This window comes from Mus caroli, unplaced genomic scaffold (assembly GCF_978045245.1).
Source record: "Mus caroli unplaced genomic scaffold, Mus_caroli_1 scaffold_1, whole genome shotgun sequence".
Classification (NCBI taxonomy): Eukaryota; Metazoa; Chordata; class Mammalia; order Rodentia; family Muridae; genus Mus; species Mus caroli.
In genome coordinates, this window is record NW_028227256.1 from 72,504,416 (window position 1) to 72,641,148 (window position 136,733).

Sequence of the window (136,733 nt, forward strand, 5' to 3'; positions counted from 1 at the left end):
GGGGTGTCTACACCAGTGGACTGAGCATCAATGGCCTATTCCTTTGACGCGCCTGTGTTCCACTGACCGCCGCAAGGAGGCGCTGTGTGCCCTCGGTATCTCCAGATCCGTTCTGAGCGGCTCCTGGGGGCCAGCCTCTGCCAACCCTATTATTCGGCAGTCCTCTACCCTCCCCAGTTCATCGCTTGGCTTAGTTTTGCCACCCCAGGCATGTGTGGGGTGTAGGACTGTTCATGACAGGAAAGTCCTCCTTCCCAGAACGAATGATCAAGAGTTTTCTTCTTTCTCCTCTCCTAGTTAAAAGCCCCTGATTAAACCTGCCTCCTCAAAGCTCTCCTTTCTCTGCTCGTCTCTGTGGCCGGGTGTCTTGCCCTCAACCCTCTCCTCCCTGCCCCCTCCCATCATCCCACTCGGCAACCCCCCCCCACGCCCCTCGGAGCTTTAATCCCTCCTGCTGCCGTGCTGCCTTATCTGCTCCCAGCAGCTTTCGCTGCTGCAAAGCCCTCTCCCCCTCCTTCTCGGGATCTTCTCTCCCTCCTTCCTGCTCTCTCTGCTCTCTGACCAGCGCCACCTCCTGCCTAGCCTCTCTGTCACTCAGACCCCCATCTCAGGGCTCCCTTTCTGACACCAGGGATGAGTGCCTAAAGGCCCTTTGCCCTCTCTCTGGCATCTGCTTAGGGTCTGTGGGGTGCCTACCTACTCCCACCCTCCCTCTTCTACCTCAGCCCTCTACACTGACCCCTCAAACTTGTCTGTTTCTAGCCAGTCAGGATGTATCTTTCTTCCTGTCCTCCCTTTCCACATCCCCTCCCTAGTTCCTCCAGGATTTCCCTAAGCTTGAATCCCACCCTCTTCATTCCTGGTGACCAATGACCTCCGCTTGAGAATACCCAAATGCCTGACAGAGGAGCGGATGCTTCCCTGGGATAGCCCCGGGAGGGCCCTGTCGGGGTGCAGAGAGTATCGGTGACAGTGGGGGCAGGGCCTGGCGGTGGGACGCTAACCCTCTTCAGTTGCCTCAGATCACGTCCGGTCCTTCCCATCCCCCCCTTGGCCGGGACTCTCATTAACCGCTTCTCCTGCCTCGTCCGTGGCATAAATAACCCAGATAAATCAGCCGCCGTCCGCCCCCCGCCCCTCGGCCCCCGCACAGCCCGTTTGTCACTGCTGCTCGCTCACCAGCCAGGCCTGGCCAGGCCAGGCACACCCTTCCATCCTTGTCCCTTCCCGCTCATCTGCTCTACACTGGCTTCCCACCCCCTGGTCAGCACCAGGTCCAGAATTCTGAGCTGGGGTGGGTGTCAAGGAGGTGGCCCTTGGGATCTGGAGGCTGGGGACTGGATCTATAGAATGCTCCTTAGGAGTTCAAAGGTTGTATAGTTTATGAAGATAGCCAGCCAGCCAGGGGAGTCAGGAGCCCTCATAGGACAGGAAAGAACAGAAAAGGCTTCCTGGGTGGGTGGGTGGGGGGGTCCCTGGGCTGTGAAGAGGTTCCCTGGGAAACCTCTCAGGTTCTGCCCAGGGAGTCTCGGGTCTCCCTTTGGAGACATTTTGCTCAAGTAAAACTTCCAAGCATCCTCCCAATACCTCTGACTAATCCAGCCTGCCCACCCTGTTGACTCCGCCCTTTTCCCAGTTTGCCTAGCCCAATGTACTCTGACCTTTACCTCCCTCTCTTGCTAACCTTCTCTTTCCCAGTTTCCGGAAGCCTAACTCAAATCCCAGGGCCGGGAGAACTGGGCTATGAACAAATCTGAGAAATGGGGATAACTGGAGGGCAGAGCAGTCTGAGTGGGGGCTCACATTCTGCCTGAACGGTAGCCCCTCCCCACACTCCAAACTCCGGAGTCCCTAGCAGCCCCTCCCACTAGCTTACAGCTAGCTCAGGTCCTAACCAGCTCCCCTTAGCCCTGCTTCCCACCCCCACCTCTGCTCCACCCCTAAGGGGGCAGCTGGTCCCTAGGGAATGGGTGAGAGAAACGGAAAGGCTGAGGGAGCTTGGGCGCAGGGCTGGGGGTGGGGGTGGGGAAGAAACTGGGCCGGGCCCCAGGGACCAGCTGGGCAATGAGCCGGGGAAGCAGCCGGGAGGCTAAATGAGGGAGATTATCACCCAACTGCAGCCGGGCAGAGAAGGAGGCAGGCAGGGAAGCAGGGAGAAGGGGGGGAGAGGGGACAGGGCCAGAGGCAAAGGGGGTATGGAGGGATAGAAAGGGGGCCAGAAGGGGCTGGGGGTGGGGAGAGAGTGAGTGGAAACCGCCAAGAGATGGGCTGAAAGGATGGGGGTCCCCACTGAGAATAGCCTGATTCCAGGAGGTCTGGGAGACTGGATGGTAGGGACTTGCGGACAATTAGAGACAGCTGGCCACCGGGCAATGGTGGGAGTCTGCATGTAACAATCTGCTGCTTCATTCCAGTGCCCTGGAGTTCCCCCACAGACCCCACCCCCACCCCCCACCCCGGTATGGAATAACCACCCAACGTCTTTCCTTTTAGAGGTAGAAGACTCCCTGCTGACCTGAAGTTGGGGAGTAGGGGGGGGTATCACGATGGAGGTCAGCATGCTGTGGAGACAGCTTGACCCTGAGCACTCAGCCGATAGAGCAGAATTCAGACAGGATATCAGGGCAGTGGTGGGTGCTGGGGGAGACTAGGGGGCAGCTCTCACTTTCTTGGCAGAGTCCCAGACCGAAGTAACCTTAAAAAAGCAATTAAATCACCCTTTTTAAAAACCCAGTAAAGAAAAATCAATATTGGGAGAAAAGGGAAGAAAGAAAAGGAGGGATGGTGGGTATGTGGTGCAGGGGGTGGGGGTGGGGGTACTTTGGAAAGGTCTGGAAGTCGAAGGGGATGTGGGGGGGGGCAGAGTATGGAAGACTACTGACAGGGTACCAGGTAGAGAGGGGGCTAGCTGTCTGTGGTCACTTGGACCCTTCCATAGGAACTCAGCGCCTGCTTCCAGTGCCAAGTCAACTTCTACTGTGTCCCAGCCAAAAGCAGCCCTTGAACCTGCCCCCCCGGGGGGTCTTCTCCTCCCAGTGTTGGAGCCTGCTGACCTAGACCCCTGGGAAGCTTGTAGGGACACCCAGCTGTGGGGCCCTGGGAAGCCACTTTGCTGAAAGGCTGGGAACATCTAGTTAGAGCACCATGCATGGCTAGGACCAGGTGTGCGGGTGGATGGCACACTGGGGTGCCCCTCACTAGGGGCCTGACCTAGCCTTGCAGCCAGGGTGGGCCGAGCAGCGGCCTGAATCCCCCAAGGGGAGCTATGCTGGTGACCCTCCCTCGGGGCCAGCCTGAGATTGCAGGGCCAGGCTGACGCAGGGGAGGGGTGGCCGTTGGACAGCGCGTGGACCTCGGGCTCTAATCCCCAGCAGCTGCCGTTTCCCTCAGATCGATTCCCTTCTCACTTTTTTTTTTTCAGCTGCTGGTTCCGCGGCTTGGATCGATGGAGCCGCCTCCCCCTCCCCTCTGAGCTTCCTCTCCCTGCTGCTCATTAGCACCCCGATTAATCAGCCCCCCTTTCCTCCCAGGACAAGTGCTTCCTCTCCCCCATGAGGACTCACACTTTTACACACCCCAGGGGGGCACAAGTGGACCATTCTTGCTACCCCCAAGCGGGAGGTGCCAACGTCCCCCCCTCCCGGTGAGCCAAGAGGGGCTTCCACTTCCTCTCGTGATGGTAACCCATGTGTCTGATTTCCCCTCCAAGATAGCAGCCTGCAGGGCAACCCTGTCTAGCTCTGCCAGAGGACAGGACATTCTGGGCACTGATTTCCTTAGCATAGTATTTCCATTGAAGCCCCCACTCACCTTCCCACCGGCTCTAATAGCTCCCCTGGGCGCTTCATTTCCTTCTACCCTGCCTCTGAGCTCTTAGCTCCCCGGCCTGGTTCATCCAGATTCCCTTCCTTTTCCCCAAGCCTTGTCATAGCAAGGGATTTGGAGACTAAAGGACTAGTAAAGTGGCTACAGACAAGCAAGCCAGGCAGGGTGGCCTCTGCTTCAGTCACAAGAATGACTGAACCTGGGATTGGGGGCAAAGTCAGAAAAAGGGAACCAGGGTCCCTCCTGGAAGGGGTAGGGATGCGGTGGATGTTGAAATCAGCAGCAAGACTCCAGGAGAGGGGAGTCTGAGTGAAGCCACAGTTGTCTCTTTATCTCTCTTGCCTGCCCTCTCCTTCCTTCCCTCCCTCATTCAAACAAGTGGCTCTCACAAGGAGTTGCTGGAAGCTGCTTTGAGTGGGGCAGTGAGATCCCTGAAAGGCTGGAGTCAGGAGTCAAGGAAGCCGGGAAGTGGGGTTGATTGACCCTTCGCGGGGTGTGGTCCAGAAGAAGTGGCAAGGAATGGGCTGAGAACTCAGCATAGCACCATTCCCTGTTTGGCCCGAGACTAGGCTATCCGTGGCCCCCACGCTTGACTAAGGTACAGCGAGAGAGTTTCAGAAGCAACCCTGATCCTGGAATCTCCATCCTGGGCTGGGGTAGGGTGGGGCTTTTCCCTCCCTGGCCTGGCTCCTGCCTCCTGTGCCAGTGCCCGACGGTGAAACGCTGTTGACATGTCCTGAATTATTAAGCACGGGGTGGGCTCCAGAGCACATGCTGAGCGGAGCGGCTGGGGCTGCGCGGCGTGGCGGAGCAGCGCTTGCTCCCTCGCTCACTCGCTTGCTCGCAGGGACACACGCAGGGGCTGACAGCTGTGCGGGTGCTGATAAGGGAAGCCACAAGGAGACGATCGAGGAGAGAGACAAGCGGCAGCAGAGGCAGCAGCGGCAGAGGCAGCGCCGGGGCTGCGGAGCTGCTGGGAGTGGGAGTGACGCCCCCACCTCGGGCCCCCACCCTGTCCCCGTCCTCCTCCTGGTTGCCCTGAGTTTAGAAGAGCAGCCGCTGCCGCCACCACCACTCCGGAGGGCACCAGGGCTGCTGTCCAGGGAGGGACAGTAGCAGTGAGGCTCTGGCCAGTCCCAGTAGCCGGGGACAGATGCCGATCGAGATTGTGTGCAAAATCAAATTTGCTGAGGAGGATGCAAAACCCAAGGAGAAGGAGGCAGGGGATGAGCAGAGCCTCCTGGGGGCTGCTCAGGGGCCAGCAGCCCCTCGGGACCTGGCCACCTTTGCCAGCACCAGCACTCTGCATGGACTGGGCCGGGCCTGTGGCCCTGGCCCCCATGGACTGCGCAGAACCCTGTGGGCACTGGCCTTACTCACCTCACTGGCTGCCTTCCTGTACCAGGCAGCCAGCCTGGCCAGGGGCTACCTGACCCGGCCTCACCTGGTAGCCATGGACCCTGCTGCCCCAGCCCCAGTGGCGGGTTTTCCGGCTGTCACCCTCTGCAACATCAACCGCTTCCGGCACTCGGCACTCAGCGATGCTGATATCTTCCACCTGGCCAATCTGACAGGGCTGCCCCCCAAAGACCGGGACGGGCACCGTGCAGCTGGCCTTCGCTATCCAGAGCCTGACATGGTAGACATCCTCAATCGCACTGGCCACCAGCTTGCTGACATGCTCAAGAGCTGCAACTTCAGTGGGCACCACTGCTCCGCCAGCAACTTCTCTGTGGTGAGTTCTACCAGCTGGGCCACCTGAACCTGGGGTGGCCAGAAGCTAATGTGGAGGGTGGAGGGTGGTACGTGAGGGTATCCTCAACAGGGCTTCCCTTCCTTCTGCCACCAGAGGCGGGCCTCGTGTCTCCCTCAGCTGGTGTTTCCCTCTGGCTCCTCAGTCCAGGAGCAGTGGATGCTCAGAAGGGCTTACCCCGGTGGCACAGCTCCTTCTCCTCCTCTTCTTCTGCTGCTGCAGTGTTCAAGGTTCAGAGGCCAGGGCTATTCCTCGGGATGGACCCAGGGCCCTGAAGCTGGTCTTCCTCCCAGGACCAGACAGACTGAGCCCCACTTTGTTCTTGTTCTCCTTTTCTTCGGGGGCTACTGGATTCTTCTTCCCACCAAATCAAAGTGACAGGGAGAGGGTTGCTAGAGGGGAGAGGTGTCCCTATCTAAGGAAGGACTGGGGGTGGGGGAAGGAAGGGCTGCCTTCTGGGGAGCTGGCCCGGCCAGCCAGCTGGATGGAGATGGTCTTCGTGTATCTTGGATGCCAGTCTCTTTCGTCTCTGTGTCTTTCACACACACACACACACACACACACACTCAGCCCTTCACAGCTGTTCTCACACACCCCTCTTTCATGCTCCCCCTGGTCGGTCCTGCTTGCCAGTGCCCCCACCCCCTCTGGTCCCTGTTCCTGCTGCTCCCTTGCCTGGATCTGGCTCTGGCTCTGGCTCTCACACTGGGAATCACTCATTCCCTCTCTGTACATAACTCATCCTCGGAGCTGGCACACGGATACACACACTCAGGGACATGGTTTCCTCGCACACTCCCTGCCATGCACACCTAGTGTCCCTGTCACTACATTCATGCACACCTGCACACCCACACACCCAGAGAGCTATTCATTCCATGCCTGTACCCAGGTTCATAGCTGCCAAGGATGGGGGTCACGCTGGAGATGTCATCCTAGCTCCTGACACCAACCTACCCCAACTTCTGCCCACCGTTCTCCAGGCAGAGACCACTGGCACCATCATCCCCGTGTATGTGAACACAAACACATGTGCCCTCAGCAGGAGTGAAGTGCCAGCCCTGCCTGCTCTCCTTGCACACTTCCCGCCATCAGGTGTATGAGTGTGGGGGATGTGTCTTGGATGCTGTCAGGTTTATCACACACACTCACAAGCTATGATTCACAGTGTGCTTGAGTTTGTCCCCAGTCCCCAGTTGATGCCTATGTGTGTGTGTTCTCATCCTTGTGGCTATTGGCTGGTACATGAGCAGATGTATAGTGGCATGGAGGTGCCCGCTCACACTCAGCCACCAGCAGCAATGGGTACGTTCCTTCCTGAGAGCTAAGCTCCTCACCCATAAGCTCTTCCTCTCCCTGCCTCAGTGTTACCAGGGAACATGTATCAGCCAGGTTCCCGGCCCCACCACATCCACAGTGTCTAGGGCCTCTTGCTTTGGCTTGTGTGGGTGGATTCGGTGGGAGGAATTAACATAAAGAGAGGGGCAGGAGGGAAGGAAGATTGTACCAGGAGTGGAATTGGGGAATAGCAGTCTGTTGTCTAGCTAGCTACACGCTCTGACTTCTAGGAAAATAGAACACTGCTCTCCAAGACCAGAGCTAAGAGGGGTGTGTTGTGTGAAGTGAGTGTGGCCCTTGGGAATCCATGGGACTCTTGCCTCGTGGCCTCACCCCTCTGTGATGGGGGTGGGGAGGAATTCAGTCTCAGCAGGTGCTGCTGGGGCAGAAATCAATGGGGTCTTTGTGTCCCTGAGTTTGTGTCTTAGCTCCAGTTGGGGTGGGCAGGAAAGGGGAAGGGCACCGATGACACAAATCAATGGAGGAGAGATGGAGGGCACTTAGAAAGTGAAGGGAAGGTGACAAAGGGTTTCTCTTAGGATAAGGGGTGTCCAGAGAATACAGGGGCAGGGATTCCCTTGATCAAAGCTTGACCAAAGTTCTTGGAATCCTGGGGATGAATGGGGAAGAGGAAGGGCAAGGATAGCTTTCCCTAGGTCCTTTGGTATCCTGGGAGAGAGGGAGAGAGAGAGAGAGAGACAGAGACAGAGACAGAGACAGAGACACAGAGATAGAGGGAAAGCTGGTGGGGCTGTGCTGTGGGGCTGTTCCAGGGACATCACTGCAAGAGGGACAAAGCAAGCCCTGGGGGACAGAATTCCCCTTTGAGGTTCCTACACCTCCATGCCTACCCTAACCTGGACCCATAACCTCCTGCTCACACCCTGCCCCCCACCTGCTGCATATAAATTCTTCCTGGACCTAGAGTACTCAGTTGAGTCTGGGACAGTTAGGAACTGGACTGAGAGCCATGGTATTGGAGAAGATTGAATGTGTTGCCCGGGTGAGACTGGAGGCCTCTGGTGAGGACATGAAGTCCCCGTAACTCAGCTCTGAGGTGAGGATGTTGGGGTGCACGATGGGGATTTGAAGGGGTTTGGTGAGGTGATGAAGATGTGAGCTGGTTGAGGTAGCACCTGCCAGGGAGTGGGCGACAGGGAAATGGCCAGTGATGGTGACAGACAAGCTTCAGTAAGGGACTGTTCTGTGTTTTCTGTTGCCTTCCCTGTTTCCTCCTTCCCACTCCCCACTCTGCTGTGACCTTTCCTCTGGAATCCAAGTTAATAAATGTCACATTTTCCAGCCTATTTTTACTCTGGGTAATGTGCCCTCCCCCAGTCCCCTAAGCAGCCACTCTTGCTTCTGGTGCCACTGAGATCTCTCTCTCTCTCTCTCTCTCTCTCTCTCTCTCTCACACACACACACACACACACACACACACCACACCACACTCCCCAATATCCTTTCATTTATTCCTAGCCAGGAACTCAAAAGGCTGGTCTGTGGACCGATACACGCTAGGCTCTTTGCTAGGACCTGTGGGGGACAGCAGAGAAGGGAAGCCCTAGTCCTCAAGCCCTGTCCTCAAGATGCCTTCAGTCTCGTGGTAGAAGAGGGACAGGGATCCTCAAAAGCTTAAGCAACCATGCAAGAGTTAATCAGCCATGCAAGCGATGTCATAAGGTGCCAGGATTAATTGCCAGATGAGGTTCGTAGATGGTTAGAGCCTGAGTTCAGAGAGAGAGGCCACTCTGGGCTAAAAGAGGGCTAGGGAGGGTTAAAGGATGAAGCAGACAGAGTGAGGTTTGGAGAGGAGAGAAAGAGAGTCAGGGGTTCTGAAGGAGCCTACTATGGCCTTTCCCACCCCCACTGTCCTCCCTCAGACCCCCAGCTCTTCTCTTCCCTTCTCTCCTCCAGTCAGTTCACAGGAGCCCTCTCCCACTCGCACCTCATACTTTCCCCATCACTCCCTTCACCCTGACACTGTAGGGGGCTCTTCCTTCCTCTTTGTTCCCACTATCTCCCAACTATGTTTCAAGCGCTGGCTCTCTTCCTCCCTCCATCATGGCTCACTCTCAGTCAGCTTGGTAGGAGGCAGTAGCTCTCTCCTAGCTCTCTCCCTAGCCTCCAGCCTTGCTCGCTTGCTCGGTACAAATGCAAAGGTGGTAGGCAGCTCTAAAAGCCAAGCATCTCCTCTCCTCGGGGGACAGGACAGTAGGCATGAGTTCTGGAGCTGTCTGACCGAGCTGTCTGACTGTGTGGACTTGTACCTCAGTTCTATTCTGTCGTGTGGCCTCGAGGAAACCAAAATGCTTTTATGAACATCCATTTGTGTATTACATTGTCTCTGGGGTGGCTTTGAGGATAAGATGCCTGAGAAGAGTTTAGTACACTGCCTGGCAGGCACACAATGTGCACTCTGCAAGTGCCAGTTGTCAGAAATGCCACCGCAGCAGCTCTGGGCCATCTTTTATCTCACTGTCCTCAGTATCATCTGATGGCTTCTGATCCCTGCTCTGGAGCAATGCTGCTCTCTATCCTCCGGTCGTCCCTTAGACCTTTGCTGTCCATTGTGTGGTTACTGCCTTCCCAAGCAAGCACACACACACACAACACAATACACACACACACACACAATATATATATATATATATATATATATCAGTGCTAGATGACAAACCTTTTGCCAAGATGGAGACATCCTTCATCTGTATTTTCCAACATGGTAGTCACTAGCCACACATGGCTGTTGAGCATTTAAAATGTGATTTGGCATGTGCAACCAGTGCATGTTATCTTGGACACCATACTAGTGACTAAGGTTCAGATTGCCTGGCTGAGTCAGGGCTAGAATTACAGAGAGGACTAAACGATGGTGTTTTGTAGGGTCTGACAAAGTCAAGCCGAGGTCCCAGGTTAAGCTGGGAATGGTTGGAGGCTTTGGGGTGTCCAAAAGCATCGTGTGAATCACACAGATACTACTTTTCCCAGAGGCAGGCATGACCTTGCTCTCTTCTCTTCCATGCCCCTGCCTGGAAAATTGAAGCAGAAAGGAGGAGGGATTCCCTTAGGAGGTGGGGGAAGGTCCCAGCTCCTCGTTGCAGCCCCCCCCAAGATTGAGGGTACAGACAGCCCCTAGAAGGGCAGGAGGCCAAGGCTCCATGGGCACCTTACTCTCTCCATTCCCCCTTGGCTCCCAGGCTTCCCTCCCCCTCCCAATCCTCCTTCCCCGCACGCTGGTGACTGCCGTGACTATTAATCACTAGCCCTGTTCTCTTCCTCTCTACTAATCAGGCACAATTAGACAAGGCCTCTTCCAGCTGGGCAGTCCCCCCCTGCCCTCCCCCTCCCTTCACAGCCCTCCCTATCCGATACCCAGGACAGCTCTGAGGCAATGAGGACTTGATATAAGCCCTGAGCTACTCTGGTTGCCCTGGTGCCCAGTTTGGGGCTTTTCAGCAATCTCCTCTTTCCATTTGTCTCCTCCTTGGTCCCTGGTCTTGCCTAGCGCTGTAGTTCAGCCAATATTAGCAGGCTCAATCTCTAACCCACTGCCACTGTCAATCAAAGGGGCTACTCCATCCATGCATACCTCCCAACTCCAGACCTTTCCTATAACCCTTGACTCTAGAAGCAGGGGGTGAGGGGGGTGGGGGGCATTTCTTCTAATGTTTGTTCAGGCCTCTTACCTTCCAGATCAACTTTATTAACTCTGCCTGAATCCCCCAGGCAGTCCTCTGACCCTACAGTCCCATTGTGTCTGGAGGTGTGACCCTTGAGCACATTTAGTGAACATCTGGATGAAGGCTGCTCCTGCCTAGGAGGGAAAAGTTAATGAGATCATCTATAGCAAAGGGTCAGGTCTCCACCTCAGCTCTAACCAATTGTTGCCCACGTGAGGATGTCGGTAGTCTTCCAAGGTGTCAAAAGAAGCTCCAAATCTAGTTTGTTTCAATAAAAAAGGTTCCCAGAGCTTAACCATCCTGTAGACTGCCTGCAGCTTACACTGCAGAACCCAGGTGGGTAAAGCACACCTTACTTTGTACTGGCTGCTGTTCCTCGAGTCCTCCTAGAGGGGGCGCTCTCGGTCGGCTGCATTAGCAGTGAAGATGGTGGATTGGATTAAGGTAGTTTGCCTGAAAGGAAGAACAGGGAAAATTGCCACAGAGGGCTGGTCTTCAAGGGCAGTGGGGAGGGTCGTGAGAGACATGCCCCACCCGGCCCCACTCAAGAAGCCCTGTAGCCTCTTCATTAATCAGGAATCAGCCCCGAGCTGGGCTCATTATCAGCCCAGCTTCTCGCACTGCTGGAAGATGCTGATTAGCATCTGAAGAAATGGCCCCCATACGGTACCTCTCCCGGCCTCCTTCACGAATCCCCATCCCTGCCCTTGGGCTTCCAGGAGGAACCTGCCCCCTCTTGTGGTGGAGAGTAGGGTTACGAGATCCAGGTCAGGATTGAGGGGTAGAAAGGATCAAACCTGGAGGCAAAAGGATCCTAGAGATCTCAAAGAAAGTCCAGCCTCTAGGCTACTGGATCCAACCCTGGACAGGGAGAGAAGTGGGGACGGAGGCTAAGGAGGAGAAAGGACAGCAACTTCCCCCATACACACACACACACACACACACTCTCTCTCACACACACACACACACACACACACACACACACACACACACACACACACTTCCTGGATCTCCTGTATCCACAGGAGCAGCTAGGTCAAGGAGGTGGGATAGCCAGCTTCATGGGCAGTGGGGAAAAGCCCTCATCTAGCAGACTTGTTATGCATTTTGTTGTCATTATTTTTATGTTTGGTGGGCCGTGACAGAGCACCCTATCCCACCCCCCTGTGCAGTGGGAGGAGGCAGGAAAACTGAGAGCCTCAGACTGAGAACAGCAAAGTTCTAATGCTGTGTGTCTTCCAGAAATGGCAGGGATGCCTTGAGTGTCTTCCCTTGGCTCCCGAGGGGGGGGGGGGACTGAAGGGGGGGCGGTAGCAGGACAGAATATCCAGTCCATCCCCTAAATGTTCACGGTGCCCTTGGGACACCGCTTGGGGCTGGGGGTGGGGGGAGCAGTTCCAGAGAGCTAGGCATAGGCTGCGGCAGGCAGGCGAGGCAGCAGCGAGAGTTCAGAGAGGAGCCACGGGATGATTAAGGGGAAATGGAGGATTGATTTAGGAGGAAAGATTAAAGGAGCTAAATCCGTGGCGCTTGGCTCAGCGGTGACTAAGCGTGGACAGGATAATAGCTTACAAATGTGTGAAAGGTGTAAATACCAAGCGGGGGGCGGGGGAGGCAGCTTGGCTGGCCAGGGGAGTGGGGACAAGGGACTGGACAGACCCTGGGGAGGGCTGGAGACTCCTGGGCACAGTGGAGTAGGCTTCTCCTTAGCGGGGATGCGAGTGGAGGTTGGGATGTTAAGGGGCCGCTGGTTTCAAAAGGAGGTTTCATTTCTAGGGCAGAGCTCCCTAGACCTCGGGGTGAGTGACTTCCACATTTCACTTCAGCAGGGCTAGAGACTAAGGTCACGGGTTCAAATCTGACTCAAGTCCTTCAGTGCTGCCTCAGCACCAGGCCTTTTGGTAGTTCCTAGGCTCACTGGCCACACCCAACTCTGGTCCAGACAGAGCTCAGTGTACACCGGTCAGCGCTGTCCCTGCTCCCGCCCCTCTAATCTCCTCCCCGGCCTCAGCGGGCGGCGGGCGACGGTGTCTCCCTCCGCGGTGGAAGCCTCTGGCGCTGCTGTGTGCACGGAGGTCACTTTGCCGAGGAGCCGGGAGCCGAGGGAATGCAAATGAGGCGAACCCAGGGAGGAGAGCCGAGGAGCCGGGAGGAGACAGAGGGAGGGCGCTGCTCGGTGATGGATGCCTGCCCCGCAGGCGAGGGAGCCAGCGGGAAGCATTGCTGGTGGGTGCGGCCTCGCAGTACGGGGCGGGCAGTTAGGCCTGTGCTGCCAAAGTGAGCCTAGTGCAGTGGGCTCCTGATAGGAGCCCCACCCACCCGTCCACTAGACGGACGGATGGACACCCTACTCTCTCTCTCTCTCTCTCTCTCTCTCTCTCTCTCTCTCTCTCTCCTACTCCATGTCTCCCCAAGTCTTGTTGGAATTGAAAACTCCCGCCCACCAACTGTGAGTGCTAAACTCTTCAACAGCTTTGTTTGCATCAGGCGATGGGGATGCCAGGGAAAGACTTAGTTACTGATTAAAAACATTTATCGCCTGCAAAATTCTTTCTGGGGTCTAACGCTTAAGCTTAGGCAATGGCTGCCCGGGAACAGGTGTAACTGTTTACCTGGGTCCCGGAGTCCCTCCCTCTTCTACTTGGAAAACAACTCCGAGCTCCCAATTCCATACTTCTACTTCCACAATTTCTCACATGCTTTGGCTACTGGACCTTAGCCAGCTCCTCCTTCGCATCCACCAGGGCTCTCGTGCTTACGTTTGAACCAACACTACCGCCATTTCCAGACCCACCTTGAGGAAGAAGGCTCCTTGAAAAGTACGTGGGTGGCACTGGGCGCTAAGAACATGTGGTCCATCTGATGTTCTTCCTGGGGAGTGGGCCAGCCAGCTTACTCAAAAGAGGCAATCCCTCTCCCTCCAACCGGAAGCAAACTCCTGTTGCAGCCGCAGCAGCTGCCTTGGCTGGGCTCTCCAGCACAGCATGGAGCACAGCCAGTAGTATCTATTTGTGTGATTGTTACGTTTGTGTTCTGTTCCCTCTTGTAGACCTGGCACTTTGAGTATGCCTGGCACATGGTGTAGGTGCTCAGGGTTTTAAATGAACTCATGCCTCCACATCCCACAGCAAACTCCTTGAGGAAGACTGTTTTGTTCTGGGATGTATCCCCTGTGTCAGACACAGTGCCTGAAACATTGTAAAGGCGTAAGGAATACTGCTTGGCACATGGGCTATCCCAACACCCACCATTCTCTGCTCTGCTACAGCCTGTGACCTTGGCAGTGTCTTACCCTCTCTGCGCCTCCACTATCTCATCTGTGAAATGGGGACAATAAGAATAGCTTCTATCTGGGGCTGGCGAGATGGCTCAGCAGGTAAGAGCACTAGCTGCTCTTCTGAAGGTCCTGAGTTCAAATCCCAGCAACCACATGGTGGCTCACAACTACCCATAATGAGATACAACGCCCTCCTCTGATGTATCTGAAGACAGCTACAGTGTACTTACATATAATAATAAATAAATCTTTGGGCGGGAGGGAGCAGGGACAGAGCGAGCAAGGCCGACCAGAGTGAGCAGAGGTCCTAAAATTCAATTCCCAACAACCACATGAAGGCTCACAACCATCTGTACAGCTACACTGTGCTCATATACATAAAATAAATAAATAGATAAATAAATCTTAAAAAAAAAGAATAGCTTCTATCATTTCTTCCTCCAGCATTAAAGAGTTCATCTATGTAAAGTACTCACATTCCTGCTTGATTCAGAGCAAACATTCAGAAAATTGCTATTGCTGTTGCTAAAGTGTTATGTAATTATCTCCTTTCTCATGACAACTTCTAAGGGTACCTGATTCTATTCCCATTTCACAGATGAAAAATGGAGGATCAAAGAGGTCTGAATCCCACAGACCTCGATAAAAACAAGTCCTGGAGGTAAGCCAGGCTGAGCTTTCCATCTGCTGGGAGAGCCACATCTCAGAGCCTGTGAGCTGTGCTCTGAAAGAGCTCCGTGCTGATCACCCGCCAAGGGCAGATATCTTTACTAAGAGGCAGGATACCATGTGAAAATGGACGTGCTGTGCTGTGCTGTGTGTGCTGTGCTGTGCTGTGCTGTGTATACTGTGCTGTGCTATACTGTGCTGTGCTGTGCTGTGCTGTGCTGTGTGTGCTGTGCTGTGCTGTGCTGTGCTGTGCTGTGCTGTGCTGTGCTGTGCTGTGTGTGCTGTGCTGTGCTGTGCTGTACTGTGTGTGCTGTGCTGTGTGTGCTGTGCTGTGCTGTGCTGTACTGTGTGTGCTGTGCTGTGTGTGCTGTGCTGTGTTGTGCTGTGCTGTACTGTGTGTGCTGTGCTGTGCTGTGCTGTGTGTGCTGTGCTGTGCTGTGCTGTGCTGTGCTGTGCTGTGCTGTGTGTGCTGTGCTGTGTGTGCTGTGCTGTGCTGTGCTGTACTGTGCTGTGCTGTGTGTGCTGTGCTGTGCTGTACTGTGCTGTGCTGTGCTGTGCTGTCCTGTGCTGTGCTGTGCTGTGCTGTGCTGTGCTGTGTGTGCTGTGCTGTGCTGTGCTGTACTGTGTGTGCTGTGCTGTGTGTGCTGTGCTGTGTTGTGCTGTACTGTGTGTGCTGTGCTGTACTGTGCTGTGCTGTGCTGTGCTGTGCTGTGTTGTGCTGTGCTGTGCTGTGTGTGCTGTGCTGTGCTGTGTGTGCTGTGTGTGCTGTGCTGTGTGTGCTGTGCTGTCCTGTGCTGTGCTGTGCTGTGCTGTACTGTGTGTGCTGTGCTGTGTGTGCTGTGCTGTGTTGTGCTGTGCTGTGCTGTGCTGTGTGTGCTGTGCTGTGCTGTGCTGTGCTGTGCTGTGCTGTGCTGTACTGTGTGTGCTGTGCTGTGCTGTGCTGTGCTGTGCTGTGTGTGCTGTGCTGTGCTGTGCTGTGCTGTGCTGTGCTGTACTGTGTGTGCTGTGCTGTGCTGTGCTGTGTGTGCTGTGCTGTGCTGTGCTGTGCTGTGTGTGCTGTGCTGTACTGTGCTATACTGTGCTGTGCTGTGTGTGCTGTGCTGTGCTGTGCTGTGTGTGCTGTGTGTGCTGTGCTGTGCTGTGCTGTACTGTGTGTACTGTGCTGTGTGTGCTGTGCTGTGTGTGCTGTGCTGTACTGTGCTGTACTGTGCTGTGCTGTGCTGTGCTGTGTTGTGCTATACTGTGCTGTGCTGTGCTGTGCTGTGCTGTGTTTGCTGTGCTGTGCTGTGCTGTGCTGTACTGTGTGTGCTGTGCTGTGTGTGCTGTGCTGTGTTGTGCTGTACTGTGTGTGCTGTGCTGTACTGTGCTGTGCTGTGCTGTGCTGTGTTGTGCTGTGCTGTGCTGTGTGTGCTGTGCTGTGCTGTGTGTGCTGTGTGTGCTGTGCTGTGTGTGCTGTGCTGTCCTGTGCTGTGCTGTGCTGTGCTGTACTGTGTGTGCTGTGCTGTGTGTGCTGTGCTGTGTTGTGCTGTGCTGTGCTGTACTGTGTGTGCTGTGCTGTGCTGTGCTGTGCTGTGCTGTGCTGTACTGTGTGTGCTGTGCTGTGCTGTGCTGTGCTGTGCTGTGTGTGCTGTGCTGTGCTGTGCTGTGCTGTGCTGTGCTGTGCTGTGCTGTACTGTGTGTGCTGTGCTGTGCTGTGTGTGCTGTGCTGTGCTGTGCTGTGCTGTGCTGTGCTGTGCTGTGTGTGCTGTGCTGTACTGTGCTATACTGTGCTGTGCTGTGTGTGCTGTGCTGTGCTGTGCTGTGTGTGCTGTGTGTGCTGTGCTGTGCTGTGCTGTACTGTGTGTACTGTGCTGTGTGTGCTGTGCTGTGCTGTGCTGTGCTGTACTGTGCTGTGCTGTGCTGTGCTGTGTTGTGCTATACTGTGCTGTGCTGTGCTGTGCTGTGCTGTGTTTGCTGTGCTGTGCTGTGCTGTGCTGTGCTGTGCTGTGCTGTGTGTGCTGTGCTGTGCTGTGCTGTGCTGTGCTGTGCTGTGCTGTACTGTGTGTGCTGTGCTGTGCTGTGCTGTGTGTGCTGTGCTGTGTGTGCTGTGCTGTGCTGTGCTGTGTGTGCTGTGCTGTGCTGTGCTGTGCTGTGCTGTGTTGTGCTATACTGTGCTGTGCTGTGCTGTGCTGTGCTGTGTTTGCTGTGCTGTGCTGTGCTGTGTGTGCTGTGTGTGCTGTGCTGTGCTGTGTGTGCTGTGCTGTACTGTGCTGTACTGTGCTGTGCTGTGCTGTGCTGTGCTGTGTGTGCTGTGCTGTGCTGTGTGTGCTGTGCTGTGCTGTGCTGTGCTGTGTTGTGCTATACTGTGCTGTGCTGTGCTGTGCTGTGCTGTGTTTGCTGTGCTGTGCTGTGCTGTGCTGTGCTGTGCTGTGCTGTGCTGTGCTGTGCGTGCTGTGCTGTGTGTGCTGTGCTGTGCTGTGCTGTGCTGTGCTGTGCTGTGCTGTGTGTGCTGTGCTGTGCTGTGTGTGCTGTGCTGTGCTGTGCTGGATGCTCCCTTCCCTAGGTCACCCCCTGCTCCCCTGCTGAGTGCCCGCCTGCTGTGGCAAGGAGGCCTTACATCACTCTGGAGTTTATCTCTCATCTGCAGTCCTAACCCGAGGGGGAGGAATTGCTGTTGCCTTTTGTGGAGAAACAAACCAAGGCCTAAAGAGACTGTCAGGCACCCAGCTCTTGATGTAGTGTCTCAGACTGTTTATTAAGATTGGTGGAAGAAGCAGGATTTGAACACTGCTTTGTCAGGCTCCAAACTCTGTCCCTTCTCCTATGTTCTGTGGCTTTTACTCCAGCATCTCAGACTGATGCTGGGGAGTCATGAATATGATTTCACTTTACAAATGTTTGTTGACTTAAGGGGAGCTCACTCTGTTGCTCTAAGTTCCAGGGCTGAAGCAATCCTCCTGCTTTAGACTCCTAAGTATCTGGGACTACAGGTGCTTGCTTTGGGGCTTGTTACTCTTTTTTTTCCCCCTTCAACACTTACAACTACCCCCAGAAGCAAGCCAGGTGGAAATTTTCTGGAAGATTCCATTTGACAGAAGAAGAAAAAACTGAGGCCCAGAAACATCAAAAACATCACTAATGCAGGTTACAGGCAGCTAGACTTAGTGTCTACTGACTCCCAGGGAGGGGACAAAATTAGTATAGAATTCTGACACTGGCTGGGGAGGCAGGATGGGTTGTGATGCGGAATCTTATTATTTGTGTGCTCTTGGATGGGGAGCTGAGATCTCACAGGTTTTTGATTTAGCCATTGTATAATGGGGCATGGGGTTGGGGGTTGGTCTGCGTGACCCCAAGCTTCTGACCAACACAGATATCCAAGCAATTAGTGCTGAGTTTCTTCCTCTGCATCCTGGGTCACCCTTGAGTAAACTCATGGCTTAGGAGCGCTCCCACCTGAGATGCTAGTCATGGCTAGATGAAGATGAATCCAACGCCTTCTATTGGTCCACAGTGGATTCCAGGGTACTGCGGGGTGAAGGGGAGTCCATTCTGGGGCACCTAAGACAGAGGTATAGGGGTGGACCTCACAGAGTAGGGCAGAGGGATAAAGGAGAGGGACTCCCATCCACAGAGAAATAGCTAGGCGGGAGGTACTGGGGTCTTGGCAGAAGCTGGGTACCCAGAAGGCAATGGAGATAAAGCCCAAGCTGCAGATTAGCTGTGGGATTAGCTGCCTGGTCCTTGCTGCTTCTGGCTGCTTCTTATCTCCCAGAGGCCCAGGGCCTTCTCCCACATAGCTGAGCCCTGGCCCTACTAATTGGCTATTAACCCTGTGGGCTCTGTGGCTATAGGGAGGAAGAAGAGCTAGGGAGGGCTGGGGGTGGGGTGGGGTGGGGGTGGGGAGCCAGCAGCCAGGCAGGGAGAGCTATCTTGGGAAATGGGAGCTGTGGATGGATGGAGCTCAGAGGGCTGAGAGAGAAGCCATCGCTCAGGAGAGCAAGCTCTGGACAGATCTCTCCCAGCTCCTGATCATTGTCTCGGGCAGATGGGGAGGGAGAGGGAACAGGGAGGACATCGGGGCAACCTTGGGCCTATAGTAAAATCTAGGAGAAAGACAAGATGTAGAAACTGAATACTTGCATGGAAGATGGACAGAGAGGAAAGCAAATAGGATAGAGGTATAGGGGACAAGGGACAAAGAAAGCAGACAGCATCTAGGCTTTGGGAGAGAAAGGGATGCGGATTGATAAACAGGCTAGCCAAGGGCTAGGAGCAGAGAAACTGAGTCTGGAGGCGTAACTGGTTGGGCACCCAGAAAATGTAGACCCAGGGATCTACAGAAGCAGTCAGGAGACAGACCTAGAGCAGGAAACAGGCAGTGTTTCAGGCCAGCGCTGCAGGGAGAGATAGAGTTGGAGAAGGACCAGTCAAGAGCTGGCTAAAGGAAGCTGGCAGAGGGTCCTAGGGTGACCGTTCACCTTCAACTCAAGGAAGTTCTAAAGTCATATGCTCCAGTGAGGGCAGGTAGCATGGGATCAGAAGCTAAGATAGAGAGAAAGTGTTAGGGCTATGATAGGATCAAGGCCCCATGGGCAGAGCTTAGAAGCTGAGGTTATCTGGAGATGACCCTGCCACCATCAGAACACATCTTGGTTCTCTATGATTGGGCCTCTAGGCTCCCAACTCTTGTATACACATCCTTCCAGGGGAGGGAGTAGTGGACAGCCAGTGGGACCTTGTGGCTGAACAGTCGTGCCGTCTCCATGGAAGAAGCTCTGGGCTGTGCTGCCACCAGAATTGTACCACTTAGGAGCCGGTGGCTGGCTCCACCATCACTGCCTGGGCCAAGGACTGTCTCCAGGGCAACGACCTGCTCTTCTCAGCAGTGGGGCCTGACCCAAGCTGTGCGGGTGGCCCAGTCCTGCCAGTCTGGCCTGTCCAGTCTCCATAGAGTGTCCTTTGGACCTGGGCTACTTTCACTCACTGTCTATGTCATGCATTGCCCCTTCTCCACCTGCACATTTGCCAGGTAATCAACCCCCAAGTCAGGGCTAAGTTCCACCCTGTAGGGGGCTCGCACTGCCCAATAGCATGTGTCTGTGTGCACACACTGAAACATAACATACATCTACAGTGCAGCTCCACCAAGGGCTAGGAGCCTCCAACCATCTTTCATCCACTGAGCCCGCAGCAGGTATCTCGTAAGTCCTGATTATGCTGTATACAGCGATCCACCCTGTCCAAATCTCTGCAGCTCTTCGCCCGCTGTGCACGCTTAGCCGCTTTCCCTTTCTGAGCATCAGTCACTTCATCCGTACCAGGGGGCAACAGTGATCACCTCATGGAGCTGTGTGAAAGGGTTCAAGGAGAAGATCTATCAAAAGCACTTCTCAAAGGGCCCGAGACACGTACTCATGTGTGAGATTCTAAAAGGAAAGAAGAAAGAAAGGAGAGAGAGAGAGAGAGAGAGAGAGAGAGAGAGAGAGAGAGGAAAGAAAGAAAGAAAGAAAGAAAGAAAGAAAGAAAGAAAGAAAGGAAGGAAGGAAGGAAGGAAGGAAGGAAGGAAGGAAGGAAGGAAGGAAGGAAGGAAGAAAGGAAGAAAGGAAGAAAGGAAGAAAGAAAGATTTGACCTGGGACAAAAATGAGGATGTCTGATCACGCCTTTCTCCTGTTCTCTGCCCCTTGTTCTGCAAAGCGGGAAGTAGGACTCAAGGCTTCAGGGAGTTGAAAACCTGTGAGTGAGGCTAAGCTTTGGAGGCCGTGGCAGACACGGTCATGTGAGCAACACAAACCCGGGGTTCCCTCACGTCGCTTGGGCCTCATTTAGCCTCTCAACTCAAGCATGCACTCCAAACAGGCTGAGTTGGCAGGAATGGATTCCAGCATCTTCTCGGCCTGAAACAGGAGGATGTTGGGCACTCACTTACATGTTTCCTGGCCTTTCCCACACCACTAGAGATCCAGGAGGCTTGCATTCCGCGTACTTCAGGTTCCTCTCTCTCTAGTCATGTCTTGAGAGCCCGTGGCTAGGCCCAAGCTGTCTTGTTTGACTCTGGTTTGGCCTCTAGTTATTCTCAGTTTCAGCACCAGAGATGGAACCTAGGACCTCCCCAACATAGGCAATCCCTCCCCCTCTGAGCTAGACCCATGACCCTCTGCTTTCTGAGACAAGTTCACTAAGTGGCTAGAGCTAACCTTGAACTCAGTTTGCAGCCCAGACAGGCCATGAATTCTAGTCCTCTTGCATAGGTCCAGAGCTTCTGGGATTATAGGCTTGTGCCACCATGCCTTGTTCATCTAGAGCTTTCTACTTACTGTACAGTCCACAGATCAGCAGATTTGTAAAAAAGCAGAATTTCATTCCCAGGAGTCCATCTACTTCCATGTAGTAGACCAGAGCCAGCACTTTACAAAGGGGATCTGGGTACAAATTGGCATTTGAGGAGTGCCGATCTTGGAGACCTCTGCAAACTGGTCCAGTTCTCTGAGCTTCTGTCTCCTCGTCTATGGAATAAGGATAGTAATACTGCCCTTGGGGGCAGTTGTGATGATTCCATCAGACTGAGCACCCGGCCCAACATGCTCTAAGATGTCTGTGATGCCCACTCCGGCTCTCAGGGACATGCAGTGATGGAGGGTACAGGCGGAGATGGGGTTGGGATGAGACTAGAACCCAGAAGCTGTGAAGGGATCGGAGAGGAAGGGAAAAGCAAATGACCTTGGGAGGATGGGGCTGAGGAACGGAGCGGAAGGGAAAGAGGAACCAAGGAAAGAAGTTCCAGTGTGAGGCACATTCCGTCTTTTTCCATCCTGAGGCAGAAGCTGGGTAGGTTTGGGTTGGAAGGATGCTAGCAATGAATGATGGGAGTATCGGGGAGCTTAGCCTTCCTCTCTGAAGCTGTGCAGCTTCATTAGAGTCACCTCACCTCTCTGAGCTTAGTTTCCTTCTCTGGAACCAAGGTCACAAACACACCTGAAGTCAGAGGCACCGAGTGGATGACACGGCGTAGCAGTGGATGTTTTCATGTTTTGTAAATGTCAAGGTGCCTGCTATGCGTATTTTGTTGTTGTTTCAGAAATCAGTTTGAGTAAAAGCTGTACTGGGGAGGAGGGTGTTGGTGTGTGTGTGTGTGTGTGTAGAAGAAAGGTTGATGAAGCTGCAGGTAACCAACTCACCAGAGGAGGGAGGACAGAACCTTACCCTCAAGGTGTCCCTGGTGGTCCCCTTAGGTTGCTTCAGAACTCCATGTCCCAGTCCCACCCTCTGCTCAGCCTCGTCTTTCAGCGCTCTCGCTTTCCCGCTGCAGCCAAGTCTAAGGAGATCTTTTCCCTCCAAGTCACTTCAGGTTCCTTTCCCAGCTTTTACAGTGTGAACACGTTTCCAAGAAAAGGGGTGGGGATAATGTTGGAGCCCATGGACCCCTCGCTGGCGCTGCCTGTGATGGGTTTGACCCAGGGCCACATCCCTGTGGGGTGAGTTGGGAGGGGTGGAGGAGCGACGTCTAGAATCTGCCTCTTTCTTTCTCAGTAGCTCTCCCACTCCAGCTGCTCAGTGTCTCCAGGCAGTCACGAAAATCCCCAGTCCGGGCCCGTGGCTTCATCTTTGGGACACCAGCGCCATCTGGTGTCTTTTGGGGAAAATGCTGGTCGAGGAGACATGAGCCGGGCTTTGGATAGTAAAGGTTTATGAGAGTTCCTTAGGTGTCCCCACGATGGGACAAATGCATGGGACAACCGTCAGGCCCCCTGCTCCCGTACAGCTTGCTCTCCAGTGGGGGACGTGGGCAATGGACAGTGAAATGGGTAGATGAGCGGAGGAGCAAGGTCTGAGGTTTACAGGGGAAGCAGGACAGCTGGCTCTGCTGCTCCAGAGACGGAGCAACAGCTAAGGCCAGAGGTGAACAGAAGGATTGGATGTTTGAGTCACAGAGTCAGGAGTGGAAAGGGAGGGAGGAAGAGGGCCAGGGCCACACTGAAGGGCGACTTTAAAGCTAAGGAAAGTGTCTGACTTTATTCTCTGGGAAACGAGAAGCTGTCACTGTTTAGTTTCGCTTAAAAATAACTTTTGAGCCGGGCGTGGTGGCGCACGCCTTTAATCCCAGCACTCGGGAGGCAGAGGCAGGAGGATTTCTGAGTTCGAGGCCAGCCTGGTCTACAAAGTGAGTTCCAGGACAGCCAGGGCTATACAGAGAAACCCTGTCTCAAAAAACCAAAAAAAAAATAAATAAATAAAAAAAAATAACTTTTGCTGGAAGGATGGCTCTGTTGATGAAGGACTTGCTGTATAAGAAATAGGATTCTGCTTTCCAACATCCATGTAAAAATCTGTGCACTGTGGAGAGAGAGAGAGAGAGAGAGAGAGAGAGAGAGAGAGAGAGAGAGAGAGAGAGAGAGAGATCCCAGTGCTAGGGAGGCAGAGAAGAGCGCATCCTTAGAGCTCACTGGCCAGCCAGCCTAGCCAAATGGATGATCTCCATGTTCAGTGAAAGGTTCTGTCTCCAAAAGTAACGGAGAGAATGATTGAGGGAGATACTGGACATTAATCTCTGGCCTCCCCCGCATGTAAGCACACACGCATGCACAAAGAATAAAATAAGCTTTATTGTGTATACTTGAGTTTTACAGCATGATGTGTGCACTACAGAGACTAGAATCTGGCAGGGGACTTGGTTGGTTTGAGTGTTTTGACTGCTGTGTGGAAAACAGGAAAGAAATGGATGAAGGGAGCCCGAGGAGGTAGAGACCATTTTAGAATTGTTATGGGAGTGGGGGAGATGCAAATTTTAGGGATCCTTACTCAAAAGACCCTAAGTAGCAATAGGAGGACCCTTTACTCAGGGGAGGGAGGGCAGGAATTGGTAGGATAGCAAGAGTTCTGAGCCTGGTGTGGTGGTGAGTCTTGGTACTCCCAGCCCTTGGGTGGTTAAAGCAGAAGGATTGGGAATTCAAGGCCAGCTACCCAGGGAGTTCTTGTAGCTACACAGTGTAGAAAAATCTTGGGCAGGGGAATTTCTGAGTTACTGCAAGGCCCTGGGGACGAGCAGATCCAATCTCAACTACACAGTAAAAAACTGCCAAAAAAAAATATTAAAAGAGTTCTGTGTCTGCTGTGTTCTTTCTCCCTCCAGGTCTATACTCGCTATGGGAAGTGTTACACCTTTAATGCAGATCCTCAGAGTTCACTGCCCAGTAGGGCAGGCGGCATGGGTAGTGGCCTGGAGATCATGCTAGACATCCAGCAGGAGGAATACCTACCCATATGGAGGGAGACAAGTATGCAGGCGGGAAGGGGATAAGGGCCAGCTCAGGGATGGAGCCTGGGCTCGGCTCTGCCCCTGAAGGGGGTTCTGAAGCCTCTCATCTCTGCTGTGCAGATGAGACGTCATTCGAGGCAGGGATCCGGGTGCAGATCCACAGCCAGGAGGAGCCGCCCTACATCCACCAGCTGGGGTTCGGCGTGTCTCCAGGCTTCCAGACTTTTGTGTCCTGCCAGGAACAGCGGGTGAGCATCCCCAGCTAGGCCTAGGCTGGGCACAGGGCAACTCATTACTTAAAGGGATGCTGGCCACATCTGCCTGGCAGATACTCAGTCTGCCAGCCCCATGGCCCTGGCTGGGGCTATTGACACTGGAGGACTGGCCCTGATGGACACGCTTGGCCTTGACCTTGTCATGCCCCATCTCTGCAGCTAACTTATCTGCCCCAGCCTTGGGGCAACTGCCGGGCGGAAAGCGAGCTCAGGGAGCCTGAGCTTCAGGGCTACTCAGCCTATAGTGTGTCTGCCTGCCGACTGCGCTGTGAGAAGGAGGCCGTGCTTCAGCGCTGCCACTGCCGGATGGTGCACATGCCAGGTGGGCACCTCCAGCCAGTCTTTGGTGCCACTCTTCTGAGCTCCTGAACTTCCAGGGGGCAGAGATGCATGCGTACCACATGTACACGCATCTACACGCATGAGCGTGTGCTCATGTGTATGTCTGGATACTTACACATGGGTTTGTATACTTGGGAACACATAGATGTGCATGCTTGCGTGCATGCTAATATATATTCGTGTGTATGTGTTTTGGGGTTGTGTGCATGAACTGAAGACTGTGCACATAATTGTGTAAGCAGATGTAAAATTACCTACATATGTGTATTATGCATTTTTACTGTTTTTATGCGTGTGTGTGTGTGTGTGTGTACATTGATCTGCTATGCATATGTGTAAACATGCATACATGTAGATGTCTACACAGGTGTGTGGTGAGGGAGAAGGGAAAGGACCGTAGATCTCAGAACTGTTCTTCTCTCCTTTCAGGCAACGAGACCATCTGCCCACCAAATATCTACATTGAATGTGCCGACCACACACTGGGTGTGTGCTGCCTTCCCCTTCCCTGCCTCTCATCATTCCTTCACCCCTCTGTGTGCTCATCTCCTGCGTCCTGTCACTTCTCCTTCCAGTCTGTCCTGGAGAGGTCTTGCTGAAGTTGAGCTCTGTTCATATCTCAGAGGGAGGTGGAGGTGGGGGTGGGTCCTAATGGCTTCTATAGGTTCAGACACTCGGTAAGTGAAGGCAGACCATGGAGATGGTACAGAAAACCAGGACTGGGAGTGGAGCCCATCTCTGTTCTCCCAGTCAACATTCTCTCTTCCCTCCTCCGCAACTTCCCTACCCCTGCCTCTTTCTCAGAGAAAGTAAAATGACTTCTCTCTGAGCCCTAGGAAAAATACATGGCTAGATGTCAGTATGGGTAAAATGAACTCCATCTTTCCATGGGTCTCCCTGAGCTGCAGCTCATCCACCACCTGCCCTCCCATCCATCCATCCATCCATCCACCCATCCCTCCACATGCTTAACTATTGACTGATTGATTGATTGATTGATTCTCTAGATTTACTCAACTTGTTCTGGGTATTGAGATTAAGGGTCCAAGAGCCCTGACCATGAACACTTACTAAGGACAGATGCTATCACAGCTCAATAGTTCTTGAATAGGGGTATCTCATGGGTGTTATAAGGCCCTGGGGAGTGGCATGTAGCCCTAGTCTGGAAGGGTAGGGAAGATTCTACATGAAAAGCTACATACACATTAGTCAAGGTGTGATTGGTTCTACATAGTAGAAATAGCATGTCCCATGTCCCAGAAACCTTGTGGCTAGAGAAAGCTTGCTTTGTCTAGGGTACCCAAAGGTCAGTAGAGCTGGAGGCAGAGGTCAAGGGAGGAAGCAGAGCATGGAAGAGGGAGGTACTTGGAAGCCAACACAGACTTAAGGCAAGGTAAAAAAGGCGAGTGAGATAGTGAGCAGAGTGGATAGTTTGAAGCAGGGCACCAGAACTCACTGCAGAAATCTAGATTTGATGGGCCACTGGGGATGCATTTGAGATGCTGAGGTAGCCAACTGGCACACCAGGCTCTCCTCTATACCCCAATAACATCTGCACCTGTGAAGTGTGTGACAGAAGAGCATTAAACAAAGGAACAGATGTATCAGCTAGATAAAAGAGCCACAGGTGTGGTGAGAGTCCACAGAACAGGTGACACTCTCAGGCCTGAAGGTATGAAGGGGCATCATGAAACGAAAGAGAGAGAGAGAGAGAGAGAGAGAGAGAGGAAGAAGAGGAGGAGGAGGAGGAAGAGGAGGAGGGGAGGGAGGGAGGGAGGGAGGAGAGAGAAAGGAGGGGAATGGAGAGCAAACATGAGCCCTTACCTGAGGCTGTTTGAGAGCCGTGTGTCACAGAAGAATGCAACCCCTACCTATCTGCAGCCTGATAACTGGAGAAACTGGGAAAGAAGTGCACACGTACATACGTATCCCTGTCCTCCAACTCCCTCTGATTTGCCTGACCACAGGGATCTGCCCCTGGGGTATAAGACAAGGGGAGAGTGAAATGGGGGACCAAAGGGGCAAGCAGAGACATCCTAGCCTATCAAGTGTGTGGATTCTGCCCACCCACTATCCATCCATTCACCCATCCTCCCTCCCAGTCATCCCAGCATCCTTTCCCTAATTCATTGCTTGTGTGTCTGAGATCCCATGTTGACTAATTCTTCCTTCTGAGCCATGGGACCTCTTTGTCCCAGGGATCTGGGGACAGAGGGAGAGATGTGCAGGTGTAGATGCAGTTGTCATGGGTCATTTAAAGTTGGTCTGAGCGGGACCCCAGTCAGCATGCTCTAGAAGGTGACAGATCTGGCCTTCTGAATGGACATGTCAACTCAGGATAGCCTCTGTGCCTGTCCCCTTAGTCACTGTGCCTGTGGGCCATTCTCCCTGCTGCAACTGGTGCCTTTGTGTTGCAGACTCCCTTGGTGGGGGCTCCGAGGGCCCATGCTTCTGCCCTACACCCTGCAACCTGACTCGTTACGGCAAAGAGATCTCCATGGTCAAGATCCCCAACAGGGGCTCAGCCAGGTACCTGGCGAGGAAGTACAACCGCAATGAGACCTATATAAGGTAAGCCATGCCCGCAGACGAGCTTTGTGGAGAGAGCCCTTCGGCAGGCCTGGGGCACAGACCTCTTTGTGTATATTGGGTCTCCTGCCCGGAGTGCCATTCATAATCCAAGTTTCATCCAGAAAAGCCCTTCCCAGTCCAAGTCTGAGCGGCCACAGCTCCATGTATCCCTGCCATTGCACAGAACCCACTTATATGACACCATTTAACCTAACCATGAACCTAACACAGCTGGACCTAGCTCCCTCTGGGAGCCTGAGGTTGCCAGCTTCACAGCACAGTCTTCGATGAGGATAGCTTGACTGGGGATGGCCTTGCCAGCTGCCTGGAGAAGACCAGCAGCCCCACACAGGTGTCGTTTCATGTCTCCCAGGGAGAACTTCTTGGTCCTGGATGTCTTTTTCGAAGCCCTAACTTCTGAAGCCATGGAACAGCGAGCTGCCTATGGCCTGTCAGCCCTGCTGGGTAAGCCCTGACCCTGGCTCCACGCGTGTGTGGATCAGCCCAGCTTGTTCCTACTGACCCTTCCCTCTTTCTCCTCAGGGGACCTTGGGGGACAGATGGGCCTGTTCATTGGGGCTAGCATCCTCACCTTGCTGGAGATCCTTGACTACATCTATGAGGTAAGAAAAGGCAGAGAGAGTGGTGCAGGCCCTTGGGTGGGCAGTGGACTCAGGGTTCTAGAAGTGCCTGAGGGCCTGGATCTGAAGAGGCTGGATTGAGGAATGGGGAGCCCTACTGGTGCCTTGGTAGGCAACAAGTCCTGTGACTGAGGCCTCTTCAACCCCCCAACCTTGACCTGCAAGGTCTCCTGGGATCGGCTCAAGAGGGTGTGGCGACGGCCCAAGACCCCACTGCGGACATCCACCGGGGGCATCTCCACTCTGGGGCTGCAGGAGCTGAAGGAACAGGTGGGTGGCCTCTCCCCCCACCCCCGCAACCTGAAAGATCACCCTCTCCCCATAGCCACTTCCTGAAAGTTCCTAAGACACCCCAGGGGAGAAGGCAAAGGTACTTTTGAGGCTTGAGTACACAACTTGACCATTGTCCCATCTGTCACCTTTTCATTTTACAGAGTCCCTGTCCAAGCCGGGGCCGTGCTGAGGGTGGGGGGGCTGGCAGCCTGCTTCCCAACCATCACCACCCTCATGGCCCCCCAGGAAGCCTCTTTGAAGACTTTGCTTGCTAGGACGGTGCTGTGTGGGGAAAGTACCCATGAAACTGGGCCTCTACGCAGACCCCACACATCTCCTATTCCTGGGACAGAAGGTCTGGGGCAGCCCAGGGCTAAGGGAAGGGGCGGTGCTCACTGAGAGGCTAGGACTAGGGTCCTGCTCTCCCTGACCCAGGCTCAGCTGCCTTGCACAAGGGTTCTTCTTGTCTATACTCCCTGCTCCCAGGCAGGTGTCCAGGAAGGGCTGGAGACCAGACTAGAGGTCCCTGAGGAGGGGAGGGAGGAAGGGGGGGAGGTGGAACCCTGGCAGAGCCCCTCTGTACATTTGTATATAGTTAGGGACTGGGTGGGGGTGGGACACAGACATAGAAGGGTGGGGCTGCAGGGGAGGGTGACACAGGACAGTCAGGGTCCCAGCCCTAATGGCAGAAGGCAAGTCCTTGGGACCCAGGCATGTTGGGCTGGTTCTCTTTCCCTCTTTCCAGGCCCAGCTCCCTCTTGGCAGGGGGAGTGGGTGGCCCAGCAGGCCTGGCCCAGCTCCCAGTTCCCCCTGTACCAGCCCCACCACAAGTTCCCTTCATGGGGAGTGGGTGGAAAGACCTTTCAGACCTTGGCTGAGCATAGGGGGAGGGGAGGGGGAGGGGCCGTCTCAGGCCTTGCTCCCTAGAGATTGGTTTTATAAAGTGCTGGTGAAATTGGGAATAAAGAGGCACAAAGAATTCTGTGTCTGTTTCTGTGTGTGTGAGAGAGAGGGGGGAGGAGGGAGAGGGACAGAGAGAGGGAGAGGGAGAGCATCCACATGAACTTGCTGGAGGCTGGGCATCTATATGACTTGATCCCTGTAACAGGAAAAGAGGGCTCCCATAGACCCAGGGTTCCTCCATCCTTAGGGGTCGGTCCTCCCATGCCTACCTTGCCAACACTGAATTACCAGTCTCCACTCATTAGTCCACACTTTACCAGTTTATTAAAGCCAGAGCTTTATCATGGATCCAGAAGGGAGAAGGCAGTAGATACCGTACCCCTCCTTTCTCAGCTTCATCTCCTCCTCCAACAATCCATCTACAGCCCAGCTCCCAGGACAGGAGCCCAGGAGGCAAGGCTGGCGTCAGGCATAAACAGAGGCCACAGCCTGAATCAGCAGTGTCAAGGGGGCAGGGGGACTGGACAAGAAAGGATGGCTCTAGGGCACCTGTCTCAGGGCTTGTCCTGAGCCCATGGGTCCAACAAAGCAAGAGACAAGGGACCAGTGGGCTGCCCTAGGGACTGAGGCTACAGCCAGCCCTGTCCAGCGAGGCTGGCACGTGGCTCCAGGTTCCTGGGGAAGAGCAGGGACAGGTGCAGGGGCTTAGGTGCTGTTCCCCTGTTCCTGCTCAAAGAGCAGCATGGCAAGCTGGGTGCGGGAGCCAAGGCCCTCAAGTACGCTCTGGCGACAGCGGTGGTAAAGGTCCTCACTGAGCCGTGCGCTGCACGGCTGGGCTCGGTAGCGCTGCAGCAAGGCTGGCTCCACCGCTCTCAGCACATGCAAGTTGGAGAAGCGCAGAAACAACTCGTATACATCCAGGCTCTCCAGCAGCTCCTCCTCCTGCTCCGAGGCTGCCACCAGCCGGCCACGGGCTGCCACATAGTCGGAGTTGTAGAAGCAAGCCTCACTGGCAGCCTGGCGGTCAAAGTGGCCGGTGTCACGGCCCAGCTCTGGTGGCCCAGGGCCCTGAGGTGGAGCTACAGCAGGGTGGAAGGCCTGGAAGTGCATGGGGAAGAAGGCCTGCCAGCCAGAGATGGCGTGCATGCGGCAGCGGTTCAGGAAGTCAGGTGTGAGTACCGTGTCTGGCCCGGCCAGCAGGAACAGAGTGTCTAGTGGGTGCTTCTTGGACAGCAGATCCATGAGACGCAGTGGAGAGGGCGCGGCTGTCTGCACACTGAGCCAGGGCACCCGGGCACCAGGGAAACGCCGCTCTAGCTCTGCCACGTGGGCCTTGACAGGTGCGAAGACATCCGCATGGGCTGCCCGCTGGGCCTGGCGTGGCTCATACAGCAGCAGCAGGGTCAAGGCTGCTGCATCACCAGGTTCCAGGGCTGCAGTGGCAAAGGCTTCTAAGAAGCCAGAAGCCAGGTCGCGTTCCACTGCAGCCAGTGGCAGTAGCACAGTGAGCCGAGAAGCCTCGGTGACATAGGGCACAGGCAAGATCTCCACTCGGCTCAAGGGCCGAAGGAGCTGCACCCTGCGGGTGAGGGGCCAGCGGCCACCCTGGGGCGTCAGTGCTTCCAGCTGCAGGTCTAGTGTGTATTCCATGCCTCGGGCTGGATCAAAACGCCGATAGCCGTTCACCAGCTGTTGCTTCTGGAGCCGCAGCGCTGGCTGGTAACGGCGGTTGAGCTCCTCTAAGGCTGTCCCCAGGACGTCAGCCACATCAGCCTGGTCGGCGCCACGCAACGGGCAGCGGGGTGAGCCATCGGCGCAGGAGAACGTGTACTGTTCCGTGAAGTAGTCCCAGCGCAGAACCTCAAAGCGTGAGGCAGGGCGAGACGGTGCTGGGATGCCCACTGGCCAGGCAGAGGCCCTCTCCCCATCAGCAGCCAGTCGGCTGGTATTCTGGATCTCCCACTGGGCCGGAAAAAGGGGGCTATGAGCAAAGTACGGGGTCACAGAGCCAATATACATCTAGAGACTCTGTGGGCAGGCAGTGATACTCAGAGAGGACCTGCAGCTTACCGAAACCCAAGCGCCCCCTACAGTTTCTTCACAGATTAAGACAGTTTAAAAGTTGAAGGGGCGGGGGGGGTTCCTGGAGGTTTCACAAAGGTCAAAGCCCTGGCAGTGGGTTTGCTCTATGACTCTATCACTGACTTTTTATTCCCCGGGTCTCTCAGGACCTGCTCCCCTTAGTCCCTTGACTCCCTAAGCCCGCGCTGTACCTGCAATTCTTGAATTTCCTGGTACGTGCGGTCCAGCTCAGCTCGGGCAAAAGCTTTGTGCAGCTGGTACATGTGCACAGGGTCACGCACGGGATGGGCTGTCAAGGCGCTGCGGAAACGAGGGTCCCCCTCCTGCACAGGCTCCCCGGGGCTCAGTTCCAGGTAGTTGTAGTGCATTCCCTGTGAGAGAGGAAGGGAAGCATTCAGAATGGGAACAACCACAGAGCTGACTGACCTTCCTCCATCTCTTAGCTGGTGTCTCAGCTTCAAATCTTATAACCAGTTATGGACTTGCAAAGCAGAGTTCTGTGGATTTGAAGTCTATTTGACCAGCTGATGTTGTACAAGCCTGGTCAGGTCTCTGTGAGCTCATCTGTGAAAGCTGCCTCAGAGGTGTCCAGAGAGCTAAATAAAATAGCTGACACTGAATATATATTATGTGCAAGGATCTCTTACTTTTCCCTAATCCTTATATGGCCCTGCCTAATAATTGTTTCCATTAGCATGCACGAGGCTGCTGAAGCTCAGATCTAGTAGTAATTTACTTAGAGCCATTGGGATTTAAAAAAAAAAAAGATAGATTAACAGAGAAAACCCCAACCTCTATCTCCATTACCCCATACCTCTCCTGGGGAAATAAGCAAGCTCTGAGAGGAGACACTAATTGGGAGGCTTATCTTCCTACCTCATGGTCACCAGTACAGCCCATGCCTGTGGCATCAAGGATGCACCGGCCCAACCACTCATCCGGGCGAGCACTGACGATGTCGTTGCGGCAGCTTTCCAGGTGGGGGCGCAGTTGCTGTAGCAGTGTGCGAGAGAGCAACACTCCAAAGCCCCCGTGGCAGTAGCGGCCTGGGGTAGTCTCTCCACCGATGAAGTCCTGCGGCCGGCCAAGATAGAGATGGGTTGCTGAAGCAAGGCTGAGGTGGCCAGCTAGGCGGTCCAGTCCATGCGCCTCAGTATAGGTGGCATCAGGCACTAGGAAAAACCAGTCAAAGTCATCGCCGTGTTGCTCCAGCAGGTGGCGCAGCGCCAGGTGCAGGTGTCCGATGGGCCTCTCTTCGCCCAGTGCCACCACCGCCATGCCTGAAGGTGTCCGGCGGCCCCTCGCACCGGTCAGGAACACTACATGCTCCAGTCGGTGTCCCAAAGTTCGGTTTACAGCCACACCCAGTGTAGGCAACGTGGCTTGTGAGGTCAGCACTGCCACCAGAAGCTTCTGCCTGATGCCCAGCTCCGTGCTGATATACCGAGTTCTGGGAAAAGACAGTTAGGAACAAGATAGCACACAGCTTCACTTGTCAGTTCTCCTCTGGACCTGTTTGGCACCCAGGAACGGGAGGATAAGACTGTCTCTCCCACGAGACATGATTTAAGTGATATAGTGGCCTCACAGAAAGTGCTGCATCTAGGAGATAGCACTTCCAAGGCAGACGCAGGTAAGAGATACATTAGATCTGCTTCCAGATTTCACAACCCAGTGGCTGTGTCCCTGAGCATGTTACTTAATCGGAACCATCTGTAAAATGGGACATGCTTGGCACACTGTTGCAGATGCTCCCTGCTACAGGAATATGCTGTCAGCCCCCTCCCCCCATATGTCCTATAAATGATGTGTAGAAGCATACGGCATAGTGGTGTAGAGAATGTCGTTTGGAGAGGGGCAAACTAAGACAGTGACTCACCTTCCTAAGGTAGAAGGTAAGTTGTACAACTGGAATTCACTGTTACTTAGAAGAAATTACTTCAATGCGTGGGCACAGACATCAATGTGGTGAGTACATTCCTCCCTCTCCCATCTCATCCCAAGGTGGCCCTTGAAACCCATCTAGGAATGAAATACAGGTAAATTCCAGTTCCTTCCTTTTTCTTTCCCCCTCTTTATACACTTATCCTCCTTAACACTCATTTTTCTAATCCTAAACAGACCAGTGAGGGGCTAAGAGGGTCTTTGGAGTATTATTGGGTGGAGTCGGTTTAGCTCAGCTCAGATCCGGACGGGATCCAGAAAAAGCTTCAAACTGGTCCTCTGTCTCCCTGCAAGCAGGGTCATAGGAAGTAATCGAGGCCCAAGGACTTCCTGGCCGGCTGGCCCCTTCCTTCCGGAGCCTGACCCGGCCTCTGGCGGCCTCCCTAGCGCGCGCATCCTGGCTGGTGCCTGGGGGGTGGGGGGTGGGTGTTAGGGCGGACGGAGCGGATCAGTACCTGACGGCCTTCTTGGTGGCCTGGCCTGGCTGCGCGGGATGGTAGGGCAAGACACGAGGCTCCCAGCTCTCACCGATGCCTGCGCCGGCCCCGGGCCTCTCGCGCTCGGATCCGGGCTGCACGGAGTTGGGCCGGCGCGCCGCGTTGGTGTTGCCGCGCGGCGGCAGCTCAGAGTCTCCGGGTTGGGGCGGCCCGGGTCCGCAAGGCTCCTCCACCCAGGTGACGCTGAGCAGGCTCAGGGTGAAGCCCAGAGAGATGCCCACGGCCACGGGCCCCGCGGGCCGCAGCACGGACAGCAGCAGCGATGCCCGCATGGCGTCCCGACAGCGGGTCCCCGGCCCCCGCGCAGCCCGAGGCGGCTCCGAGGGGGCGGGACCGGAGAGGGGGCGGATCCGGAGGGCCCAGGCCCAGCAGGCGGGCCCGCTCCCTCCCGCCGAGCAGAGCTAGGAGCTCAAGCCCGGAATCCCCGGGCGGGTCGGCCGCCCTTAGAGCAGCACTGCGCGCCCGGGCCTCCTAGGCGGCCGCTGTCCGACGTGTCACCGACAGAGCCCCGCCCCCGAGGTGGGGTCTAGCCGTCAGCTTGCGGAGAGGGACGAGGGGGAGGAGGTTAAAGGGGAAGGACCCCCGGAAGTGCCCCCTCCTCAGCGCCGGAGAGGCAGACGCCGGGGGCGGAGTCCCCTGTCTCCCCCCTGCGTGGTTGGTGCGTCCCGGATGACGTCAGAAGCAGCCCGCCCCTGCCAGGATGGTGCACCCTGAGTGACGTCAGGAGCAGAGGCCGGAGCTGTCCATCAGCACCAAAGGCCGCCGGCGGGCTCAGGGCATGGGGCCGCGGCTCCGGGACAGCCCGAGCTCCTGCTCCTTTCCCTTCCCCGAGCCGGGCGCGAGGCTGTGGGGCTGCAGTGTCAGCCGGTGTCGGAGGTGGGGCGACGACGCCGTCGCACAGAGACCCGTCTCTCCGGCCCAGCAGCCCCCTTCGCACGGCAGACTTTGCCCCGGACCCCAGTCAGTCAGAGCCTCTGGTGTCCTACAACCCCGGCTCCTCCGGCCCCTGCACACCCTCCTTTGCTCGGAAGCTCCGGTCACCTCCGGCCCAGGTAGATCTTGGACAATTCCAAATTGAGCCTCCCACAGATGGTGCTCAGGCTGCCTCTTTTTGCCAGCGGCACCCTCCCTCTCCTCGTCTAGCCCCATCTAGTCCCTCTTTTAAGTCCATCCCAGCCGCCTCTAGCCAGGCACTTGTTTCCCTTTGTCTCTGCTCCCCGTTCCAGAGATGCTTCTCGAGCTGCCTGATGTGGGCAACCATTCCTTTGTCCACTGTGCCCTTGCTGAATTCCCCCACTCTCACTGTTATTGTAGTGGAGACCCACAACTGACTCTTGACCCCAATTTCCTCCCTGTCAGGTTGTCCTGGGAGGGTGACCCCCTTCCATTCCCGGCGCTATGCCGGGTACTATGGAAACTCTGCGGTTTCAGCTGCTGCCCCCGGAGCCGGATGACACCTTCTGGGGTGCACCTTGTGAACAGCCTCTGGAGCGCAGGTATCAGGCACTGCCGGCCCTCGTCTGCATCATGTGCTGTTTGTTTGGAGTCGTCTACTGCTTCTTTGGTGAGATTCCCCCTTGTTCCTCACCTGTGGCCTTCTACTGTTTCCCTAAGGTTCCTTTTTCTGGTGTCTCAAAAATCATTTCCACCCCATCCCACCCCCACCCCACCCTCATGGCGGTATCATTCTCTTGCTGATCACAAATATATTTGTAGATCATTGACTCTAGATTCTACAGAGAGCAGGTTTTGGATTAGGCTCTTTGAGTTTGAACCGGGCTCTGTATGTTAGTCACTGTGATGTAATGGGCATGTTAACCTGGGTCTCAGCTTTTTCACCTGGACAAAGACAACAGTGTTTGTCTCATATAGACAAGAATTAGTAGGTGGTCAAAGAATCATGGCTATCGTAGCGAAGATATGTTTGGATCACTAGGATAAGCAGACTAAAAGAAAATAATAAAAACTCTTAGCATGGTGATTAAACACGGTTCCTTACCACAGGGCATATTGCATGGTGGGGGCGAGACCCGGAATATTCACACTTGTGATACATATCAGAGTGGGCTGGATGGTAGTCATACAAATGGAGATCGCCTACAAGGCAGATTCCCATAAGAATGGTTACTGTGAAGAGTTGTATGGGGGAGGGCGTGGTATGCCTGTAATCCCAGCATCCAGGAAGCCAAAGCAAGGGAACGGAAGCTCAAGGCCAGCATGGATTACATACTTCAGTGAGGTTGGGTGGGTGAGCACTAACTGCCGTTCAGTTGAACAGGTGTGTGGGGGTCCATTTGACAACTCTCAAGGTCTTGGACCAAGGCTGGCTTCTCTACAAAACAGTATGCCTTTTTTCTCATTTTCACAAAGGTGACCTATGGGCTACTGTCAGCTTTGAGTAAATAAACGCCCAGTGGATTCTTCAGGAAGTTACAGAACTTCACAGTGGAGAGAGCCTTCTATGAGTAGAGACCCAAAGGCAGCCTTCAAGATTACATGTATCAGAACCAGTTTGGGCAGAGAGGCTGGGGTGGTTTGCCAGAAGTGTGTTAGAATAGTTGGGAATATAGGGTGTGGAATATGGGATCAGATAGTATTTCTCTTACATTTTGCAGAGTGGGCAGGGAAAATGTCCCCCACAAGGATTTAGGATATGTATGGGTCTCCAAAGATCCCACCCCCTCTGCTCTGGGTACCTCCTCCCTCTGCATGGTGCTCTGGATAGCCTCATCCCTTGCCCTCAGCTCCAGTATCATCCTACCCATCTTGGATGCCCCTACCAGGGATTCAGAGCCTCTTTCTAAACTCTGCTCCTCTCTGACTTCAGAACCTTCTGGGGTCTGATACCCCCATTCTTGGAACCAAATCTCTTTTTCTCTTTATCATCTTTCTCTTTGGCTCTCCCTGCCCCTCCTTGACTCCTAACTCTTTCTTCCACCTTCCTAATTGTTCATGATCCACCTCACCCCCGTTCCTCTTTCAAACACCACTAATGTCTCTCAAGTCCCTTCACACACACACACACACACACACACACACACACACACACACACCCGTTCTCCATGTAGTCCTCTTGGGTTTCCTGCAACCCCGCATAGCTCCTGGTACCCTCCCACTGGTTCTCTCTGATCCCCGTAACTCCAGTCAGTAGATTGATCCTCTGCATGGTGGTCTCTAGTGTTCCCATTTCTCTGCCCTCAGTGTTCCCCTTTGTCTTTAATAATCTTAATGACACTACTCTTGCCCAATCCCCTGACCTGCAAAGACCTCATCTCCCCAAACCAAGTTCTGTCCTCTCTGTAACTTTCCAGCACTGCTTTATCTCGGAAGCCCCTGATATTCTTTCTAAACCTATGTAATCTCACCCCTATTCATTTTCTTCTGATTTCCAGACTCTTCGTCTCAGAATAGTCCTCCTCAGAGGCCCCAGAGACTCCATTGCTGATCCCATTGGGACTCCAGTGATCTCTCTGGATCCTGTGGTCCTGAAGACCCTATTGCCCCATGGCCAATTTACTCAACTTCGACTTCAAAGGCTCATAACATAATTTTAATAATCACGTGCCTTCCCAACGATTCTCAGCAAACATCTGCATGATCTCCCCTGACCTCCATGGCCCACCTTGAGCCCTTGTGACCTCTAATTCTTCCTTTAGCACCCATGTCTCCGATGCCCTTGTGCCTCCATGCCCCCGACCCCTCTGACTTCTAACCTGGTAACCTCATTTTGGCCCCTCCCTGGTCCTGTTCCCCTCCAGGTTACCGCTGCTTCAAGGCAGTACTCTTCCTCACTGGGTTGCTGTTTGGCTCAGTGGTCATCTTCCTGCTGTGCTACCGAGAGCGGGTTCTGGAGACGCAGCTGAGTGCTGGGGCAAGCGCGGGCATCGCACTGGGCATCGGGCTGCTCTGCGGGCTGGTAGCCATGCTGGTCCGCAGTGTGGGCCTCTTCCTGGTGGGGCTGCTGCTCGGTTTGCTGCTCGCTGCTGCTGCCCTACTAGGCTCTGCACCCTATTACCAGCCGGGCTCCGTATGGGGCCCGCTGGGACTGCTGCTGGGAGGAGGCCTGCTCTGTGCCCTGCTCACGCTGCGCTGGCCCCGACCACTCACCACCCTGGCCACTGCCGTGACGGGCGCTGCCCTCATCGCCACTGCTGCAGACTATTTTGCTGAACTGCTACTGCTGGGGCGCTACGTGGTGGAGCGACTGCGGGCTGCACCTGTGCCTCCCCTCTGCTGGCGGAGCTGGGCCCTGCTGGCACTCTGGCCTCTACTTAGCCTGATGGGCGTCCTGGTGCAGTGGAGGGTGACAACCGAGAGGGACTCCCACACAGAAGGTGAGAGGACACAGGCTAGGGTGGACATGGGAAGGAAGGGTGGAAGGAGATGGGTGGTGAAATCGAGGGGTTAGTGAGAAGGGACAGAAACTACACACGAGAAGTCGGGGCCTCGATGGGTTAGAGAGTTGACTTGATCAGGGTCTAGGAGAACAGGGCCAAGAAACAATCCCAAAAGAATGTGTGGGGCACCGGCTCTAGGTCAAGTCCATTCCAGGCGCTGGGGTAATAGTGATGAAATAAAAGCAGAGCAGAGGATGTATGTAGCTCAGAAGTCGCATGCTTACCCAACATGAGCTGGGCTCTGAGCTTGACTGCAGACAGGACCACAAATAAACAAACGCTACCAGAGAAGGTTCATGCTCTCATGAAGGGTGTGCATTCAAGGTAGCTGAGAAACAGATAACAGATGTGTGAACAAGCAACTAAGTTAACATCTCTTGTGCAGAGTGGTATGGAGAGATACAAGGTGATCTGAAACAGTAACTTTATGGAGCCCACTGTGCTTAGGGTGGTCAAGGAAGGCTGCTTGGTGCAGGTGCAGTTCATGAGATTTGCTGATGGGATGGACCCTCTAGGCTGAAATCTGTTACAAGGACAGTGCGATGCCCATGGAGGGCTTGGAGTAGGAGAGGGAAGAACATGGGTTAATGTCTGGGGATGCAGAATGCAGTAGAGCAGCGCTTCTCAACCTTCCTGACGCTGTGACCCTTTGATACTGTTCCTCATGGTGTGGTGAGCTCCACCCATAGATTATTTTCATTGCTACATCACAATTCTAATTTGCTGCTGCTATGAATCGTCATGTAAATATTGGTGTTTTCTGGCAGTCTTAGGCGACCTCTGTGAAGAGTTGTTCACCACCCCAAAGGGGTTGGGACTGCCAGGTTAAGAACTGCTGTAGTGGAGGGAGACAAGTGGATGGAGAAAGGACATAGTGAAGAAGGAGCTGTCCGGTTAAAAGATGATGGGATGGTGTCTGGCCGGGGCGGGGTGTGTGTGTGTGTGTGTGTGTGTGTGTGTGTGTGTGTGTGTATGTGTGTGCGGGAATCGGAACAGCAACAACAGTTGGGGAGGCGATTTGTGCATAAAGGCCTCTGCAAGAATAGAAAAACTGTGGGAAGTCCCATCTTGGAGGTGGGAAATCAGGAAAGGAAGTAACAGGGTGGAAGGGGGTGATGGTCATGGGCAAGGGACTATGGAAGCCTAAAGCCTCTGAGGGGAAGGGAGGAAGAGGGCTCCGTGAAGAACTATGTGGACCTGAGTCTCTTCTGTGCCCATCCATCCCTCTACAGTGGTCATCAGCCGGCAGAGAAGGCGAGTGCAGCTGATGCGGATCCGGCAGCAGGAAGAACGCAAGGAGAAGCGGCGGAAGAAGAGACCCCCTCGGGCCCCTCCCAGAGGTCCTCGGGCACCTCCAAGGCCTGGTCCCCCTGACCCTGCTTATAGACGCAGGCCAGTGCCCATCAAACGCTTCAATGGAGATGTCCTCTCCCCGGTGAGGCTCCAGGACCCCTCCAGCCCCGAGGTGGGAGGAATGTGTAGATTGAGCATGCAGGACTGAGTCTCCTTACGGGACTGGATGTATTTGTCCACCCATCAGAACCTCTGTACCTGGGCTCTTCTTTGATCCATCTTTGGAGGTAGGGACAGGTGTCCCAAGTACTGACATCAAATGGATATGGTATATGGTGGGTTTTAGGGCCTGGGTGGTATAGGGAGAGGTGGGTTTGTGGCAGGACTCAGACCTGTTCTAATTTCCCCACAGAGTTACATCCAGAGCTTCCGGGACCGGCAGACTGGGAGCTCTCTGAGTTCCTTCATGGCCTCCCCTACAGACACGGACTATGAGTATGGGTCCCGGGGACCACTGACAGCCTGCTCGGGACCCCCTGTACGGGTGTAGTCATGTCCCCATTGTCTGGACTCTGCAGTCACCAGCTCTGCCACCTTCGAGACTCCTGCCAGGCCACTACTGAAGCTGCAAGGCCCCGTGGCCTCTGGCTGTCTCGCCTCCTTGGAGAGGGTTGGCCAGCCACCGGAAGGGAGGCTGTGTCTCAGGCTAGGTAGGCCTGGCCTGAGGGAGAAGTTCCCGTCCAAGCTCCCGAGGGACTCGGGATGTGAGCCCCACTGGGGAGTGCTCAGGGTTGTCTGTTACCCATACATGTGTGTGAAGGGGTAGGCCTGGAGGGGACACTGGGACCCTTGCTTTAGATTTGATTGGCAGGGCTTCTTCAGGGCTAGCCCCGCCTCCTGTCCTGCTGCTGGGGTCCCATGGGCCACTCTCCTGCATGTCTGTGTGGGGGAGGCCTGCCTGCCTCCCCTATTGCTCTATCTTCCAATCATTCATCTAAGGGTTCTTGTCACTGTCCATGGAACTAATGACGGCACCCCTCACCCTGGTCCCCTGACCTCTGCAAAACCACCAGCCAGAGGGCAGCGGCAGAGGATGGGGGTGGGAGGGTGCGGTCCTGGGTTGGGTTTGGGAGGAGGGTGGAGGGAAAAGGGCTTAAATGCACGGTGCATGTCTGGTGTCTGCTATGTCACCTTAAGACACCTCATGCTTCTGTCTCCTCCCGCCCTGTTTTACATCTTTTATAAATGTGCCAAATGACGCGGCCTCTGCCAGAAGTCTTCAGTAACCGGTACTTCCATCAACCAAGTTGGAAATACTGCAGCCTCTGAGCTGTGACACTACAAGGGGCTCCAAGCATGGCCTGCCCTTCCATGGCACACAGACGGGTGTGGGCATGAACAGTAGCATCTTTATTGTTACCTGATACCTCTGGCTCCTCCCTCCCCACCCTGCCCAGTATAAGGGTACGCTCCTTCCAAATTGTCCAAGGGCACCTGCTTGGTGTGTTTCAGTCCTCTAGTCACCTGTTGAGGAATGACTTCATGTGGGACTGGGGGCGGGGAGAGTAGGGCCAAGCCAATCGCCTCCCCTAGCAGAGTCTGGATACCCATGGGAAGAGCTGGGTCCTACCCTTTTGGAACCTCTGGCAAGGATGTCTGTAAGGTCATGAAAGTGGGAGCAGGTAGGGTGGGACACACAGCAAAATGTGTGAAAGATATGCAGAGATTTGGGGTAGAGTGGGCACCTCCTTCATCCAAGAGGGAAAGAATGGAAGGAACTTCCCAGGCTGCCCACTGAGGCGTCCAGCAGCCAGCTGGAGAGAGGACAGAAGGAGGTGAAGGACAGGTGCCAGCAGATACTGGTGGGTAGTGGGGAAAGGAGCAACTGGTAGCAATGGGGTGTTCTGGGGAGTCAAGCATGTGGCAGAAGCAGAGGAAAGGGAGAAGCTCTAGCAAGAAGGGCCCTAGGAAGGTCAGGGAAGCTTCTTTTGAGACTCAGGGTTCCCTCTCTTCTTCAACCTTGAGTGTGATCTCTCCCGCCCCTTTCCCCACCCCCCACATGCATCAGAACCCACTGCCAAGAGTCCTTCCCCGAGACCTGGAAAACCTCCCATAGGTATAGCTCGGCACTGCAGCTTCCACGTAGCCCCTCCTGCCCGGTCAACTTGTTCCTTGTGGATTCTGCCCAGTGGGCACTACTCACCATCTACCAGCAGCTGTGTGTCAGCACTGTCCTGGCCTGCTTGGCAGCTGTAGGTGCCCTGGTCCTCAGGTCGGACGCCATGGATGACTAGGCTGTGGGTGGTGCCGTGGCTACGCATCTCATACTTGTTTCCCGGGCAGAGTTCGACCCCCTCCCGCATCCAACACACGTGGCCCCCAGGGCGGGACACAGTCACCTCCAACACCGCCCTGCGGTTGACCAGAACCGTCTTCTCACGAGGTGGGCGGCGGCACATCTGGAGAGGCAACGCTGCGGTTGGGGGACAGGGGCTTAATAAGGACACGCACGGCCCCTAGAGGAGAGATGTATCTTCCCTGCCTACGACACCTCCACTCCTGGCACAAGCCCTCCGTGCCACCAGTCCGTTTTCCTGCATGCCCAGTTTAAAGTCTCTTCCTCTTCATCTCCTGAGGAAATGAGCTGCTCTCTGTGACCTGCCCCAAGAGAGCCTCAAAGAGGAGAGATGAAGACAGCAGCATCTCTAGGACCGGCGGCTAGTCAGTCAGTCCCAGGATGGGCGATGATGCCCTTCCCTGTCGCCTTCGCCTCAGAAGCTTACCCTCCACCTCCAGCCGAGCCAAGGACTGGGCGGGTCCCGCCTGGAAGCAGATTTCTCCGGTGTCCTCGGTTCTCAGCTCGCTCAGCACCAGAATGTGTTTCTTCCCTGGGGGTGGGGGTGGGGAGGTATTGAGGTCTCAGCCGCTTCCCGGGAGAATTCGAGAATGAGGGTGGAACCCGAGCAAGTCCCAGGGAGGTTCCGAAGTGTCGGCGCATGGAATTGGAGAGAGAACGCGAAGAGGAGCTAAGCAGAACTCAGAGCTGGCGGCGGAGAAAGTCCGGTAGACACTAGCAGTAGGGTGGTGGGGCGGGGAGCTGGAGGCGGAGCTTATCTGAATAGGGCGGAGTCTGCCTAAATCCTGGGCAAGGTAAAAAGGGGTCACAGAGGGTAGAAAAGTGGCCACACCTTCCTGTCGGATGCGGACACGGCCTCCGGGTCTCAGCGCGCGGCCTCCGAGCTCCCAGCGCCCGGTGGTCTCGGTCTCCGACACAGTGCACTCAAACGTGGCGCCGTCTCCTTCGCGGGCGCTAACGGACCGGAGTTCACGGAGTACCGACACCTCTCGTTCTGGGGCGGAGCCAGGAACGTGAGGAGGGGGCGTGGCGGAGACGGGACACACATCCGCCACGCCCCCTCCCAAGAAGTGGGTTAAAGTAGTACCCTGGCATCTCTGGGTACCCACCGCGTACGGTCAAGCGCGCGGGCCCGGAGCGAGCTGTCCCCACAACGCAGCTGTAGGTCCCGGCGTCTGAGGAGCAGCAACGCCGCAGAAGCAGAAGGCGGCGCGTGCCGAGAGCCTGGAGCCGGAGGCGTGGGCTGAGAGACAGCGCCTGCCCATCCTAAAGGCGGGATTCGTAATAGGTCAGATGGAGCCCAGTAGGATTCTGGAGGCTGTGACCCTGGAAGGTGGCGCTGTCCTCTGTGGATGCCTAGCTGGCTAGAAGCGCACTAGTGGATTCTGTGTGTTCCCCAGCTAGGGTTGGACTGTCCCACGTCTTTCCTTTCTGGTCACTTTTCTGAGAAGGTGCCATCCCTTGGGGACTTTAGAGCAGAGAATTGGCACCAAATGGTGCAGAAAGCCCAAAGCTCTCCATGGACCCACCAAGTGTGGATTTTAAAGTTGGTTTTCAACATAGACTCTACTATTGTCTGCCCTTGAGCAACTAACTGTTCACCCCACAGAATGTACGCCTTAGATAGCCCAGTGATGACAAGGTGTACCTTCACAGGGTGTTGTAAGGATTAAAAGGGATTAAATGTGACATCTGTCTCAGCCCAGTACCAGTCTCACACGTCCAGTGCGTGTTAGTTTCTTGCCCGAAATATTGTTATGTCGATAGACCTGCACTAGGGCCATGCTCTGACCTTCTCCCATATTACGTCAGCCAAAGTCTGGGAAAGCTCGCACTCGAACGTGGCTGTGTCACCTTCAGTCACTTCTAGGTCCTGTGGCCCCTGCACAATAGTCACTGGGACCTCTGAGAGTGGGTAAGGGAGAACAATGCCAAGGGGTCAGGGGTTGATGAGGAATAAGAGTCCAGCTTGTACAACACACAGACACAGCAGGTCAGTGGCAGACACACGCAGGTGGGCAGTGGAGGCTACTAGTGAGTGAGCAATGCTTGGGGACAGGAGATTTAAGGGAGGTGCTGTAGAGGAGGAGGCACGGCAGGGCCAGAGAGCCAGTGAGGTAGTGAAGTCATCAGCAGGGGACATGTTGGGGCTGGAGGGCAATGGCAGAAGTGGAAGAAGAGATACCAAAAAGGAGCACTCCCAAACACATGGATAGCAGTGACCACATGGCTGGAGTGGACAGCTGAAGACACTGAGCTTGGTGGGGATGGGCACAGAAGTGCACTACAGAGCACTGAGGGTCCCTAGAGGTGTGGCCAATGGGGAACTCAGGGCTGAAAGTGGGGGGGCCTCAGGCAGAATCAGTACTAGAGCTTACTCTGGAGGTTCATCAGTGGAAGAATTACAGGGGGCCCACTTAGGGAGCCAAGAGAGCCACTGAGTCATAATAAGAATAGTCAGTGGGGACATACCCAGGTAGGCAAACGAAAGAGACCATGCAGACATGGGACTGTTGAAGGTAGCACCAGATGCAGGGCTAAGGCTAAGGCTGTACTCAAGCAAAGCGGTCACTGGGGCCCACACAGATCCAAAGGATCCAGCAATTCCCCACTCTAGCAGGGTGGTCAGTAGGGGCCACATGGTTAGGTCAGGAGTCACACACAGGGATTTAGCAGGCAGGGGCCCAGAGGCCACACCTCTCACTGTGAGCCGAGCAGCACACCGAAGGGTATCCGCAGTGAAGGAGACACAGCCCGAGTCAGCCAGACCCAGGCCGCTTAGCACCAAGCGGTGAGTGCGGCCTTCTGATTGAATGTGGCACTTGGGCCCTGGGTGCAGCCGGACTCCACCCTGGGCCCACTCTCCGGTCACACCCTCCTGGGACAGCTCCAGCTGGAAGGTGGCACTGCCCCCCTCATGGACGGTCACATCCTCCAGAGGCCGAAGTTCCCTCAGCTGCCGAGCTAGTGTGGGGAGATGAGAGAGGGAGGACACCAGCTCTGGGCAAGGTGCAGGAACTCACTCACCCTGGCATGCTCCCTGTGCCACCCCAGCACTCCATGAAAGGCCTTGGCTGTACAAGTTCGGACTGGGTGGGAAGGAGGGAGGGAGGGAGGGAGGGAGGAAGGGAGGAAGGGAGAAGGACGGGTTAAGGAGTCTCAGTGTGGGGTGGGGTGACACTGGAAGGAACAATACACCCACTGGGATCGGAGCCATTACTTAACATATAACTCATCTATGTACCAAGGGATCTTTGGCAAACTCCTCTGACTTTTTTTTTCTAAGCCCTAGTTTTCCCTATTGCACCAAACCAGTGGTTCTCAACCTTCCTCATTGGTGGTGACCCCCAACCATAAAATTATTCTCATTGCTACTTCATAACTGCGATCCTGCTACGGTCATAAATTGTAATGTAAATACCCGATAGGCGGGGTATCTGATAGGGGACCCCTGTTGTTTGATTAGCAAAGGGGTTCTTGACCCACAGGTTGAGAACCACCATGCTAAAGCCCAGTGCCACTCTGGGTTATACTGTGATGAACACATACCACTCGTGACAGCCAATCACCAAGGTCTGATACCTTGGCTAATTTCCTCAAAGACTCTGGACGTAGGGATCAACCCTATTTTTACGGAGATTTGTTTCGGAGAGATTGCATGAGGTCACACAGGTAGTGTGTTCCAGCATGGGGCAGTGGGTGAGAAATGTTATTTGCCAGTCATTCTTTCAAAAAATAAATACAGAGAGTCTTTCTGGAGTATAAAATTTATGCTGCTAGCAAAGCCATCTTTGAAGTAAAAAGCAGAGTCCATTTGGACTTCTGAGAGACTAGAAAAGATTAGAAAAAGAGGTTTTGGGTTTGAGCAGGAACCTTCTGGCTCTAACCCCAGATTGGGACAGCCAGGGCAGACCTTCCTCAGCAGAAAGGAGCACTTTGGTGGTGGTGGCAGCGTCAGGGACTCTGGGCCAGCCAGATGAGTGATGAAGTAGGAGAAGATTGGGCACTCACGCCTCACACTGAGCCTGGCCAGGGTGCGATCGTGACGGCTCTCGCAGCCATAGGTGCCCTGGTCGGTAAGTAGAACGCCATGGATAGAGAGGCGGTGGACATGGCCATCCTGGGCCGTGGTCAGGCGAGAGTCCAGGGGAAGAGGTTCCCCACCTCGTATCCAGCGAACAGTTCCAGCCACATCAACTCGGCCTGTCTCTACCTCAAGGTGCACATCCTGGCCTTCCTCGGCCCGCACATCCTGCAGCCGCCGCAAGAACAGCAGCTCTGTCTCTGGAAGGGAAGATGAGAGATCATGGAGTCCAGAGGTTGAAGGCTAGCTCACTTCTAGGCCATGGTTGTGAGGGGTTAGCTATAGGGAACAGAGCATTTTATGCTCAGTCGCACTGAACCTCGAACATGGAGCCTGGCACTTGTGTCAGCAGCTCCGGCTCGCGCGGTCACGGTCCCTGCGTCTTTGAGTTGGCAGCTTCGGATGATCAAGGTGCGGCTTGAACCATTCTGGACCATTTCCAGCTGCGGCCCTGCAGTGATAACAGCTCCGTTGCGTAGCCAGGTGACTTCTGCTTCTGGTGGTGAAACCTCACACTGGAATGTGGCATCGTCCCCCTCATGGACTGTCAGAGGCGTCAGTTCGGAGACCAGCTTCACTGGCGGGAGCTCTGGAAGGAGGGGTGAGGCAGTGACCTGGATACCTCTTTCTCCCTCCGTCTCTCTCCACTTCCACCCCCCAAGCCCCCCACCCAGTCCTCCCGGCAGAACACAAGCTCTCATTCTCCCACCAATTACAACAGCTTGAGTGAGGCCCTATTGTGTGTTGGTTGTGGGGGTTCTCCCAAAGACCAGGATGCCAAATCCTGGCCACACTTAGTAAGCTCCTTGAAATCCCAGCCTGGCACCTCTTCCTAAGTCTCTAGTACCAATACATTATTTACTATGGGCCCAGTTACAACATTAAATGGTCACAGCAACCTATCTGCTATCCCATTTCAGTGCTGGGGCTCAGGGGAATAAAATGGCCTCGCAAATGTCACCCAAGTCCCAGAGAGCCAAGTTTGAGTTTCACCCTGGACAAGTTGACTCTAGAGTCCTCCTTTTAATCCACTGGGCTATCTACATCCTGCTATGCTAGGGTGCTGCTGGAAAAAAGGAAGATGTCCTCTTACAGTGACAGTCATGAACGCATTGGTGGGAACCATAGAGAGCAGTTGGGTGAGGTATAGGAGATGAAAAGGGCCCAGAGGATGGGAGGTTGTCTTTGTGGGTGTGAGGGGTGCATGGTTACCTTCCACACTGACGATGAAGATGCGACTGTCCTGGGGTGCGTCGCACAGGTATTCCCCAGCATCCCCTCTCCGTGCCCCCCGCACCCGCAGCACCTGCCTCGCCCCGGCTTGTTCCAGCTGTACCCGCCCCTGGCTTGCCAGGCGCTCCCCGTCCTTGTACCAGCGCACAGGGGTCCCTGGCCTGGAGAGGTGCACCACCAGCTCTAGGTCCCCACCTGGGGCGCTTCGAACACTCGTCTGGGCTGCCTCGGGGGCCACTACCCGCACTGGGGGCTCTGTGGGGTCAGAGCCAGGGGTCACTGGGAGGGCAATGAGAAGGGTGGGGAGACAAGCTGGGGGAACAGGGCAAGGGAAAGATGTGATGTCTTAGGAAAGTGGGGGAGCCCTGGATATGGGGGACTAGTAAGGCTTTCTGCCCAAGTTGTACTCACCAGCCACCTGGACATTGAAGCTGAGGCTTGGGGCCCCTGGGGATGCCCCAGATTGGCAAGTGTAGACACCTGTGTGAGCGAGGTCTGCTGCCTGGATGCAGAGGATTCTGCGAGGACCCTCAGCTCGCAGCTCTAGTCCTTCACCCTGCTGCACAGGGCTCCCATTGTGGCTCCAGAACACTTGTGCGCTTGCTCGGGACAGCTCACAGCTCAGCACCACGGGCTCCCCTGGAACCACGCAGAGCGGATTTGGGGCTGCCTCTGGAGCCAGAAACTGCACCGGAAGCTCTGCACAAAGAAAAGGGGGTTGTAAGCCCAAGCCAGCCTCTGCCTCCCCACCCAAGGCTGGCCCAGCACACCCACCAGCCAGGCTGACGTTGAAGGTAACAGCCTCATCTCGGGTCTCACATACATACTCCCCGGCATCCTCAGGCTGGGCGTGGGGCAGGGTGAGGGTGCGGGCAGGCCCCTCAGCACCCAGCTGCAGCGCATCTGACACCTCTACCTCTAGGCCATCCTTGTACCAGCGCACCTGAGACCCAGCCGGGGCCACTTCGCAGCGTAGCTCCACGTGTCCTGGAGCCCCAAACTGCAAATCCAGGGACCGGGCCACCGGGTGCACAATCCTCTCTGGTGGAGCTGGTGGGTGGGCAAAGAAAGAGGGAACATGGTTTTGACAGATGGTCTCTCCCTGCCTCTCCAATACACTTTATAGTAAGAACCTGGGGGCTCCTATGAAGAAAAGGACTTGCCCAAGATCATACAGATAAAAGAGCCAAGTCAGACTCATACTCAAACCTATCCATTCACCTCTCCTTAGATCCATCCCCATTCCTTCCATTCTATGCTTTGCCTCTGAGATGCTTAACCTTGATAAACCAGTTATTTTGCCTTTTTTTTTCTTTTTGGCCTGACTACCACCTCCCAATGTGAGCGTCATGAATAGTGAAACTTGCAGCTCACTGGTTCACTCTGTACCCCTAGCATATGGTGCAACGCATATTCTAGTTGTCTGATAAGCATTTGTTGAATGAATGAATGAATGAATGAATGAATGATCGATCCTAACTGCTAGGCTTCCTCTCCCCGAGCCCGAGGACACTGTCCCAGCTTGAATTGAATCCTCTGATGGCTAAGACTGAGGAGTCTGGGAAACAGAGGCTTGGGGGAAGGGAAACAGTGGGAGTAGGGATAGTGGATGTCTGTCCCATAGAACCCTGTCTCTTCACTTCCCTGGAAAAGTGTCCACAGAAACTACCCACCTGTGACAGTGACAGTGAAGAAGGCTGAATCATCCCCAGCATCACACACAAACTCGCCCCCGTCCTCTGGCTGGGCAGCAGGCAACACCAGACGGCGACGAGGCCCATCGCTCTGGAGCACCAGGGCTTCACTCTCCTCCACCTCTAACCCGTCCTTGTACCAGCGTACAGGAGCATCCTCTCTAGACAGCTCACAGGTGAGCACCACACATTCCAAACTCACAGCATGTAAGGTCACCTCGTCCTGGGGGTATATGATCCGCACAGGGGGCTCTGCAGAGCAGGGTAAGCACAGCTGTCACTAATTAGCAATGCCTGGCAGCATGTGAGCCCCGCTGCCCATGTGTTAATAACAGTCCTGAGTTCTGAGTAGCACAGTAATAAGTAACAATAGGTCCCTGACCTGTCCTTCAAATCCCCAAGACCAGACACTTACAGAATCCAGTATCTTCTGGACTTCAAAAGAATGCATTTCTCATTTGGTAGTGAGCTACCTTCAGGTCCTGCCTCTGCCCCTTATAATGATTCCCATTAACATTTTGCTGTTTAATATATATTTACCCATGGCAAGATATACTAGAAGACACAGTCAAATCTCACAAAGATGCAGATATAGACTAGCCCTACCAGATAATTAAAGAATAATTAAGAATATATCAATTAGGGGCTGGAGAGATGGCTCAGCAGTTAAGAGCACTGACTGCTCTTCTGAAGGTCCTGAGTTCAAATCCCAGCAAACACACGGTGGCTCACAACCATCTGTAATGAGATCTGATGCCCTCTTCTGGTGTGTCTGAAGACAGCTACAGTGTACTTAGATATAATAATAAATAAATCTTTTTAAAAAAGAGAATGCATCAGTTAAATTCAGTTTTAATGTAATAAATTTGACTATCAAACCTCTGATCTCACTACATAGCCCTGGTTGGTCTCAAACTTACTATGCAGACCAGGAGAGCCTAGAAACCTCAGAGAATCACCTGCCTCTGCCTCCTGAGTGCTGGGATTAAAGGTATACACCATCATACCAGACTACTGCTGAACTTTTAACAAGCCTTTTGGTTTTAAGGGTTTGGGGGCTTTACAAATTGTGCAGGAGTGGGATCAGGATCTGTAAAAAATGAACACCTCCTAACGCTCCAGTCACTGCGCCGAGCACTTTGAGCCTTTAGGCTCACGCTGATGTCTGGAGGAGAGCACTGTGATGTCTCCGCTTTTCCAGATGAAAGAACTGGGGCATGCAATAATTAAGCAATCAATTGCCCTTAAGGTCCCAAACAGTTATAGCTCCTGGGGCAGAAGGAAGAAGCATTCTGTTCTAAACAGGCTCTCCTGCTGCAGGCACTGGGGCGAATCCAGGCCTCCCAAGTGCAGCAACTAGGGAATACTTGTATACCAGAGTATACAATACTCTGTCTAAAAGAATCCCAGGAATGCTACACTGTTTCAGTGAGCTCAACCTCAAGCACAGGCCATTCTTCCACAGAAAAGGAGCTAAGTCAATATTAGTAGACCGTCAGCAAGCCCAAGCTTGCCCATAATACCATGTGCTGTCTTGTTCTCCAACCAAGACTAGAAACTTCTTGTTTCCAGAAGACTAGAGTACACCTGGCCCCCTTGTGGCCTGGCTAGGGAACTGCGGGCTTCCCTGCCTAGGATTTCTCAGTTCTCCACCAGACCCAGCCACAGGACACAGGGCATTCTTTTCTCAAAATGTCTGATCTAGTCATGAAATGGCCAGGAGATTACAGAAGGCAGCTTCTTCTATAAGGGATGGTGGTGGAAGAGGTTGGGGCAGTGAGCTGGGCCGTTTGGTGTGGGACTTGATCCACTTTGGCCTGGAGGTGAGGTGGCATTTGTGTGAACTTTACTGTGAGGCGTAGAGTGCTTTGTGGTTGTGGCTGTTGTGTCTGGCCAGGGCTGGAGATGAGAGAATGAAGGTCTCTAGCTGTAAAATAGATTGTGTCCACAGCCTTGTTGCAGTTGTGGGCTCCGTCTGGGGTATAATGAGTGGAATTCCCTAAGAAGCTCTGCCTGGGGCAAGCCAGGGAAGAAGGCAACAGGACCGTGAAGAATAGGGTAGTTGGCCTTGTGCTGCCACTGGGGTTCTTCTGTGATGTCCAGAACTGCCTAAATGCCCCCACGACCATGCACACTGGGAATGGTGCTGTGGGCTGTAGTCCTGAGGTGGCCGGCACAAATCACCACCATATTTCTAGCTTTCCTTTACTCCCCGACACCCGGACTATTCTCTGCCCACTCCTTAACTCAGCCTAACTCCATTACAAGTAGGTAAACATCCTCATTACCTGACCAGGTTAGCAGCCACGAGCCCAGGGTTCCCTACGCTGTCCTTGACAGTCTATGCCCTGACACGTGTCTGGCTTTCTTACTAGGCTGTGTTCTTTGAGGAGGAAATACATGTGTGTTCACATGCTGTCGAATGCATGGAGCCCAGCCCATACTACAGTGACCCTGTGAGATCTCCACCCAGGCCCTCCCTGCCTGGCTGTTCTGTGGAGCCCTGGACCCTAATTGAACTTATTTACCATGAGGTTTCTTGGAATGTTTATTGGTGCGTTTATTGGTTTAACACAGGGGTTGCAAGCTGTGAGGGCCAGATAGGTTAAGTTAATGGCTCAGGGAGTCTGGGGAGAGGCAGGAGAAATGGCAGGGAGGGTGGGACAGAGAAATGGGGGCCCCATAGTATGGGGCAGCTGCTACTCAGTGCCAGCCGTTCGTCGCCATGGGGGGAAACGAGACCAGAACCGCCGGGTCTTCGGCTTTTTCAAGAGGACGTATAACTCCGGGTTGTTATTTGGACTGTCCTGACTTTGGTATGACTCTGCAGGCCAAACAAAACACATCTGTGGGCTGCATAGAGTCAGAGTCCAAGGGGGTCTCCCCATTTGTGACCCCTGGATAGCAATTGCCTTCCCAGCTAGTCTGGCAGCTAACTGACCACCAGCCAGGCACCCAGCCTGGATGGCATTCAGTCAGTGAGCTGGTGGACCACAGCTAGACCTGGCCTTGTTGACACCAGAGAAGGGCTTGCTGGTTCTGATTGGGATTCCAGGCTCTTTCCAGCAGGGACCCTGGTGCATGCACCCTCAACCCATACTCTCCCTCCCTGACACCAACAAGCTTGCATGTGGAGAAACATTCACTCAACATCCCTGAGGCTCAGGGTTGTCCTCTGGTGACTCTGGGGGCTGGGATAGGCCCACACCTGTGACGGTGATGGTGAAGGAAGCCGACTCATCATGGATTTCACACAGGTACTCGCCAGAATCCTCAAGCTGGACAGAGGGCAGCACCAGGCGGCGGATGGTGTCTTCCTTCTCCAGGAGCAGTGCTGGGCTCTCCACTACCTCCTCCCCATCTTTGGTCCAGCGCACCTCAGCCCAGGGTCGGCACAGCTCACAGGTCAGCACCACACGCTCTAGGCGTACGGCTGCCACATGCACTTCACTACTGGGGTAGACGATCCACGAGGAGACATCTGAAGGACAGAGACATCAGATCCTAGGCAAGAGGGGATGGGACTGGAGTGTCCCACCATCCTTCCTAATCCAGGCCTATGTCCTATGCTTTCTAAGTCAGCCACGGGTTGAAGAGGTCATTCTCTAGGCAGTCCCTCACAGCTAGCACCACAGAAGCCCCTGGGAGCAGCCATCACGGCCACAGAGATCCGACCATAATCTCCAAAGTACACCAAGCTTTGTGTGGAAGCTGTGTAATGGGGAGTGAGGAATCAATGTTAACTGTAGAAACAGTTTATGGTCTCTAGGGTGGGACAAGGACAAAATGAGAAATGAAACAAGGTGGGCTGGAGAGATGGCTCAGTGGTTAAGAGCACTGACTGATCTTCCAGAGGTCCCAAGTTCAATTCCCACCAACCACATGGTGGCTCACAAACATCTGTAATGGGATCCAATGCCCTCGTCTGACGTGTCTGAAGACAAGCTACAGTGTACTCACATACATAAAATAAATAAATTAAAAAAATATATATCATGGGAGAAGAGGGCTGGGTCTCAGATGAACTGGGGTCCTGTATAGGACTCTGAGACTTTTTGACCTCTTCCACACCTGGTACCACCTGCTCTGTAACAGAACTACTGTCCCCAAGGAACCCTCTTAGCAGGGGACTCCTGGGAGTTGGGAAAGGCGGGGGGCTGTGGGGGCTCCCTGGTGATGAGTAGCCGGGACTAGTGTGCTCAGGACTCAGCAGTACAGGAGGCTAGAGGGGGCAAGAAGAGTGACATGCAGGAGCACGTGTGCTAGCTGCTCTCACCTGTGATGGTAACTGTGAAGTAGGCACGTTCATCTCCTGCGACACACTGGAACTCGCCCCCGTCGGAGGGCCGGGCTGCAGGTAGCACCAGGTGGTGATGGGGCCCTTCATTTTCTAATACGATGATGTCACTCTCCTCCACCTCCTGCCCATCCTTGTACCAGTGTACAGTTGTGTCCTCTTGGTCTACCTCACAGGTCAGCCTGACACACTCGGAGGTGATGGCATGGACAAACACGTGCTCTTGGGGGTCCACGATGTGCACTGGGGGATCTTGATGGGAAACAGAGATGGATCATAAACACCTCTTACACAGGAGGCTCCAGGGCTGCAGAAGATCAGTGGCAGTAGGGGGGGTGGGTAATTAAAGCCATGCCATGCAGGAGTTTGGGGCCATGAGATCCTGTTGGTATAGAAGCTTAGGTATCTCCAAAGGTGAGTAGGGGGCACAGAGGGTAGGAGGCACCCAGCGGCCATACAGTGGTAGCCAACATTGACATAGGCTAAAAGGAGATCGCAACCATGAGGCACCTGGCTGAGTTTACTGTTCAAGGACAGGGAAGAAAGGATAGGCCTATAGGAGGATGACTCAGGCAGCATCAAGCATCCACTCCACTGGGCAGTGGTGTGCTTTGTACACAGGCAGTATCTCGGAGGCCCAGATATTAAGGGCTTGCAGACCAGGCTGGTGCTATCAGTGTTATGGAATTGCTTAGTAAGAAAGCCTTAGATCACTGGGGCCCATCTTCAAAGGGGCTGGTGGCATCCCAGCCTCTTCTTCTTTATTTCCTGGACATGAAGATGAGCAATGTGTTCTGCCACATGCAACCCTGCCTTTGACAGCCAGCACCTCCACGGTATTTTCAAATCAGTGGTTTTGGGTTTGAATGCCCAGAACAATCCTTTCTCAGTATCAATGAATATCTTAGGCATTTCCCTACAGTGGCAGAAAACTAACTAGTTCCCTGTCACGGAACATGCTCAGGTTGGGGTCACAGGGATTTCTGAGTTGAAGTAAGATTCTGACTCAAAAGGGTCAGTAGCGTCTATGCTAACTTCCTTGAGTCAGTGTCTCACACAGCTGGGGCTGGCCTCAAATTTGCATCTCACCCAGCTGAGTTACTGTCATCGTCAGCTTTCTAACAAGAAGATCCCTCAGGCTCAGTCCTGAAGGTTTAGACTTTGGATAGGCCAGGACACCTGGGAACTTGCCTTCTGACAGGCTTCTAGCATACTCCTGCCTTATGAGAACTCCTGGACCAATATACTTAACACCTTTGCCTACTTCAGCCACCATGAGTGGCAGGAAAAAGTCAGGGCTGTGTGTGACTCCAGCCCACCATCTGTGCTGGCTGCCTGATAACAAGGAAGTCACAATACTTCTTTGGGTCTCAGTGTCTTTACCTGTGGACTGGAGATTATGCATTATTAAGTTGTGAAATAGCATATGAGCAAATGACCTAGCATAGCTCTAGCTCCAGAGTAGGATCTCATTAAATGTCAGCCCTTTCTTCCAGCAATTGCGTTTGGCCCCTCACCCGATCCAGCAGAGGGCATATATGCACAGGTGGGCAAGTGTGTTAGATGATGTGGGTACATGAGAGATTTAAGATGCAAATGTAAGACCAGGGATGTATCTCAGTAGTAGAATGCTTATCTAGCCCCACAAGGCTGTAGGCCCCAGCCAAAAATCATAAAACAAACAAAAAGCCCTCCATAAAAAGGGACTCCCACCAAACCAACAGACCACAAGGGCAGGGTATACAAAGTCCCCCAAATCAGCCTCAGTCAGAAGCAGCCAGCAAGGTTCCTGACCTTGAACAGTGACTCCAAAGAAGGCCGAGACCCCTTCCGTTCTGCATTCAAATTCACCGCTGTCTCGGACTTGAGCCTCAGGCAGAATCAGTCGGTGTTTACGGCCCTCTGTCTTCACTATGAGCGACTCGCTCTCCTCCACCTTCTGCCCATCCTTGTACCAGGTTGCAGGAAAATCCACCCTTGAGAGCTCACAGGTCAGCACTACCCGTTCAGAGGTCGTGAAGGTCAGTGACACCTTGTCCTGGGGACTCAGGATGTGCACTGAGCTTTCTGCATGGAGAGAAAGCTGGTCACTTGCAATGTCTATTCTGCTCCTCGGATATGCAGCCTTTTCTCCAGTCTATGTGCTGGTGTAGGGCTGAATACACGAAGGAGACAACTGTTGTCAGTGACTAAAGCCCGGATGTCGGTTAGGGCTTAAAACAGGTTTGAGGGTCAAGGGGGACGAGAACAGTGGGGCAGCGCATCTATTGATAAGGTGCTAGGTTCAGTTTTCTGACTTAAAAAAAAAAAAGATTTGTGCACTGCTATGGTTTGGTTTGGATCTGATCTGAGCTATTCCTGGAAAGATATTCATGTGATGGAACTATAGTCCTCAGGGTGGCAGTTTCTAGAACCTCTAAGAGCCTAGGGGAGGAGGAATAGGAAGAAGTATTTGTAATGGCGAGGTTTAGCGGGAGGTACTTCTCAAAGGAACCCAGTCAGCTCTGAGTATGTTGCTACAAAGCGAGTTCACCCACCCTGTGTACTTGGTTCCTTCTGATCATGCCTGCTTGTCTATCTCTTTGTCATGGTCTGACTTAGTGAAAAGCTGGGGTAGGGTCACTAAAGACTGGACAGAGTCATTAAAGACTGGGAAGACCAACTTTGGAGTTTCCAGAACTGTGAGCTAAACTAAGTTTTTTTTTTTCTTTATAAAATACCCAGCATCCGCTTCTCTGGTATAGCAACAGAAAAGAGGTTAGGTCAGATTTTTAGGCCACTTAAGCAGAGTAGCAGAGTAGTGGTTTTACTGTATTTAAGAATTCTTAAAGAGCCCGTCTCTAGGCTGGGCAGTGGTGGCGCATGCCTTTAATCCCAGCACTTGGGAGGCAGAGGCAGGTGGATTTCTGAGTTCGAGGCCAGCCTGGTCTACAGAGTGAGTTCCAGGACAGCCAGGGCTACACAGAGAAGCCCTGTCTGGAAAAACCAAAAAAAAAGGGGCCGTCTCTCCTGGTGCCTGTGGTGATAGTGGTCTTTAGTTAAACTTGGAAATGCTGCACTTGATAATTTCTGCCTTCGCTCTCTACCGCTGCTGCTGGAAGCTACCACTGTAAGACCCCAGGTTCTCTAGCGATAGCGAGAGAACTGAGCGCTACGATGGCCTTTGAATTTTCAGCCCCCGCTTCCCCAGGCCTGAGTGACGGATGCTACATCCCCTCCCCTTCCTTGCTAAGAAGGAAGTGTGGGGGTAAACAACTCGGATTCGCAATCCAGCACCAACTCTGTAACTTTGAGCAGGCCGTTCAACTTCTCTGTGCCTGTCTTCCTCCACGTACAGTGGGAAGTGACTAAGAACCTGTTCTATGAGGCTATCGGCAGGACTGTGCTACCTACCTAAATCAAGTGATTAGGGCTGTGCCTGGTTCAAGGTGAACTGTTAGGAGATAAGGTTTCATTAGGCAACTGGACAAGAGGACAGAAAGCAGACAGGGACTAGGGCCAGGATCCGTGTCTTTTAAATGAGAGGACAAGCATAATTATTTTTTCTTGGTAGTATTGAGTTGAATTCACTCACCACTGAGCTATACCCCCAGCCCAACTGCAAAGAAAAACATGCCAAAGAACGGAGATGAGGCTGATGAGCCCAAGAGAAGCTCTATATGCTAGGAGTTGGAAAGCACCCTTCTGAGTGTCTGAGCCCAGCTGTGGGAAACAGGTACAGCATCCACCTCGCTCGGCAAACACGACTTCTGTGCTTTGAACCTATCTGTCCACCAGTTACCAACCTTGGATAGTGAGGGCAGCAGAGTCTTGCACACCAGGGCAGCTGAAGCCGACCAGGGCCCCACTGTCCCGGTGCTTGACAGCTTGCAGGATGAGCCTGTGCTGGAGGCCCTTCTGCTCTATGCGGTACCGCAGGGCTCCAGGCTCCACCTGGCCCTCTGGCTCATTACTCTGGAGCTGCTCTCCATTAAGGAACCAAGAGCCCTGGATGATGGCGGACAGATCAAGGGAGAAGACGGCATCTTCCCCATCATACACCTGCACGTCTTCCAGGCCTGACACCAGGCGAGCTGTGGGCACTGGAACAGAGACAGGGCACGGCTGTTAGAACCAGAAAGGGCTGAGCACGGGGTCCGCAATGGAGGACTTAGAGAAAGGACTGAAGGAGCTGAAGGGGTTTGCAACCCCATAGGAAGAACAATAATATCAACCACCCAGACTCCCCAGAGCTCCCAGGGACTAAACCACCAACCAACGAGGACACATGGAGGGGACCCATGGCTCCAGCCACATATGTAGCAGAGGATAGCCTTGTTGGGCATCAATGGGAAGAGAGGCCCTTGGTCCTGTGAAGGCTCTATAAATATCCCAATGTAGGGGAATTCAGGGGTGGGGAGGGGGGAGTGGGTGGGTTGGTGGGTGGGGGAACATCCTTATAGAAGCAGGGGAGGGGGTATGGGATAGGGAGTTTTGGGGGTGGGGACTGGGAAAGGGGATAACATTTGATATGTAAATAAAGAAAATATCCACGCAAAGCAAAGCAAAGCAAAGCAAAGCAAAGCAAAGCAAAGCAAAGCAAAGCAAAGCAAAGCAAAGCAAAGCAAAGCAAAGCAAAGCAAAGCAAAGCAAAGCAAAGCAAAAGAACCAGAAAGGGCAAAAGCTAGAGGATGGGTGAACATAAGGACTGGGGGTCAGAGAAGGAAAGAATGGTCACGGAGAGCATGACTGGATAAAGATACTGATGGATAAGTGGCGAAGGATTAACTTACCAAGGTGAGCAGAACCGTTGAACACGACATGGGGACTGCGGCCGTGTTCACTGACTGTGCAGATTCGGAAGTGATAGTCACCCTCGGTGGGTACACAGTCCCCGGGCACCTCTACGGCTCCCGCCTTCTCAATGCTGAAGCACTGGATCCAATCCTCAGACCCCACTTCCTGCCGCTCTAGGCGGTAGATGAAGGAGGTCTCTGGAGGTGGCTCTGGGGGCTTCCAGGTCAGCAGAACCTTGTTCTTTTGGCCTTTGAACATCTCAACCATTACGGGGGGCCCGGGAGGACTGTGCTTGACACCTAAGATAAAGGTGGGATCTTCACCTGAGCCCTGTACAAGCCCCCATCAACACTCCTGCTTTAAATCCACCTTCCCAACCCAGGCACTGGCAACTGGCAACGCCCCTGCCCTGACCCCCCTGTTTATAAGCGTTCACGCTCTCACATTTGACTCTGAGCAGGGTGGTGGTACGGGAGTTGCCCAGGCTGAAGGTGATCTCTCCAGCATCTTCTCGGGTCACCCCTGGAAGGACCAGGGCATGCATATGACCACAACTGCTCTGGCAGGTGTCTGGCAGCTCCTCCCCATCACGGCTCCAGCACCCCTGCACCCCAGCTTCTTGAGTCTCCACCAGCAGTACTGCGTTCTCTCCCTCCAGGACGTCAAGCTTCCGGGGTAAACGCTTCAGGATGGGTCCTGAGACGTGGATGGGAATCCGTCAGCCCAGGCACGAGACACCACCAGTCTCAGCCTCCTCCCACTGGCCAGCTGACCTTTGACCGTCACATTGGCCACAGTGCGCACTCGGCCCCGCATCTCGCACAGATAGACGCCATCATCATCGGCCTTCAGCTTGTGGATGACGAGGCGTCTCACAGCGCCCTCCTCGATCTGCTCGTACTTGCGGCAGGGTAACAGCCGTTGGTCCTCCCGGAACCAGGCGGTGGGAATTCGAGAGTTAGGTACTTTACACTCCAGCACCACAATCCCGTGCTCCCGACCCTCCACATCCTGCAGGGGCCGGGTGAACCGTAGGCGGGGTTCTGTAGAAAGAGAAGGAGGGAAGGCTCAGGAGCTGGAGCTGGAGCAGGAGCGAGAGACTAGCTGAGGAGGATAACACATACTTGCTCTTCCTAGCAGGCTAGGAATGGCGGCCGAATTCCCAGCTAAGTTAGTTGGCCTAATTCCCAGCCTGACCCCGATATCACCTTGGACACGTCTTATAACATTTCTGGGTCTCCATCTGCTCATGTGTTGAATGGGGGAGGGGAGGCGGCAAGCATTGAACCAGATCAGTGGTTTTCAAACCGTCCCTAACACTACACAGCATCTCCCAATTCTTCAAGGGTCTGCATTGAATTTCATTTTAATATAGCATTCTAAGCATTTCAAAACCATATTTCGGAACTAGGAAACCACCAGAGAGTTAACTTGCTGAGGAACACAAGGTTTGGTCCCCCTGGGAGAAGTTTCTCTACTTTCTTGAGGACGTTGCAGTTTCTCACTGGCCTGGCAAGTCTGGGCACATTGAGTTGGGACGCAGTGAGGAGGACACTGCCACAGCTCGGATACCACATACTTGGTTAAGTGTCAGGCAGGACTCAAGGGAACTTCCCAAGCATGTTTTCCTTGAAGGACAAAGATGGGCAATCACCAGTGAAAATGTAACCCCTCAAATCGTGGTGATCAAGTTCTATTAAGGGGAACCTTAGCTTCCAATGTGACTTGAGAGTGCCTTGTTTTCTCTGGATTTTCTGTTCATGGGTACTGAAAACGTGTAAGGTCACCCCCACCCCCTTTTGCTTTCATCTTCTTTGAAACGTGAAGGAATCCAGCCTGGCTGGTGTTTTTCCTCTGACATATCCACCTCTCCTGTGAATGAGCAGTGGCTGCTGGGGGGTTTGCACCAGCCCTCCTAACAGATTCCGGCCCTGAAGCTGTGAACACAGCCTCCACTCCAAATGTGTGTTTTCAATACAGCAGCCCCCTTGTTCTCACCGATTAGCATATTATAAATTTAGCCCTAGTTATTTACACCCACAACATGCTCCTATTGTTTTACAGATATTGCTACCGATGGGAATCCAATTGGGAAAGAAGGCCTAAAATTAAGAATAAAGGATAAGAATGTTCTAGGATTGTTAAGATTTACACACAGTCTATTCCCTGGCTTAGTGGTTTTTACCACCTGGGTAGCTTGCTAAGAAATTCATCAGTGTACTGGAATTCAATATTCCTCCGGACATGGGGGTGGACATGAGCAAGAAGGACCTCTGAGGGCACTGGAAGCACGGTGCTCTACCTTTCACGTGCAGCTGGACCGCACTTAGGGTCTGGCCCGCCGAGTTGCGCGCCGCGCACACGTAGAGCCCACGGTCTTTGGCCTGGCAGTAGAGCACCTTAAGTACAAAGCCGCCGTCGCGGTCGCGGTACATGAGGCGGCGGCGATCGGGGAGCAGAGGGCGGCCCTCCAAGTGCCATTCGATCTCGGGCTCAGGTTTGCCCATCACGTAGCAGCGGAACTTGGCGTGCTTGCCCTCGTTCACCCAGAAGGTCTTGGGCGCGCCTTTGAGCGGCTCCAACACGGGTTTGGGGTTCTCATCGGGATCCTGGGGCGGGCTCTCGCGGGGCTGGTGCACCTGGAGCAGCGCTCCCGCCTGCGCGTGGCCATGCGCGTTGCGGGCGTGACACACGTACACCCCGGAATCGGGCAGCCGCGCCGCCAGGATGCGCAACGTCAGGCTCGCGCCCTCGTCACTCGCGCCGCGGCCGGGCTCCAGCTTGAAGTGGCTGCTGTCCCATACTTCGTCCAAGGCCATCCCATCCTTCTCCCAGTACAGCTTGGGCTCCGGAAGGCCTCCCACCTGGCACGTCAGCACCACCTCTGCCCCTCGCAGCACCCACTGGGACTGGGGCCCCGTCAGGAACTTCGGGGCGCCCTCCCCGGTGCCCGGTGTTGGCAGCGGACACTCGGAGGACTCGGGCTCCGGCTCGGGGGCCGGGGGTTCCAGCACGGTGACAGCGGCCGCCGCGTAGGCCTCTCCGGCCGCGTTGCGGGCGCGGCACACGTAGACCCCGGCGTCGGTGGGCAGCGCGCCGCTCAGCAGCAGGCCGTGCTCGGCGCCGTCCTCCGGAAAGCTCAGGCGCTCGGAGGCCACCAGCTGCTGCCCGCCTTTCTCCCACACGACAGTGGGCGGCGGCTCTCCCAGGACCACGCATTTGAGCTCGGCCTCCGCTCCACTTACCACCCGCACGGGCCGCGGGAAGCGTAGGAAACACGGGGGGCTCCCCTGATCCCCTGATCCGGCCTTCATTGCGGCCGCTGCAGATGGCTCGCCTGGGCGCGCGGGAAGGCCGGGAGCCGAGACCAGGGCGTGGCGGAGCGGGCGCCGGGACCAGTGGGACTCCTGTGACCGCTCGCCTCTTTACTCTGGACCCTGGCCGCAGCCCTGCTACGCGGCAATTCCTGGGCCCCGAGCCCAGAGCTCAGGGGGCTGTCCTTCCTGTTTGCCTGCTCAGCGAGGGGCCCTACAGCCCAGACTGCCCGCGGCCCGGCTTCCTGCTCTTGGGAGTCTCTCTTCCCAGCCCCCTCCCACAGCCTGGGCCTCTTTCTCCTCCCTCCCTCCCACCTCCGGCCTCCAGGTCTCCAACTGCCGGCCAGGCTTGGGCCTGAGTGACTTTGTCGCCTGCAGCTGCCAATCCCAAAAATATTCTCTGATGACACAGCTGGAGGACAAGAGCCCAGACTGGCTCCTCCAGGCTAAGTATAGAGCAGGCGGGACCACCTGCCCTCGGCCCAGAGCCTCAACCCTAGGTCTACCCTCCCACGTTGGCCTAGCAGCTGCTAGGATTGAAAAGAGCGCCAGAAAGTCTGAGGGGGTTGGTGCATTCTGTCCTCCTGACAAATGATTTGATGACTGGTCAACCTTAAGCACCCAGGCACCTGTGGTACCTGATGTAGATTCTGTGTGTGTGTGTGTGTGTGTGTGTGTGTGTATTTGAGGAGTGGGTTGTATGCTTGCCTGAATAGGTCAGGTCACTTGGGGTGAATACCCATCACAGCCCCTTCCCCCACATTCTTGGCAGGAGTGGGAGATAAGGCTCAGGGCCACAGACATCTGCGTCAGAGATAGGAGGTCTCAATGCCATGGGCAGGGGCGACTGGGACTGCGGGGCGTGGGAAGGACTGGGGGAGACTGGGGTGAGAAGGGTAGAAGAAGGCCAGCAGTGGGATGGGGAGGGGACAGTGGGGAGGTCCTAGACAGAAAGGGCACAGGGCAGCGTGTGGGTGCCCTGTCATCAGGGCAAGTGAACTATGGTGAGCCAGCGGTCTCTGCTGCTCCTTTTGCTGTTGACCCTACGGGATGTGGACAGCTGCCAGGGTCCCGAACTTGTCCGGGAGCTCATCCTGGCCAAGGTGAAGGCTCTATTCCTAGATGCCTTGGGGCCCCCAGCAATGGATGGGGAAGGTGGGGGTCCTGGAATAAGGCGTCTGCCTCGAAGACATGCCATTGGGGGCTTCATGCACAGGACCTCTGAACCGGAGGAGGAAGATGTCTCCCAGGCCATCCTTTTCCCAGCTACAGGTAATGAAGTTGGGGATTGGCAGGTCAACTTTGAAGAGTAGCCGGTACCTACTTCATGGGCTTGGGAATCAGGCAGCTCTGGGTGTGAATGGCAGCCCCACAACTCAGCTGGCTCTGCGGCAAGGGGCCAGTTCCTAAGCCCCTCTGATCAACATCAAATAGGTGGTAGCCTCTACCTCAACATCAGATAGGTGGTAGCCTCTACTTCTCAAGCGGGACTGATCCAGTGAGCCTAGCACGCCTGGAATACAAAAGGGGAAGTTAAGGCTCTGTAGAGACAGCTCGAGTTGCTGCCTGTGGTCTGTCCTGCATTTTGTGCCCCCTACTCTCCCCCCTCCCCCCTACCCCATCTGGCCCACTCTGAGGTCTCCTCGCTTCCCTGCCTTCATCTCCAGGCAGCGTAGTAGTACCGAAAGTATGGATTTCAGATCAAGTGGAATCCCAGTCTTGCCACTTACTAGCTGACTGTCAGTCGCTTCAGTGTCTTGTCTTGAGAATGGATCAGTTGTTAGAATGTATGATGCGAGGGACTGTGTTCTAGTACAGCCCCAAGTGCAGTCTTGACTACAGCTGGCCCATAATATTTCCCATAGTCTGTGTCCACTGGACCAGGAATGGCAGCTACACTTCCCTGGGAAGGGCTGACCTCTGCTCTCTTCTCCTTTCCCTTCCATTCTTTCTCTTTTCCTCCTCCTCTGTCTTCATTAGTTTATGCATATGCCTGGAAGTGCGTGGAGGTCAGAGGTCAGAGGTTGACACTGAACATCTTCCTTAGTCACTCTCCACCGTTGTTTTTGAGTCAGTTTCTCACTGAACCAGGACCTCACTAATTAGTTAGCCTGATGGGTGTCTGTCTCCTCAGTCCTGTGAGAGCACATCCAGTTCTTTATGTCGGTCCTGGGATTGAACTCTGGTCCTAATGCAGACACAACAAGCACTTCCCCAACGGAGCTGTCTCCCTACCCTGTAAGCTGTCTTTCAAAAACACAGTGCCTTTAAGAAATTTATCATTTCAGGGCGGGGGGGGGGAGGGTATAGGGGGCTTTGGGGATAGCATTTGAAATGTAAATGAAGAAAATATCTAATAAAAAAAAGAAATTTATCATTTAAAGTTTCTGACATGCTGAGATAGAGCAAAAGCAACAAAACACACCCATGCACCCAAGGCGTGAGAATCACTCCATGGTATCTGATATACACTACCATAAGCTGTGGCTGCCAGCAGCCACAGGTTCCTGGCTTCCTGAAAGGAAAGCTGGGGATGGAAGGGGAGAGAAATAATGAGCCAAGATAAAGTCCTCTGATCAAGGCTCACCTTTAATATTCTAGGGTCTGATTTTTTAAAAAATATTTATTTATTTATTATATGTAAGTACACTGTAGCTGTCTTCAGACACTCCAGAAGATGGCATCAGATTTCGTTATGAATGGTTGTGAGCCACCATGGTGGTTGCTGGGATTTGAACTCAGGACCTTTGGAAGAGCAGTTGGCGCTCTTAACTGCTGAGCCATCTCACCAGCCCCTAGTGTCTGGTTTTTAAAGGGAGGGGGGGAATCCATCCCCCACTGTGCCAGGATCCCACTTTGTCAGGTTCTCCTCAGGAAGACAAGCTCGGCTGCTCAGCAGGTAGCTTCTTGCAGGAAGCTGCAGACAAGACTTTACCTAGGTAGGAAGACTCCACCCTAGGTGAACTAGCAACTGTGGCAAAGAAGGTCTGAGCCAGCCAGCCTGCTGGAGGCTGGGGAGGGCACAATAAGCTTCATGAATAGACCTGAGGATGCAGTAGAGAGTGAAATGGACTCTTACCCATTGCCCTTTATATTAACGGATAAAACCCCTTGGGAGAAAATTTACCAATGTCGTGTTTTGATGATGAATAGAAAATTGGGGAGCCTCTGTTAGTTTTCCCAAGACTCCAGGGGGTGTCCAAGTCTAAGTGACACTCGATGTTTGACATATAGTCAGCACTGGGGGATGACACTCACATTCTTCTCAGGTGGAAGTGGTTCAGGTACCACATATCAAGGCTACCCCCTCTTTCCCTTTTCTGCCTGTCCCCTGCAGGTGCCACCTGTGAGGACCAGCCAGCTGCCAGAGGGCTTGCCCAGGAGGCTGAGGAAGGCCTCTTCACTTATGTATTCCGGCCATCCCAACACATACGCAGCCACCAGGTGACTTCAGCCCAGCTGTGGTTCTACACAGGCCTAGGCAGGAAGAGCACAGCAGCCGCCAATAGCTCTGAGCCCCTGCTAGATCTTCTGGTGCTATCATCTGGGGGGCCCATGGCTGTGCCTGTGTCCTTGGGACATGGCCCGCCACGTTGGGCTGTACTGCACCTGGCTACGTCTGCTTTCCCTCTGCTGACTCACCCCATCCTGGTGTTGCTGCTGCGATGCCCACTTTGTTCCTGCTCCGGCCAGCCTGAGACCACTCCTTTCCTGGTGGCCCACACTAGGGCTCGAGCACCCAGTGCGGGGGAGAGGGCCCGGCGTTCAACTCCCTCTGTGCCTTGGCCTTGGTCTCCTGCGGCTTTGCGGTTGCTGCAGAGGCCTCCCGAGGAACCCGCTGCGCATGCCTTCTGCCATCGAGCTGCTCTCAATATCTCCTTCCAAGAGCTGGGCTGGGACCGCTGGATCGTACACCCTCCCAGTTTCATCTTCCACTACTGCCATGGTAGCTGCGGGATGCCCACATCTGACCTGCCCCTGCCAGTCCCTGGGGTGCCCCCTACCCCGGTTCAGCCCCTGTTTTTGGTGCCAGGGGCCAAGCCCTGCTGTGCTGCTCTTCCAGGGAGCATGAGGTCCCTACGCGTCCGAACCACCTCAGATGGAGGTTACTCTTTCAAGTATGAGATGGTACCCAACCTTATAACGCAACACTGTGCTTGTATCTAAAAGCACCTTCGCCTCCTCCTCCCATGGCCGATGACCACCGTCAATTCACCACCCCAGGGTCCTCAGCTAGGAGGAGGACAGAGTGTGGAAAGTAGACAGTTTCCACTTCCTTTTCCCTACATCTTTCTGTATGAGGGTTCCATATCCTGCTCCACCCAGGTCCTGTGGATAACAATAAAGAAGGAAGTGTGTGTGACTTTGTATGTGTTCCCCTCACGTCTTTGACAATGGGGTTGGGGAGGTCTGGGGTCAGAGAGAATTGCATTGTGGGATTTTGAGTTAACTGCTTTTGGCTTTAGAGATCGACAGTCTAAGAGGTAAAATTAGATGTGAATTAGTTGGGAAGCTGCCAAGTGTCCCAGAGCTTTGGACACCCACTCTAGGGACACATTGTCCCCTTACAAACTAAACCTGATATGTCACACAGTCTGTCTGTCTTGCCACACCTAAAAGAAAGTTACTATCATAGTGGTTTCATCTAAGGCGGCCATACCCTCCCCGCACCCCTCCCCCCCCCCAAGCATGCAGCCATTCTCTCTTCTGGCTGACTGGTGTCTAGGTCAAGGTCAGGGGATTCATAGACATTGCAACCCTACTGGACAATTGTCCAAGCAGAACAGATCTTGATGCCTCTTAAGAACTTGGGTGCAGAGAAAGGGGGGGGGTGGGAAATGTATGAATTGACAGTGTCACAGGGAAACTCTCAAGGAGAGAGGCAGTGTCATACTGAAGTCTGATGACCAGAATGAAGAGCCAAGAAACTGTTTTTGGACCTCTCATTCATCCCCTAATGATTCCCACCCTTTTTTGAGACAAGGTCTCATCTTCTAGCTCAGGCTGGTTTTGAACTGAAGGCATCTTGCCTCAACTTCCCAAGAGCTAGGGATTACAAGTAGAGCCTCGCTAACCTGGGTGGGACTCAGGCTCCCTTGGTGTTTCCTCTTCATCTTTACACAACATTTAACACTTAGTGGATAATGTCAGAAAGATGGAAAGATAAGCCGCAGCTGGGGGGAAAGTGTGCTGGACCATATACTTAGTATGCACACAGAGGAAGGCAGGGCATGGTAATAAACTCTATGTCTTTCTTTCTCTCTTTTTCCCTCTCATTTGTTTCCTATCAATCCATTTTGCCTCCAGAATGGAACATTAACAACTTCCTTTATTGAATTTTTTTTTCACACTTCATTATCCCAGGGTCCTGGCTTCCTGCTGATTAGTCCTATCGCAGTACACACTGTGTGTGTAGAGGTGGGCTGGGGTGTTCAGTCCATCAGCACGGGACACAAGAGCACGTTTGGATCCTGACTGAGGATTCCAGTGTGTTTTTGTGCTAGGCAGAGCCTCGGGCTTGTCAAAGGCTTCCTTCCAGCAGCCCAGCAAAGGCTCCAGACACAGAGGGAAAAAATCCCAGAGGTCAGAGTCCTTTCAACACCCCTCCCCCACCTGAATAAACCTGAAGAAGCTTCTATTCCTGGCAGCACAGGGGCCCCCAGATTTGGTTCACTCACCCTCTGAGGCTCTGAAGGCATAGGGTAGGCAGACAGAGCAGAACTCACAGCTGAGTCTTTCCCAGCATCTTCATCCCCATCAGCTTTAGAACTGTTTTGTGCTCAGAGGTCTGTGCTCCCTACTCAGAGGGTTGGGAAGTGCACTGCACAGGCTTAGCCAGTGGAATCCAGGGGCTTTTTCTCAAGGCTGCCTATGTTCCCTTCTTCCCTGCCTGGCTTCCCACCTAGGCCTCTTGGCCCCCACACCAAGGCCTTTCCCTGGGGACTTCATCTTCTAAGACTTGCCTGCTCCTTATTCTTCCTGCTGAGACCTTGCCATGTCCCTGTGCTGCTAGACAGCTTCTGTCACTTGAAGGGAGAAGAGCTCTGAGGGTTGGGGACACTCTACTCAGGGCCACAGGACCCTGCACTAGGCTAGCTGCCCGATGGCTATTGCAAGTTAAGTTTTTACATGTCCAAGACAAAGCAAGAAACACAAAGACAGCACAAGAAGTAAATGACCTTCCACAGTGGCAAATACATTCATTTTAAAGAGCCATTATGGGCTGGGGAGGTGGGTCAGCCGTTAAGAGCACTGACTGCTCTTCCAGAGGTCCTGAGTTCAATTCCCAGCAACCACATGGTAGCTCATAACCATCTGTAATGAGATCTATGTCCTCTTCTGGTGTGTCTAAAGACAGCTGTAGTGTACTTATAATAATAAGTAAATAAATCTTTCTTTCTTTCTTTCTTTTTTTTTTTTTTTTTTTTTTTTTGGTTTTTCAAGACAGGGTTTCTCTGTATAGCACTGGCTGTCCTGGAGCTCACTTTGTAGACCAGGCTAGCCTCGAACTCAGAAATCTGCCTGCCTCTGCCTCCCAAGTGCTGGGATTAAAGGGGAGCGCCACCATGCCCAGCGTAAATAAATCTTTAAAAATTAAAAAGACAAAGAGACATTATTTATTCTGAAATTGTTTTTCATTTCGATCTCTCTTTTTTTCTGTCACACGCACTTGAACACAGACAGGGTCCACTTATCCCTGCCCCCACCTCCAGTGCTGAGGTTACAGATGTAACCTGCCTCACCAGGTCTTTACATAGACAGATGCTAGGCGCTCAGCCTCAGGCCCTCACGTTCACCCAGTAAACACTACCTACCTCCCAAGCCATCTCCTCTGCCCCTCCCCCAGTCTTCTTTCTAGGTAAGGTCTCATGTAGTACAAGGTAGTGTTAAACTCAAGATTCTCTTGCCTCATGAGTACTGCAATTTTAGGTAAGAGCCACCAAAAACCAAACCCCAAAACCAAAGCAAATAAACAACAAAAAGAGGGGGGAGGTGATCAGGTTATGGAGGCAGAGCCTTCAGGGAAGGGAATTAGGAGCCTTCCCTGTAACAGTATGTGAAGGAACACACGTCCTTCAACCACAGACTGATTCCATAACAAGGCACTGTCTGGGCAGAGGAGTGTGTGTCTTCCTTGGGTCCTGAATCTGTCAGTACCATGACCTTGTACTTCCAGTCTCTGGAACTATGAGAGAGCTGTTTCTATTGTTTATCTGGTGTGGTCTTGGAACTTTTCATATGCTAGAAGTGTTCCACCATTCAGTGACATCTCCAGTCCAACCTCTTGTTATTTCAACATCACCCTATATAAGGTATCTTGTAGCAGCAGGAGAAAACTAAGGCAGCACACAACCACAGCCCTCCATACTTTGCAGACCCAAATCCCGGTCTTTGCTCAATCACACCCATTTCTCGAGCCCTCATGTCTCCTGCACCGTGCTGAAGCACTGCCTCTCTCAAAACAATGGCTCTGATGTCATCTCTTCCGTGCCTCTTTCCTTACTCACAAGTAGCAGAGGTCCCCTGTCTCTTTTTGTTGCTTCCTCTTCTTTAATCTCAACTTTCAAAAATTATTACAGTTTGTTGATATGTTCTCATGGTAATGATTTCACATGAAAAATAAAGATGAAATTTACCCGAATCATTGTCACCAGCTCCTTCCTCTGAGGTAGCTAGGTGGCTGAGCTCTCTGATCACACATATTTCTATGAATGAACACACACATACCGAGAGAGAGAGAGAGAGAGAGAGAGAGAGAGAGAGAGATCTATAAATGGTATTATGTCCATATGTATTGGGTTGTGACTATTTTATATTTGTGAGTTTTCTTTACATTTATACATTTATTTATTTATTTATTTATTTATTTATTTATTTATTTATAGATCAGCTCTTACTCTATAGTTATGGCTGGCCTGGAACTCACTATGGTTTTTGTTTGTTTAGTTGGTTAGTTAAGGGTGTTTTGTTTTGTTTTGTTTTGTTTTGTCTTGTTTTGTTTTGTTTTGTTTTCCGAGACAGGGTTTCTCTGTATAGCCCTGGCTGTCCTGGAACTCACTCTGTAGACCAGGCTGGCCTCAAACTCAGAAATCCATCTGCCTCTGCCTCCTGAGTGCTGGGATTAAAGGTGCTCGAGGCCCATCGCTCTGGAGCACCAGGGCTTCACTCTCCTCCACCTCTAACCCGTCCTTGTACCAGCGTACAGGAGCATCCTCTCTAGACAGCTCACAGGTGAGCACCACACATTCTAAACTCACAGCATGTAAGGTCACCTCGTCCTGGGGGTATATGATCCGCACAGGGGGCTCTGCAGAGCAGGGCAAGCACAGCTGTCACTAATTAGCAATGCCTGGCAGCATGTGAGCCCAGCTGCCCATGTGTTAATAACAGTCCTGAGTTCTGAGTAGCACAGTAATAAGTAACAATAGGTCCCTGACCTGTCCTTCAAATCCCCAAGACCAGACACTTACAGAATCCAGTATCTTCTGGACTTCAAAAGAATGCATTTCTCATTTGGTAGTGAGCTACCTTCAGGTCCTGCCTCTGCCCCTTATAATGATTCCCATTAACATTTTGCTGTTTAATATATATTTACCCTTGGCAAGATATACTAGAAGACACAGTCAAATCTCACAAAGATGCAGATATAGACTAGCCCTACCAGATAATTAAAGAATAATTAAGAATGTATCAATAAGGGGCTGGAGAGATGGCTCAGCAGTTAAGAGCACTGACTGCTCTTCTGAAGGTCCTGAGTTCAAATCCCAGCAAACACACGATGGCTCACAGCCATCCGTAATAAGATCTGATGCCCTCTTCTGGTGTGTCTGAAGACAGCTACAGTGTAGTTAGATATAATAATAAATAAATCTTTTAAAAAAATGTTTCATTTTGGGGTGTGGTGTGTGTGTGTGTACACGCATCCCGCTACACATGTGGTACAGTTGTCAGAGGACAACTTGGAGTTGGTTTTCTCCTCTCACCACGTGGGTCTCAGGAATTGAACTCGGATCATCAGGCTTACCTCCAGGAGCCTTTACCCCGTGAAACTCCCTGGGAGTTTTCTTTAGCTTCGTTTTCCAGCTTTTTTCCCTTTAAACGATCACAGCCCTTCCCCACCAAGAAATAAACTTGTCTTGCTAATTTTATTATTCATTCACCAGCTTAGTGTTAAATACACAATACAGCTAAAGGCTCAGTACAACTGAATACAGCAGGCACTGACGTCATAGACGTTCACAAGTTTGTGCATCCCTCAGTACCACGGTCCTCTCCTACTTCCTGAAGACAAGAGTATCTGTGTCCATTGATGAGGGCATCCTGAACCCAGACAGTCACTTTTAACCTAAAATCAGCTTGTCCATTGTGCGTTCCTTGCCTTCCTTTCCCTCCCCCACCTTCCTGCCCGTTTTGTCCGAGCTCCTCTTATGCTCCGGTCTGAGAGGCGTTATCAGTCCTGACTGTGTTACTGTCTGCTCCACTCTGTCTCTTGGGCTCACTTCTGCATGCCGATGTTTCTCTTTGTTCTCAGTGGGTCTGTGAGTGACAAGACCTCTGGAGAAGGCTTTTAGTTAATATGATGTTCCTCTAAACCTTGGAAGTTTTTGTCCCCTTGGTTTTTTTGGGTGTGTGTGTGTGAGGGGGCCTTATTATAGTGCCTGCAATTGTATCACAAACCAGTATGGTTTTTTTGTTTGTTTGTTTGTTTGTTTGTTTTTTAATTTTTTGAGACAGGGTTTCTCTGTGTATCCCTGGCTGTCCTGGAACTTACTCTGTAGATCAGGCTGGCCTCATCTACAGAGATCCACCTGCCTCTGCCTCCTATGTGCTAGGATTAAAGATGTGTGCCATCCCCATCCAGCTAAAGTCCTGTTCTTTATAAGCAACTTAACAAGGGTTCTTTGGCATGTTGAGTCTGTTATCTGTTTTTTAAAATACTGACTTTCAGGGGGGCTAGAGAGACGGCTCAGCAGTTAAGAGCACTGACTGCTCTTCCAGAGGTCCCGAGTTCAATTCCCAGCAACCACATGATGGCTCACAACCATCTGCAAAGGGGGTCTGGTATCCTCTTCTGGTGTGTCTGAAGAGAGCAATGGTGAATACATTAAACAAACAAACAAACAAACAAATAAATCTTTTGGGAAAAAAAAAAGCACTGGCTGTTCTTCCAAAAGATCCAAGTTCAACTCCCAGGACCCACATGACAGGTCACACTTGTCTGTAACTTCAGTTCCAGGCCTTCCGACACTCCCACACAGATATACATACAGGTAAAACACCAATACACATTAAATAAAAATAAAAATTATATAAAAACAGAAACATAGAACATAGACTTTCAGGAAGTAGAGGCAGGCCAATCTTTGTGAGTTTAAGGCTGGCCTGGATGATGTAATAAATTCCAGTCTAGCCTGACATAGGCCCTGCCTCAAAAGACAAACCAAAAAACAAACCAAAACCAAACCAAACAAAAACAAAAACAAAATGAAAGGTTTTTACTCTCCTGGCCTGCAAGAGTGGTGTGCCGGGCATAAGGTGTACCTGTTGGAGTATCTTGAAAAATCAGGGTCCTGTTGGTATCTGCAACGTAAGGATGTTTTCTGCTCTTAGATTTAGTGTGTGTGTGTGTGTGTGTGTATGTGTGTGTGTGTGTGTATGTGTGTGTGTGTGTATGTGTGTGTGTGTGTGTGTGTATGTGTGTGTGTGTGTGTGTGTGTGTATGTGTGTGTGTGTGTGTGTATGTGTGTGTGTGTGTGTGTGTATGTGTGTGTGTGTGTGTGTGTGTGTGTGTGTATGTGTGTGTGTGTGTGTGTGTGTGTGTGTGTGTGTGTGTGTCTGTATGCGTGCACGTGCACGCTGAGGCTTGCATGTTCCTAGCAAGCACATCACTGCAGTGCTCATCCCCAGGTCATTTTCATTCCTCGGGGTCATCTCTTGCTGTGCGTAATTGAGATGTGGTTTTTCTCCTCTGCCGTCCATCCTGGAGAGGTTTTTGTGGTTTTTAAGTGCATCAAGGGGTCTTTGGTCCCATAATCACATCCAGCATGGTTATGAACTTGTTCATTTTTAGATCTCTTTCTGGAGCTGGTGTGGGGGTGGGTGGGGATTGCTGCAGCGCATACTCAATGCGCAGCCTTGGACCAGAACCAGGTCTCTCAGCCACTAACTCCTCTATAACATGCCTCATGTTTGTGGTAAATGGAGATGTCTGCATCCTGAGCCTTAGTTGCTGTAAACATGTTGTCAGGCGGCAAGGAGAAATTAAGATTGCAGATAGAATTTCGTCAGTTTATCAGCTGACCTTAAAATAGGGAGATTACATCCTGGACCATCCGGGCAGGTCCAGTGTAATCAGCAGGGATGTTAGAGAGGGAGGCAGGGGAGTCAAGGTCAGCCGGGCTGTGTTGTGAGAGAGATTCTAGCAACCACTGCTGGCTGTGAAGAAGGAAGGGAACCAGGCCAGCGAAGCAAGTGGCCACTCAAATCTGGAAAATACAAGGACAGGAATTCTCCTGAGAGGCTCCATAAAGGACCCAGACTTGCTGATTCACTAATTTTAACCCAGTGAGATTTGTTTGGGTCTTTACCTTGAGACTCTACGGTGTTGTTTTAAACTTGGTAACTAAAGGTCGTGCCATGGACACAGCAGCAATGGTAATTATAACAACAACAACAACAACAACAACAACAATGTAAGACAGTATTGTAAAGTGATGGCGGAGTCTCCTCTACTGTAAGGACTGATGTTAGGAAAAGAGCCAAACCTTTGTGTGCTTCATTTACCCAGATACTAGCCCATAGGACCTGGCCCATAGTCAAGGGCTGAGAAAATGTTGAATAGTCAAATGAATAAAAGAATCCTCATGGCTGTTCTTTAGAGACCCCCAGGAAATCCCCACTTGCTTCCTTCCCACAGTCACCTTTCCCCAGAGTTTCCATTTCCCCTGGCCCATGTCTCAGTGTTTCTTCACCCGCTGCCTCCCCCTCTGCTGTGGACCAACCACTTCTTGCTTCTCACTCTGTCTCACTCTTCGAGCCTCCCCTCCCCTCCCCTCCCCTCCCCTCCCCTCCCCTCCCCTCCCCTCCCCTCCCCTCCCCTCCCCTCCCCTCCCCTCCCCTCCCCTCCCCTCCCCTCCCCTCCCCTCCCCTCCCCTCCCCTCCCCTCCCCTCCCCTCCCCTCCCCTCCTCTCCCCTTTCCTTTTTCCTTTTTCCTTTTTCCTTCTTCTGCTGAGGACTGAACACACACATCGCAAACACTTTTTCAATTTTTTAAAAAGCTTACTCATCTTTATTTTATGTGAACTGGGGTTTTGCCGGCATGTATGAACTGCATGAGGATGTTGTATAATCTGAAACTGGAGCTGTAGACAGGTGTAAACTACCATGTCGGTGCTGGGAATTGAACCTGGGTCCTCTGGAAGATCAGCCAGCGCTCTTATCTGCAGAACTATCTCTCCAGCGTCACACTTCTTGGAGTCAGTGCTGCTATGCACCCACAAGCTGTGGTTCTTCTCCAGCCGCTCTGACCTACTCCATAGCTGCTTCTACCCACGTTTCCCCTCCCTTCGAGCTTTGTCTCTTTTCAGACCAGTCTGAGGGGGTGATACCGCTTTCATTTTCCCTTTCCCTTTCTGGGTCTTGAATTAAACCGATCATTGCCCTTTTTAAACTACCTGCAAGTGTTTGTAGGACAGATGAAGTAAGTTGAAAATGTTTTCAAATTATCTTGGGGGCCAGGCATGATGGTGCATGCCTTTAATTCCAGCAGTTGGGAGGCAGAGGCAGACTGATTTCTGAGTTTGAGGCCAGCCTGGTCTACAAAGTGAGTTCCAGGTCAGTCAAGACTGCACAGAGAAACACTGTCTAGAAAAACCAAAAAAAAAAAAAGAACTTCTCACCACCCAATTCTGGAGTTGAGTGTACTACACACCACACCACACCACACACACACACACACACACACACACACACACACACACACACACACACGTGCACACATACATGCCCACTTCTCTTAATACAAACTCACTCACCAAAACTATTTGTGGGAGCCAGTTCACACCTTTCCATTTTCCTTCTTTGGTTCTCTTCCCATCCCAAGCACAGACCATGTGGATAAAAACAAGTAGATTACCCAATTTCACTCTGCCCACCTCTAACCCCTCTGTGAAATTTTCATTTTTGCTAGAATTCCCAAGTTTTGGCGTCTGATCTTCTATAGTATCAGAAGTAGGGAGGTCGGGGCAACAGCACACATTGTAAGGATGAACGTCACTCCTCTGTGGCAGCCATGTTCCCAGGTATCAGAAATAAGCAGGCTTTGGACCAGGCTCTCAGGTCTGAGTTCTCCTGTTCCTGGCTTGTCCTTCTGATATGAAGATACCCTTGGCCTGCAAACGAATCCTTTTTGTTAGAAGTGCTTGCAGAGGCTGTTCCAGGGAACTTACACGGGAGGTAAGGAGCTACCCACAGTGGCTCTCTCCTCCTGTACCCTGGGGGTGGAACATGAGGGACATGTGTCTTTGCAGTTCCACTGCTGTGCTGTGAAGTCTCTGTCGTGTGCTTGGCAGGACCAGCTACACATTTCTGGTTTTAGCAGTGTGTTACTCCCAGGGACTGAAAGGCAGACATGTTTACAAGTTGAGAGCATGATGTCATAGCATTCCTGGAGAAAGCAATTTCATTCATGATAATAAATCATGTATCACTGCTACTATCCTACAGTATCTTTGTCTCTTTAAAAATCAGCTCCGTTTTTCCAAGGAAACTCACATTAGCTTACAAAGTAGTACGGGGCCTCTGGCCTATCTCCCGGGCCAGCTTGCCTGCTGTAGCCTTAGCCTTTTGTAACAATTTCCACTTCTCTCCTGCTTTTTCTCTCTCTCCTCACTTAAGGCCTCCTTTTCTCCCTCAGCCACACAGGCAGGCCCCTTTCTTGTTTCTTGGCCTTTATCCATATTTAGCTCTTCTTGGATACAAACATTTAACTGTTTGAGGCTGAGATCTGCATGTGAGAACATATGGTACTTGTTTTTCTGAGCCTGTGTGTGTATCTTTTTAATAAAGCTCTGAGTTTTTCTTTTTCTTTTTTTTTGATTTTTTGAGACAGGGTTTCTCTGTATAGCCCTGGCTGTCCTGGAGCTCACTTTGTAGACCAGGCTGGCCTCGAACTCAGAAATCCGTCTGCCTCTGCCTCCCGAGTGCTGGGATTAAAGGCATGCACCACCAAGCCAGGCTGAGTTTTTCTTTTTAAAGTAGTAACAATTTAAGTTAGTGCCTCGATCATGCTAGGCATGTACCTTAGCATTGAGCTATATTTCCTGACATTCCCACCTCAACTTTTACTTTTTATTTTACTTAATTTTTTAAAAAAGTTACATATATTTGTGTGTATGGTCTCTGTGTGTGCTATGCTTGTTGTGTTTTATAAAAAGATAGAGAGAGGGAATATGTTTGGTGGATGTGCAGTCAGGTGTGGGGGAAGAAGGCACCTCTGCGGGCTCAGTGCTGACACATCCCCCTCCCCCCTCTCCCCAGGGACCAGTCACAAGAATAGTATAGTTAGTATAGTATAGAATAGTATAGAATAGAATAGTTTATTCAGGGCATGGGGAGGGGAGTTGAGACGGTAGGAGAGAGAGAGAGAGAGAGAGAGAGAGAGAGAGAGAGAGAGAGAGAGAGAGAGAGAGAGAGAGAAGAAGAAGAAGAAGAAGAAGAAGAAGAAGAAGAAGAAGAAGAAGAAGAAGAAGAAGAAGAAGAGAAGAGAGAAGAGGAGTGGAGGATGGCCATGAGCACGTGGAGAGAGGGGGAGGGGAATGGGGAGAGAGGAGGAAGGAGCAAGAGGTCAGAGCTAGAGCAAGAAAACAGGAGAGAGAGGAGGGGCCAAGCAGGCCCTTTTACTGTGAGTCAGGCCCACCTGGCTGTTGCCAGGTAACTGGGACTGAGCCTAGGAGGAATAAGGAATGCTAACAATGTTGGCTGAGTCTTGAAGTCAGAGGTCAGCTTGCTTTTTCCTTCCATCACGTGGGGCCTGGGGCATCAAACTCAGGTTATTAGGTTTTGTGGGCCATGCCTTTTCTGAGACAGCCTTTCTCTGTGTAGCCCTTGCTGTCCTGGAACTACACTCTGTGTAGATCAGGCTGGCCTCGAATCGAGAGATTCTCCTGTCTCTGCCTCCCGAGTGCTGGGATTAGAGGCTTGCACCACCATTGCCCAGCTCGTACTTATAACATTTTATTTTTATTTTATGTATATGGGTATTTTGCTTGCATGTATGCCTGTGTACTACTTCTGTACTTGGATCCCACAGGGACCAGAAGGGGGACCCTGGAGTCTCTGGCACTGGAGTTACAGGCCCTTGTGGCAATTCACCATGGATCCTCTATGAGAGTAACAACTGTTTTTGACCACTGAGCCATCTCTCCAGGTTCCCTACTTTTTATTTTGGAGATAGACCCTCTTGCTAAGTTGGGCTAGGCTGGCCCAAAAGTGATCTTTCTCCGTCATCCTTTCTAGTAGCTGGGATTTCAGCCTTGTACTATCCGGGCCAGTTAAGGTAAATCTTTGGGAAGTACTTTTAAGCATCAAACTTAAAAGTCAGCTTCTGTTTTTCTTTCTTCTCTTCTCTTCTCTTCTCTTCTCTTCTCTTCTCTTCTCTTCTCTTCTCTTCTCTTCTCTTCTCTCTTCCTTTTCTTCTATCGTCTCCTTTTTTTCTCCATCTCTTCTTTCTTTAAGACTAGACTTCACTATTGTAGCCCAGGCTGGCCAGGAACTCTAAATCCTTCTGTGGTAGTCTCCTAAATTCTGGGACTACAAAGATATGCCATCCCACTCAGGTTTGTTTATTTGCTTATCTATTTGTTCTCTATTATTTAAAAAAAACACTTAGCACTTTTATATTTCTGGAACCTCATGTGCAGAATGCAAGGAGAGTAATTTGGCTTTTTCCAGATGGACAGGCTCTTCCCCCAGGACTGTTGAGTTACTAATTATTCTGCTCTGTGTTCTGTCGATCTATTGTTTATCTCTTTGCTATTATCACAGCTTTGGTCACTGTGACTTTGGAGGGACACTCTGCTGCCTGGTAGGGCAAGGCCCCTATTAGTGTCTCTTGAATTTTGTTTTCAATTATTTTCTCTCAAAGTTTCTTGGCCCTGTATGTATTTAGTCTCCTAGATAAGTTTTAGAATCAACTTGTTCGTTTCTAAGATGTGTTGGGATGGTATTCAAACTGTACTGAACTGACACCGTTACAATCCTAATTGGTCTCATCCGAAGCATGATTTGTTGTCACTGGCCAGGTCACCAGAAGGTCGGCCCAGTTCTTGCTTTCTTCTGGATTTTGTGCACTCTCAAAGCGTGTGCACTTGTTTTTGTAGCTTTGGTGACACAGGATTTTCTTTTTCCCTTTGATTAAAAAAATTTTTATAAGTAGCAACTTACAGAAGAATGTAACTTAGGCAAGAGAGGGAGAAAAAGAGAGAGAGAGACTTCTTTGGAAGGCAGCCAAGGCCTTGCCTGCAAGCCAAGGACAGAAAGGGGAGTGGGCCTCTCAGGGAGGATGACGGGCCTCGGCTGTTTACTCTCTTGCTGCTTCTTTAGCTTAGCTTTCCCCTCCCCAATGCAGTTTTGCTTTTTTTAAATTTTTCTCTTGTTCACTTATCTGGAAGCTCGGCAGTGTAGGACAAACCTGAGTAGAGAGAGGGGCTACCCATATGAATGGAGGATTTTCACACAATAACTGTGGACCATGGAAGCCAGGCCAAAAAGCAAAGGTGTCAAGGCAGCACATCAGAATATAAAAAGAATGAGTTTTGGTTTTATGTTTTTTGTTTGTTTGTTTGGTTTTTTGCCTACAAGAATTTGACTTGATAAAGTTGACTTGATTGTTATGGTTCCTCCCCCATGGCCAGCTTCAGGTGATTGATAAACAGGGATTGACAGTTGCCATGTAATGGGATTATCAATTGCACAAAATATCCCAGATCCATGAGATGGTATGTAGGAAGTTTGTTCAGGCTAGAGAAGCCTTCCACCGCCTCTAAAAGTGACTGACTCCAACCCTACTCTTTAGACTTTTCATTAAAAGCGAACACTTGCATGTATGAATGTTTTGCCTGAATGCCTCTACACCATTTATGTGCAGTGCCCATGGAGATGAGAAGAGATTGTACAACCACCTGGAACTGGAGTTACAGATGGCTGTGGGCCGCCATGTGGGTACTGGGACTTGAACCCATGTCCTCTGGAAGCCTAGCCAGTGCTCTAATTCACTGAGCCATCTCTTCAGTCCTACAATGCATGTTTAACTTTCTTGTGTTAGAAAGGGGTGTTTCATAAAATACATTCCCCTCCTAAGCCTAGCTATTCACTCCATACTAAGAAATGTTTTCATAATATAGACCAGAAGTTGATGTCAACTGCCAGACCAGGAGCCAGGGTAAAAACTACAGTGGTGCTGGGCAGTGGTGGCGAACGCCTTTAATCCCAGCACTTGGGAGGCAGAGGCAGGTGGGTTTCTAAGTTCGAGGCCAGTCTGGTTTACAGAATGAGTTTCAGGGCAGCCAGGGCTACACAGAGAAACCCTGGCTCGAAAAACAAAAAACAAACAAACAAAAGCTAGAGTGCCAATTTGGAAGCTAGAAAACTCAACAGTCTTGCTTTTGTTACTTACTGAATGATCTTTGCAGGTAGATAACCTAACTTCTGTGCATATATTTTATTTTCAAACTTAGAAAAACCACTTTTAGTTAGGTGTACTGAGATGTAAATACAGTTAAAAACAAAAAAACAAAAAACAAAACAAAAGCAGGTTCAGGTCATTACCAGTGACTAATTTTTGTTTTTGAGATAGGCTCTCACTATGCAGCCCTGGCTAGCCTGGAACTCACTATTTAGAACAGGCTGGCCTTGAACTCATTGAGATGCTCCTGCCTCTGCTTCCAGAGCTCTGAAATCAGAGACCAGGGACCAATTTGAGAGTGTGCTAAACCTTAAGGAAAAATAAAAGTCTAGAGACTGAGGACTGTGACAGCAAAGGGGGGGGGGTTAAGAGTGGCATCCCTGCCAGCCTTAGCCCTTCTGGCTGATATAAAAGAACTTCTCAAGGAGGACAGAGGACAGCTATGTAACTGGAAAATCAGTATTTGTTTTGGATGAGTTCTTTTCCTTCTAATACAAAATCCCATTTCTCCAAGCTCTGCTTCCCCGCCCAGTCTGCAAACAAGGAGTCAGGTTTCTCTCTCTGCCGAAGGGGCCACCCAAAGCCAAGCTAGACCTGGGGCCCCGCTAGGGGCTTAATCCCGGCTAGTCCCGTCCTACTGACACATCGGCTCGCCCAGGGCGTGGCTTCCGGTAGCGAAGGCACGCTTTCCGGTAGGTCCTTTGCCTTCCGGGGCGGGACTTCCTGTCCTAAAGGAGCCCGGCTGCCAAAGTGATTGGAGTGTGGATTTCGCGGGCCCCTGGGCTCCCGAGGCCCAATGCTTTTTGGAAAAGGGGTCAGAGAGATCGTTCTTTTTAGCTGATGGTTACTTTTTACATTGCGCGACGCCTCCATTTGCACAAAAGCTCTGGGCTTTTGTTGCCCACCTGAGGCTCTTCCGCTTCCCTTTTCCCCAGGCTCCGCCCCCAGCGTCCCGTGGCTATGACGACCGCTCGGCGGGATTCAGTAGTGTGGAAGCTGGCGGGACTTTTGCGGGAGTCGGGTGAGTGGACTTCTGGCTTATTTGGTTGGGAGTCCTGGGTGTGTTCGATACTGTCCAGAAACGCCGGGAATCACCGAGTCATTGCCGGCGGGGTCACGAGGTGCCGGCGTCTTCTCTTCTGGGTGTGTTCCTTGTGACGCGTTGTTTACAGTCATGCCTTTGACAGTCTAAACTCTATCCATCTCTCATAGCACTTAACTCTCCAGAGAGAAGGGATCATTAATAGATTAAACACTTGCAGACAAGAACATAATCACTTGTACCGAAAGCCAAGTATAAGCACCTTAGACACCAGAGATTTGGAGTGAGACCCACATAGGTTAGTCCCAACCCTCAATCAGACTTGGATAAGTTTTTAGACCCTCAGTATTCTTCGAAGTTAGGTTAGCATAGGGATTGTATTGAACGCAAAAGATAGCGGGATTTTAGTTAGCTTATTTAGTGCAGTGCATGCATGCATAATAAGTGTTCAAAAGATAGTGTTACTATAGTTGCTTCCCCCGTGCCTGGGCATGGCAAAGATCACTATGTTGTTTGTTATGTGGTTGCCATCATCAGCTAAATGATCACAATCATGATTCTTTGAGAGCTGGGGATATATTTCAGTAGCAGAGCATATGTTTAGCATGTACAAAACTTTAACTTATAATTCCTAGCATCCTCCCCACACACACAGAAAGGAGAGATTCTTCTTTGAGCCTCGGCTTTCCTATCTGTAAGGTGGGGTTAATGGATGTCTTTAGGAGATAAGGATGAGATCTAGATGAAGCAGCAGTCATTTGGCATGTGTGACTTCGATGGCATTAGTGCTCCATATCTATACACTCCCACCATGGCATCCTTGGAGTCTCTTGATGGCAATTCGCTTTCTGGTTTGCGTTAATAATTACTCCCATGCTGTGCCTTTTCTAGACTTCCAAGGGACACCTTGAATTATGTGTGTGTCTATACTCACTGTCTAGTACATAGAAAAAATCTCTTTGTAAGGCTGTAAGATTTATTATTCAGCAAAGATCTGACTTGGCTCCCAGGCCCGGAATCGTAGAGTTCATGAATATGATTGTGGGGATGGAATCGCGTTGTGTCTTGATTATGGTGGTGGTTGTCATAATCTACACTAACAGAATAGAACTGACACTATAACTAGTATATCAACACCTAATTTTCTGGTTTTGATAATTGTACTATAATTCTGTAAGTTTATTTGGGGAAGCTGAGTGGAGGGTGTAGGAGATCTCTGCTATTTCTTGGTATCCCAAGCCAGCCTTGAAATTATGATCTTTCTGCTTTAGTGACTCATCCTATGGAATTATATATAGGCATATGATGTTCCTCCACCTGACTTCTGCAATATTCTTTGATTTCTTGATTTTTCTCCCCCCATCCCCCTGAGACAGGGCCTCACTTTGTTGTACTGATCTGGAATTCACAGAGATTCACCTGCCTCTGTCTCCCACATTCTGTGATTAAAGGTGTGCACCACCATGCCTGGTTTCAGAATATATTAAAAAATATTTCCACAGTTATTATAACTGTACTTTCCTGATAGAGTGATAAGTGGGGAATATATCTGAAAGACGACCTCGCGGGCCTGATAGTCTTATTAGGTACAACAGCTTTATAGACTCGCTGTAATGGACAACGACATGCATTTCGATGTTGTTTGAGAATTTCTACAAATGTGCATGTCATTCTTGCAACCAGAAAAAGACAGAAAGAACAAATACTCTCAGCCTTTGTGTAAAGTGGGTGGTTGCAGTGTGGAAGCGCAGGGGTGTTATTTCTTTAAATATTTTTATTTTGTGTGTGGAAAGCATCTTTGTGTCAAGGCCAGAGGACAGCCAGGGGCCTCATGTTTCAGAAGCTGTCTACCTTGTTCTCTGAGAAGGGGCTTGCTGATTAAGTCGGCTGGCTAACCAGTGAGCCTCAGGGATCTTTCTGTGTCTGCCTCGTCAGTTCCCACCACTATGTGGGCAGTGGAGGTCAGATTCAGATTCGCCAGCTTTTTCAGCAAGTCCTTTATTGAGTCATCTGCACAGCCCCCAGAGGTATTGCTTTGCGAAGGCTTGCTGGGTAAAGTTGATCTCCACCTTGGCAGTAGAAAGGGATGTATCAGGATGAGAGAGAGCTGTGAGCCAAGTGGGCTATGTTTTCAACTCTGTAAGTAGCCTAGGCTACTTTCTACAGAGTAGAAAGCAAAAGCATTTGGAAAAGTCTCTGGGAGACTTGTAGTAAAACAAATTTCTGGTATCAGGCTGAAAGGCTAGGAGTTTTGTTCAGTTGCTTGTTTAAATGAGGGAACTGTAGAAGATGTAGAAGATGTTTGAGCTGGGGAGGAGGTAGACAGTTTGATCTCTCAGTGGAATATATCAAGTACAGAGGAGAGTGGGTGCATTTCGGGGGCCCAGAAGGAAAGACCTTTCATTTTGTCCTTGTCTCCGTTTGCCCTTCTTCCTGCAGGCGATGCGGTTCTCTCTGGCTGTAGCACACTGAGCCTGCTGACAGCCACATTGCACCAGCTGAACAGAGTGTTTGAACTGTACCTGGGGCCATGGGGCCCAGGCCAGACAGGCTTTGTGGCTCTTCCCTCCCACCCTGCAGACTCACCCATCATCCTCCAGCTTCAGTTCCTCTTCGATGTGCTGCAGAAAACACTGTCACTCAAGGTCCCAGGAGGAGCATGGGGACAGGATGCGCAGAGAGCCCTAGGGAGTGATGAAGGCAGGGGTTGGGATGGGGTGTGAGAGGGCTCTGAGGCTGGGAGCCAGATGATGTCAGTGATGCCTGCTGATGCTTATGCTGAGGAAGTGGCACAGAAGCAGGGGAGGCTGCCCTGCCTTGCTAACCTGAATGTTCCTTTTTCAGCTGATCCACATTCCTGGTGTTGGCCTTCCAGGGCCTATCAAGATTTTCCCCTTCAAGTCCCTACGGCAGCTGGAGGTGAGGGAGTGTTAGAAGGTATAGGTGGGCAGAAACTGTTTCGAAGGAGCCTCTTGGGCTGAGGACAGAGAGATGGCCTCTTTTGGTGGGAGGTCATGTCTGAATGTCCCATTGCTCCTCAGTGATCTTTTCCATTAAAACTTCCTTACCTGTAGCTGGGCTTTGGATGGTTTCCCTCCTCCCCATCAGAAGTTAGGGATGAGGCCTTTGCCATCTTTGAAGCTTTGCTTGCCTTCCTCCTTTTCTTAGCTTCGAGGAGTCCCTATCCACAGCCTGTGTGGCCTCCGTGGCATCTACTCACAGCTGGAGTCCCTGGTTTGCAACAGAAGCATCCAGGCACTGGAGGTAAGGAGGCTGAGCGCTGGCCCTGATGTCTTGTCCTGATAGATTGAGAAGACCAAGCTTCATGTGCTCCCCTCCTCTGTCCTGTGTGACACCACAGCCCTCTACACCTGTCTGTGTGTTTACAGTCACACCAAACTGTATATCGGCTAGTGTCTGTTTTTCTATGGTCTGCATATGGTCCCCGTAGTCTGCTCTTTAGGGTGTGGAGTCTCCAGGTAGAGCCTGGTCTATATGAGTGGGGGACTGGAAGATAGAGCATGCATGGGGAGAAGGCAGAGAGTGACATGTAGTTATGCCTGTTCCCTATTCAGGAGCTCTTGTCAGCCTGCGGTGGGGATCTCTGCTCTGCCCTCCCCTGGCTAGCCTTGCTTTCTGCCGACTTCAGCTACAATGCGCTCAGCAGTTTAGACAACTCCCTGGTGAGTGTCCCCCAAGGGAAGGTGCCTTTGGGGTGAGAAGAAGGGTCCTTTGGAGGGAATGCCATCTGTCTGTCAGATACCCTTGTGTGAAGAACCTTTCTGTGCTTGCTTTGTCAATCTCCTTCAGCGTCTCCTGTCGGCTCTCCGCTTCCTCAACCTGAGCCACAATCATCTCCAGGACTGCAAAGGCTTCCTGATGGTAAGACCGAACTGCCTGATTGCTGATGGACTTGGCCCTTAGATGGCTCCACTCTCACTCACTCTCAGATTAGCTTGTGCTCCACATGGCTCTTGGGCCTAGGTGGAGGCACATCTGCGAGCTGGTACTGTGTGTGGGTTTCTCCTCTAGCACACAACAAGGTTTGGAATATCTGGATGAATTGGGGGAGTTAGTTAGTTTCTTTTTTTTTTTTTTTTTTTAAAGATTTATTTATTTATTATATGTAAGTACACTGTAGCTGTCTTCAGACACTCCAGAAGAGGGAGTCAGATCTTGTTGCAGATGGTTGTGAGCCACCATGTGGTTGCTGGGATTTGAACTCTGGACCTTCAGAAGAGCAGTCGGGTGCTCTTACCCACTGAGCCATCTCACCAGCCCCGTTAGTTAGTTTCTTGCTTCATTCACCTGTCAGGTATACATCATAGCAGTACCTGTGAAGAGTACCTATGTCACTTAGCCTAGTGTGTGGCCCAGAAGTGATAGATTCCATGATGGTGACAAGCCCTTTGCCTGTGGCCTTTCTGTCCTCCATTAAAGATAAATGGGGCTGAGTACTTGTTAAAGTGGAGGGAACTTTCTTCAGTGAGGAGTCACATCCTAGACTGAGGAGGATTCAAAGTGCAGTGACTGGAGAGTGAAGGAGTGGCAATGGCTTGGGTGTCATCAGCACTCAGGGAACTGGGAATTCTCAAGTCAGGAAGGGGCGCTGGGTCCACACTGAAGTGCATGGGTTTTCTCATTGACTGTACTGACTGGCTAGGTAGGTCCCCCTTGTCCCTCAGAGGCTGGGAGACAGACCCCTTGGCCCAAACAGAGGATCTCCTTGGTGGTGCTGAGTGTTCCTCAGAGCCTTGTCTTTTTCCAGGTGGGAACTTAAAGACTGGAGTTACCATCTAGGGGTGTAGCCTGCGACTGTTAGGGATGTGCTAGTGTTTGCTCAGGTCTTTCAGTGCAGGATGGAGGAAGTCATCTGTGTTGACATTGCAGTTTCTGTAGGCCAATGTGGATTTGAGAGGATAGCACAGAGGGCCCTGCCTAGAGCTTTGTTGAGTTGAGAACCTTTGTCCCCTCACCCACTGCCAGGATTTATGTGAGCTGCACCATTTGGACATCTCCTATAACCACCTGCGCTTGGTGCCAAGAGTGGGACCATCAGGGGCTGCGCTGGGGACTTTGATACTGAGGGCCAATGAGCTCCGAAGCCTTCAGGGTGAGTAGGGAGTGTATTGGGGTGGCTCAGGTTGGCCTGGCCGTCTAGAGCCTCATAAAGACTTAGAGATAGGGCTGTGGTGAACGATTTCTCCTTCTGCCTCTGTCCTGGGCACACAGAATACCATATCCCTTACCTACACCATGTCCTCACAAGGCCTTTTCCTTCTCTCCTCTGCCATAGGCCTGGAGCAGCTAAAGAACCTGCGGCATCTCGATGTGGCCTATAACCTTCTAGAAGGACACACAGAGCTCGCACCATTATGGCTGCTGGCTGAGCTCCGTAAGGTGAGCCACGAGTGCTTAATGGGTCTGGAGCCACCTTCAGATCTGGCTCTCCTTGTGCCTTTACATAGGGGGCATCCAATGCCTACGAGGTCTCCTTTCTGCCCTCAGCTCTATCTGGAAGGTAACCCTTTGTGGTTCCACCCTGCACACCGTGCAACCACCGCTCAGTACTTGTCACCACGGGCCAGAGATGCTGCTCATGACGTGAGTGATTATCCTGTGTCTGTCCCTGAGTGAGAGGCCAAAGTCCCAGTCACTCTATGGTGCTGTGAGTTCTTGAAGTCGCTAGTGATGGGCTCCATCTCCAGCCTGTCCTCTCCTTTGTCTTGCACAGTTCCTGCTTGATGGCAAGGTTTTGTCCCTGAAGGATCTTCAGGTCAGTCGAGTGGGGGTGGGATGACATGAAGGGAGGACAGGGTAGGAAAGTCTTTTGGTCAGTGGAAGCTAGGGTCCTCCTCTTGGTTAGCTCCATCATGCAGACCCCTTCCTGTCATCACACAGCAAACTTCAGACTCTTCAGGGCTTGGTCCTGTGATCCAACCTCTGTCCTGGCCAGTGGGGAGTACCACTGAAACCTCAGGTGGCCCTGAGTTGAGTGATAGCCTCTCCTCAGGGGGCATTGTGACCCAGGCCCCGCTTCGTAAGGTTAAGGTGAGTGGCTTCTGCTGGTTTGTACCTGGGCTTGTGTGGTCTCTTTATGGCACTGTGGGTAACTCAGTAGACTAGCAACAGCAAGGCCTTGTCCTTGTTAGGACTTGGCATTTTTTGGTAAGTCAGGTAAGTGGCCATGGATGGCCAGGCTGGCTTTTGTAGATCTCCATCTCTATCCAAACCAGAGCCGAGTCCGTGTGAGGCGGGCTAGCATCTCTGAGCCCAGTGACACAGACCCAGAGCTCCGAACTCTGGACCCCTCCCCAGCTGGTAAGTTGACCCTCCCTGCTCACTCCCTTCCCACCTCCTTCCAGACCTCTCTAATCTCGATGTTGCCTTACATGTTGGCATCGGAGGAGAAACTTGATTTTGGGGTGGTGTGGATTATTGCGGAGGGCCCCTCGGTCTGTTGTCCTTTTAGTTTAGCCCAAAGAGAGATCTGCTTCCAGGCAGCGTTCTCCTAAGGAACATGGATTTTAAAGGGTGCTAAAGATTCTGTAGTAAAGAGATTTATGGCTACAACCATTTGGGGAGCACAGGCTGCAGCAATGTGAAGCAGGTTTCTTCCTACAGCTCGTCTCAGACCTGAGATGTGTGGCCATGGTTGGGAAGCTCCACACGTTTTGTTTTGTGTGTGGTCCAGGATGGCTTGTGGGCACAGTATTCCATAGGACGCTCCTGAGGACATTCTGTGGAGGGGAGGCCTATTGAAGAGGAGCCAGAGAAAGAGGCTGGGGTCAGCCAGGGTCTGGGTGTGGCCTCAGCTCTACATCCTCCTCCATCTCAGGGTGGTTTGTGCAACAACACCGGGAACTTGAGCTGCTGGCCAGCTTCCGGGAGCGGTTTGGCTGTGACTGGCTGCAGTACAGGAGCCACCTGGAGACCATGGGGAGCCCCCCTCTTAGCACCACCAAGACTCTTGCCCTTAGCAACCCTCCTCTGGATGTCCAGAACCTGGAGACTGTATGTAGCCCTCCAGCCATAGGGGATGACACTAAGGAATCACCAGAGAAGGTGTCAGAGGAAGGCAGAGTGGAGCCAGAGCCCCAGGAAGAAGAGAGGGAAGAACAGGATAAAGAAGAGGGACCGAGAGAGGACCTGGAGGAGGAGGAGGAGGAGGAGGAGGAGCAGAAGGCAGTGGAAGGTGAGAGGCCTGTGACCGTAGGGCTTTAGGGACATGGGTGTCGATTGGGATGTTAGAGGGACTGCAGAGAGGCCAGGCTGGGTAGGACACTCACTCCCTGAGGCCCTGAACCCTTTGTTCACTCCAGTTCTCTCTTGGTCTCTCTGCAGCCGAGCTCTGTCGCCCCATGTTGGTGTGTCCCTTGCAGGGACTTGGGGGTGTGCAAGGCAAGGAGTGCTTTCTCCGGGTCACTTCCTCCCACTTGTTTGAAGTGGAACTCCAAGCAGCTCGGACTCTGGAGCGGCTGGAGCTACAGAGTCTGGTGGCAGCTGAGCTAGAGTCCGAGACTGAAACCCAAGGAGAACCAGTGTCTGAGGTGAGTTGTGGGGTCAGGTGCTTGGGAAGGGGTTCTCGGCTTTTCCGGAGTCATCGTTGGGAACCTGCTGGCTCTTGTGTGCCATGCATTGGGCCTGGGTATTTTCCATCTTCTCTCATGAGAACTCCATGTCAAGGAGGGGTGTGTGCAGGGCAGTTGTGTGTGACTAGGGAGGGTGCTAAAGGATGTACTCTAGGCAAGGGCTTCGTGTCAGCACCAGCATTGTGGGGTCCAGAGTTCCTGTTTTTCTCCGAGCTCCGTGTAGCCCAGACCCCTTTTCCTCTGCCCACTGCTGTGTTCTCCTTTCTTCCTGCACAGGGCTCAGGTCCATCCCCCGGGGCTCCAGTTCTTGTCCTTCGCTTTTCGTACATTTGTCCCGACCGGCAGCTACGTCGATATGCTGTGCTGGAGCCGGAGGCCCGTGAAGCCGTCCAGGTGATGGAGGCCAGAGGCAGGCGGGGAGGCTGGAGGGAGCAGGTCCAGGCTGGAGGGTCAGAGGTTGGCCAGGTGGGTCCACCTGTGCCCAGCTAGCTGCCTTCTGGCCCACCTCCCTCAGGAGCTGCTTGCAGTACTGACCCCATTCACCAGTGTGAAAGAACAGCAGCCTGGGGCAAACAAGGACCCACAGGGGGCCAGATTCCAGTGTCTGCGTTGTAGCTGTGAGTTCAAGCCAGAGGAGTCCAGATTGGGACTGGAGAGTGATGAAGGCTGGAAGCCTCTGTTTCAAAATACAGGTACCAGCTGTGGCCTTGGCCTCCCTGGCCACCTAGCTCTCCCACTGCAGGGAAGGTGTCTCTGAGAGGAGTGTGGAGAGGGAGCCCAGGGGAAGAAGGTCTTAGGAGAGTAGGGGCAACTGTTTGGCATAGGGAAGAAATACGACTGCCTGCTGCATTTAACAGCAGAAATGGTCCAGTAAGAGTCTGGAAGTGCTGTTCTGTGAGTGTATGTAAACCTGCTCTTCAGTTTTTCATCACTTGATGGCTTTTGGTGGTTGTGGGTAACATCTCGGGAATAACAAAGCCTACTGAGCACTTAGTGCAGCGCCGGGTTACCATGTGCCTGCCCTCTGTTAGGTGAGCTGCTTTGCTGGTTGGCACAAGTTCCTTCCTTGACTGACCTTGTAAGCACTTGGTAGGATGCGGCACCTTATGGTCTCTCTTTGTGTTCTGATCTTGGGATTGTTCCACTATAGGCCAGTCAAACAATAGGGCTTTGGAGATGATGAAGAAGGAGGGGAGACTCTGGATAACAGCTATGTGAAATGTACAATTTTGATCAGCCATACTTCTTGGCAGCAGACATAGCAGGACCAAGTTATTTTTTTTCCAGAACAATACCCCTGTGTCATTGTCTATTGTGAGCCTGCTCTGGCAGGCCTAGTCACATAGGCAGTGGGCCATCACAGCTCTTTCTGGATCTTGGCTATCTCCATAGGTACTGTGGCTTCTGCATTGGTAGAATTTCTCTTTAAAGGTTTTGATGTTTCAAGAACAAGTCTTGGCCTCAAACTTGAATGTACCTGAAGCTGTCCTTCTCCCTCCCTCAGCCTCTTGAATGCTGGGATTACTGATGTGTGCTACCTTGCCCAGCTTTCTTGTGAGATTTAAATATGACAATAAAGCACCAAGCATAGCTCCTGGCACAAAACAAAGGTCCTTCATATATGGTAGCTACTGTTATTATCTCCAACTACATAGGTGTGGGCAGGGTGTGTAAGCTAATTTAGTTTTTTCTTTATTTGCAAAATGGGGTATGAAAAGTTTTAATGGAGCTGCCACATAATAATAACATTGATGTGGGGGCTAGCACATGCCTAGAGTGTTGTAGCCACATAGTGTCTCTCCCCTCATTGTTGATCCACATCCTTCATTCTTTACCTGCATCCACTCACCCATCCTGCCGACTCCTTGAGGTAGACGTGATTTTTCATCTTACAGATAGTAGTCAGGCTCACAGCACAGGTCCACGATTATCCATCTATAGTTAATCTGCTGATTTTGGTCTTAATTTTTGTTATTATTATGTGTGTGTTCCTGTAGCTGTGTGTGTGTGTGTGTGTGTGTGCACACGCGTGCGCGTGCACATGTGTGGAGGCCAGGGACCAACTTGAGTGTCCTCCTCAGTCACTTTCCACCAGAGTTTTTGGCATAATCTCTCACCGAACCTGGAGTGCATCAGTTTGTCTAGACTGCCTGGCCAATGAACTCTAGGGATCGGCCTCTCTCTTCCCCTGAACATTGGGAGGCTCACATACATGACACCCCACTGCTTTTACCTGGGGCCTGGGGATCTGAACTCTGATCCCCACTCTTGTGTAGGATGTACAGTGTGGATTGAACCATCTTCCTAGCTCTTGATTTTGGTTTTTCAGGAATTTCTAGTAAAGTGCTGCTATGCTTGATAAAGCCAAGGCTATGGGAGGGGACCAGAGCAGGACCTGGAAGTTAGAAGATAGGATGTATTTTTAGGAGGCTGTTGGCCATGGGCTAACTTGACTCCTGGGGATGGGGAGAGGCAAATTAGAGACTATGCTTAGATATGGGTGAGGGTGGGATGTTGCGAATGCTGGCTGTGACTGGAGCTAGAGATTGGATCTGAGGAAGCTGGATGGTGGCAGGGAGTATTGTGAACTTCATGCTTTTAGGAGGCTTACAGGGTGTCTGTCTGTCCCTCCAGAATCTCCTGTTGTATGTCCAAACTGTGGGAGTGACCACGCGGTTCTCCTAGCTGTGTCTGGGGAAGTCCCGAATAGAGAGCGGAACCAGGAAGAGCAATCAGCAGATTCTGCCTGTGACCTCGCTGACCACGGTGGCTATCCCAGCAGGCCTGATGGCATCCCACCTCAGACATCCATATCCCATGGCCATAGCAGCTGGAGTCTCAGCCCATGTGAGTATGGGTGGAACAAAGTGGAAGCGTGCTTGGGGGAGGGATGGGCACCGTGTTAAGTTGGAGCTGTGGCCTCCCGGAGCTAGGTGGTGACCCCTTGATTGCTCATAGCCCCTGGATGCTCTGGTTTTCGCTCTGTGGACCACCGACTCCGACTCTTCCTGGATGTCGAGGTGTTCAGTGACTCCGAGGAGGAGTTCCAGTGCTGTATCAAGGTCTGTGCCACCCACTGACCCATGGCCCTGGGCATCGAGTCAGATGCTTGGGTTTCAGCTGCAGCAGTGGATAGTTGCTGTGTTTCATGTGGGCATGTTTATTCATCCTTGCAGTTCAGTTGTCTCCATCCAGGTAAGGATAATGGTCCTTGACCTCGAGCAGAGGCTGAGAGCAGGCACCTGTCCCTGCACCTGGCACTTGGTAAATGGGTCCTCCTGTCAGCACAGATATGTGCTGTCACTTCCTCCTGTCAGGGACACTCAGGCCCACCCAACCATGCAGCTGGCTTGCCCTTAGTCACAGAGAAGCAGGGTTATGCAGCGTGAAGCTGCTGTATCAGGACAAGGTCCTAGAGGGGCTGTTTAATCCAGCCTGTGTGGGTCCGTGCTCTAGGAGACCGAAGCTATAGATGTATAGAGGCCCAAGAGAAGGTAGCTTGTGGGAAAGATGGGACAACCAGTGTCCCGGCCTAGAGGCAGGTTCCTCGGGGGAGTCTAGGAGGCTGGGGAACGCTGCCCAGGAGCAGCCTGCTGTGTCTGCCGGGAACATGGATGGGATCTAGGGAGCACCCAGAGGATGTGAGTCAGTGGGGGAATGGTTAAGTTGCTAGGTGAGATAGTCTTGGCTGCGTGTGGAAGAGAGGTTGGAGATGGGGAGAGGATGCTGAGGAGGCCTGCTAAGAGGTGCTTGAGGTAGGTGGGAGGGCGATTGCAGGGCCACAGATAGTCAAGAGGTTCATCATGCAAGGAACCATGGTTAGAATGCAGCTTTTGGTCTGCCTACTGTCTGCTTGGCTTTATTTTCTGCTTTCTCATCAACTTTCCCTTTCCTTAGGTGCCAGTGGTGTTAGCAGGCCACACGGGGGAGTTTCCGTGCCTTGTGGTTGTGTCTAACCACATGCTTTACCTGTTGAAGGTGACAGGGGCCATCTGGTGAGTGTGCCAGGTGTAGAGCTGGGGCCATGTCACAGTCCTGCCAAACCTCATCCCGTCCTCCTCTTAATCTTGGTTCCTTTGCTCTCTCCACAGCGGGCCTCCTGCTAGCTGGCTCCAGCCCACCCTGGCCATTGCTCTGCAGGACCTGAGTGGTGTGGAGCTTGGCCTCGCAGGCCAGAGCCTTCGTCTGGAGTGGGCAGCTGGCACTGGCAGCTGTGTACTACTGCCCCGAGATGCCAGGCAGTGCCGAGCCTTCCTTGAGGAGCTCACTGGTGAGGGAGGGAGGGAGGGAGGAAAGGAAGGGACAGATAAGGGAGTTGAGCTTTCAGTCACGGCTGCTCAGTTTGATGCTCACCAGTAGATGGTCCTGGAACTTCCTGTTCTGTCAACGCTCAGTGGTAGAAGTTTCTGAGGGCCAGAGTTAATGGAGCTTAGCCAGGGTCGAGGCTGAGGTGGAGGACTGCAGAGGCCTCTGAGGGTTTCTGTCTCTGGCTGGCTTTATCCAGGTGTATTGCAGTCTCTGCCTCATACCCAGAGGAACTGTATCAGTGCCACAGAGGAGGAGGTGACCCCGCAGCATCGGCTCTGGTGAGTCAGCAGGAGGTTAGGGTTAGGTGGTGCCCAGGCCTACTCTTGACAAGACTGTAGACATAGTCCCATCCTCGTGCCCACATCTCCCCAGCTGCTCCCTTCCTACCCTGGCTGATTTTCTTCCTCTGTCTGCTGTGATCTCCACAGGCCATTGCTGGGAAAAGACCCTTCTGCAGAGGTGCCCCAGTTTTTCTACCTTCGGGCCTTCCTGGCTGAAGGTAAGGCCAAGTCTGCAGGCGCTTCCCTGGTTTCTATAGCCCATGTTGTCCTTGGCTTGCCCACTATTGCCTCTGTAGTGCCCGTGGAGTAATGCTCAGTTTCTGGCATCCAGACTCCTTGCCCTTGCAGGCATATCCACACTACAGGGTGGGTGTTTTCAGAAGGTCCTTAGAGCCTCAGCTGGCCAGAGACTATAGCTTTGGCATCCAGTCTTTCAGTGGGTGATTGGCTAGATATGTTCCACTCATCCTGTCAAGAGGCCCTGGGCCATTGCTTGGCTGGTGTGCTGGCTCCCTCAGTGTAGAACTGCAGGGCTTTGGGCTGTTAGTGGTCCCTGGAGTTTGTGGAAACATAGTGCTGATCTGTGGCCAACTCTTAAGTGTGGCTCACACCTCTTCTCCAGGGCAACACTGGGACACTAGTCCTGGGGATCTAGGTCCAGCATAGCCTTTCACTGTAGGCATCATCTTGCCTCTCTCTCTCTGCAGGCTCCTCTACCTGTCCTGTGTCCCTGTTGCTGACGTTGTCCACCCTGTACCTATTAGATGAAGACCCTGGAGGGTCCCATGCAGAGTCTCCTCTCCCAGTGGTGTCTGATGAAACCTCAGAGCAGCCTGCTTCTCTGGGGCCAGGTCCTTCCCTGCAGGTCAGGGAGCAGCAACCACTCAGCTGTCTGAGTTCTGTGCAGCTGTATCGCACAAGCCCTTTGGACCTGCGGCTGATCTTCTATGATGAGGTGTGTGTGTGTGTGTGTGTGTGTGTGTCCCAATGTGAGGCCGTGGGTTTGGATAAGCAGCAGGTTTAGAAAGCAGCAGTCAACTGTGGCAGTGTCCTGGCCTTGGAGCCCGGTACTGAAATACCTAGCTGGTGTGAGTTGGTGTGATCAGCCTACCCACACTGTATGCCAACTGGTTGACCTTCACAACTCCAACATGAGGAGGAGGTGCTGTTGTTGGTCCTGTCTTACAGATGATGAAACTAAGGCTCAGAGACATGAAACTTGTGCAGGTCACAAGGGTAGAGTCAGGAGTTGAACCTGCACAGTTCTTGGAATTGATGTTAGAACTCACGTTCCCTACAGCATGGAAGATACAGAACTGTGAACACCAGTCCTCTAGAGCCCTCAGACAGTGTGCTTTAAGGCTCAGATTTGCCCTTTAATGCAGTGTCACACAGACCTGAGGCAGGGGAGGAGGGGGAAGAGCCTTTAAAAGCCCAGGGTGTGGTGTCTTTTCCTAAGACTTTGGACTCTTGGTATGTCTCTCCCTGTGTTTCCCTTGCCTGCTGCTCAATCTACCAGGTGTCTCGACTGGAGAGTTTCTGGGCCCTTCATGTTGTGTGTGGGGAGCAGCTGACAGCCCTGCTGGCCTGGATTCGGGAGCCCTGGGAAGAGCTGTTCTCCATTGGACTCCGGACAGTAACCCAGGAGGCTCTGGACCTGGACCGATGAGGCCTCTTCACTGACTTTGCTGACTCCCCCTGGAGTTGCACTGCCGATGCGATGCCCTTTTTCCTAGTCTCTAGGTCTGGCTGCTTGCCTGGCTGCTGTTGGCCATTGGCTTGGGAAGCTCTAATGACCACAGCTTAAGAGAAGGACAAGAGAATCCATCTGGCCCTTGGGTGACCTGCCTAATAGAGCAGGCTAAGTGGTCAGTGCAAACATTTCTCCAGCACTTACTCTCAGGTATCAATAAAGTTGTTGCCAGGTGTCATGGGTAGTATGTAGAAATGTCTCCCATCAAGCCTGCCATCCCCTAATCTCTTCCCAGAAGCAACCTTGTTTGCACTGAGACCTGTCTCCAGCCCTGCTCTAGCAACGTAGGATTACTGACCCTGATGTACCCAGTCCCCAAGCAGGTTGCGACCTATCCAGTGGCCTTGCATGGGATCACTGCCATTCAAATAGTTGGGTCCCTTAAGATTTTTCATTATTCTTTTTGAGACAGGGTCTCACTGTGTAACCTTGACTAGCCTGGAACTTTCTGTGTAGACCAGGCTGGCCTTGAACTCGTGGAGACCTGCCTACCTCTGCCTTCTAAGTGTTGAGATTAATGGCGTGAGCCACCAGTTGTGAAAAAGTTGTGAACTTCCCCTCTTCCCAAAGTTTACATTTTATGTAAAGACCTGCAATAAAAAGTGAGATTCTGTCATTGCTGGCTCTGGATGTCACCTTGAGCGAAGCACTGTACCTGTCCAGAAATTTCAATGCATATACACGCACATGTGCATATCCCACCCACACCCCCCACACCCCCAAAAGAGCAGTTCAGCTATCAGTGGATGATGATTCTCGGGGTTAGTTTCTCCCAGGCGACGCCCTGTCTGGTCTGCTGGGAGGGTGAGGGGGAAATGCTAAGTCTTAGGACTGGCTGGCCAATGGGAAGTGCCCTTGGAATAGCTGTCCTCTGGTACTGCCTGCAGGGGACCCAGACAGGCCTGTTCAGAGGCTCTCAAAGTAATCTCACCTACTTCTGTTTTGTTCAATGCTGCCCTGAATTTTTAATTGAAGTAAATTAAAACTTCCCCAAAGTATTAGTCCACTTTCTCAGTGGTTTGCACGACACTGTCCCATCTGTGACGCCGAGCTGTCTGAAAGCAGAAAACTGAAGAAAACCTGTTCAGCCTCTGGCCCAAATCTACCCTTTTGCACAGATCTCTTAGCAACGGCAACAGCAGAAACAGGTCACAGTGCAGATAGGACAGAAGAATCTTGCCATTTAGGCTGCAGCGCACAGAGGTGTGAACCTTCGGAGTCCAGGCATCTTCCAAGTCTTTGTGCTTCTAGTTTCAGAAACATCTTTGTTTAGCAGTGACAGTCCTTGGCAGCATTGTGAAGAGGTGTTCGTTTTGTGCCCCAGAAGACATTATCAGGACTGAGGCCATTACCACTTAGGGAGGTGACTATCGCATAGGTGTCAGGAGGCTCTTACCTCACATGCTCTGGGCTGTCCCCAGAGATCAATTGGTCCATTCAGTCTGCTCTCCCCATCCCTCCCCCCAGCCCAGCAAGTACTTATTGATTGGCCTCTGTCTGGCTCTAGGCTGTCACGAGGAACACTCGCCAGAGGCCTGGTAACTCCTGGAAAGCAGTGGAGAGAAAATTCTGAAACCACCATACCAGTGCACTGCATTTCCCATAAAAGGAGTGGGGAAGGGGTTATGATTTATTATCTGCTTTTGTATGTGTTTAGATCCTAAAGGGATGACAGGAAATGGTGGGAGATAAAAGTTGAGGGGAGGCAGAAGAGGATAGTATGACATTGAAGGTTTCACTCTTGGGTTTTTTTCAAGACAAGTTTTCCCTGGCTGGCCTTAAACTCAGAAATTTGTCAGCCTCTGCCTCCCAAGTGCTGGATTAAAAGTGTGAGCCCAACTTGAGGATTTGACTGTTTAAAAGGGAAATTTAAGTGCTCCAAATTCTCATAGACCCAAAAGTTACACTTAAATTTTCTGAGGCCTTATGGGGTTAAATGATTCTAGGACTGGCTGAGGGGAGCTGGCCTGCTAAAGCACTGGTCTCCTGACAGGAGGTGGTCCTGAGGATGAGTCTCTCTTGATGGAGGGATGAGTAGCATCCTTCCTTCTCTGTTAAGATTCTACAGTGAAGTCTGGGAGGTAGTAGCGGCACAAGCCTTTAATCCCAGCACTTGGGAGGATGAGGCAGGAGAAGCTCTGAGTCTGAGGCCAGCCAGGTTTATAAAGCAAGTTCCAGGCTAGATAGGGCAGTTATAGAGAGAAGGTCTATCTCAAAATCCCCCCAAAGATTGTCTGTCTATCTATCTATCTATCTATCTATCTATCTATCTATCTATCTATCTATCTATCTATCTATCTATCTCTATCTGGGGAGGGGAGATGGGGGGGGAGGAAGGGAGGAAGAGAGAGAGGTTGATTCTGCAGCAGCTTTGGCAAGATTGCCCTGGTGGCTTCCCAGCAGTTGGAATTCAGTCACATGGTCACATGTGCCAGTATGCCGTATTTTGCATCCACCCACAAGGGTCAGTGTGGTGCAGTTGTAACACGGGAAGGACACGGGATTTAGGACTGTGTCTTAGTTGTATGATTCACCGCTTAGCTGTGAGCTAATAACGTCCCCTTGTTTGCTCATCTGCAGTGTGGAATTGAGACTATAATCAATAACTTACCTGCTTCCCAGAGGTGTTGAGTGTCCGTGGAAGTATTCTGCAAACCTCAATGCATTGAATAAATGCTGGCTACAGAACCCGCCTGTTAGTACTACATGTGTCTTTGTCACCCAGGAGCCTCGGACTGTTCTTTGTAACTGGAAGAGTGGCTGCCTGCTTCTTATTGCCTATGTGTTTATGGGTGAATATTTCCCCAGTGTGCTTTGGAGGAAACTCACACACCTCTGGAAAGAGCATGAGTCAGGACACATTTCTGTCTTGGCCCATCCCTTTTGTCATTTGATCATTTGGGACTTGGTGACTTCTCTGGCCTCCACCGAAAACATTCTTTAGTTTATTAGTTACTATAATTACCTGTGCACTTGCTCCATAGAGACTCACTAAGCTCTCTGGGAGGTGCCTGGCTCTGTGCGAGGAGGGATGCAGGAAGAATCACAATAGGATTCTCTTTCAGGGTCTGGTTATATAACTCTGGTCGGTCGTGAACTTGAGATCCTCCTGTCTGGCCCTTCTGAGTACTGGGATTATGGATTAAAACCAACATGAAGTGCACAGTGGCAGTGTGTAAGGACATACTTTGTGCTTTGTCTGTGCACTCAGCCTTCCTGTGATGTTATCACGACTGTCCTGGGGAAAATCTACATCTTACAGGTGTGGCGAGTGAGGCTTAGGTTACTAAGGTGCTCTCACCCTTGGACCCTCTGTCTACAAGATCTGAGCTGTCTTCCTTAAACCATATTGCCTCCTAAGCCTTATGGAAGGCCCATCCTTTCAGGATCCATCCAGTCCTTTCACAGTTCTCTGGTGGCACCAACGTCTGGGATTACCATATCCTGTCAACAGAACACCATCGAGATCGTTCGACTGTTTAAGCTAACCATTCTTTCCCATTACAGGGTCCTTTCCAGGGGCTTGAGTGTTGCCCTTTCCCCTACCTCTCCAACCCACCCTTAATCGTGAATCTGAATCTTTCCTATCCTTCGGGCCATTGTTTAATTGTCATCTCCTTACAGAGGACGGCCCTAGTCCTGTCACCTGAATCTCCCGTTACTGGGCTTTTCCTTCCTGGTACTTGTTATGGATGCTTCATAACAAAAAGTAGGTGTTTGCTTGTAGATGGTAACCAAATGTATATACAATACTTAGCATGGAATATAGAGAGCATGCGTGAGTCTTACTATATGAGGTTGGGTGCTATGAAGTAGTGCTTTATATTGGCAAAACAGCTGAGCTTTAATTTCAAGCTCCCATCCTATGGGTTTGGCAGGGCTCCCTGACCTGACTCTTTTCCCTTCATGCCTTGGGGGAACCTCCTGTTTCAGTTGCTGGAGAGGGCAAAGGTCTGCTCTTCCACCTTTCCCACTAGCTTCTGGTCAAGATCTCTTTCTCTTGCTAACCCACCTCTTTTTCTTTCTTTTGAAAACACCCTTGGCTATGGTTCTGGGGAAGCAAAAGGGCAGAAAGGCTGGTAGGTTATCTCTGCCTTCTCTTCAATCTGTTTCGCCTAAATAAAACTCAGGCAGGTGGTTATTTCAGGGATGACAGAGGAGCATGAGGGGGGTTGGTTCGTCTCTCAGAATGCCATCCCAGCACAAACATGTCAGGAAGGCTGGTCTGGAAGGTGACCCTCAGGGATGCTAGCAGTGTCCAGACATTGGATTTGTGTCAAAGTCAAGGCCAGGCACATGTGGGTTATGAGATAAACCACTGCAGAGTAACAAGAATAGTAAATAAGAGTGACAGTTATTGAACACTTGTTCCGTGCCAAGCATTGAAATGGTTTTAAATTACAACACCTCAAACTCCAGAGCCTGGGCCCTAATTCAATGCCACCTTACCTGTAAGAGCCTGATCATAAACCCACTCAGTAGAAACTGGCCCTGAGTGCTTTGCTCCAGGAAGCAGGGAAATAATTCTGATAAGACGTGACAATCTGGGCTCCATGAAACCATACGCGCACTGTGTGAGTTTAAGATTACCAGTGCAGGGCTAGGGAGATGGCTCAGCACTAAGAGCACTGACCACTCTTCCAGAGGTTGTGAGTTCAATTCCCAGCAACCACACGGTGGCTCACAACCATCTGTAATGGGATCTAATGCCCTCTTCTGGTGTGTCTAAAGAGAGTGACAGTGTAGTCACATAAAATAAATAGATAAATCTTAAAAAAAAATAAGATTACCAATGCAAAGATTGGTTTATGGGGGCTGGGTTACAATTCAGAAGTAGAGTGCTATCTTAACATGTATGAAGCCCTGGGTTCAAGCCCAAGCGGTTCGGGGTAGGGGTGATAGGATGGGTAGGTAGGGAGTTGGGGTTGGGGGTATGGGAGCAAAGGGTGGTGGTGTCACTTTACTCCCTGGGGGGGAGGTCAAGGCTGTCCTGGGTCTCCTTGCCTTTGAGGGTTTGCATGGTTGGTCAATTTATTGTGGCCCTTGACATACTGCTCTTGTATGTTAACACATGCTAACATGCTTATTTCATATGTGTGCGCACTGTCCTTTCACGTTTCTCTGAGGACTCCGAAGACTTACATCTCTCAGGTTCTGAGCAGCATTGGATCGACCCAAAGTCTCCTGAGCACCACTATGTGCCAAGTCTCTCTGTTCTATGTGCTACACATAGGCAAGTTCACCTTTTTCCTCTCAACAACCCCCTTGTCACTGCTGGAGAAACCAAGGTGCTAGGCACGGTAATAAATAACTTGCTCAAGCAGTTATTGAGTGACCAAGCTGGGGTACAACCTCAGGTCACTTGGCCCCCAGAGATCTCGGGCTTAGCTTCTCGCCTCTGTAGCCTCTAATAGCAGAGATAGCCTTGAAGAATAAAACTGAGAAATGAGTGATATATCTCAGTTTTGCACATGGCTTGGAAGGTTTAGCAGTTGCATAAGGCCATTGAGACATGATAGAGAGTGTTAGCAAGCTGTGATATTTAGGGGTAAATGTCAGACATGATACCAGAACTCTGGGGCTCCCTTGGCTATGTTGTCTATGGGCTTTCAATCTTGAGCAAGTCACTTCATGAGCCTTACTTTTCTTACCAGTCAAGTAGAGAGTTGCTGGGAAGGGACCATGAGAATATCACAGTGCCTTGTAAAATGAAAAGTACCACTTACATTCCAGGTAAAAATGTTATCACATTGTCATCATTAAGAGTAAGGGATGTGCCTTTTGTCTGGTGAGGCTGTAGTGGTTTTGGACACTCTCTGAGTTCATCATACTACCCAAGGACAGGTGACAAGAAGAAAGATCCTGGAATGATCTGGCCGAAGAGGTCAAAGACCCAATAAACAAATCTCAGGGAAAAGCCAAAAGCAGCACAAAGACAAAGCTCGTGACAAGCTCAACGTCCTTGCCCTTTTTAACAAAGCTATGTATGACAAACTGTAAGGAAGTCCCCAGCTATAAGCTTATTTCTTCAGCTGTGGCCTCTGAGAGACTCAATATCCATGGTTCCGTGGCCAGGGCAACCTTTCAGGAACTACTTAGTAAAGGATGTGTCAAGCACTGAGTCCAAGTAATCTACAGCAGAAACAGAAAGGGTGGAGATGTCCCAGCTTCTGGTGAAGATGCACAAACAGATTCAACCAACTCTACTTTAAAGTAAAACTCTGCTTTTTTAAAAAAAAGATTTATTTATTTTATGTATATGAGCACACTGTAGCTGTCTTCAGACACACCAGAAGAGGGTGTCAGATATCATTACAGATGGTTGTGAGCCACCATGTGGTTGCTGGGATTTGAACTCAGGACCTTTGGAAGAACAGTCAGTGCTCTTAACTGTTTGAGCCATCTCTCCAGCCCCAAAACTCTGTTTTAAGAAGAGTGAAGAATGTGGGTTTGTGTATGGAGGACTGAAGATAAGAGCACTTGTTGCTCTTATAGGCAACCTGAGTTTAGTTCCCAGAACCCACAGACTCATAGCCATCCATTACTTAGAGGTAGTATCCTCTGAGCATATCACTCACTTCTGAATTCAGAACTTGTACTAGAGACTTGACTATTGAAACTCAGGTCAGTGTCTTAACCTAGCTGCAAGGGAGTCAGGACATATGCGTTTTTCTAGCTTCTACCTTGGCGAGAGAGGACTTCCATGAAGAGGTGTCACAGATTTAGGTTGCCATAGATGACAGATATGTTTTATACTGGACTAGCTTCTAACATGTTTGACCCCAAGACCAAGCCATTCTTGGGAATGGCTCTAAGAGAAATGTATTCTGTTGGCTCCTGGCTCAATTGTGAGGAACTGTGAAAATTGTACTTGTATCTCTAGCCAACTCTGGATGCCAAAATGGATCTTGCTTCCTGGACAGAGGACATGGGTTGTGGTGGCATTACATGTACCAAGAAGTCACTCTGGAGTATCAACATGCAGGTGAGAAGTCCAAATCAGACTACATTATGAGGGAGAGTGAGTGGGGTAGCTCTTGTTTTGAACCTGTCTGTCACTGGTTTTGTCTGTCTTTGCTGTCACCATTTCTGTCAGCATTTAAGCATACATAGGCTTCGGAAGTGGTGGCCAACAAACACCAAAGTGGGCCATCCATGATGCATGCATGGGCCATCCTTGTCACAGTAGTAAAGTCCCTATCAGAACTCCCAATGGGTGACTGGCAGGTACAGGTATGCTGGAGGCAGAATGCCGAGAGAGCTGCAGGCGTAATGAAGGAATACATCGAATAGAATGAGCTAGCAGGAAGCAAGTGGTAGGTGAGTCAACACCACCTGCCCACCCTGCCCCAGAATGAGAGAGGAACATGGCCTTCTAAAAACCCTCCCAGAGGGACGATTTACCTCATTATTCCAGAGACATGGATGATAAAAGGGAGATGCTTGTGGAGTCGAGGCTGAAGTTCCTGACTCCAGGTGGGATGAGGGCCTCCAAGGGACCAGTTTGGTGTTCCCTCCTAAGTGAGAGGAGAATCCACGTGCAACATCCATTCTGGATTGGGATCTCTAAGGGACAAGTTGTGTGTTATGTAACCCAGCACCCTAGGGCTCCCAGGTTGACAAAAACTTCTCAAGCTGTCTTGAGATAAAACTCCCTGATGGTTTTCCAGGCTGTGGGGGAGGGTCCAGCACTAAGATGTAGAGAACAGAAGGAAGGCGAAAGGGATCCTCCTATGGTATTCCCAACAAGGGATGGCTCCATTAAGACTTAAGGCCAGGGCTGGAGAAATGGCTCAGTGGTTAAGAGCACTAACTGCTCTTCCAGAGGTCATGTTCAATTCCCAGCAACCACATGGTGGCTCACAACCATCTGTAATGAGATCTGATGCCCTCTTCTGGTGTGTCTGAAGGCAGTTACAGTGTTACTTATAATTAACAAACAAACAAACAAACAAACAAATCTTTAAAAAAATCTTAAGGCCAAGTTAGCTGGCACAGGGTGAAGGACGGGGCAACAGGTTACTTCACTGGGGCTGCTGCAATGAAGGATAACAGAGAGAACAGCATCACAGTGTCTGAAGTCAAGTGTCTGCAGACCCCAGTTCTCTCTGAAGATGCACAGGAAGGACCTGTTCCAGGCCTCTCAGTTTTTTGGAGTTTCCTTGGCTTGTGGTGGCATGCCGCCAATCTTCACACAGTGTTCTTTCCGTGTGTGTCTGTGTCCAAATCTCCCCTTTTTATAGACACACCATATTGGATAACAAAGGAGCGCACCCCACTCCAGGATGCCCTTAACAACTACAATGGTTTTATTTTCAAATAAGGGCTCATTCTGAGGTCATGGACGTTGAGAATTTGCATGTGAGTTTCAGGGGACACAATTCAACACCAGCCCATGGGCCTCATGGGCTTGACTTTAGGAAGGCAACTCACATGTCCTGTTTCTGCATAGCTGACACCCAGCGCTGACATCTTTGTAAACACGGATGACTGTGAGAAGTCTGGAGTAAATGGCTGGGGCTCAGACAGCCATCATCTGCAATCCACCAAGGATGCCCAAACTTGTGGATAACCTTCTTCCTAGGTGTAACCTCTATGGGGGAACATGCCTTCCTGCATCCCCATGTTCTCAGCCAAAGGAATAATACTTCCCTAGGATGGTTAGTGTAAATTGTCAACGTGATGACATCTAGAATCACCTCACAGGTGGGCCATGCCTGTCTGGGATTCTCTGGATTGATATGGATAAACTGGCTTTTTTGTTTGTTCCGTTGATAGGGTTTTGTTGTTGTTTTTTGAGACAGGGTTTTAATATGTAGCCCTGGCTGTCCTGGAACTCGCTCTGTGGGCCGGGCTGGCCTCGAATTTAGAAATCCTCTTGCCTCTGCCTCCCAAGTGCTGGGATTAAAGGCATGCGCCCCCACTGCCGGGCTCTCAGCCTTTTAAGTGATGGAATTAAAGCCGGGTACCTCCATGCTCCGCTCTCAGAAGATCCATCTTAGTTGCGGCAGGATCATTTCTCTGGCCAGGGGATTCTGAACTGTTTAAGCTGATTGTAGATGGGATGTGACCAGCTGCTTCAAGCAATCCCCAGGGCTCTGTGTGTAGGCTCTTCCCTTGGGTGGGGCTGAGATCGCACAGGGCAGGGGTCAGAGCAGTTTGTACTTTAGTACAGGCTTCTCTCCCCTCCTTTCCACCCCACCTTCTGCTGACCCCCACTTCTTCTCCCTTTGTTTGTTCTAAGGTGTAGGGGCCTGGCTTAAACGGACTGTCATTCAGGACTTTTATGGGCATGGATTATTCTAAGGTGTAGGGGCCTGGCTTAAACGGACTGTCATTCAGGGCTTTTATGGGCATGGGTTATTCTAGATGCCCAGTTTCAGAGACTCAGAGAACACAGTGGGGGTCCAGGTGCCCTTTGCGAACATCTCTCTGACCTTGGAAAGTGAGCTAGGTCCTCCACGGTTGGAGGAGCGGGGGCGGGATTCGGGCGGAGGAACAGTGAAAGCTTAGCCACAGGATTTTAGAGTGGTTGGCCCAATTGGAATGCCCCTGTTTCAGCTGCCTCTGGCTACTGATGGGTAGATAATGTGCCAAGGTCAAATGGTGGGTGGCGCCCTGTGCCAGAAGCCAGCCTTTGAAGGACATCAGTTGAGCTGAGGCTGGAGGTGTTGAGGGCAATGGCTTTCAGGGGTCTGTGATCTCGTGTCCAAGCTGGAGAGGCTTGTATGTGCGAAGAGGGTCTCCTCCAGGGCTCCTGAGGGAAAGGGAGGGGTGGCTAAAAGCAAGGTGGAGGAGTGTGTTTGAGGGATTGTGGGAATTTAGGGCCGTGCACCCGCCCCTCCTCCCCCCCGCAATGCGTGGGGCGCCTGGAGAGGGGTCTTGCGGGCAGGTGGGATCCTGCGGGGACCCGAGCGCGGGGCCCACGCTAGCCTGGTCGGGGTAAGTCAGGGATCGTCCACTCCCATTGTGCGGCCGGGCGGCGGCGGGCTGGCACAGCGGAGTGCTAGGAGGTGGAGCCGTGGACTGCGGGGCTCCGGCGCCTGCGTCCGCCTGGCCGGGCTCTGCGCGGCGAGAGGCCGGACGGGAACCCGGCAGCCGCGCCCCGGAGCTTGCGGGGAGGGACATGGGGCGCGGCGGCTCTCCCAAGCCCCGCAGGTTCCGGAGCCCGGAGATACTTAAAGGCAAGGCGTGGGCGCCGGGCCGGGTAGGGACAGCGGAATAACATGGACCGGGTTGGGCCTCGGAAGGGAGAGCGGGCTGGGCACCGGGATGGAGCATCCCGGAGGGGGCCCACGAGCGCGATTCCTGACCCCGCCCTCCTTCCCCAAGGCTCCCCAAGAGGTCTCTGCAGCGCCCCCTTCTTCTCACCCAGGGTTTGGGTCCCATAGTGATTGAGAGACTCCTAAGTCTTCAGCCCTGCCATGGCTAATGGGGTGATCCCGCCGCCCGGGGGCGCCTCCCCCCTACCCCAGGTGACTGATGCGTGGGGGTGGGGTGGGGGAGGAGGAGCAGGATGGGTGGGGTGTCCTCTGGATGACCCTGGGACCACCAGATCCAGATGTAGAGCTGTGTTGGTGGTGTAGAGGAATAGGGGGTCTTCGGTATTTCATGCACTTGTGGCTGGTGCTCCCACAACCTGGGGGGAAGCCCTCAGAGGGTGTTTTGGGGATGTTGATGCAGGCAAGGGTGAAGGTGTTGGGAAGGCCCTTGAAGTATGGAGTTGGGGGTGGGTGGGGAGTGTTCATGAATTAGGTGTTCTTAGGAGAGGCTATCTGGCCTGCAGGTCCGGGTGCCCTTGGAGGAGCCCCCTCTGGGTCCAGATGTAGAAGAGGAAGATGATGATTTGGGCAAGACCTTGGCTGTGAGCAGGTTTGGGGACCTCATCAGCAAGACCCCGGCCTGGGACCCTGAGAAGCCTAGCCGCAGCTACAGCGAGCGGGACTTTGAGTGTGGGTAGCCTGGGGACCCCTAGTGCTCCAGCCTTCACCACCATCACCTTCATCGCCACCATTACTGCGCTCACCTCCGGCTTGATCACTCAGTGTCATCCTGTGCTGGACGCTGTGCTGGGCCACCATGCCATGTTAAGTCATCCTGCCTCTCATACCATCACTTTGTTCACCTGTCAGGGGAGATGTAGGGGAGATGGGCCTGAGGTCTCTCTCAGTGACCTTCATCGTGCACTGGGTCCCACTCACCCTCTGCCCCACTGTGTTTCCTGATGTGTCTTCCCTCAGCTTCTCTCTTTCTTCGGTACCACATCTCCCGACTCCCCTTTGCGACTTTCTCTCTATGTCACTCTTGTCCCCACTCCACCTGGCCTCACCAATGACAGGAGCAGGGATGCATAGTTGGGAGGGGTGTCCTGGCTCTAGAAGAAAGACTGGGGGTGCCTTTGTTTTAGCGCTAGAATAAGGTGTGAACTCCTTGTGGGGGGAAGCCCCACTCTGCTTCAGGGGTCTCAACCTACTCTCCTGCACCTCCAGTTCACCGGCACACATCCCACCACACCCATCACCCGCTCTCAGCCCGCCTGCCTCCACCCCACAAGCTTCGGCGACCGCCCCCCACCTCTGCTCGGCACACCAGGAGGAAGAGGAAGAAAGAGAAAACCTCTGCTCCCCCATCAGAAGGGACACCCCCTATCCAGGAGGAGGGGGGAGCTGGAGCAGAAGAGGAGGAGGAGGAAGAAGAGGAAGAAGAGGGAGAGTCTGAGGCAGAGCCTGTGGAGCCTCCACCCCCGGGTCCCCCACAGAAAGCAAAGGTAGGGTCTCCTCCTCACTGACAGAGGGCTGGCTGGTCAAGACCTGACGTGACCGAGGTGGCTCCTGAGTGATGAGTCTGTCCATGTATGTCCACAGTTCTCCATTGGAAGTGATGAAGATGACAGCCCAGGTCTTCCTGTCAAGGCTCCCTGTGCCAAGGCCCTGCCTTCTGTGGGCCTGCAATCTGACCAGAGCCCCCAGCGCTCTGGCAGGTACTAGTCCCAGCTCCCTGGACCCAGCCCTCACTGAGCAGAACCCACTGCAATCCAGAGCAGGTGGCCCAAGTCCCTGACACTTGCCTGATTCCTAACCCTGAGTAGTGAGTGTCTGTAGGTATGACCCGGAAAGCCGAGAGAGTGAGGAGAGTCTCATCCGACTCCATGGTTTACAAGTGGGAGGAGGGAGCAAGAGGGGAGAAGAGAGTGTAGAGCCAAGAGGCCAAGAGTCCTCTAGGCCTGAGGTGTTGGTGAAGAGAGAGGGGTACAGGTAGACAAGCTGAGCCAGCGAGTGGGAAGGAATGAGCATGCTGGGAAAGGAGGCCTCTGTATTCACTCTTGTTCTCGAGGCTGTGTGTGTGTGTGGGGGGGGGAAGTATAAGAGTTCATTAGTTCAGCAGCTCCTTGCCTCTCTCCATTAAACCTAAAGCCTCATGTTACTTCCTCAGCTCCCCTAGTCCCCGGGCCCGGGCTTCCCGAATCTCCACAGAGAAGAGCCGGCCCTGGAGTCCATCAGCCAGCTATGACCTGCGGGAGCGATTGTGTCCAGGCAGTGCCCTGGGCAACCCTGGGCCAGAGCAGCGGGTGCCCACTGACGAGGCGGAGGCTCAAATGCTGGGTTCTGCCGATCTGGACGACATGAAGAGTGAGTGAGACCCCGTGGCGGGACCTTGAAGAGGGTGTCCCCACCTAGTCCTTTCCACAGTAGCCCTGTGGCAGAGAGAGCTTCATCTGACTAAGCCACCGCTCTTCCAGAGCTGTTTTCCTTAGTGTCACTCGGGAGTGCTCTCTGAGTCACCTATTGCATAAATCGACCCTCTTGGAGGAGGGCTCTCCTGAGATCTCCTTCCTTTGTAAACTCCATGTTAACCCACCTGCCTGGAGGCTGAGGGCTGAACTGCCACTGCCTGGCCTCACCTCTTCCCAAGCCAGGCCTGCAGCTGCCCTCACTCCTTCCTACCACCCTTGCCCTGGCCTGGCTGTGATCTCGGCACATTCCTTCCATCTTATCAGTGCCTGGCTTTGGTGCCACCTGTCATCACCCACGGGGCTCTGTGCCCAGGCAAGGGGCATCGCTGGTCTTCTGCCCTCCTCCTCCTCCTAAGATTCACAGGGTGTGGGCGGGGGCAGAGGTGGGGGGAGTTAGGGCTTTGAGCTCAATACGTCATGGAAAGTTGCCAGGGCCTGAGGACAGGGACAGGAACAATCCGATGGTAGCGGCAGTGGGGGGTTCATCAGGAGGGTGTATTTACAGATCTAGGGTGGGGGCTGATAACGGCAGGATCAGACTTGGGGGACGAGGAGAGTTGGGAGCAGGAAACCTTACCACGTCCAGCTCTGTGTGGGCAAAGGCAGCTCCGGCAGGGGCTCCCAATTCTTGGGACAGCCAGGGCTGAGGCCTTGGCCACCAGGGGAATGACAAGCCCGTTGGACAAGGTCATGGAGCCCAATGGGACTCTGAGTCCTAAGCCTGGGGACACTGAAGACCAATGCTCTGGGAGGAATCCAAGCCCCAGCGCTGGTGACTTAGTGGCCTCAGAGGATTTGGAAATGTTTGTACTGGACTTTGAAGACTATGGCCTATGGGAGCCCATGAGGGGCCACCCGAGCCCCCTGGCAGGGGTAGCTGCTTGTGAGTAACTAGGCAGCTAGCCTCTCTCCAGCTGTTCGTCTGGGCAGGTGGGAAGATGACCAAGCGGCCCTTCATAAGCTTGTTTGATAGGCACTAGTGGGGCTGGGATTCGGGTGCTGTGGATATGAAAGTGTTGGGAACTAGGTGTCTAGGGACAAGAATTGGACCCATGGCCCCACAGGTTGTGGCAAGGACTTCAGGGTATGGATAGGACTGAAGGCTTAAGTGGGATCTGCCTTTTGTTGTGACTTGGCTAGTGCTACAATGTTGCTCTGTACTGTGCCTTTCCTCTTCTGAGACTCTGTTTCCACATCTGTGAAATGGCCACCTGGAGAATGTGTGTGGGATTACAGCCAGGTGGACCTAGTGGGTACAAAAGGGGCCTGGAGCATGTGGGCCATGACCTAGAGATGGATCCTTAGGGCCCACGTCTACCTTGCCCACAGGTCATCGGCTGGAGGATAACCCCGGGGTGCGGCGACACTTGGTGAAGAAACCATCCCGGATACAGGGTGGGAGAGGCAGCCCCAGTGGCCTGGCGCCCATCTTGCGCAGGAAAAAGAAGAAGAAGAAGCTGGATCGGAGGCCTCATGAGGTATTTAGCCCGAGGGTGTCTGCTTTGGGGATCCAGTGTTTCTCCTTTGTGCCGGTCCCAACTCTGACAGCCTCCGAGCCCTCACCTTGATACCTATTGCAGGTGTTCGTGGAGCTGAATGAGCTGATGTTGGACCGGAGCCAGGAGCCACACTGGCGGGAGACAGCACGCTGGATCAAGTTCGAGGAGGATGTGGAGGAGGAGACGGAGCGCTGGGGGAAGCCTCATGTTGCTTCGCTCTCCTTCCGTAGCCTGCTGGAACTTAGGAGGACCATTGCCCAGGGTAGGGCTCCTTGGGCTGGCAATTTCTCCCTGCTGTAGCGCCATCTATGTTGGGCTGCCCAGTGAGTCGAGACCACTCTGGGAATTCCGAGGGGCAGGGCTATGCATTGCACCTGCACTCTTAGGCCGTGACTCACTCCCATTGCTTGGCCCCCATTGTCGTATGCATCCCCAGATGCCTGTAAGACATGTATCTGCTGTTAGTGCATTGGCCCTCAGCTCAGTTTGCACTGGGGTGGTCTCCCCTCTGGCTGGGCGGCTCCTTCCCTCACTGTGTCCTAGGAGCGGCTCTCCTGGACCTGGAACAGACCACCCTGCCGGGTATCGCTCACCTTGTGGTGGAGACCATGATTGTATCTGACCAGATCCGGCCTGAGGACAGGGCTAGTGTTCTGAGGACTCTACTCCTGAAACACAGGTGTGAGGGGCTGAGGACGAGGGCTCTGTCTGCTTCAGCTGTCCTAGGGTCATTGTCTCTTCTCAGGGGGTCTCAGACTGAGCTTGCATTACTCAATGTGATGGGAGCTTATTCCCCTTCCGTCTTCTTACAGCCTTAACCAATAAAAAGCTGTCACCTTAAGAAGGGCTGCAGGCTGTTGTCCCTCACTTCTCACCTCCTTGTGATCCCAGTCTAACATTGTACCTCGCCAATGTACCTTGCCCCTTTCTTTAGCCATCCCAACGATGACAAGGACAGTGGCTTTTTCCCTCGAAATCCGTCAAGCTCCAGTGTGAACTCAGTCTTGGGGAATCACCACCCAACTCCTAGTCATGGCCCTGATGGTGCGGTCCCCACCATGGCTGATGACCAAGGAGAGCCAGCCCCGTTGTGGCCACATGACCCTGATGCTAAGGAGGTTAGTGTACCTTGCCCGGCCTGAGCCTGGGAACTTAGAAGATGCCCAGTTTAGTTGAGATCCGGAAGGCTGGATGCCTGGCACCGCGATGAGCATGCTGTGTGTCTGTGGGTGGTGCACCAGAGGGCTCCCTGTGCTGATGATACAGGGTTTTGGTGTGGTGATGTGACTGACCCATTGGAGCCATTCCGCTGATAAGGCTGAGATGGGGTAGGGCATTGAGGAGAGGGCAGGGTCCTCCTAAGAGAGGAAGCAGGGCTGGGACGAGGGCTGGGAGGGCCTGCCGTGGTGTCTAGGCTGGGTCCCAGCCCTATTCCAGTTCTGCGTCCTCAGAAGCCCCTCCACATGCCTGGGGGAGACGGTCACCGAGGGAAAAGCCTGAAACTGCTGGAGAAGATCCCGGAGGACGCCGAGGCCACTGTCGTGCTTGTGGGTGAGGAGGGCCGGGTGCTGGAGGCAGGGCGTGCTGAATGTCCTCTGTTATGGTCTGTGCCCCTGGGCCTCTAGAGGAAGCTACTGAGTCCTATCTTCTCCAATCCCAGTTTCCTGCCATATTGGACTATGGGTAGTTTAATATATAGCACCACTGTAAGAATTAGGGGGGAATGCAATCCTTATGAGACACCCTTACTTTCCACCTCTTGGTGACTGCTATGTGGATATAAACACATAAGCGAACAGGGTACTTGAGATCCGAGGTTTCTTTCGCAGTATCCAACAGCCCCACTGTACAGAAGAACCCAGGTCTCCCTCCCAGAGCCTGCTTTGACTGTCTCCCTGTCCATCGACTGTCCCCCTGTCCATCACGGGTTTTGTCTTCCTCAGGCTGCGTGCCTTTCTTGGAGCAGCCGGCGGCAGCTTTTGTGCGGCTCAGCGAGGCTGTTCTCTTGGAGTCTGTGCTGGAGGTCCCCGTGCCTGTTCGCTTCCTCTTTGTGATGCTGGGGCCCAGCCATACCAGCACTGACTATCACGAATTAGGGCGCTCCATTGCCACACTCATGTCTGACAAGGTTGGTCCTGTAATCTGGGATGGCTTCTTTAGGCCTGTCTCCTGGCTCCTGCTTGTTCCCTAGCTGTCTATCTCTGGAGTGGAGTTGGCAAGCTGTTAGCTCAGGGTAGAAAACGGAAACCTAGGCTGTGCACGGAAAAGGTGGTAACACAGTAGTAGAGTCCCAGACACAATGTCTTGGATGTAGTAGGAAATGTGGACTGTCCCCCTGTCCTGTGCTGATGGTGCTGACCATGGCTGGCCTTAGACAGAACGGTCTCCTCGCTTGGGTGATGTTTGGGATGCAGGCCCTGCCTAGTCAGAGATGTTCTGAAATCCTTTCCTAGACTAGCCTGGTGCATATGGCTATCTGTCTTCTCCACCCTATCTCTGTGACCCAATATGATCTCTCTGAAGTCTCCTTCCTGGGCTCTCTCGGCCCATCCTTGAGAGCCATCCCCTCTTCCCAGCTCTTTCACGAGGCTGCCTATCAGGCAGATGACCGGCAGGACCTTTTGGGTGCCATCAGCGAGTTTTTGGATGGCAGCATTGTGATTCCCCCGTCGGAGGTGGAGGGCCGAGACCTACTACGTTCGGTGGCTGCCTTCCAGCGAGAGCTGCTGAGGAAGCGGCGGGAGCGGGAACAGACCAAGGTGGAGATGACCACCCGGGGGGGCTATGCTGCCCCTGGCAAAGGTCAGACCCCAGCCCACTCCTGCCTCTCCGAGTCCTGTACGCTTTTACCATCACTGCCCCTAGTGCTGTGTGGAACGCAGCCAGGGCCTTCAGACAGGATGGAGTGGCCTGAGTTTCATCAGAATCTTTCCCGTTTCCCCAGAGCTGTCTTTGGAGATGGGGGGCTCCGAGGCAACCTCTGAAGATGATCCCCTGCAGCGGACAGGCTCAGTGTTTGGGGGGCTAGTGCGGGATGTGAAGCGCCGTTACCCCCACTACCCCAGTGACCTGCGGGATGCTCTGCACTCCCAGTGTGTGGCTGCTGTGCTCTTTATCTATTTCGCGGCCCTCAGTCCTGCTATCACCTTTGGGGGGCTTTTAGGTGAGGCTCTCAGGGTCACTGTCGGGGGTTCGGATGGCACCCATAGGGGTCTCTGGCTCATATCACTTAGAGGGTCGATGGATAGCGGGGGATAGGAAAGCTGCAACTCCCTTAGGGAGCTACAGGGCCCGAGGACTCCAATGATCCATTTGGGGTGGGGTGGGGTTTAAAATGAGGGTGTAAAGGCAGGATCCCTGTAGGCCTTGTCTGTTGTTCTGGGAGCTGCTCCGCACTTGCTGGAGAGCCAGATGAGGAAGGGGCAGAACAGGAAAAGCCAGGCTATGGCTCTCTTACCAACCCCTTTCCACCCCAGGAGAGAAAACAGAGGGGCTGATGGGCGTGTCAGAGCTGATTGTGTCCACAGCTGTGCTTGGGGTCCTTTTCTCTCTGCTCGGGGCCCAGCCGCTGCTTGTGGTAGGCTTCTCTGGGCCTCTGCTGGTCTTTGAAGAAGCTTTCTTCAAGGTAAAGCCTGTCACTGCCCCTCCTTCCTGCCCTTTGTCAGCCCCTTATCTGAGTGTCCAGGAGCTGGGTCTCTGTAGCCTCCCTTCTTATCCTTGGAGTCTACTCCTGTTCATCCCACAGGTACCAATCTCAGGGCAGACGGTCCACCTGTAGGTAACCAACCTCCTTACTATCTCTAGTTCTGCCGAGCTCAGGACCTGGAGTACCTCACCGGTCGAGTGTGGGTGGGCCTCTGGCTGGTGGTCTTTGTCCTGGCCCTGGTGGCTGCAGAGGGCAGCTTCCTTGTCCGCTACATCTCACCATTCACCCAGGAGATCTTTGCTTTCCTCATTTCGCTAATTTTCATCTATGAGACGTTTCACAAGCTCTACAAGGTGTGGTGGTATCCAAGATGGTGGGTAGGGATAGGGTGGAGATAGTACCTGACCTAAGGAGGCCTGGGGCTTGCTGAGAGCAAGACATGGGGAGAGGGGCTCTGTGTGTGTGTGTGTGTTGGGAGGTGGAGGTTAAGGGACGTCAGGGATCAGGGCTGGGTTTGTCATCTGCCTGCGGAGAGTGAGGCATCCTCTTTCCTACACATAGGTGTTCACAGAGCATCCTCTGCTGCCATTCTACCCACCGGATGAGGCCCTGGAGACTGGCTTGGAACTGAATAGTAGTGCCCTGCCCCCCACAGAGGGACCACCAGGCCCGAGGAACCAACCCAACACAGCTCTGCTATCCCTCATTCTCATGCTGGGAACGTTCCTCATTGCCTTCTTCCTGCGCAAGTTCAGGAACAGCCGCTTCCTGGGGGGCAAGGTACTCCATTCCCCTTGACTCCTGTTGTCCCTGATAGGCTTAGGTCCCGAGAGAGTCTTCCTCCCTTCTTGGCCAATGCAATGGCCCAACAATCCCCCAACCCCGACAAAACAAGAGTGTCTCTCAGCTGCGGCTGGCACTCAGGGGCTGGCACCTTGAGGGACACACCTTAGAGTATTTCTGGCCTTAGCTTGGTCCCAGAAAGGGTTGTGGGAGGGGGTGTCTCCTGTCCCTTAGCCCCTTGCTTCTAACCTGGCTGTCCTCGGCAGGCTCGGCGCATCATCGGGGATTTTGGCATTCCCATCTCCATCCTGGTGATGGTCCTTGTGGATTACTCTATCACAGACACCTACACACAGGTGAGTTTGCCCCATCTGCTGTGGCCACTTAAATTCCACTAGCCCCAGGATCTGGAGCGGGTAGCAGCCCAGTTCTCTTAGTCAAGTGGCAAGATGTTGGGCCACATCAGAGACTGCTGTGAGGTTTGACCCAGGAGCTACCCAGGTCATCTAACTGTGTATGATCCCAAGTGGCAGGAATTTGGAATAAATGTGAGCTGGTGTAGAGTGCCAGGTCGCTACAACAGCAGGTCTCCTGACAACTTTGGAGCTGGGGGGGGGGGGGGGATGGTATCCCATTGCTATGTTCTCTGCCGGCTCCTGGAATAGTGACTTTGGAGAATGAAAGTGAGTTTCAGCAGCTCCGAGAGTTCTGGGAACTCTGGTAGGAACAGCTGCAATGTAAACCTCATCTGTGGGCAGCCTCTGGCTCTGACCCATGTCTTCCTTCCTGCCATGCAGAAGCTGACGGTGCCTACAGGGCTTTCAGTGACTTCCCCTCATAAGCGCACATGGTTCATCCCACCCTTGGGCAGTGCCCGCCCCTTCCCACCATGGATGATGGTGGCTGCTGCTGTCCCCGCGCTCTTGGTCCTCATCCTCATATTCATGGAGACACAGATCACTGCGTGAGAGGGCTGGAGAGGGAGGGGAGATGGACGGATGACTTGGCTTCAGGGTTAAGGCACGGGTACCTTATCTGTCTAGTGATGCCTTGTGGTAGGCTGTGAGGAGTTTGTTGGGATCTGGCATGAGTGAGGGATGGGGAGGAGGAGGAGAAAGAGGAGGAGAGGAGGGGGAGGAAGAGGAGAAAGAGGAGGAGAAGAGGGGGAGGAGGAGGAGAAAGAGGAGGAGAGGAGGGGGAGGAGGAGGAGGATGGGGAGCTAGAGCAACAGGCTGGAACAGGTGTGGGCATGTGGGCCCAGGTATGGTTCTCCTATGGGGGAGGGTTTGACCTGGTGCTTCTTGCTATCACCCCTGGCAGGGTGGCACTTGGAAGTTCTCAGAATTCTGTCAGGGTGTTCTGTCACCCAGCGATGCTCACACATTTCTCATTTTGGTTAAACCAAAATAACACGGTCTGATCTGGCATCTGGCTTTTGTGGTGCTTTAAATGTTCGCAGCATGAGAATTTGGCTCAGGTTTACTGGAGTGTGAGAACTTTAATTTGGGAATGTGAAAGAGGAAGCTGGCAGGTCCGGGGAGAACTGTCGTCTTCAGGGCTCCCCTCCCCACAAGCCTTGGGTGAACGGTGTGTGTGCGAGCGAGCGTGGCAGGTCCGCCTGCTAGCTAGCTCCTTTTCCTTCAATCTGCACAGGCTCATTGTCAGCCAGAAGGCACGGAGGCTACTCAAGGGCTCCGGCTTCCATCTTGACCTGCTTTTGATTGGCTCTTTGGGCGGCCTCTGTGGCTTGTTCGGCTTGCCCTGGCTCACAGCTGCCACTGTGCGCTCTGTCACTCATGTCAACGCGTTGACGGTAATGCGGACTGCCATTGCGCCCGGTGACAAGCCCCAGATCCAGGAGGTGCGGGAGCAGCGGGTCACCGGGGTGCTCATTGCCAGCCTCGTGGGTGAGCACTGGAGTCTCCCCATAGATTTGCTTTCTTGGGCCCAGTGGCTTGAGCTTCTCATCCTGGGCTTGACCCTCCTGAATCTGCAGGTGCAGTATGCTTAGCCCACCCGCCAGGTCTCCAGCCAGTCTCCTCACACTGGGAACTCTTCCCTGCTTCCCCTTTGTCCCGATCCACCTCTGTCAAGAAGGCCCAGATTGGTCAGATAAACAAATCCCTTACCAGGCCCTTTGTCTGGGCAGGGCAGGGGCCAGGGGTAGGCAGATCTGTGTTACCTCCCCTAGGCCTGTCTATCGTCATGGGAGCTGTGTTGCGCCGGATCCCATTGGCTGTACTTTTCGGGATTTTCCTGTACATGGGCGTCACATCACTGTCTGGTATCCAATTGTCCCAACGTCTGCTGCTCATTTTCATGCCAGCAAAGCATCATCCTGAGCAGCCCTACGTGACCAAGGTCAGGCCCAGATGCATGGAGTTGGGGACATGGTTGAGTTGATGGGACTGGGTCTGGAGGGACTCCTTGGCTAGGGATGAGCAGAAGGAAGAAGATAAAGATAACTGGGACCCAGAGAGCCATGTTCCCTGAGGTGTGGGTGGAGCCTGAATGGCCATGGTGTAATGAGACTAAGCCTGTACCCCAGGTGAAGACATGGCGGATGCACCTGTTCACCTGCATCCAGCTGGGCTGCATTGCACTTCTCTGGGTGGTCAAGTCAACGGCGGCCTCGCTGGCCTTTCCTTTCCTGCTCTTGCTCACGGTGCCTCTGAGGCGTTGCCTTTTGCCCCGGCTCTTCCAGGACAGGGAGCTGCAGGCGGTAAGGGCTGATGGCTTGGGGTGGCTGGGGGTTAGGAGGATTAAGGCGGTTGGGCACTGATTTAGATACCTGGCTTCCTGCTGGTTTGTGTGAACTGGGGAAAGTTACTGCATGCTCGGAAGTGCTGTTTTCACTGGTATAGTGGGCTTGTTGTGTCTACCGAAGAACTGGTGGGAGAGTTAACTACGAATCGAGGTAAAGCTGCTGATATGAGGCTTTAAGAAGAACAAGACAGGCCTGCTGTGGACAGTGTGCTTAAGCAAAGTACCTGGCTGCAGGCTGCGTATGGATGGGATTGCACAGACATCAGTCTTGGGCCCTGTTTCTGTCAGCTATAGCAAAGGACATCTTTTTGCTCTTCTTACATTTTTTCATGTTTCCTTCCTTCCTCTCTCTCTCTCTCTTCCTCCTCCTCCTCTTCCTTCTTCAGCATTTTTGCTTGTTTTTGTTTTCCAAGACAGATTTTTTTCTGTGTAGCCCTGGCTGACCTGGAACTCGGTCTGTAGACCAGGCTGGCTTCAAGCTCACAGAGCTCCACCTGCCTTTGCCTTCAGCTGGGATCAAAGGCGTGCACTACCACACCTGGCTTTTTAAAATGTATTTTATGTGTATGGGCTGAGGTTCTCTCTCTGCCACGTGGGTCCTGGGGATTGAAGCTGGGTCATCAAGCTTAGTGGCAAGCACCTTTATCTGCTGAGTCACCTCACAGTCCGATTTTTGCAATTCTTTCACGCTCAGATATGGGGCACAGAGGCGCCAGGATCCCAGGATCCTAGGCATACGCATCCTGTGTCACTGTTGGTATTGTACAAGTCCATTTGGGCATTCTGGGTGATTGGGAAATGAAGGTTTGAGGCAGGGAAGTACTTCAAGCTGGGGTCCTGGAGAGAGAATAGGTGTTGAGAAGAGGATGCGAGGAACAGGAGAAACGTTTGTCTGTCCCCCTGCCTTTCCCAACCCCGTGCTCTCTTCTGCAGCTGGACTCTGAAGATGCCGAGCCGAACTTTGACGAGGACGGTCAGGACGAGTACAATGAGCTGCACATGCCTGTGTGACCCGCAGGATGGTGCCCCTCCGAGACCCCACCTTGGCGACTCACAGACCCTAGGAACCCAGCACCAGGGCCAGGCATTCCTCAGACCCAGGGATGTGCCTGGAGTCACTGCCTATGCCAGGCCAGTGGCCCCTTGACTTTCACAGCCCAGGCGGCACCGGCTTTGAAGTCATTACAACACACTCCGTGTCTTGTGTCTGCCTCATTTTCTTGGTGCCGCCTGTGGCTTCTCAGGCCACATTTACCTACCTGAAGTGTTACCAGGGCCATCCAAACTGGAAGAGATTTGAAGCAGAGGACAGAGAGGGCTTGAGGGGGAGAGGTAGATTCAAGACTACTGAAAATCCAAGCTGGGTCTTGCTGTTCCCTTCTTTAGCTCCCTTCAGTATAGCGGAAGAACAGGAGGTTCAAGGTCTACTGAGGGTCACATGCCCATTAATCTAGCCCTGGATTAGAAAGGAGGGGACAAGGAGGCGCTGCTTCCCTTTAGCCACCAGGGAAATCAGGGTGACTTCAGTCCTGTGGGGCTACAAAGCTGCACGGGAAATGCATCTGGGAAGCAGAGGTAGCGGCTCAGCCCCTTAGACGCCAGGATGGCGCGGGGTTGGGGGCCCGCTGGACCATTTTAGATCCTTCTGGCTTAAGCGGGAAGCGGTTCTAGGATTCCTGAAGCCACTCCTTGTGCAACAGTCTGTTTTGCCAGAAATAACCTGGGAGGCCTTGAGGGGGGTGGAAACAGGACCCGTTGCGTCACAGTTGCTAGGTAACCAGCTGCCTGGAGCCTGCCGGCCTTGTGTAGCCCTCTGGCGGTGGTTTTTGCGCACTGTAGGCTCTGTCGGCAGAGCAAGGGGAAGGCTGCCACCTGGCGGGTCCGATTTAATCCCAGGGTTCATTTAAGCGGGTTCCAAAGGATTCTGGGAGGTTCATGGCGGTCTGCGGCTCCAAGCATCCAGGGTTAATGACGCCTTGGCATCACATAATCCTTTCCTTCTGGAGCTGGTTCTGCATTCCTATCTTTATCCGATTTGACCTCTCCTTTTCTGTCATGGTTCAGGCCTACAGCTGGTGCCTGGGGCAGGCAGGGGACACAGAGATGTTTGCTGTTTTCCTAAGGCAGAGCAGAACAGAGACAACAGTAACCGGGCTATCATCATGTTTTAAGCATTTCATCCCAGCTGCCCACCCATCCTTGCTCTCTGATGCTTCATGCCTTTGACTGGCTCATTTAGCCTATTTGAACACAAAAGTCTTGGTAGATGGACCATGCCAAGGTTGAATGTAAAAAATACTCTGCCAGGGATCAAAACAAAAGTCAGATGTAAAGCCTAGATCACAGGCAGGCGTGGAGCAGGTCTCCCACACACAGAGGGCCCGACCTTATCAACGTTAGGCTTGGCCGACAGGCTTCTGGGAGAACCTGGAACCCTTTCTGGGTATTGGCTGCTGGCTGGCTCTTCTGTTGTGGGGATTCCTTTACAACTCCATGAAGGAGCCTGCTTTTCCCAGGAGCCCTCTCCTGCAAGTGAGAAGAAGAGGATCCACGTGGAGATCTTAGTCGGGGTTAGTAGCAGGTGATGTCCAGTGAAGTGAGGAGACCCTCTGGCCTCAAAACAAAAGGTGAGAACAATATGAAATTTGAGTCGGGTAGCCATGACAACCAATATGAAACGGATAACGTGAGGATACTGGAGCTGCAGGGGATGGGCTGAAGTTTAGGAGGAGCCTCGCAGAAGATGCAATTCTGGGGTGGGGCCCTGGGCAGGGCTTTCTCCACAGCCCTAAAAGTCGCCCGGAAGGGTGCTGCTAGGGAGCGGAGTGGAGACTAGGATGATTCTGTAAGAGACAGGATGTCGAGACCATGACATACATCCAGGCTTGGGCCTGGGTGACTAGACTGAACGTCATTAGAGGACATTTGGAATTTATCCCACAGTCCCATGTTTCAACTGACCATTCCTTGACTGGGCCTTTGGCCATATCCTCTCAAGAGCCTGGGACCTTTGAGGACATTAAAAAAAAAAAAAGCATAGCGGAACATCAGTAGAGAGGTGTTCTGTTCCTATGGCATGGCTTGAGGGGGGATGGGGTGGGTATTATAAGGCAGGTGTTCTGGAGTATGCCCCCCCCCACCTCAAAAAAAAAAAAAAAAACAACCCAGCTGCCATGATCAGATGAGTTGTACTTGCTTGCAAGAGACCAACAGGAGAGGCCTGTGGGCCATTGACCTTTCCTCAGAACAGGGTTTGGGCAAGGTCATTAGAGACTGTAACCTCTTCTCAAAGCCATCTGTGTGCAGTTCTGCCTTGATTGCACTTAGTGTGTTCAGGGGGCACAACCTCAAGGTCTTGGGAGATGCTAGGTCTCTAGCAGGGAGAGTATGTCTGCTGGGAAAGGCTAACTAACAGAAGGGTGCTTTGTTTATTTGCCTATGTATGGGAAAGCCATCCTCCATGCTGGGTTCCTTGCCAGCATGTACCCTGTGACCAATAAACTCAGGCGGGTTCCCCAGAGTGAACTTTGTAGGATCCTACTTCAGTTTGTTGTTGGGACCTTGTAAGGTGGGGGTAGACTTTGTTTATGTCTCCTTAAGGAAGGGATTCTTCCAACAGAAGTTGAGGAAGGAGGTAAAGGTCATGGTCTACTAAACACCCAGCCCAGCATCCTTGGAAAAGGCTTAGGGAGTAGGCATGTGTGAAGTGTTGGGGTCAGGGTTGGGGGTAACAATCTATACTCTTTTGTAACTTTCAGAGTCAGATTATGGGCAAGAGTCACACCTTGGCCAAGTGCCCAGGGTTTTCATTATCCTTGGACAAGTTCAAGCCCATTTCCAGTCTAGAGTTCTAACACGTTTTCTTTGTACAAAGAAGGTGGCTGTCCCTTCCCTCCTGCTGAGGATTCAGCTCACATAGACAGCTGAGGATCCTGTGACAGCCTCTGACTGTCGGAGCAGTGGACCATCTGCTCATATTGCCCTACACACCTCCTTTAGGGCACAGAAGCTGGCAATAATGTGTACCATTTGGCAGGCCAGGTGACATCTCTTCTTGTATCATATCAGGTGACTCAAATGATCACCATGGCTGTTGACACTTGGCACTCTCAAAGGGAATTCTAAGCAGCAACGGGGAGACAAAGCTAAACTCAAGGGCACCTGTACTAAACACAGCCTGCTGCTCAGCTCTCAATGAAGCCATTGCTGATAACCAGCAAAAACAGGTTCTGGCAGTGCCCACCAGTGGCCTGAATCCAAGGTGGCAAATTAGAAAATGCAGAGTGAGGAATTTGGTTTCCAGATAAATTATTCAATCATTTGAATTTGATCCATTGCACGTCTCATCCATTGTGGGGGGAAAAAAAGCACAGGCTCCAATATTCATAGGATTTATGTTCTGTGAGGAAGACTGACTGAGTGGGCTGCTGGGATTATTTTCAATTTTCTAGGAACTGTTTCTTAATATCGAACGATGCTTTATCAAGTGCTAACTAAGCAGACAGTCACTGGGATGGTCTCTGGGTGGCAGATGAATCACAGTGTTTGTAGGTGATGGGAAAGTGTTGCCCAGAGCTCGTCCATATCAAGGGTCCCAGGAGAGAAGTGGAGGGGGGGTAATAGCTTGGGGGCAAGGAACAGTGGAGCACAGAGCTGCTGCAAAGAGAGAAGGGGGAAGGGGTTTCTGAAGAGGCTTGCCTCTGAACCAGGCTTGCTTTTAGAGTGGCTTGGTGTCTCCTCGAATGCCACCAGACCCACCCTATACCCATTGCTTGTGCTTTCTGTGAGATAGGCAGAGACTAAGCCTAAATCGTGGAGGGAGGGATGCACAAATGTCAGAGTAGGAAGGACCACATGGTTCTAAACTCTTGTCTCCTTTGGGATCCAGCATTGCCACATGTGACACCAATAGACCTTTCAAAGAATTCTCATATTTGTTTCTATTAAAGCTGCCATTTCACTGTGATAGAAATAATGCCCCAGAGCCCAAAGAGGCAGTGCAGGTTTTCTTCTGAGTCAGTTTGTAGAATTTTAATCTAGTCACATGGCTGCTCTGGCTGGAACACAGACATGCCCTTAGGTCACATCATTAATCCCAAACAGTGCAGCTAAGGTTAGTTTCTATAAGGAATCAGCCATGTTTGAAGGCGCTGTCTAATTGAGGGGCAGACAAAGTGTTGAATCAGAGAAAGATTTGACAGAATGAGTCAGAGATAGCATACACCCAACTCTCACAGGAACAGTACAGGAAAGAGGAGCTATTTAAGAGCAGTGCAGGGAGAGAAAGGAGTGAGTTGAAAGTCAGTCAGTCAGTCAGTTTGGTTCTTTCAGTTGAGAGTAAGCGCAGAGCAGTGGAGTTGAGTTCATTCACGAGTTCAGTGCAGGTCAGCAGAGGCAGTTGAAGCCAGACAATAAGAAGGAGCCAGATTAGAACAGATTGCTAGAGTTAGTTTGAGGCCAAGCAGAACAATTCAGTCAGAAGCTTCGAGAAGCCAGGTTGAATCAGTCAGCTTGGAGAGGAGTTTGTGAAACGATGAGCACAGTAGGCCTCCGAGATGGCCATTAGAGCAGGAGAATAAAAGCTGTAACAGTTGGAGAAAGAGATGTTGATGGTGCTGTCCTGCATGCCGGCTTGACAAGCTGACATTGGCAGGGATAGAGAGAAAGTAGCACCATGTTTTCTAGGAGCTGCAAGAGATGAGAAAGGAAGAGCAGGAAGTCAGCCTGCTCTTCATGGATTCTGGATCTGTCTGTGATTCCTACTCTACTAGTAGCTCCTCAAAATACCAGAACTCAGATCATGTTCTCCATTATAGCTTCGGCAGGCAAGTCATAGGTGGGGTGTTAGTAGGTACTTTTCCCAAAGCCAGGATGACTAGAGGTAGTGTTAGGCTCTCTCTTTTCCCCTCCAGTCTTCTCAGGTAGTTTCTCAATGTGTCATAGGGCCCCTCTGCATCTCAGTCATCCAAGGAATGTAATAAAGTCTTTAACTCTTGCTGGCTGTGGTGGTGCACATCTGTAATCCAGCATTTGGGAGCCTGCAGCAGTGTTTGAGGCCATACAGTGAGAACCTGTCTCAAAAGTCATGCAAAGGGGCTGGTGAGATGGCTCAGTGGGTAAGAGCACCCGACTGTTCTTCCAAAGGTCCAGAGTTCAATTCCCAGCAACCACATGGTGGCTCACAACCATCTGTAACGAGATCTGGCGCCCTCTTCTGGAGTGTCTGAAGACAGCTACAGTGTACTTACATATAATAAATAAATCTTAAAAAAAAAAAAAAAGTCATGCAAAGGAAATGGCGAGGCCCAGGAATCTATGCCTTGATGAGCTTTTAAGCCCAGACCCAAATACTCTCATCCTGTGGATCTTTGGAGTACACTTTAAGGGCCAGACAGGGCCTTTCTGCCTTCTGGCTTCCTCTCATAGTGGTTCTACGTTCATTATTTAGAAGGAATTGGAAGTCCAGTGGTGCCTGGAGTGTCTACCTACCCGTGGAGTCCTTCTGTTTGAGATCAGGAGTCTATCCATAGGCAGGAGTTGTTAGTGAGTAGGTAGCAGATTCCTACTTCCCTGAGCCTTCCAGGTTCCATCTGTGTAGTTAGATGCCCTGTAGACTGCAGTGGTTCAGGTGGAAGGTGAGCTGGCCCGCTGTGCCTTCCTTGTGTGCTGTGACAGTTCACCATGAAAGACTGCTGCATCTTCACATTCTAAGTAGCTGAGGGAGATTGCTCAGCTTTCCAAGTGTTGGGTAGAAGGAAGCAAGTGGATGAGAGTTTAGGAAGAACAGACTTCTGGGAAAATTGTCTCCCAAGGAACTCTAGCCCAGACTAAAGCTTAGAGTGGCTAATTAAGAGCAGTGGTGTATTTTATTTTATTTTATTTTATTTTATTTTATTTTATTTTAGTTTGTGTGTGTGCTCACATGTGTGTGCATGTGTCTGTGTATGCTCTGACTGGCTTGGCGCCCTCTCTGTAGCTCAGGCTTTTCTCCTGCCTTCCTGAGTGCTAAGATTATAGGTGTGAGCCACTACAACTGGGACAGACATTAAATTTTGTTGTTCTTTTGAGACATAGTCTCTCTATGTAGCCTCGGCTGTCTTAGAACTCACTCTGTAGACCAGAACCTACAGACATCTGCTTACTTTGGTTTCTGAAGTGCTGGGATTAAAGGCATACACCACCACACTCCACCATAAATTTTTTTTAATTAAAAATTCTATTGTGTATATGAGTATATTTCTGTGTGTGTGTGTGTGTGAGTGTGTGTTTGTGTGTGTGTGTATGGAAGTTAGCGAACAACTTGAGGGGGCTGGTTCTTTCATACCAACCACGTGGGTCCAGGAATCAAATTCAGATCATGAGGTTTGGCAGCAAGTGCGTTTATCTGCTCAGCCGTCCTGCTGGCCTGTGAACATTTTAAAATGATTACCTCGTGTCAAAGCAAATATCCACAGCCCTGGGCTCTTTCCACTTTTCGAGATTAGGCACTGTTTCCCCTAGTGGAGGAGGGCACAAGTAGTGGTGCTTATGGTAGCTTGCTTGACATTGTATTTGGAGAGTCTGTAAATTGGTGGGTAGCTGACTTTACATGTAGAGAGAAACTGAAGGAGCACAGCAGCTCTGTGATTCTGCAGCTACAGGGTAAAGCTGAAGTAAATTTATGAGGCAAAAATAAAGGGAGTTGGTGTAGAGAGAGAACTGGACATTTAGCAGGTGCATACGGCACAAATCATGACGATCATGTGTCAGAGGTGTCAGAAATTGTTTTTCAGGCCAGGGGTTTATTCTGTATGTGCATTGGAATCACTTAGTTTTTTATTTATTTATTTATTTATTTATTTATTTATTTATTTATTTATTATTATATGTAAGTACACTGTAGCTGTCTTCAGACGTACCAGAAGAGGGCATCAGATCTCATTACAGGTGGTTGTAAGCCACCATGTGGTTGCTGGGATTTGAACTTCGGACCTTTGGAAGAGCAGTCGGGTGCTCTTACCCACTGAGCCATCTCACCAGCCCCCACTTAGTTTTTAATAAACTTTAATATCTGCACCTTACTCTACAGGCTGTGTGTGTGTGTGCACGCGCACACACACACACCTGTTAGTAGTGATGGAATCCTGGGCTCATATGTGCTAGATGAACTCTCACTTTAGCCTTTTGAAAAACATACCTCCCTCAATCTCGGAGAGTCTAACATGAAGTCAGAATTGACAGCTCCATCCTAAGCTTGTATTTTTTTTTCCCTGTGAATCATTTTGGACCTCATTTCCATAACAGTTTAAAGTAATCTCTTATTACTGCTTCTCCTTGCTACCGAAATGCAAATGCACAGTTTGCATATTTATTTTCGAATGCTGCAAGGCAGGAAACCAAGCCTATTTTTATTCTTCCGTTTACCAGGTGACAGAGAGCCACATGTGACAGTTTGCCTTGCTGGGGTTGTGATCTGGGAGCATCCTTTGCTGGTTTTGCTGTCACCGAGGGCATTGTGACTGAGTGGCCAGACTGTCAGGACTAGAAGCTGGAAATCTTGAATCCAGTTGGCAGCTTGGGCTATGCTGTCAATTCCTTCTGGGAGATACAGAATTTGGCTGCAGTGTCTCTTACAAGGACCCTGCTCTCCCAAATGACCTTGATCACTGGAGTGCTTGGGAGAGGTAGGAAGGAGGCTGCCCTAGGGAATTAATAGTTTAGGGACTTCTTCCTAAAGCCCCTTCAGATGGAGCAGACTCTGGGGAAGCTTTCTTTGATAGGTCTGAGAAAATCAGGAATTCTAGAGCCATAGAAGATAAGATAGGAAAAGGATGTGGGGCCAGCCATGACCTTGGAGAACAACTGTGGGTCTCAGACTTAGCTGTAAGAGATGATCAGAATTCAACTAGATATTTTGATATAAAACTACCAGTGGATAGTTTTAACGTCCAGAGTTGTATGATCTTATAGGCATCATATAGAGATGACAAAATGTCAAAACAAAACAAAAGACCCCAAAGGGAAAAGTATATGAAAAGAATTAGAGATTCTTTTATATGTGCATATGGTATGTATGCCTATGTATATGTTCACCTGTGTATGGGTATTTGTGCATGTGAAGTTGAGTGCCTTTAAATCACTCTCTACTCTATTTTTGGAGCTAGATCTCTGGCTGAATCTGGAGTAGCAGTCACTGGTCTGGCTAGATTCACCAGGCAGCAAACACTACTCATGTCTCTGATTTCCGGATCCCGAGATTCTAGACTTGTGCTGCTGGCTTTTTCACAGAGTACTGCCCATCTGGTCTCAAGTTTATGTGTCAGTACTTTACCTACTAAACAATCTCACCAGCCCAAGGACAAAAGAGTCTTTTTAAATTTTTTTATTTTATTTTATGTGTATGAGTACAATGTTGCTGTCTTCAGACACACCAGAAGAGGGCATCAGACCCTATTACAGATGGTTGTGAGCCACCATGTGGTTGCTGGCAATTGAACTCAGGACCCCTGGCAGAGCAGTCAGTGCTCTTAACCACTGAGCCATCTCTCCCACCCCAAAAGATTCTTTAGAGATAAATGAACAAATACATAGTTCTATGCTTTCAAGGTTAAATAAACACCAAATTAGGTGTAATACCTGGGTGGATATTGTGGACTGGCTTGGTAATCTAAGGGGATGCGTTGCTCAGCAACCTGCATCTTTAAATTAGAAATCGACTCAAACTAGGGCTTGACGAGTCAGAATTCTTAGTTTGTTAGCTTGTTAGCATCCTCAGTCAGCCGAGAGAGGAAGGTACCATCTTCTTCATGGTAGACATTTGAGTAGCCCTGGGAGCAATTACAATTAAGGCTGCTAATGTTCAAGGGAATAAAACTATTGTTTTAATCTCTTCAAAATAAACAATTGGTGCATATGTTATAGCTTACATATATAATAGCTTACCTCACAACTTGAAAAAGACTTTGGCCTATTACAACAATACATCACACTTAGCATTCTACTGTGACATTTGTACTCTTCTTGCTATGTGTGATTCTTTTCAAGTTGAAATCTAAGATTTTATCAACTTTGTAGCACTTAACAGAATTTATGTTTCACTGTTATATATATATATATTTGTATTCTCAATTTATTAAGTCTATTTGAAAAATCACTTTTGTACCTTGGGAAGTTTGTCAGTCAGGTGAAGTACCTAAAATGGAATCAAGTTCATTATATGTCATTGATTCTTGACCTTTTAGTTATGATCAAGCATAGTATCAAATATATAAAATTTATAAACACTACTAATGATAAAGAGGTTTAATTAAGTGTATAAGTGGGACAAAGCATTAATCAAATGCCTTCTCAACATGCCTGTTAATATTTGTTAGCATTGTAAATAGGACAATAAGCTGGGCAGTGGTGGTACGCACACGCCTTTAATCCCAGCATTCAGGAGTCAAAGGCAGGCAGATCTCTGAGTTCAAGGCTAGTCTGGTCTACAAAGTGAGTTCCAGGACAGCCAAGGCTACACAGAGAAACCCTGTCTCAAAAATAAATAAAAATAAATAGGACAATAAGATTCCTCATTTGCTTTAAGCTCAAGGAAGGGCTATAAATGCCTAAATCTATAAACTAAATATTAATTCTCACTTTTTGGCTTTTGGCTTGGAGGAGGCTCTGGTGCAACTTTCTTTGGTTATCCTAAATCCAGATTTATCTGCCACCAGCTGCCTCCGCCATGCTGCCCAAGTTCTACCCCTATAAGATCAAAGTCGGGTACTTGAGGTGCATTGGAGGATAGGTCAGTGCCACAATCACCTTGGCCCCAAGATTGGTCCTCTGGGTCTGCCTCCAAAAACAGTTGGTGATGACGTTGCCATGGTTACCGGTGATTGGAAAAGTCTCAGGATTGCTGTGAAACTGATCATCCAGAACAGGCAGGCCCAGACTGAGGTGGTACTCTCTGCCTCCACCCTGATTATCAAAGCCGCCAAAGAACCAGCCAGCAAGAGACAGGAAGAGGCAGAAGAACACTAACACAGTGGGAATGTCACCTTTGGTGAGACTGTCAACGTTGCCCACCAGAAGTGATGTCCATGTTTGGGCAGAGAACTTTCAGGAGCTTTCAAGGAGACCCTAGGTACTGCACAGTCTGTGGGCTGCAGTGTGGATGGCTGCCACCCTCATGACATCGTAGATGACGTCAACAGTAGTGCCATGGCATGCTCAGCTAGTTTAGAAGCAAGAAACTATTCAATAAAGGACTATCTGATGAAACAATTATTAGTTCTCAAGACCCAAATACGTTGGGTTTCAAACAATCACTAGCTGGACTATTCTCTCTCTCTTTACATTTTTTTCTTTTCTTTTTAAGAGTATAATGTAATTACATCATTTCCCCCTTCCCTGTCCTCTCTCTAAACCGTTTTCTATACATCTCCTTGCTATCTTTCAAATTCATGGCCTCTTTTTCATTAATTGCTGTTACATGCACATATATGTGTATATATATACATATATTCCTTAGTATAACCTGCTCAGTCTATATAATGCTACTTGTCTGTATGTTTTTAGGGCTCTTTGGTATTAGATAAGCAAATGGTTTGGTATTCCCTGAGTAAGTCTATTTCTCTTGCATTAAGCACTCCTTAGTTGCCTGTGGCTTGAGATATCGTCATCCTCTACCCTATCCCATCATCCTGTGCTCCTGAGTTGGCTGTCGTGTGTGTGTGTGTGTGTGTGTGTGTGTGTGTGTTTGGTATGTGTCTTAGTTAGGGTTTTACTGCTGTGAGCAGACACCATGACCAAGGCAAGTCTTATAAAGGACAGCATTTAGTTGGGGTAGCTTACAGTTTCAGAGGTTCAGTCCATTATCATCAAAGGGGCAGTAGGGCAGCATCCAGGCAGGCATGGTGCAAGCAGAGCTGAGAGTTCTACCTCTTCATCTGAAGGCTGCTAGTGGAAAACTGACTTCCAGGCAGCTAGAGTGAAAAAAGGTCTTAAAGCCCACACCCACAGTAACACACCTACTCCAACAAGGCCACACCTCCAAATATGACAGTATGTCTATTTGGTGTCTGCCTTGTTCATCTCATGCTTCAACAGGCATGTCGGTGAGACTTTATAGGTGTAGAAGTGTTTTTTCCTATGTTCCAAAGCCAGCCTTAAGGGACATAAAAACTTTTCCTTTAGTGGGCAATGATTCATTACTGTAAGAGTCTGGGGAACGGGGAAGTAGAGAAGGAGAACATGAGTTATGAGACTGCGTTGTTTCCAAGGCTGAGCTACTTAGGCAACCCGCCTCACAAGAAGAGACTTCAATTTTCTTTGATCTTTTATTTAGTGATGGAGGTGGGCTCAGAGGAGAAGTTTTGACAACTGAGAAAGCTGGTTAAGGTTTTGGGCTGGGTCTTATCTTTCTCTGCCGCTATAATTAAATACAATAAAAATATTGTAGGCTAGGAAATTCATAGTACAGGAATTATTTCTTATGGTCCTGGAGGCTAGGAAGTTTAATTCAGTAGATTCAGTGTCTGGTGCTGGGTTGTGTCTTTCCAAGATGGCACCTGTTGCTGCTTCCTCACACAGTAAAAAGGGGAGAGGAGGGCTAGAAGACTTTCTTTGGTACAGAGGCACTCATTTCATACACAAAGTCAGCACTGTCGTCATGCACTCACCTGACCAGCTCATCTCTTAATACTATACACGCAGGGCTTCTCTCCAACATGGATTTTGTCCAAACACCTACGTTTTGCAGGTTCTGAGGAGCACCTCTCAGCAGGTTCTGAGGAGCACCTCTCAGCAGGTTCTGAGGAGCACCTCTCAGCAGGTTCTGAGGAGCACATCTCAGCAGGTTCTGAGGAGCACCTCTCAGCAGGTTCTGAGGAGCACCTCTCAGCAGGTTCTGAGGAGCACCTCTCAGCAGGTTCTGAGGAGCATCTCTCAGCATGGCCCTTAGAGGTTGCTTGCTGCTTCGCTCTTTGCTCTGCCTGTTCATCCAGACATGGGCGAGAGCAAGGTCCTGCTGTGGGAGATACCGAGACTCCTTCTTCAGGGGGTTCTGTGGCCAATAGGCAGAGGAAAATGTGCGCCAGTTCCAATTCTTTGCACTCAGTAGAATCAGGCTCCAGCCGACTTAATCACAAACAGGACTTTGGAAAGGGATTCAGAGAACTCCTGTGCCGTAGAGGAAGGGACTCTCGAACTCAGACACAGCTGGTCAGAACCACAGTCAAGTCCACAACCCAGACAATGTCTGGTGAGACCACTGCCACTGAACTCAGGGTGCCGCAGCTGAGCCCCTGAGAAGGGTGTAACCTTTGCTAGTCTGTCTCTGGAATGGCTTCCGGGATTCTCCACCTCTGTTGTTAGCTCCTGGAGCATGGCGGGACATGGTCAGATTAGGTGTCTGCTGGGAAGGCTGGAAAGAGAGAGGCTTAGCTTCTGCGACGGGCAGTGAGGCTGACTCTGAAATTCATAGTGTTAAACTGGAGCCAGCTTACAAGGGCTCCTGTCAGAATCTCAGGAATCTGTGAACAGATTGTTCAACTCAGCTATCAACAAGTCAAGTGCAGCTCTGTAAATAAGTTATCTTGCAAAGTACAGCTAAGCTCTCTTTTCTCTTGTGTGTAAAAGAAACAGAATTCTAAAGGGAGACACAAGAACACAGGCTAGCTTACCTGAGGGACAGGTTCCCAAAACTCAGGGGACAGTGCTTGGGTCCATTCTCTTTTGGATTCATATTTCCTAGCATTGGAGCTGAAGAACTGAAGAAATAATGATAAGCACAGATGGAATCCTCAAAAAGAAAACCAATGACCAACCTCAAAACCCAGACTAGACCCAAGAAAACAAAATACTCTAGGTGTGTCTGTTTTCTCTAGCTGAAGGAAAAGGTAACTTACAGCAAAGCAGAAAACATAAAGGGGACAATTTCAAATATCATAAAAATAAATAAACAAACAAGGTCCAACAAAGGTTGAGGTGTTTGCTTAGACTTCCAACTCAGAGGGACTGAGACAGGGCATCTCAACACTCCCGTTAAAGCGGTGTTACAGAGGGCAAGCGGGGAGCCCCAGTTTCCAGCTCCCTATAACCCCCAGCAACAATGAGGCATCCTTCCTCTACCCCCTCTAGATGGCGTTGAGAGGCCTGATAGACTTTGCAAGAGGCAGAGTGTGTTATTGTGTCTACATAGTGACTTCAAGGTTTTTCTACAAACGAAGAAGAGGAAGAAGCCATTGAAGCTGCCACGTTGAAGAAAGCAATCAAAGAGGATGTGAATGAATGAGGAGCCATATCTTGTCTATGAGCAGAAAGTTCAGTACCATAAAGGGATCAGTTTTTAAAAACATATAGGTTCAATACAATTTTTATCAAATGCTAATTTTTTTGTAGATACAGAAAACACCATTTTATAATTTATATAGTAAAACATAGGAATCATAGTAGCCAGGACAATATGAAAAGAGAAAATAACGGCTGACTTCATCTACCGGAGTCCAAGAATTACTATATAGCTTCAGTAATCAAGAGAGACAGACACATGGATTAATCGAGCAAAAATGGACGACCTAGACATCGATCCTCGGACACATGCCTAACTGAATTTTGGCAAAAGGTACAAAAATAACTTAAGGGTTAAAAGACAGTTTTGTCAATAATAAATGACACAGTGATAGACCTTCCATAGGCAAACAAACAAACAAACAAAAACCCTGGTATAAATCTCACATTGTAGAAATAAACTAAATCAAAATGAGTCACAGGCTTAAATGTAAAACTTTTTAAAATTGTTTTTTTTTTAGTGATTTTGTTTATGTTTGCACATGTACCTGTGTGAGTGTATGTGCGTGTAGGGTATGTGAGAAAGGGTACGTGTGTCTGTGAGCATACAGAGGCCAGAAGAAGGCATCAGATCCCTTGGAGCTGCAGGCCTTTGAGGGACGTTGGGCTTGTTATGTGGGTGCTGGGATCTGAACTCTGATTCTTACTATTGTTCAGCCAGCACTTTTAACCACTGAGCCATATTAAAGAATCGATTGGATTCTTCATGTCTAGACTAGGCAAAGAGCTCTTAGATTTGGCAGTGAAGACTCCTGACCTGGAGCTTATAAAAGCTTAAACATTTCACTCTGCAAAAGAATTTGCTAAGTGAAGCCAGATATGGTGGTGCATGCCTCTAATCCCAGCACTTGAGAGGCAGGGGCAGGTAGGTCTCTGTGAGTTTGAAACCAGTCTGGTCTACACAGTGAGTTCCAGGCCAGTCAGTCAGGGCTACATATGAGATTCTATTTCAAAAATGTCTCCTCTACATCCATCCCCTGTTGCTGATCGCACACACACACACACACACACACTCTTTCTCTCTCTCTCTCTCTCTCTCTAGACCATACACTGTGTAACTTGTTGTGCTGTGTACATCAGAAGGTCATTCTCTGTCATTGCTCACTTGTCCTCCAGTTTGTCCCTCACTGGAGGACAATGAAGCTTCCTCCATTGATCTTATTCCAAATAGAGCACCCATGGGCCACTGTTCACAATGCTTTATGCGAAGAAAGCATCTTCGTTTTCTTTGGGGTATGAGTCCGAGGGTTTTTATCGGTAGCTCAAATGCTAGTTGAACATTCGGGTGTCCAAGAGGGTGACATCACATTGGCAGCTACCCATCTCCTTAATGGAAATGAGCAGACAATGCAAGCAGATGGTGTCCCTTTTCTCTCCATAACAGGCTGCTCTGTGTCTGCCAGCATTCCACTGTCCGCAACCTAGGAAGGTCCCACAAGCATAAGAAGTGCATTTAGGTACCGACCAACCCTGGCTGCTTCCCAAATAATGAATGTTTACTAAAAAGTGGGGAGGGAACCTGGGCTCTTCCTCAGGCTTCCCCCCTGTGTTTTATTTTATTCAAGGGGCCTGCAGCCCGTGGTTGAGGTAGAGTTGAGGTTGGATCTGGGGCACTGCATCCTCAGTGTCTGTAATCTCATCTTTTGAATTTTTGGTAAAGGAATGGGATGGTAGGGTCCTAGTTAGGGTTTCACTGCTGTGAGCAGACACCATGACCAAGGCAAGTCTTATCAAGGACAACTTTTAATTGGGGCTGACTTACAGGTTCAGTCCGTTATCATCCAGGTGGGAGCATGGCAGCGTCCAGGCAGGCATGGTGCAGGGGGAGCTGAGAGTTCTACATCTTCATCTGAAGGCTGCTAGTGGAAGACTGACCTCCAGGCAGCTAGGATGGTGGGATAGCCCACACCCACAGTGACACACCTACTCCAACAGAGCCACACCTTCTAATCCTGCCACTCCCTGGGCCAAGCATATACAAACCATCACAGTGAGGCTACAAAAATATGGAGGCTTATGGATGCTCAGCTGTTTGACCTTTCCCCCTTGCTTAATGCCCTTTGTATTGCCCCTGTCCATTGAAATCTGGTCCTTTCCTTAGCACTTTGGTCTAGAGGCCAAAGGCTGGGAATGCATCGTAGATAATGGGTGCACGAACATGGGACTTATGGAGTCTTTACCAACAGAGCTGCCAAATTGGTACTGGTTGCATTCATAGTCCCTGCCACAGAGAGACAGAGCTTCTGAAGGCAGAGTGGAGCTGATACAGAGGCGAGATACGGGGCCGAGAGATACACTTGGTTGAGCTGAGTCAATGGGAAGTCCCTAGTTCCTGGTTTCTCAGATTAAAATTCCAGCTCATTCTTTCTTGTCTCTCTTGCCTGTCCTTTCCAGCCATATTCTATTTTTGACCCGCACAAACTACAGTTGAGGTTTTTTTTTCCTTTTTGCACACGCATCTGAAAGAATTCCAGATAAACACTCTATAAAGAGCTCTCCTTGCTCTTGACAGCATCTCTTCCCTCCTATGGTTTCTCTCTACTGGGAAACTACACCTGGTGTCTAAAGATGCCAGTCACATCTGAGCACCGCAGGGCAGCGTTTGCCCCCCAGAGGACCAGCTAACTTCAAGACAAGCTCCAGGGATCTCAGAGAGGCTGCGTTTCTCCTGAGATCTTTGGATGCTTCATTCAGTCACTGAGTTGAATCAGAGTCATGCTAACAGCCTGAGCCTGCAGTTTATATCCTAAATGACACATTTGGACAGAAATTCGGAACTCCCCCCCCCCCCTCTTCAGTATAGAAAAACATTCTAAAAACCAAGCCAAATGTTTCTGAGAAACATTTTGTGGGGATAAACTGATCGGGTGCTAAGACACCTCCATCTCGGGCTCCCGTACTCCCTGATTTATTTTGGCACTGAAACGGTCGCGGTGCCACCCTTAAGCCACCTCTTTTTTTTTTTTTTTCCCCTTGTCTACGCCATGGTGAAAACTGCATATGGTTTATTTCAATTAGCTTAATTGTTTTTGGTGTTTAATAGCTAATTGTCTTAATTAGCTTCCAAAGCACAACAATGCCAACAACGGTAATGACTGCATCTTATCCATATGGTTACAGAAGACAGATGAGTCTGTTTCCATCCTTAGGCTGTGTTTGTCCCAGGAGGACAGGGCAGATGCGAGAGAGGAGGAAGATGGAAGTCCTCAAGATGGCTGACCTGGCCTTGAAAGTAAAAACCCGAATATTAAAGAATAAAGAGGAGGTGACGGATGGGAAAATAAAACTGGAGGATTAAGGATTTATGGAGAATTCAAGTCATCAATTTTCTTAATGTAGATACCACGGGTTGATGCTGGGTGAATAAGAAGAATGGCACACTTCACGGGTCCGGCAGGCTATATTGGCTTTGATCTGGAGAGCAAACGTTTGAAGAACAGATGGCAGGACACTAAGGGTGAGAAATGTCCCGTGGCACAATCTGTTTTAAGAATAGCTGGCACCAGTCAAAACCTGGGTGACATTCCTCTGGCCAGTCTGGCTCAGAGGCAGTTCATAGCTAGTGCCTTGCATACATTAGGAGCTTACTATATGTTTTAATCAGCAGCTGTCTGGAAATCCTTCAGATTCAGCACAGCCTTCAAAATCTATCTAGACTCCGATGCTCAGTAACTCCTTAACTGCTGTTATCATGGTCTGATTCCCCTATCATCTTTGACCTGGCTGCCTCCACCAGCCTTAAAACTGGTCTTTCTGCATCTACCCTCAGGTTCTAGAGGAGTTTATTCTTTTTTATATACAAGTTTAAAATCTTTTACATCTAATCTTTTATTTGCTTAATATGTATGAGGAGGAGAGCGCACGTGCCATGGCACATGTGTGGGGTAAGAGCACAGCCTTTGAGAATCAGCTCTCTCCTTCTACCGTATTGGTCCTGGGGATCAAACTCAGGTCATCAGGCTTGGTGACAAACACTTCTACACATTAGGCCTTTTTGCTGGCCCCCAAATTCTTTTTAAACCCAGTAACTGTCTTAATCTGTTTCTTGTTGCTGTAATAAGATACGGGAGACTTGTTAATTTATAAAGAAAAACATTTCTCTGGCTCATGATTATGGAGTTTGGAAATCTAAGAGGAAGGCATGGACTTGTCCTTGGCTTCTGGCGAGGGACTTCATGAGACCTTATAGAACAGCAGAAGATATTGTGTGGTGAGACGGAGTACACACACCAGTTTGCTTCTCTCTTTCTGTTCTTATAAAGCTACTAATGTTATTAAGGGACCCCATACCACCCTCATAATCTTATTCAGCCTTAATTATTCCCCTAAGACCCCACTGCCAAGTGCCATCGGTGTATGAATTTAGGGACTAAGTTTTCAATATAGAAGCTCTAGGGGATGCATTCAAATCATGACAACAGCTAAGGGAAGTCATTTAAAGAAAATCATAACGCCACATCGCTGTTCTGAGAACCTGCTGGAAGCACCGGTCTCACCCAGAACAAAGCCTTATGATGACAACGTGCAGCAAAGCCTTCTCTTCCTGTGTGACCTTTCTGACCTCTTCTCCATGTGCCTTTCCTTCCCACTTCCGCCGTGCTGTGAAGTCCTTCACATGCTTGGGCTACACCTGCCTACCTGTAGATATTTAACTCAAGCAGAACGAAAAGTCTATTCCCTGTGCATCATTTACTTGTTCGATGCTGTGACGAAGCAGCTGATATTCTGGAGGCAAAGCTGAGGTTTGAGTCTTGGAGGAGTTGGGCTGGATCAAGGGGAGAGGAGGAAGTCACTGGGCTGAAAGGGAGGCTCGCATGGGTAGGAGGTAGGGATGCTTCTCGAAGGAGTGCCTGGACCACAAAGGAAGACTGCTTTAAGGATGATTTTCAGGAAGGTAGTGGTACTCCCTGGGAGGTGTCGGGAGTAATAAAATACAGTTGTCTTAGTCAGGGTTTCTATTTCTGCACAAACATGATGACCAAGAAACAAGTTGGGGAGGAAAGGGTTTAGTCAGCTTACACATCCACATTGCTGTTCATCACCAGAGGAAGTCAGGACTGGAATTCAAGCAGGTCAGGAAGCAGGAGCTGATGCAGAGGCCATGGAGGAATGTTCTTTACTGGCTTGCTTCCCCTGGCTTGCTCAGCCTGCTCTCTTATAGAACCCAAGACTACCAGCCCAGGGATGCCACTACCCACAATGGGCCCTCTCACCCTTGATCACTAATTGAGAAAATGCCTTACAGCTGGATCTCATGGAGGCATTTCCTCAAGGGAGGCTCCTTTCTCTGTGATAACTCCAGCTCGTGTCAAGTTGACACACAAAGCCAGTCAGTACAACAGTGTTCCTGACATTGCTTATAGGACATCTGAGCTATGTGGTTCATGTTAGAAAGAGCAGGAATTCACTTTTGCCATAGAGTGTTACAGGATATTTGAACCTGTTTCTAGTTAGGGTTTGGCTCAACCATTAGCACTCACCTTTAATCCTTCTGGCTAGAATATATATATGCCCTAAGTACACACCTTCCTTTAATCCCAAACAATGAAGGTAAAGTTCGTTTGTAGAAGGAAGCAGCCATGTTTGAAAGTGATGTCTAATTGAGTGGCAGAAAATGTGATGAATCAGAGAAAGATTTGATAGAATAGGATATACCCAACTCTCACTGGAAGAGAGGGGAGAGGGAAGCTACTAGAGAGACAGTGCAGAAGGTGGGGGCAGTTTTACGGGGAGAGTTTTACGGAGAGAGATTGGAGAGAGAACAAGCTAGACACAGGTAAAGACAGAATGAGCAAGAGAACGAGAAGGAGCCAGAAGATCAGATTGCTAGAGTTAGTTTGGGGCCAATAAAACAATTCAGAGATGGAGACAAAAGCCAGATTAAATTAGTCATCTGGGAGAGGAGTCTGAGCCAGAACAGCTGAGTTGAACCAGCCAGCTAGAGTTCAGAAAGAACAAGAAAGAGTGAGTTCAGAGAGAGCTTCCTTAGCTCCTTAGAAACCTGCCTCTCACCTTGAATCTGGCTTTTCTGAATATCCCAGAGGGGAAAGTGGACCAGTTGAGATTCTGTCTTCTGATCGCCTTGAGTCCCTCTTAGAGATAACAACCAAATGGAAGAATAGGCTCCTGGAATTGTTCTTTCTGATTCTCTGAGATGTTGGGGTGGCCCAACTACCATCCTAGCTTTAAAGGGAAGGGGGTTCCCATTCAACCTCATCTGGGAAAACAGTGATTTATAAAAGGCGAGGTGGCCTTACCAAGCACGATTCAGTTCTGCTTGCAGCTTGGAATCCAGCACTTGAGAGGGAAGAGTGTGTGTCAAGGAGAAAACATTTATTATGAAAAGTTAATTGGGAAATGGTTGCTTTTATTGTCCCAAGGACCATGTCAAGGAATGTGGATACATGGAAGGGTTTTGGGGGTGGGTGGGGGAGGGGGAGGAAGCAAGAAGCGTCCAGAGAATGAGTAGACCGAAGACTACTTGCTGAGTCACGTGAGATATTTCCCTTTCTCCGTTGTCAGACCTTCTATGTGGTAACTATTGACTTAATCCCCAGAACCAGTCTCTGAGATTATTTAGACAAATGTGCCATCCCTCCCCTCCCTGAAGTGGATCATTACACTTTTTTAATTAAAGAAAAAAGATTAGCAAATTCACGGCTCATGCTTCAGTATTATCCGAAGATCATCAGTAATTTTGAAAAACTGACAACCAATTGGGGAGTCTTGCTTTCTTGTGATATTGTTTCCTCCTGCAACCAACATCTGTCTCTGTCATTTGAAGGTGGTTTTTTTTAGACTTTTTAAAAAAGAGGATTTATTTATTTATCTTATGTATATGACTACACTGTAGCTCTCTTCAGAGGCACCAGAAGAAGACATCAGATCCCACTACGGATGGTTGTGAGCCACCAAGTGGTTGCTGGGATTTGAACTCAGAACCTCTAGAATAGCAGTCAGTGCTCTTAACCACTGAGCCATCTCTCCAGCCCTCTTTTAGACTTTTTTTTAAAATTTATTTGTTTATTTTATGTATATGAATGCTCTGTCTGCGTGTACACCTGCATGCCAGAAGAGGGCATCAGATCTCATTACAGATGGTTGTGAGCCACCATGTAGTTGCTGGGAATTGAACTCAGGACCTCTGGAAGAGCAGCCAGTGCTCTTAACTGTGGACTCATCTCTCCAGCCTTTTTAAGACTGTTTAATGCGGAGCAAAGGGGAAAAATAAAGAGTAGCTTTACTAGGGACAAGTTACAAAGTAGGGCTGGACAGAGGAAGGCAAATGGCTTTGGGGATGAGTGCTGTTACAATAGGAGGAGTGCAACCCCAGCCCCGGGCAAGTGGAAACAGAAGCCCAATGTCACCCTCAGCTACACAGAGGCCAGCTTAGGGTATAGGAAACCTTGTCCCAAACAAACAAATGAATGGATTAATGTACATACTCACGTTTTCCTGGCAGGGTTTTGAGGGATAAGCTGCCATGGGTCACAGTAGACAGACTTAGCTCTGTACCATGTAGTGGCTATGTACTTAGTTCAGCCTGTTTCCATACACCGTGTAATCACAGAGTGGCTTGGTTTC

General features: G+C 51.5%; 7 protein-coding genes, 1 long non-coding RNA gene and 2 pseudogenes across 18 annotated transcripts; 7 read left to right on the plus strand and 3 right to left on the minus strand.

Annotated features, from left to right (window-relative positions):
• The first annotated feature begins 4,304 nt into the window (after positions 1-4,304).
• Asic4 (acid sensing ion channel subunit family member 4) lies at positions 4,305-28,416 on the plus strand. Its single transcript, XM_021163174.3, has 10 exons — positions 4,305-5,560; positions 23,656-23,800; positions 23,902-24,029; positions 24,216-24,378; positions 24,828-24,884; positions 26,816-26,969; positions 27,343-27,434; positions 27,513-27,592; positions 27,776-27,880; positions 28,045-28,416. The coding sequence occupies exons 1-10, from the start codon at positions 4,979-4,981 to the stop codon at positions 28,156-28,158; spliced, it is 1,620 nt and encodes a 539-aa protein (XP_021018833.2). The 5' UTR covers positions 4,305-4,978; the 3' UTR covers positions 28,159-28,416.
• Positions 9,624-13,520, minus strand: LOC115031539 (uncharacterized). Its single transcript, XR_003837195.1, has 5 exons — positions 13,394-13,520; positions 11,397-11,460; positions 10,956-11,052; positions 10,606-10,733; positions 9,624-9,948 (listed from the first exon to the last, which is right to left on the minus strand). It is a non-coding gene; the product is annotated as an uncharacterized LOC115031539 (long non-coding RNA).
• A 671-nt stretch (positions 28,417-29,087) lies between the features above and the next one.
• On the minus strand, positions 29,088-33,950 carry Chpf (chondroitin polymerizing factor). Its single transcript, XM_021155537.3, has 4 exons — positions 33,268-33,950; positions 31,745-32,318; positions 31,060-31,239; positions 29,088-30,748 (listed from the first exon to the last, which is right to left on the minus strand). Exons 1-4 carry the CDS (start codon positions 33,579-33,581, stop codon positions 29,492-29,494), a joined length of 2,325 nt encoding a protein of 774 aa, XP_021011196.1. The 5' UTR covers positions 33,582-33,950; the 3' UTR covers positions 29,088-29,491.
• A 79-nt stretch (positions 33,951-34,029) lies between these two features.
• Positions 34,030-40,118, plus strand: Tmem198 (transmembrane protein 198). The gene is given in 6 exon segments (XM_085838523.1): positions 34,030-34,258; positions 34,260-34,361; positions 34,741-34,873; positions 37,068-37,643; positions 38,939-39,141; positions 39,412-40,118. Coding segments are annotated over 6 exon segments (1,323 nt in total). The 5' UTR covers positions 34,030-34,087; the 3' UTR covers positions 39,550-40,118.
• A 265-nt stretch (positions 40,119-40,383) lies between these two features.
• Obsl1 (obscurin like cytoskeletal adaptor 1) lies at positions 40,384-61,075 on the minus strand. 7 transcript variants are annotated; one of them, XM_029476760.2, is made up of 22 exons: positions 59,742-61,075; positions 58,213-58,482; positions 57,884-58,135; positions 57,436-57,738; positions 56,449-56,745; positions 54,458-54,730; positions 52,643-52,915; positions 51,575-51,847; positions 48,346-48,618; positions 47,447-47,722; positions 47,084-47,371; positions 46,652-46,927; positions 45,759-46,028; positions 45,367-45,639; positions 44,053-44,319; positions 43,148-43,260; positions 42,465-42,621; positions 42,188-42,349; positions 41,783-41,887; positions 41,203-41,472; positions 40,630-40,813; positions 40,384-40,523 (listed from the first exon to the last, which is right to left on the minus strand). In XM_029476760.2, exons 1-22 carry the CDS (start codon positions 60,751-60,753, stop codon positions 40,520-40,522), a joined length of 5,871 nt encoding a protein of 1,956 aa, XP_029332620.2. In that variant the 5' UTR covers positions 60,754-61,075; the 3' UTR covers positions 40,384-40,519. The 7 variants fall into 7 exon arrangements, with proteins under 7 accessions (XP_029332620.2, XP_029332624.2, XP_029332629.2 ...); XM_029476764.2 differs by having other exon boundaries at positions 46,868-46,927; positions 59,742-61,074; XM_029476769.2 differs by lacking the exon at positions 46,652-46,927 and having other exon boundaries at positions 59,742-61,074.
• A 593-nt stretch (positions 61,076-61,668) lies between these two features.
• On the plus strand, positions 61,669-65,105 carry Inha (inhibin subunit alpha). Its single transcript, XM_021169002.2, has 2 exons — positions 61,669-62,025; positions 64,091-65,105. The coding sequence occupies exons 1-2, from the start codon at positions 61,755-61,757 to the stop codon at positions 64,918-64,920; spliced, it is 1,101 nt and encodes a 366-aa protein (XP_021024661.1). The 5' UTR covers positions 61,669-61,754; the 3' UTR covers positions 64,921-65,105.
• A 14,059-nt stretch (positions 65,106-79,164) lies between these two features.
• On the plus strand, positions 79,165-94,096 carry Stk11ip (serine/threonine kinase 11 interacting protein). Of its 3 annotated transcripts, XM_085838530.1 has the most exons (26): positions 79,165-79,250; positions 79,372-79,457; positions 80,855-80,929; positions 81,918-82,123; positions 82,323-82,397; positions 82,647-82,742; positions 83,054-83,161; positions 83,289-83,360; positions 84,465-84,591; positions 84,775-84,878; positions 84,987-85,082; positions 85,213-85,254; positions 85,380-85,529; positions 85,715-85,799; positions 86,317-86,673; positions 86,823-87,028; positions 87,347-87,463; positions 87,585-87,762; positions 89,705-89,917; positions 90,029-90,132; positions 90,968-91,065; positions 91,162-91,340; positions 91,575-91,656; positions 91,807-91,877; positions 92,367-92,614; positions 93,179-94,096. In XM_085838530.1, exons 2-26 carry the CDS (start codon positions 79,397-79,399, stop codon positions 93,326-93,328), a joined length of 3,300 nt encoding a protein of 1,099 aa, XP_085694656.1. In that variant the 5' UTR covers positions 79,165-79,250; positions 79,372-79,396; the 3' UTR covers positions 93,329-94,096. The 3 variants fall into 3 exon arrangements, with proteins under 3 accessions (XP_085694656.1, XP_021011787.1, XP_085694664.1); XM_021156128.2 differs by lacking the exon at positions 80,855-80,929 and having other exon boundaries at positions 93,179-94,094; XM_085838538.1 differs by lacking the exons at positions 79,165-79,250; positions 79,372-79,457; positions 80,855-80,929 and having other exon boundaries at positions 82,071-82,178; positions 93,179-94,095.
• A 3,869-nt stretch (positions 94,097-97,965) lies between these two features.
• On the plus strand, positions 97,966-99,629 carry LOC147006066 (small ribosomal subunit protein eS25 pseudogene; annotated as a pseudogene).
• Positions 99,630-103,466: 3,837 nt separating this feature from the next.
• Slc4a3 (solute carrier family 4 member 3) lies at positions 103,467-119,423 on the plus strand. 3 transcript variants are annotated; one of them, XM_085838541.1, is made up of 23 exons: positions 103,467-103,596; positions 103,745-103,887; positions 104,199-104,364; positions 104,902-105,179; positions 105,277-105,392; positions 105,845-106,041; positions 107,475-107,623; positions 107,726-107,906; positions 108,188-108,323; positions 108,579-108,762; positions 109,096-109,195; positions 109,588-109,772; positions 110,221-110,446; positions 110,589-110,807; positions 111,121-111,269; positions 111,449-111,643; positions 111,852-112,070; positions 112,340-112,429; positions 112,871-113,037; positions 113,727-113,980; positions 114,265-114,434; positions 114,622-114,795; positions 115,773-119,423. In XM_085838541.1, exons 2-23 carry the CDS (start codon positions 103,837-103,839, stop codon positions 115,848-115,850), a joined length of 3,684 nt encoding a protein of 1,227 aa, XP_085694667.1. In that variant the 5' UTR covers positions 103,467-103,596; positions 103,745-103,836; the 3' UTR covers positions 115,851-119,423. The 3 variants fall into 3 exon arrangements, with proteins under 3 accessions (XP_085694667.1, XP_029335140.1, XP_029335141.1); XM_029479280.2 differs by lacking the exons at positions 103,467-103,596; positions 103,745-103,887 and having other exon boundaries at positions 104,243-104,498; XM_029479281.2 differs by lacking the exons at positions 103,467-103,596; positions 103,745-103,887; positions 104,199-104,364; ... (1 more) ...; positions 105,277-105,392; positions 105,845-106,041 and adding an exon at positions 106,631-107,028.
• A 6,118-nt stretch (positions 119,424-125,541) lies between these two features.
• Positions 125,542-126,131, plus strand: LOC110295453 (large ribosomal subunit protein uL11 pseudogene; annotated as a pseudogene).
• Positions 126,132-136,733: the final 10,602 nt, after the last annotated feature.

Excerpts from the sequence above, each read along its gene's own strand:
- Asic4 (XM_021163174.3), top strand. The coding sequence starts at position 4,979 with ATGCCGATCGAGATTGTGTGCAAAATCAAATTTGCTGAGGAGGATGCA. Across the intron at positions 5,561-23,655 it reads CCGCCAGCAACTTCTCTGTG|GTCTATACTCGCTATGGGAA; the intron begins GTGAGTTCTACC and ends TTCTCCCTCCAG. Across the intron at positions 27,435-27,512 it reads TGGCCTGTCAGCCCTGCTGG|GGGACCTTGGGGGACAGATG; the intron begins GTAAGCCCTGAC and ends CTTTCTCCTCAG.
- Chpf (XM_021155537.3), bottom strand. The coding sequence starts at position 33,581 with ATGCGGGCATCGCTGCTGCTGTCCGTGCTGCGGCCCGCGGGGCCCGTG. Across the intron at positions 32,319-33,267 it reads GCCACCAAGAAGGCCGTCAG|AACTCGGTATATCAGCACGG; the intron begins GTACTGATCCGC and ends GTCTTTTCCCAG. Across the intron at positions 31,240-31,744 it reads GCTGTACTGGTGACCATGAG|GGAATGCACTACAACTACCT; the intron begins GTAGGAAGATAA and ends CCTCTCTCACAG.
- Obsl1 (XM_029476760.2), bottom strand. The coding sequence starts at position 60,753 with ATGAAGGCCGGATCAGGGGATCAGGGGAGCCCCCCGTGTTTCCTACGC. Across the intron at positions 52,916-54,457 it reads CTTTGGAGTCACTGTTCAAG|ATCCCCCAGTGCACATCGTG; the intron begins GTCAGGAACCTT and ends TTTCCCATCAAG. Across the intron at positions 42,622-43,147 it reads CTGACGTAATATGGGAGAAG|GATGGGCAGGCGCTGTCTCT; the intron begins GTCAGAGCATGG and ends TCCCGCCTTTAG.
- Inha (XM_021169002.2), top strand. The coding sequence starts at position 61,755 with ATGGTGAGCCAGCGGTCTCTGCTGCTCCTTTTGCTGTTGACCCTACGG. Across the intron at positions 62,026-64,090 it reads CATCCTTTTCCCAGCTACAG|GTGCCACCTGTGAGGACCAG; the intron begins GTAATGAAGTTG and ends TGTCCCCTGCAG.
- Stk11ip (XM_085838530.1), top strand. The coding sequence starts at position 79,397 with ATGACGACCGCTCGGCGGGATTCAGTAGTGTGGAAGCTGGCGGGACTT. Across the intron at positions 84,879-84,986 it reads TGCTGGCTGAGCTCCGTAAG|CTCTATCTGGAAGGTAACCC; the intron begins GTGAGCCACGAG and ends TTCTGCCCTCAG. Across the intron at positions 85,530-85,714 it reads CCCCGCTTCGTAAGGTTAAG|AGCCGAGTCCGTGTGAGGCG; the intron begins GTGAGTGGCTTC and ends TATCCAAACCAG.
- Slc4a3 (XM_085838541.1), top strand. The coding sequence starts at position 103,837 with ATGGCTAATGGGGTGATCCCGCCGCCCGGGGGCGCCTCCCCCCTACCC. Across the intron at positions 110,447-110,588 it reads CTATGCTGCCCCTGGCAAAG|AGCTGTCTTTGGAGATGGGG; the intron begins GTCAGACCCCAG and ends CCGTTTCCCCAG. Across the intron at positions 111,270-111,448 it reads TTGAAGAAGCTTTCTTCAAG|TTCTGCCGAGCTCAGGACCT; the intron begins GTAAAGCCTGTC and ends TACTATCTCTAG.